Source organism: Lonchura striata, chromosome 2 (assembly GCF_046129695.1).
Source record: "Lonchura striata isolate bLonStr1 chromosome 2, bLonStr1.mat, whole genome shotgun sequence".
In the NCBI taxonomy this organism is placed as follows: Eukaryota; Metazoa; Chordata; class Aves; order Passeriformes; family Estrildidae; genus Lonchura; species Lonchura striata.
The window spans coordinates 115,265,879-115,410,057 of record NC_134604.1 but is presented as its reverse complement, the minus strand read 5'-3'; positions in this window follow the sequence as shown (position 1 = coordinate 115,410,057).

Sequence of the window (144,179 nt, the reverse complement as noted above, 5' to 3'; positions counted from 1 at the left end):
TGGAGCTTCTCCTCTCCAGGTGAGCCCCCTGAACCTCCTCAATAACCAATTTATCCTCCAAACAACTCCTCAGAATTACCCAAAATGGGGTAGGGAAGTGGATTTTAAGAAACTTACGGAACAAATCCCAATTTAAGATGAGAAAGGATCAGCAGTCCAGCGCTTCAGACTTGCATTCCATATTTTTAGCCAACTTTGTGGTGGCTTTAAAGGGAGTCAGGGGTGGGAAGATTCAACTCAAACTCTTAAATCTGGGGATGTGATGTTCAGACAAATAATTTTTCAAAGATCCCCCCCTAAAATAAGTGGGAGCCTGATCCATGTGGCCTAAAGTGGTGTTGCCATCCCTGGAGAAAAATCAATATTTTATTGTCCACTCACAACTCTCAGAGGCCTCAATCAGAGTCTGATTCTCTCCTTAATTTTCTCCATTTTGAATAAATCTCCCACTGAGCTCCATAAAAGCCTTGAAACTCAACCTTGTGCTCAATGTGGCTCTGGCAGAAATTATATCCAGATATTCCTTCAGTTTATGTGGGGAGAACGAGAGGAAGCCACTGCTCCATTTTTATTAATCACTGATAGCCATTCTTATTAATACTGAAAAAGATTGGTTTTCACAGGTTTTGGGGTTGTTTTTTAGTTTTGGTTGCTTTTCTTGGATTTTTTTAAGATACAAGACGGATTCTGATGTTGTTCAGACCTCTGAATATTGAGTTTGCTGTGCCTGACCCTTTTAAAATTGAAGTGAAATAAAATCTTGTGGTATTCTCTTAAATCTTGAACATTAAAGCAATAAAATTAATTTAAAACCAACAACAACAAAACCCAAAAGCAACCAACCAAGGAAACAAAACCAAACCCCAGTTTATTTGTGAAGTAAAAACAGAGATGGATGAAAAATTATTTATTTCTTGATTTTTGAATGTTTCTGTAAGAACATAATTAAATTTCCAAGTGGAACAAGATTGAAAGTGTCTGAAATATGGGATTTAGGGTTAATAATTAATTTTCACCTTTTTTCTAATGTGGTTTTGCTCGGTCAGGACCTCCATCCATTATTTTCAAGCCCTCCTGGTGACCCAGAACTCCCCAGACACAGTTCCTCAAAGGAAGCAGGAATGGTGTTCCTGAAATTTATCATTTCCTGAGACTTTCTTATGGGTTTCACCTCTGCTGGCCTCTCCAGAAATTCCAAGTTCCTGCTGCAGTGACTCAGCTCCAGCAGAGCACAGGAGTTTTCCCAAAAATCTGTTTTTTTCCCCAAGAAACCCAACCAAGCTGCTGGGATTATGTCCACTTGGTATTTTCATCCAGAAACTTCTGGCCAGGAAATAACAGGCAAAAAATAATTATTTAATGAAGCATTAGAGCCCCATTCCCATTGAAAAGTGACTTGGACTTGTTGAAAATAGGGATGTCTTTAGCTTATTATGAACTTGGTTAGAATATTTGATTTTATGCAAATTTTATTCCGGATTAAGGACACAAAAAGAAAGCCAGGCATTGGAGCTTGCTGGCAATTCCAATTCCTGGAAATCCCTTTTTAGTGCCATCAAATCACCATCCCTGGGGGTATTCAAGGAATTGATTGATCAAAGATTGGCCTTGATCTTGGAGATCTTCTCCAACTTTAATTTTATTTTATCACTTGAATTCCATGATTCTGCTTCTGGAGAGCTGCTGTGAAAAAAAAAAAAAAAAAAAAAAAAAACAGCACAAAACTGATTTTCCCTCTGCAAGCAGCCTGGGTTTAAATCCAAAGTCAGCCCAGAGCTCCTCTCTCTCTGCACTAATTGATCTCTTAATTGGCTCAGTCAACACAGCATCTGCATCACACGAGCAGCACTAATTGCTACAAGCTGCTGGTGCAATGTTGAGCGCTCCAAGGCAGGGAATGCGGGATGTGGATGGGCAGGATGGATTCCAAAGGGGCCTGAGCGAGGGGGTTCCTTTTGGGAACCCCAGCAGGAGAATTGGGGGGTTCCCCTGAGCTTCCAGCACGATGAGGAACCCCAGTCCCTCCCCTAATCCATGTGGGAAAAGAGGGAAAGGCAGGTCTTGTCCAAAGATCAGTGGTAATTCCTTAAGGAATATATTTATTAATGTTTATTTCTCAATATTAAGACTGGCTATTGTTGTTTTAATTTCAAAATAGAAGAGATTTTATATAAGAATATAATATTTATATAAGAATAAAATCACAATATTTTATTTCACGTTGATTTTAAAAGGGTCAGGCACAGCAAACTCAATATTCAGAGGTCTGAACAACATCAGAATCCTTCCTGTATCTTAAAAAAATCCAAGAAAAGCAACCAAAACTAAAAACAACCCCAAAACCTAGGAAAACCAATATTTTTCAATATTAATAAGAATGGCTATCAGTGATTAATAAAAATGGAGCAGTGGCTTCCTCTCGTTCTCCCCACATAAACAAAAGGAATATCTGGATATAATTTCTGCCAGAGCCACATTGAGCACAGGGTTGAGTTCCAAGGCTTTTATGGAGCTCAGTGGGAGATTTATTCAAAATGGAGAAAATTAAGGAGAGAATCAGACTCTGATTGAGGCCTCTGAGAGTTGTGAGTGGACAATAAAATATTGATTTTTCTCCAGTGATGGGATGGAATTCCCAGAGCAGCTGTGGCTGCCCCTGGATCCCTGGCAGTGCCCAAGGCCAGGTTGGACACTGGGGCTGGAGCAGCCTGGACAGTGGGAGGTGTCCCCATGGCAGGGGTGGCACTGGATGAGTTTAAGGTCCCTCCCAACCCAAACCATTTCTAAACTAATTTAAGACTTGGCTTTATCTCTTTCAAAGCCACACAGAATGAAAAATTTCTCAAACTCAAACAGAGAAACATCAATTTTCCAGGATTACATGGAAAATAAGTAGGTTTGCACAGTAGAAAATATAAAGACCAAGCTCAGAAGGGATATTTTGACATATTCTGGTTTTCTAAACATGCTCCAAAAATGTTATTTTCATTCCAGCAGGAACTCAAAATACATTTCAAATGATAAAACCTTGAAAAACTTCCCAAAAATAAAGTTTTACCCTGAGGTCAGACTGAGTTTGGCCTACAGAACATGGAACAGCTGGGCAAAGGTTTTACTCTGAGAAAACACTCAGATTTCCTATCAATTTTGTGAATAAAGTTATCCTAAATTTAACAGCTCACAGGCAGAATTCAGTGGAAAATTTGATAAGTCTCTTTCTGCAAATCAAACTTCCAGCGTTAGATCCTTGACCTGGTGTTGGGATGAGAGCTTGGCTCTAATCAAGAGGAATGAGAAACAAAGGAAACAGAAAATGTTGGCAATTTTATTCAGCCTGGAGGAAAGAGCAAACTGAGTTAAATCTGCAGCTGTTTGGATGATTTTAATATGATTTTTAGAGCACTAAAATCACCAGAAGTCAGATCTGAATGAGGTTTTAGGTGATAAAAATCCTGCCTTTGCTGTCAGGGGAAACTGAGGCTGAGGAATTTTCACTCCAACGCCTTCCTGCACCTCCCAGGCAGGACACTGAAGAGCAGAAGACCTATTTGGAAATATATCCAGATATCAGCAATGCCACTGAGCAGCACAAAAGAAATCCCTGCACCTCCCAGGACATTAATGGGACACTGGAAGAGCAACAGCTCTGATCTCTGCTCCCTGTGACACATCAGGACCTGGGGGAGCAGCTGGAGCTGGCCCAGGAGGGATTTAGGGTGGATTTTAGGGAAAGGTTCTTCCCCAGAGGTGCTGGCACTGCCCAGGGAATGGGCACGGCCACGAGGCTGCCAGAGCTGCAGGAGCCTTTGGGCAGCGCTGCCAGGGATGCCCAGGGTGGGGTTGGTGGGGTCTGGGCAGGGCAGGGCTGGCACTGGATTATCCCTGTGGATCTTTCCCAACTCAGGATATTCCATAAATCTATGAAATATCATCCCATCCCATGGGCAGGGACACCTCCCACTGTCCCAGGCTGTTCCAAGCCCCCGTGTCCAACCTGGCCCTGGGCACTGCCAGGGATCCAGGGGCAGCCACAGCTGCTCTGGGCACCCTGTGCCAGGGCCTGCCCATGCTCACAGTAATAAATTGGACTTTAAATGTTTCTAAATCAGTTATTTTAAAGTTTATTTTAAATTCAAGTTGTCTAAAAAAATGTAAAATCTTGCTATGGGAGCCCTGGCTGATGAGAATTTGGGACTTTCTGTGCTGCCAGCACTGACCCCCAGGAGAACACTGCACTGACCTGAGGCCGTGGAGAAACTTCCAAAATTCAATAATAAAACTGAGATTACAGGTGTGGAGTTGGAATGGAAGTGTGTGATAGCACAGGGTGGAAACTCAGAGTTGAAGGTTTAGAATGCAGGAATAGATATAAAGCAAGATGGAGGTTTTGGGGTGGAGGCTGCTCCTTCTCCTTCTCCTTCTCCATGGGTTTGGGTGGTTTTGTGCAATTGGATAAAAAAGTCCCATTGCGGGCACGGGTGGTTGGGTATTGGGTTAAAAGTGAAAATAATTGAGGTGTCATTTCTCAATTGGACAGTTGATCCTTCAAAAGCCTTGCAGAGAGGGAGATGGGCTCCATTTTGAGTTTGTTGGAGTGAAGTGCTGCAGAACTCAGGGTTTGTGAGGCTGTGGCAGAGACAAGAACTGATAAACACCTGAGTCCCAACAAGAAATTCCCTCTCACACATTTAATCCCAACCCTGACCAAGGCAGAAACAGAAAATAAAAACCACAACACTTTCCCACACAGGATATTCCATGATTCCATGATATTCCAGGCTGAGAGAGATGGGATGGCTCAGTCCCAATAGTGAAGTTCGGGGACAATCTGGTTTTGGTACAGGAAGGTAAAGAAATCCCAGGGAGAGGAGGAGGACAGAAAGGCAATGAACCGAAATACAGGAAGTTCTACTTCCTGTAGGTTCCCAGCACTAAAATTACCCAAAAACAGGGTTTGAACAAGATGATCCCCAGTCATCAAATCTCATCAGCAATTACTTGAAAACTAATTTGGAAAACAGAGGTAAAATGGACTAAAATGATCTCTGAATAAACCAAGATATGTGTTGCACCCTAAAATCTTAATTTTTGTGTCAGCTGAGGGATACATGTGGTAGATGCAGGAGCTCTGTGCTTTCACCTGCTTCATGGAAAACCATTTTTTATTGTAGAAAAAAAAGGGAATGAGCTACAAACCAGTCTGAGGGAAGAACAGGAAATGTCAAAAGCCTGCAGTTAAAATCAGTTTGAGAGTGTAAATGCTGAAAGAAAATGAGCAGCACATCTCGTCTGTGTAATGCCATCCCACCCCTCTGCCAGTCCCAGGCAAGGCAATTAAAATCATCATTCCCAGGAGCATCCCAGAGGAGTTTCCATGGAATTGCAGAGCAGGGAGAGGGGGGCAGGGTACCACAGATACCCACGATCCATTAGGCATAATGTTAATTGTACTCTGGGTATTGGAGAGCATTAAAATCTGACAGAAAATTCGCAGCAAATGCCATTCTCAGGAATTTTAGCTTTTATGCTCTGAGGAACAGAACACTCTAAATGATGGCATAAAGGCCTTGGTTTTATTAAAAATCAACCCAAAAGCTGATGCTATGATGAGTGTCTCTACTTTCCAAGATTCCAGCTGGAAACTTGTGGCTTCTTCCCTAAATTTTGGCCCAGTTTCCATCTCCTCCCAATGGAACAGGGGAAGGAATTCAGGTGCTCTGCTCTGCCTGGCATCAAGGTGGTCTCACACTCACCAGGGCTGTTCTTAGAGTGATTTTTGACTTATTTTACACCAGTGTAAAATTCAGTCTTCTGTTCCATGGAATATCAGCGTAGATCTATCTTTTAAAGGATTTTAAGGGGACTTTTCTGTTTCTCCTGAGATTTTGCATCATGGTGTAATTTTGGGCAGCACCTTTCAGTGTGTCCTGCTCAAAATTAGCTTTCCTAATGCCAGTGAAAGCATCGAAGGCAGTGGAGTGACATCCATTAATACCTGGAATTTTCAGGAAACACAAAATCCTGCAGGTCAAGAGTATTTTTGTATAAACCCAGAAACAGCAGACGCACAAAAAAAATCCCATAAAGGTTCATAACTCCAGAGGGTCAATTCAAAACAAAAAGTAAGATTTGATCCTGTTCCTTCTTTATTCAAGGGTATCACTGAGTCCTGAGAAGAACCAGCCCAAAAACTGATCAGAATGAAGCTGTTCCTCTCCCTGTTTTGAAATGTATCTCAAAACCCCACGTATTTAAAAGAGACTTTTGTCTCTGCACTCCACTTGAATTATTCATGCAAAATCAATCCCTGAAATATCTGCAACCATTCCGTGTACGAGGCTCTGGTCAATTTACAAATTATTTTTAGGCCAAATGTGCGGCAAAATTCTTTCCATCTAATTGCAAAATGGAGTTGGGCTTGGCCTGGTTTGAACCCAGTTGCTTGGGCTGCTTCTCTGCATTAGCTAAGCCCAGGTTAAGAGAGGAGAGGGGTGGGATTTGTGCAGAAATTTACTCTACCCTTGGGACTTCTCCTGGCTGTGGAACAGCAGGAGAACCCAGAAGGGAGAAAAACTGGTGCAGACCTTCTCAAAATTCAGATTTTCCACCTCAGGAATGAAGAGGCAGATTTGGACCATGCAGGTGAAGGAGGAGATCAGGGTAAGAAGTGGAATGGGAACAAGAAGAAAGAGAATGAAGATGGAGAGAGGTTATTTATGAGAGGTTGTGGTGGGGGGAATTGTTCCAGACTTCCGGAGGGCAGGGCTGGATGGGATTTTGGGAAGGAATTCCTCCCTGGGAGGGTGGGCAGCCCTGGCACAGGGTGCCCAGAGAAGCTGCCCCATCCCTGGAAGTGTTCCATGCCAGCTTGGAAGGGGCTTGGAGCAACCTGGGATAGTGGAAGGTTCTCTGCCCACCACAGGGGGATTAAAATGAGATGAGATTTAAGGTCCCTTCCAGTCTTAGAGCAGAAAAATTTGCTCAAAAGCCAACATTTTTGCCTGTTTTTGCACAACTCACGTCCATAAATGTGGAATTCCTTGTAACAGCCCTGTGCTGCTGAGTAGGAGGGACAGACTCAGCAGGAAGGCCCAAACCACCTGGAATGAGTCATGATTTGATTAAAATGATAATAAAAATCCAAGAATTCCCATGAAGGAAGGAATTTGAACAGTTGCTTTAAAGAGCAGCATCAGCTTTTGGGCAGAGCCCTCAAGAAGTGAGAAAATGGAATTGCTCACCACCAAAAAAATGATGTTAAAGTTCATTTGCAAATTATATAAAGGGAAAAAAAAAACTGGACTGGCAGCACCGTTTAACCCTGTTCCTAAACAATTTCAGTGATGGAGAATCAGCTCAGCTCAGAAATTTACTGGAGCTCTTCTTGGGTGTGAGAAGAATTCCCTGACTCTTCTCCTTGCTGCAAGAACTGACAGGTCTGGCCTAAAACCCTTCTCAGTTGTTGATGGTTCAAGCCCAAAAGGATGGGGATTGAGGCCTAAAATGTAAACCAGCTCAGCCAGGATTCTCTGGAAGGGTTTCTGCAGTGGGCAATAATTAGATAATTGAGAATAGGTAAAGCTTCTTTTTAACTGGCATTTGCTAGGTGATGTTTCCCTGTCTAAATATGGGGCAAAGTGAAAAACAGGAAACAAATGAAAACACAGAGCCTCATTCAAGCCACACACGGCTTTGTTTGGTTTCCCAGGGCCAAAACTCAAACTCCTGAGGTTTTACAAAGCCCAGCTGTCCCAAATTACCCATTACAGACCCTGGGAAAGGAAGGGAAGGGAAGGGAAGGGAAGGGAAGGGAAGGGAAGGGAAGGGAAGGGAAGGGAAGGGAAGGGAAGGGAAGGGAAGGGAAGGGAAGGGAAGGGAAGGGAAGGGAAGGGAAGGGAAGGGAAGGGAAGGGAAGGGAAGGGAAGGGAAACCCAGGCTTTTATCTAAGCCACGGCTCTGGAAAGGCTTCAGAGGAGGTGGAAGCCGCCTGTGACCCCACACAGGTCACCCCAAACCTCAACCCGCCCCGCAGAGCCCCTGCAGGCGCTGCCCGCGCCCCGTTTGCGGTGTCTCCTCTGCAGCAGGTTCCCCCCCAGCAAACCCCGGGGGCTTTTGGCAATTTGGGAGGCTGAGCATGACCCAAAGATGAGCTAATTTCCAAGGAGAACGGCGTGAAATGGGCCTGTGACTTCCAATAAGCGGCGTCTCCGCGCCGACTTCTGAGAAGTGCGGAACTCTTTATGGGCGTTTTAGCAGAGCTGGTGCTTGTAAGTGATCTCCCTGCCCAGCCTCAAGAATCCACTTACAGCACTAATTGTTTCCACAGAAAGTGATTTTTAATGCACCAAGATCCTCTAATTTCCCCCCTCCCTTCTTTTCCCTCTCTCCGAGCCACCTCAGGCCTCAGACTGAGGCCCGCAGTCACCGCTGGCCTCGTGTCTTCCACAAAGAAATAAAACTAAATGGCAAAGAACCACGGAGATTATTTAAAATTATTTACCATTTCCCCCCTGTGTTTTGGCTTGTGGAAGTGCCACAGTGATTATTTATCACATTGGCTGTTTTGCAAGAGAATTTAACCAGACAGAGAAGCTGTTCTCAGACCAGTTTTAATGCTGATCTCAGAACAAAGAGATCAAAGTTACTCCAGATCTACAAAACAAAGACATTTGAGCCATATATCTTTTTCCAATTAACTCTTTAAAGAAGGAGGATTTCTTCTAGCCCAGGGTTAGGTCATCAGGATATTATTCCTGACAGCACAGACTTGAGGAAATGACTTTGGTTAAGTTTGCCATTGAAGCCGAATCACCTGCACACCTTTTAAAGTTCCAATCATTATATTTGCTTGATTTTGCTCCTTTTATTGTTGCTCTTCTTATTTAAAACTGATTTTATGGGCTCCATTTAACTATCTCAGGTTGATCCAAGCCCTGTCTAAACTTTCCTTGGACACTTCCAGACATGCAGATTCCACAACCACTCACTGAACACGGCACACAATTCTTCACTGATCTCCTTACCAAGAGAGTCTTTTGAAAATCCCTTTGCCACAGCCAAAAGCAGAGTATTTTTGGTTCCCCAGAAGGGACTGGCAGCACCAATAGTTCAGTGCCTCCAGTGCCCAGCCCTCCTTCAACCCTAAATAGTTAACCCTGCTCTGAAAGCAGCAGGAAGTTTATTCCCGACTTCCCAGGAAATGGCTGAGCTCTGATTCTACAGAATCCAAAGCTGAAACTCAACCTCTGAGCAAACACTTGAGATATTTCAGCAGAAGCTCTCTGAAAACACAATGCCAGCAGAGCAGGAGTTATGCCAAGGACAAGCTTTTCTATTTCTCAGGAAGCAGCTTGATTTTTGCACTCATTTTCCAGGCAGGATCCCCCCAAAGTTTGCTCACTAACCAGCTTTGACACCTGCACAAAGCAATTGCTGGCAAATGCGTGCTCTGAGCCCACTTAAAGTTTAAAAAGTGTCCCAAATTATGAGTGCATGACAGGAAGACAGGGGGAAAAGTGACAGAATGATGGAATGGTTTGGTTTGGAAGGGACCTTAAAACTCATTCAGGTGTTGGGACCCTGGCTGATGAGAATTTCAGATTTTCTGTGCTGCCAGGCACTGACCCCCAGGAGAACACTGCACTGACCTGAGGCCATGGAGAAGCTTCCAAAATTCAATAATAAAACTGAGATTACAGGTGTGGAGTTGGAATGGAAGTGTGTGATAGCACAGGGTGGGAACTCAGAGTTGAAGGGTTTAGAATGCAGGAATAGATATAAAGCAAGATGGAGGTTTTGGGGTGGAGGCTGCTCCTTCTCCTTCTCCTCCTTCTCCAGGGGTTTGGGTGGTTTTGTGCAATTGGATAAAAAAGTCCCATTGTGGGCACGGGTGGTTGGGTATTGGGTTAAAAGTGAAACTAATTGAGGTGCCATTTCTTAATTGGACAGTTGATCCTTAAAAGGCCTTGCAGAGAGAGAGATGGGCTCCATTTTGAGTTTGTTGGAGTGAAGTGCTGCAGAACTCAGGGTTTGTGAGGCCGTGACAGAGACAAGAACTGAGAAACACCTGAGTCCCAACAAGAAATTCCCTCTCACACATTTAATCCTGATTTTAGCAAAAAAGAAGTTAAGGCTTGACATGGCAGGGACACCTCCCACTGTGTCAGGCTGCTCCAGCCCCAGTGTCCAACCTGGCCTTGGGGACTGCCAGGGATCCAGGGGCAGCCACAGATGCTCTGGGTACCCTGTGCCAGGGAACAATTCCTGCCCAATGTCCCACCTAACCCTGCCTTCCTTCAGTTTAAAACCAATCCCACTTTTCCTGTCCTGGGTGAAAAGTTCCTCTCCTGCTTTCCTTTAAGCCCCCTTTAGGCACTGGAATGGTATCAGGGCCTAACTCTGAACAGCCACACTCCTTGGAAAACACTGCCTTGGAAAAGCAGCAAAATTGGCTTTTTCAGTGCTGCAAGAGAAGGCTTCAAATGCCTGCAAAGGAATTGCAATGTCACCACCTCTCGTGAGATGGTCAGGAATTTCGCAGTAATTGATATTTGCCATCAAGGCCCAGGACTTTTCCAGGATCAGCACAAAAGGAGACATGGAAAAGCCTTTAAAATGTGGATCAACAATCTTAGTGCTCCACCAGGAAAATATAATTAGAAAGAAAACATCTAGCATTTATTAATTTTGGTTTTAGGGGGAAAAAAAATCGGATGGATTTTTTCACTCTGACTCATAACTTTGAATTGCTTTGGGCTGAACACGCCAGAATCAGTTTGTTCAGAGGAATTTGGTCATCCCTGAGGAAAATGCTTGATTTCCCTGCTTAATTTCCTGAAATGCTCTTTTTAGCCTGGAAATTCAACCCTCAGTGCTTTGCTCAGCAAATTCCTCTTGCTGCTCTTCCCTGCTGCTTTCTCTTCATGACCTGCGCTTCCTTTTCCCCCTGCCTGCTTCCCCTGGGACACAAAAGCCAGGCTGCACCCCGAGGAATTCCGGGCACTCGGAGCTGTGCCACCACTGCTGGGGACAGTCACAGCACAGTGGGCAGAGTTTAAACCATTCTGACTTCCAGGAAGACACAAAAGATGCCTATAACTCATCAGTGCCCAGTTGGGATTAATGAGGAGGAAAGGAATTAGTGAATTAAGGGAAATAAGGGCTCTGTTTGTTGTTGCAAATGCATTTCTTTTGAAAACTCTGTGCAAACCCCTAAAGCCTTGATCAGTGGGCATTGAGTGGCTTTAGTCAAAAAGATTTCTCTCTGGGAAATATTTCTCCTGAGCTTCCTCTTTGATCCCTCAGTGGAGAGACACGAAGTGCCGGCAGAGAAAAGAATGAATGAATTCAATCAAGGTGACAAATTGGGAAGGTTTCACTTCCAGCACATTAAAGTCTCTGCTGGAGGACACAGAAGCTCTCCAAGCACGTGAGATTCCCACAGGAGCTGTGTGGCCACCACAGGGCACAAAGAAGGTGAAACATTTTGTGTTTCACAGCAGCAGGAGGCAGAAAACCACCCTGTGAGGTTCCACAAAGAGTTTGACTTCAATTCCAGGGCTCATTGGAGAGCCAGGCTCAGGCATCTCCAGGATCCTCAGAAGTTGTGGATTTCCCATCCCTGGCACTGCCCAAGGCCAGGCTGGACAGGGTTTGAGCAGCCTGGGGCAGTGGAAAGTGTCCCTGCCATGGCAGGGGTTGTCAGAATCTGAGGTATTGATGATTCCAGGATTGTAGAAAGTCTCTGTCTGTCAGCCCCGCTGCCAAAGCAGAAGCCATAATTGGTCTGTGCTGGTTTCCAGGTTGTTTATTCTGTTGATCTCTCACATGTTCTGCTGCCCTGCCCAGCTCTGTCCTGCAGGGCAGCGTGTGGGGCTCTGCCCTCAGTGGGATGTGACAAACATTAAATACCAGAGACTCCCTGGGCTGCATTTACAAGAACGTGCCAATATCTGTCACCTACGTTGGACAGTGTGTCCCCAGCCTGAACCAACAGAAAAATGCCAACACCACAGTGAGACATGGAGGGCATGAAGAAGGAGAAAAAGGACAAGGCACACCCAATTTCCTCCAGCTTGTCCCCTTTGGACCCCTCATCTAGAATCCTAAAATTTTACCTTTGCACCCGTGCCACACTTAATTATTACTTATATCAAACACTCAGAGCTGGTAATTGATCCTGTAAGATTGAAAACTCTTTTCCATGGCCAGAGATCACAGCCAGTGTCTCTGGGGGCTCTGTCCAGGGGGTTCCTGACCCCTGCCAGGGTCCCAGGGCAGCCAGAGGGAAGCCCTGGATTCCCACAGGGGTGGCACTCGGTGATCCTTAAGGTCCCTTCCAACCTAAAGCATTCTGGAATTCCTTGATCCCATGAAGAATCCACTCCATAAGGGAGTGGCTTTCTCAAAGTCAATACAGTAGAAGTTCATTTACATTGAGATGTTTCACTTTTTTTTTTTTTTTTTTTTTTTTTTTTTTTTTTTTTTTTTTTTTTTTTTAAGGTTTCTTCCAACCCAAACCATCCTGGAATTCCTTGAAGGGTTTTCCTCTCTCCTTGGGGAAGCTGTGCTTGCCCAGGCTGACAGAGGGGCTGCACTGGGGTATTTTGGGGATCCTTTGCTGTTCCCAGTGCAAAGATAGGGGAAAAGGGAAAATAAGGGAAAAAGGAGCTCCCCAGCATAACCCAACCTTTCTGCCTCTCCTGTTTCCCGCTCCTGCCTCTGCCAAAGTTTCTGCATCTGTGAGGAAAAAAAAAGATAAATAAACCCCATGGCGCTGCAGTGATACATGATTAGGATACTTATTAGGGTAATTATTAAGATAATCCCTCTTTGTCGTGCTGCTGGGATGTTTTTTCTGCAAATCTCCCTCTTATCAGCGAGATATCCCTACACAAATCCCTTTTTTATCCTTACACAAATCCCTTTTCAAGCAGATAAACCCCGAGTGAGAGCTCAGCCCCAAGCCCAGCAGGGTTAGAGCTGAAGACAGTGAGTGTAGAAAGGTTAAAGGAGATTTTCTTTGCCTCAAAGAGGCCTGGACTTGCAATCTGCTTAAATTAAGTGTGAAAAGCAAAGATCCTGATAAGGGGGATAAACTGGAGATTTAAAAGGGCAGCAGTTCTTGGAGGCTGGGAAGTGGCTTCAGCAGCTTTGACTCAATAAAAGGAGCCAAGAGTGATGAGAGGAATGAGAGACCAGCCGAGCTCCCCTCAGCACTTGGAGAGCAGAGTGAAACTCTAATTAAGGGCAGCACTTGGACAAGAAAAATCTCCAAGGGTCAAAGCCTGCAGTGCTGCAAAAAGAGTTGGTGCTTTAGGGGGAAAAAAAAGGGAATATAATAAAAAGGTGAAAGGATGTGATGGGCATCATCTGCTTGTCTGTTCCAAAGGTTTTTTATCAGCTGCAGCAGAAGAGATCATGGAGAAAAACAAGCACATGATAAAGAGCAATGCTACATTCAAATCTATCCAAAAGGAAGAAAAACTCAGGGTAGAAAACCCCTCTAGAAACAAATCTAGGGAAGTCAGTGGTGAAGCTGGAGAAGTTGATTTTGCCTGAAAAATGCTATTTAAGAGAATCAAAAGAGTAAGAAAACAAAGCAGTTTCCTTCCAGAGCAGACACATCTATAATTCCCTGCATTGTTTCTCCATCTGTGTGACAGAATCAGCTCCTGGTCTGAAGGAAAACTCAGCTTATCAGTGGCTCACAGGAGCAGACTCAAAATGACATTAAAAATGAGAATGGTTCAAATAAAACCCCTCTGCTGAGACATTTAATTTTGAAATTATCATTTAGATAATTGCCTTGGGGATAGTTGAAGTTTGCATTTTCCTCCCCGTTCAAGGAAGGGAATATTTCCATCCTCCAAAATTTACTGCCTCCCTCCATCTGATACTTGCACCAAAACCAGGTAATATTTGGGAATAATTTTACCTAAAGACTTAATGCCAAGGAATATCTCTGACTCCACCAGCCAGAACATTCCCTGACCCAAACCAGAGCAGCTTCCTGAGGCTTTACTCAAAATTCACGGGGGGAATTACTCACACACACACAGAGAATATTCCAGCCAGGGAATGTCCACCCCCTTGGTTCCCACAAAGAACCTCCGAGGTGCCTGGCAGGAGTTTATTGGTTTAATTTTCCTCTCTCACATGGGAATTTTGGCAGGCACCAGGATTCTCACATCTCCACTTCACCCTCACCTCATTTCAAGCTGCTGCTTGCACCAAACCCAGCCTTGTTGTTTCTCTCCTTTGTTGGTTCTTTGGGGATGTTTGTTTACAAAATCTTGGTGGAGAGAAAGGAGGGGAAAGATCAAACCAAGCAAAGCTAAAAACAAAACAAAACAAAACAAAACAAAAAAAAAAAACAGGCAAAAAACAGCTACCAGAAGTTATGCACTGGATCTTTTCCTAAATGAGGAACATAAATGAGGAAAACTGGACATTTCCTTTCCCAATGCAAGCAGTAAAACAGCAAATTTAAAGGATTCATGGAATATCCCAGAATGGTTTGGGTTGGAAGGGACATTAAAATTCATCCAGCCATGGCAGGAACACCTCCCACCGTCCCAGGCTGCTCCAGCCCCAGTGTCCAACCCGGCCTTGGGCACTGCCAGGGATCCAGGGGAATCTTGGAATTCCATCCCAGCACCTGCCCACCCTGCCAAGGAACAATTCAGCTGCTCAAGGAATTCTATTCCAGGGCCTGCCCACCCTCACAGCCAGGAATTCCTTCCCAAAATCCCATCCATCCCTGCCCTCTGCCAGTTTAAATCCCTTTGTTCTGTCACTCCATGCTCCTGCAAAAGCAAACTCTTACAAATTCCTGGCTGAGCTGGCAGAGCAGTTCCTCATTTGGGAAAATTTGTCACGTTCCAGCTAAAAATATTAATTATTCCTTTCAGTGGCTGTTGGGAAGCTGAAGCTGGCTGAGCAAAGCCCCTCTGTCCTCTCTGCAGCAATGCCACATCCTCAGTGGGGCTGGAAATCCAACCCAGAGCAGATCCAGAGGAAATTCCAGGGGAAAGGAAGACACCGGCCCCATCTGTCCAGAGGCAGCAGAGAGCCAAAAGACAGGTGTGAAAAGCAGGATGGATTTTTGTCTCTCATTAGCTACAGATGATTTTTTTTTTGCCCCTCAGTTTGGAGCAGGTGATTTCCTTTCAGGTCTTTGTGTAGAGCAGGTGGCCTTTAGTAGTGGGGAGGACGGAGCTGAAAATCCACCTTTAGAAACCCAACTTTTGTTCTGTTCAAAGCCTTCTTGTGTCGGTGCAACCATTTGACACATCAAGCTGCTCCCTGACACATCCCAAATTCTATGTGGCGGGAAGCAGAGCTTTTATGAATTCCCTTTTATTTATAAATATTGCAACCACCCTTCAGAACGAGCTGCTGGCATGTCCTCGGGCTGAGTTGGAGGGCAGAGAGAGAAACATTCCCATTATCCCAGAAAATCCCTACTTGGTGACCTCCCAGCTGCCCTCTCTGCTGACCTTTGAGGATATTTAGCCTGGCATTTAACATCTGTGCTCCCAGCAGCAGCCCTGGAGTAAAAGGTACTTAATGCAGAGCAGCTCTTCTGCAAGGTTAGAAAGGATCAATAGGAGATGTGTTTAATGTGGTATCACTATCAGGGCTCAGCTCACTTTTAAAACTGGAATATCCACAGTGGGACATCAGCTCAGGCACACAGCACTGAGATCTTTAACGGGCTGACCTCCCTTCTGCCAGGGTCTAGAAAGGGAGCTCGAGGCTCACGTGGAGGAAATGACCCAGGTTTGGGAGGAAAAAAAACTAAAATGAGCAGGGGAGGCTTCTGGTGTTTCAGTCCCACTGTGGTTTTCTTCTGGAGCTGGAGGAGTTCTCGTGGAAAAGAGGCAGCTTTGCAACAGGCTGTGAACAAAAGCAGGAGAGTTTTTCCCCTGGGAATCTGTGTGTCCTCTGCCTGCAGCTAATCCTCTCTGCCTGCAGCGTGGAAGAGGAGCATGAGGGGAGTTTCCACCAGGAATTTCAGTGAACTTCCAACCCTACAACAAACCTGGGCTGGCTCACCAAAAATACTGCAGTGAAGCTGCTCTTTAAGTGATGCACTCAGCCTAAGAGATCTTGTATTATAACAGAGTGGGGTTTTTTTGTTGTTTAGATGTGCTTAGAAACCCACGTGTGCCACCTCACAGCATTTACTGGCTGTGAAACACACCTGAAGGAAGAATTCCTCACAGAAGGATGCTCAGGCCTTGGAAGGAGCTGCCCAGGGAGGTCTGGAGGTGTCCAAGGAAGGCCTGGAGGTGGCACTGAGTGCTCTGGGCATGGGCACAGCTGGCACTCCATGGGCTGGGAGGGCTTTTCCAGCCTCAGGGGTTCTGGAATTCTGCAATTGAGGGCACAGCTGTGGCCTGAGAGGTTGGGGTCCCACCGTGGGACACCCCACAGCTCCCACTCCTCCTGCTCAGCAGGGCTGGGATCATCCCCCTCTGGCAGCACTGAGGGGGAGCAGCTCTGGTTCAACTCCTGCTTTAACTCATGGTTTATATCCTGGTTTAACTCCGGCTTTAATTCCTGCTTTAACTCCTGGTTTACTCCTGGTTTATCTCCTGGTTTAATTCCTGCTTTAACTCCTGGTTTACCTCCTGCTTTAACTCCTGGTTTATCTCCTTCTTTAACTCCTGGTTTACCTCCTGCTTTAACTCCTGATTTACCACCTGGTTTAACTCCAGGTTTATCTCCTGGTTTATCTCCTGCTGTAACCCCTGCTTTAACTCCAGATTTATCTCCTGCTTTAACTCCTGGTTTATCTCCTGCTTTAACTCCTGGTTTATCTCCTGGTTTAACTTCTGGTTTATCTCCTTGCTTTAACTCTTGCTTGAACTCCTGCTTTACTTCTTGCTTTAACTCCTGGTTTATCTCCTGGTTTAAATCCTGCCTTAACTCCTGGTTTACTTCATGCTTTAATTCCTGGTTTACCTCCTGATTTAAATCCTGCCTTAACTCCTTGTTTACCTCCTGCTTTAACTCCTAGTTTATCTCCTGCTTTAACTCCTGCTTTACCTCCTGGCTTAACTCCTGGTTTATCTCCTGGTTTATCCAAACTCTAACAAGTGGTAGGAAGTGACAGCTCTGCCAGCAATGACAGGGCCACCCCATGAAGGGTTTTATGCTCCCACACAGCCTCTACATGTGCTACAAGAAGGAAAAAAAAAAACCAATGCAACTCTATTGCAAATCCCCAGAGGCATCTGCTCAGCAGAGTGATTCAATTGTCTGGCTCAGAAAGTTGTGGATAATTATGGTTGTTCCAGTTTTCAACCCAAGTTGCTGAGCTGGGAATTAAACAGCAGCTTGTTTTCATGCCTAAAAGCCTAAATCCTGGCCACTTTTTCCTGTCCTTCCCAGAGTTTTCTGTCAGCTCTGCCCCTCTCAGGCTGTGGATCCCTCCTGAGGCAGGTTCAGCCTCTCCTGGCTCCGGAGCCACTGGAGTGCCCACATAAAACAAGTTGAAATTCCTGTTCCAGCCTCTCTGGAGAGGGATGCAGCCACTCTGGGGCAGAATGAGCCATGGGGAATTTCCAACTGGAAAGGGCCCAAGTGTGTTAGGTTTGCAATCTGATCTCTGAGGGAACGGAGAGGAGGAATTGATGCCAGAACTGGCTGGCAGTGAGAAACTCGAGTTCTGAGCAATTAAGGAGTAAGGGTTGTATCCACTTTATTTTTTTTTTCCTTTGTAAACACTGCTTTGCATAAAATTACAGATTGGTTTGGATTGGAAAGGGCTTTAAAATCATCCAGGGCTGACCCTCAGCCAGGGACAGGGATGGCATCACTAAACCAGGTTGCTCCCAAATCCTGCAGGGATGGGGCAGCCACAGCTTCTGTGGGAATCTGTGGCCTCCCCATCCAGCCAATTCCCAATTCCCAAAATCCCACCCAGCCCTGCCCTCTGGCAGTGGGAGCCATTCCCCGGCTCCTGTCCTTCCATCCTTGTCTCCAGTCCATCTCCAGCTCTCCTGGAGATCCTTTAGGTCCTGGCAGGGCTCTGAGCTCTCCCTGGAGCTTCTCCTCTCCAGGTGAACATTCACAGCCTCTTTCACTCTTCTGCAATCAACATTTGTTCTCTGATAAGAAAACACTGTTGAGAAAAGAAAATGAACATTCCTCATCCCTCTTCTCTCCCTGACTGTGGCAAGCACATTTCTCTCACTCTCAGGATTTTTCATAAAGGTAAACAGAGAGAAATGAAAGAGAAAACAATTTCTATTTCTGCTCCTTGTTTTTCCCATGTGGAATGTGTTTGGAGAATTGTTTCCCTGGGGTGTTGCTTGGTTGGATTCTGGTGAGGATGGTTTGGACCTGGTGGCCAATCCAACCCACCTGGGGGTGGGCTCAGAGAGGGGCACGAGTTGGGTTAGAGTCAGAGAAAGTAGTATGTAGTTTTAGTATCCTCCTTTTATATAGTATATTGATGTATTTTAGCATAGTTGTAATAAAGAAATCATTCAGCCTTCTGAATTGAGCCAGACATCAGCATTTCTTCCCATTGGGTTCACCTGCATTTACAATACCTGACATTTATAGATATTTTTATATTTCTCTAATTGTCAGTAAATTGGGGTTCTGGCAGCGCTTTGAGCAAGTGTTTGATGCAGCCACAGAGCCCTTGAAAGGGCACCCAGGGTTTGATTCAAACCACTGCAGCCCTGGCACTTGTGACATCCATCCGTGGATGTCTTTGTCCGCTCGGATGCGGCCCCAGCAGGATCCTTCCAGCTCGGAAAAAGCACTTTTAGCATTCAGCTGGGTCAACAGGAGCACCAAAAAAAAGGAGGAAAAAGGCACGGGATGAAAACCTGATCCCATTGAAGGCTCTGGCAGGCTGCAGCACGGGGTCGGGCTTCAGCCTCTGCCCCAGTTTTGGAGCTTTTGTAGGATCACAGGGACACTCAGGGAATATTTGGCACAATTGCACCGAGGCCACGCACGGAAATTTCTCTCCTCTGAGCACAGATTTTTCTGCTCCTCGGGATTTGTCAGCCCAATAGTTTTATACTGATGAGCACCACTACTGTAACCACACATTTTTCTGTAAAATAAAGGATTTCAAGGGTTTTTCCAGAGGAATTGAGGGCAGCTTTGTTCTTTCTTCCCCAGTGGAAGGTGATTTTCTCCTGCCAGCATTTGTGTTTGATGGAGAGCTTGAAAATGGAATTAAGAATATGTAAAAAATACAGGAAAATCACCGGAATAAGCATTTACTACACATGAAATAAATAAATAAAGAGCAATTCCTCAAAATCAGGCAGCCTGTGGGAATATTTTGATCTCCTGGGGTTCTCATCCCTAAACTCTGTCCCCAAGGGCCACATCCAGACTCCTCTGGGACACTTCCAGAGTGACTCCACCACCTCCCCAACCACTCTGGCAGGGAAAAAAAAATTCTAAAATCTAAACTGAACCTTCCCAGGAAATTCCTGTTCTACATCACCTGATAAAATTGTTGTCACTTTTTCCTGTAGTTGGAAAATGTTTGGATTGCTGTGGTTAGAGAGGATCAAGGGACTTCTCCTGTCAACTTTAGGAGACCTAAACAATTCAGAATTCCCTGTCTGGTTTTCAGCCAAGCTCATGCTCCTCACCCCTTTACCTTTGCCAAGTTCCCAAATTTTAAGAAAATCTCAGTCTTTGGGGAAAAACTGAGGTTGTGTCTTACCCTGGATGGGGATTGGGGTTAAATCCCCACTTCCTTGGGGCCGGATTTATTGGGAATAATGAAGTGGTTAATGAGTGACAGCAACAGAGCCCACAAATGTGATATCACTCTCACAATTCCTTAAATCTCCAAGATAGATGGAATTTCACTTTCTCTTTTTTTACATATAATGAATTCCCTCTTTGGCCTCTACTCTGTTCTTTTTCCCCTTTTTGCAAGGAGAGATGGAGCAAACTCATCCAAACATCCCAAACCCATCAAGGTTGGAAGAAATCTTCAGGATCATCCAATCCCACAATCACCACCCCTAATTCATGTCCTTATCATGTTGACAGTGATCCCCAGAGCATTCACCAGTTATTGATAAGATATGGGATCAAGTATTCAATTTTTTTATAATTAATTCACGTTAAAGTTTCTTTATGGTCTCTGCCAACCAGGGCCTGTTTTGATGTTTGGAATAATTTAGGAATATTCAGCTTGATTGGATTTTTGTATTTTCCCCCCTCTCACTGGAGTAGCTTTGCTTTAGTGACACATAAAAATGCCTAAAAAAAAGTAAGTGCAGCTTAAAGACATGAGAAATATGAACAGCAGGAACCAAATTTTCACACAAACACTGGACTGAGTTGATAGAATTTTCAGTCCAACATTTTTCAGAATCCCTGGGGCTGGCAAAGCCCTCCCAGCCCAGGGAGTCCCAGCTGGGCCCCATGCCCACCTTGTCCCCAGCCCAGAGCACTCAGTGCCACCTCCAGGGGACACCTGCAGGGATGGGCACTGCAAAGCTCCCTGGGCAGCCCCTGCCAGGGCCTGAGCACCCTTTCCATGGGGAAATTGCTGCTGCTGGCCCAGCTGAGCCTGCCCTGGCAGCACAATTAAGTTGGTGCCCACGGGATTGATTTGGATCTGCACCTGACCCTCCATCCCACGCCAAAATCCCGATTTCCAACACTCCCAACAGGAATCCTGGTGATTCATTCCACATGGCAAGAAGCTGGAAGAGAGTGGGGATTGTTTTTGTTGTCCTGCTTGCTCTCGGAGCCCTTTTATGTACAAGCTATCGATGAGCTGCATCTTTGAAACCTTGATTTTCTTCGCACACAAATTCTTTGTACGCCCACGGTTCACATTTATCCTGGAGTGGTGCAACAGCTCTGGGAGAATTTGTGGCTTCAGGAAGCCACTCCAGACTATAAACAGAGTGGGAGTTTTCCTCTGTGTTGAGGGAAACTCATCTCTTCCAGCTTTTCCCACAGAAATTCAGCCGCCGCTCCGAGCGTGAGGCCACCTGAGCCAACGGACACGGCGAGGAAGTCACAGATTCGGAGAGACTGGGAGCCTAAACCAGCCCAAACCCTAAATGTCCTTAGGCACAGGTGTCACCACAGGGCACAGAGCCAAAATTCAGCTCCTGTTGGTTGTGGGCCACCCCCAGAGCCCTGGCTCAGGCCCAGGAGGAGCCGTTGCTTCTTCTTCACAGAATCCCAGAATAATGAGGTTGGAAGAGACCTCTAAGATCAAGTCCAGCCCATGCCCTAACACCACAACCAGACTATAGCACCAAGTGCCAAGTCCAGCCTTTTTTTAAACCCACCCAGAGATGGTGATTCCACCACCTCCCTAGGAAGACAATTCCAGTATTTTATTATTCTTTCAGTGAAAATCTTTTTCCTAATATCCAACCTGCACCTTCCTGACGAAGCTGAGGCTGTGTCCTCTTGTTCTGCCAGTGCTGCCCGGTGGAAGGGCTCAGACATCAGGCCTGGGGTTGTTTGGGGTGGCTCTGCTCTAGGGCAGGGTTAAATTAGTCACAAATAAAGTAGGAGCCACGCCAGGGGGGAGGTTTGGTGCTGGTGAAAGGCTGACCAGTAAGAGCAGCACTGGTTTTAATGGGTGTGAGCTCAGGCTGGGGCCTTGTTAATTTAGGTTTTCCATAAACAGGGAAATCATGGAGTGGTTTGGGTTGGAAGGGACATTAAATCCCACCCTGTGCCACCCCTGCCATGGCAGGGACACCTCCCACTGTCCCAGTGTCCAACCTGGCCTTGGGCACTGCCAGGGACCAAAGGCAGCCACAGCTGCTCTGGAAAAAAAAAATAACCCTCCACCCTTTCGCATCACTTTTTAAAGGTTCTCCTCCCATTTTTCAAGGATTGTCCCATGTCTTACACTGCACTTGGGGGATTCAATGCACAGTAGAGTGAAATTTTATTGTAGATAATGGCTAGAGATAAAATTAAATCAGTTTTGTACTATTTAGAAACCAGGGAATATTGCCTGGAGAAGGAATTAAATTGATAGCACAACTAAAAGTGTGTAGCTCCAAAGTTTTACAGGCTGGTTCTAAAATACATGTTGGAAAATTTGGGATAGAATAGTTTTCCTTGTTCTAAAAACAGATTGAATTCTACACGTGACTTTCTGGTCAGATATAAATAATAGACCCTGATAGATCTTATTACTTCTTCGCAAAAATAAAATATCTAAACCTTCTAGCAACACAAATAATTTCTTTCTCTTTGTCCTGTTTTCCTCTAATAAAGGCACAGGGATATTTTTTTTCCCATATAATTTATGGAAAAAAGGAAAACAGTCTTTGTATTGGAAAATCAGATGCATAAACAGCATCCTGAGTCAGCTTCTCAGCATGAAGGGATTTAACAGAGTCAAGAAATCACAGAATGGGTTGGGAGGGACCTAAAATCATCCAGTGCCACCCCTGCCATGGCAGGGACACCTCCCACTGTCCCAGGCTGCTCCAGCCCCAGGGTCCAACCTGGCCCTGGGCACTGCCAGGGATGGGAGTTTATTCCACAAGTCTCCCATGCAAAACAAGTGCTGTGAACTGGGGTCAGACACAGAGGTTTGTGTTGGTCTGAGGCTGGAAATGAAAAAAGCTGCTCCTAATGTAGGATAAAAGAACAAGACTAAATAAAAAATATCACTGTTTTGCTTGGAAATGTTTTGTGTCTCTCACTTTTGATCCGAAATCATTTGGCACTTTCGTAAACTTTATCCTTTTATTTCCCTGAAATCCAATTAAGTTCAACAATAGCCTTGGGCTGTGGTTTCCAGAAGCACCTGGGTCACAGAGCTGCTGAAATCCCACTTTTAAAGAGCTTGGGGAAATCCATTAGAAATCTGGGACGTTGCAGGGCATCCCTGTGGAAAGGACAAGTTTTTAGGGGGACTTGGAGTGACATGGAATGGCTTTAAACTGAAAGAGGGCAGGGCCGGATGGGAGATTGGGAATTGGGAATTGTTCCCTGGCAGGGTGGGCAGGGCTGGGATGGAATTCCCAGATTCCCCTGGATCCCTGGCAGTGCCCAAGGCCAGGTTGGACACTGGGGCTGGAGCAGCCTGGCACAGTGGGAGGTGTCCCTGCCATGGCAGGGGTGGCACTGGGTGGGATTTGGAGTCCCTCCAACCCAAACCATTCCACGATTCTATGAAATTAAGTAAAAAAGATCCAGGCTCTTTCCCTTTACTTGCAGGATCACCATAAAAATGGCTTTGCTGGGATGATGCAAAGATAATTCAAACTGCAGCCAGACCCAAAAACCCTGACTTTGGGACTCTCTCTTATTCTCAGGCTCCGTGGCTGCTTTGTCAGCAGCACCTTCATGCTTTAAACCAAGCCTAACCAAAGAACAGAAAAAAGTAATCCTGGGGAAAGCGTACTTGACAGCTTGAGGAAGGAGGGAGGGATTTGTTGCCTTTTTTGTTTTCCAGGAGTGTGGTTTTGTGTTGTTTTTACCTCTGAAGTGCAGAGCATGTCCCAGGTTTTTCAGGCATTTCTGGTGTTTGCTGATAGACATAACCAGGGATTATCAGGCAGGTGACAATTCCAGGGATCCAGGGGCAGCCACAGCTTCCATGGGCAACTGGTTCTGATGCCTTGTGAAGGCTGAGCTGGAGCAGAGCTGGCAGAGCTACAGAATAAATCAGAGATTTATTCAAGGATCTCCTCCATGGATCCACCTTGGGCAGCACCAGAGCCCAGCCAGGGCTGCACCCAAATGACCCAAAATGGTCCCAAAATGCACGAGCGCTCCCGGGGCTCTCCCTGGGATCAGTTCTGCTCCATTGGCACCTTGGAGTTCATTGTCCCATTCCAGCTCCAGCCCATCAGTCCCACCCTGCTTGTTTTTCTCTCTCCAGCCCACGCTGTTTGTGCTCCTGGACTGAGGTTTGGATCATTTGTCCTTGGTGCCCAGCTGGAGCAGGAATTGTTTTGTCTCTGCTCTGTGCACAGAGCTCAGCATCCCATCATGTGAAGCCCAGACCCACACACTAAATCAGCACAGAACCTGAAAAATAGAAAAGCTCAAACCTGAGGCATCAGATGCAACAGTGAAATCCAGGATGGTGTAACAGGGAACATCACACCCTGGAAAATTGTTGAGTTGTTCCCCTGCTGGTCCACCCCCATCTCAGGCAATTTTTCCATGTTTCATGTTAGTGACCACATCTTCCTTTTCCTCCTGCTGGGACATGGAGAAACTTATAATAAACTGAAAAATATAAAAGCTACAACCTGAGGCATCAGTTCCAGTGCTTCACCATCCTCCCAGGGAATGATTTCTTCTTAATATCCCACCCAGCCCTGCCCTCTGGCAGTGGGAGCCATTCCCTGTGTGCTGTCCCTCCATCCCTGGAAATTGTCTCTCTCCAGCTTTCCTGGGGCTCCTCCAGGCCCTGCCAGGCCACCCTGAGCTCAGCCCAAAGCTTCTCCTGTGCAGGTGAACAATCCCAGCTGTGCCAGCCTTTCCTGCCAGCAGAGCTGCTCCATCCCTCTGCTCATTCTGGAGCCTCCTCTGGGCTCTCTGCAGCAGCTCCAGCTCCTCCTGGGCTGGGACAGCTCTGCAGGTGGAATCACAGGATGAGGGATCAGGAATGGTTTGGGTTGAAGGGAACCTCAAATCATCTCATTCCACCACTGCCATGGCTAGGGTCACCTTCCAGCCTGGACATGGAGTTCCAAGGAGATTCAGGACAAAGACAAAGAAATAAAGTCAAGTTTTTCTCTTCATTCCAATTTTTTTTTTTTTTCATCCCAAACCATGCAAGTAGAAAACAAACCATGAAGGTTGGAGTTTTAATCAAAATCAGAGAGGGAAGAGCAAATCATCCAGTGCCACAAATCCAGGTTGCTCTGCTGCCTGTGGCAGCTTCCTCCAGCCAAAGATCCACTCCAGGAGCACCTTCACAAGGACAGTTTAATTATTTAGAAGAGATGAAATACTCTTCACAATTAAAAAAAAAAAAAAAAGAAGATAAAAGGAAAAAAAAAAAAAAATGGAGAGTGGAATAAAAAGCAGCAATACCTTGCAGGTTTGTTGGAAAATCCCCCAGCAAATGAAGTGTTTAACAGAGGGATCCCATTTCCGGGGGTGACAGGAGGAGACAGATTAGGAGCAGAGAGAAATGAAAAAAAGGGCCACAACTGGAATGCTCTTAAGGAAGACGAAGTGTCCTGGGCAGCTCCCGGGACTGCCAAAGGAAATGAGGGAAGAAAAGAAGAAATGAGCAGAGCCCGGAGGGATTTGTTCCAATTGCCCCCGTGACAGGTTGGGAGCACAGGGAAGGAGCAACACAACGGCCAGAATGATTTCATCCCTGAATCTTGATTATCCAGGGGTCATGGGATGCTGCAGGTAGTCAGAATCCACTTGGCTCCAAGTGATTTCCTGGCGAAAATAGTTTTGTGGGATTTAATGAAGTCGTGAGCTCGTATTTGCAAGGACTCGTTTCACTGGAGTTGGCCCAGGTGGATTGGGATGAGGGGCGCTGGTGCTTCCCAGCTCTCTGGAAATCCTGGGAGATGTTGTTAAAGCTGTCTGGGAAAGGCTTTTCCCATCTTGCAAAACATTTTTTTGGGTTTTTTATTTCTTTTCCCGCCCTGATTCAAAATGTTAAACAAAGCTTTGCAACGTTTTGTTCTGATTAGGGACAAAAAAATTTAAAAAAAATACTAAAGAGGGGAATAAAGAAGGAGAAAAATTGACTCACTTGGATGTGTTCAAGTCAGGAAAACTCAATTTTTGGGCAGAATTTGGCTGCAGGTAAAGGTTTCACCTTACCCTTCAGTTTTCTCTGCTTTCCCAAGGCTTTCCACAAAATTCTGCTGCTGCTGTCCTTTGCCTCAAGTTTCATTTTTCTCTTCCAAATGAATATTCTTTGAAGAAAAAATCATACAAATAAATTATCAGGGCTGTTATAAATGAGAATTTTACTGAAGAATTGAAGTCCTACAACAGATGGAGCTCACAGAGGAGCTGTAGAGAAGGATTAGCCAGTGTTTATGAAGTATTTTGAAAATAACACTTAATATTCCATAATCCATAACCTGTGCGTTCAAAAAATGAGGATTTCATGACCCTTAGGAATTGTCCTGCAGCCTTGTAAATCCCATTTTCCACCTGGTGTTAAGTCAGTGATTTCAACGCTGTTCCATCAGGCAGGAACTTTTTTCCTGGTGGTTTCCAGCACTTCATTTCCCCCTCTCTGCCTGATAAAATCATTAAGTAGAGGAGGATTGGGTGTGAAATAAAACAGGAAATTATAAAGTGACATTCTGCAGGGAGGCAAGGGGACAGGCTGACTCCAAGCCAAACATTCTTAATGACTCTTCAAGAACTTGATGTCAGAATTGGTTTTAAATCATATTTTAAGCCTGGAGCTTTGGTATTATCAGAGAGTGACTTTAATTATGAGATTAAATCTCTTGTAAGAATTTCAGGGACTAACCCAGCCACACTCCCTGACATCTTTCACATTTATTTAGACTTAAAACAACTTTACACCTGATTTCCCCAGCTCCTGGAGTCTGTGCTTGATTCCCATTGCTGGCATGGCAAAGAGCAGCCAGGGAAAACTGGGAATGAAATCTGAATTTTCAGTCAGACCTTTTAAAGAAAATTCAGAAGAGGAGCACAGAGAACTCCCAGGATCCCTGTGTTTTCCTGGCAGAGCAATCTGATGTGAGAGGGAACTTTATTAGTGCAGCACAATCAACAAAATCTGATTTTCAAAGCAATCCTGCCAAGCTGGGCTCGGTGAGGAAGCTCAGCAGAGCTGGGTTTGGGCTGGACAACACAAAGAGGAGAAATTCAGGACATCTTTCAGCTGAGGTGCAGCTGAAAATGAGGATTGCAGGGAGGAAAAGGCCAGGATCACACCTGGGTCAGCCTGGTCTGGTGGAAGGGCTGTGTTTAATGGCAGGGCAAGAGTCCTGCCACTGTGATAAATGGGAATATTGGCATGGAATCATGGATGGGTTTGGGATGGAAGGGACCTTAGAGGTCATTTTGTTCCAGGCCGGGACAGCTCCCACTGTGCCAATGTCCAACCTGGCCTTGGGCACTGCCAGGGATCCAGGGGAATCTGGGAATTCCATCCCAGCCCTGCCCACCCTGCCAGGGAACAATTCCCAATTCCCAATATCCCATCTAACCCTTCAGCTTAAGGCCATTCCCCCTTTTCCTGTCACTCCTTGCCCTGGTGAAAAGTCCTCCTGCAGCTTTTTTGGGGATTCCCTTTTGTTCACTTTTCCTTTGCTCTTTCTTTCCTGTCGTTTTTCCCTAAACTTTGTGGTGACAAAGGCAAACTTGCTTTTTGTTCCCAGGATCCCCGGGGCTGGCAAAGCCCTCCCAGCCCAGGGAGTCCCAGCTGGGCCCCATGCCCACCTTGTCCCCAGCCCAGAGCACTCAGTGCCACCTCCAGGGGACACCTGCAGGGATGGGCACTGCAAAGCTCCCTGGGCAGCCCCTGCCAGGGCCTGAGCACCCTTTCCATGGGGAAATTCCATCTGATTGTGGAATTCTGTGTGTTTTTCCTCAGCAGAAAAGACTCCAAACACCATCACTGGAGCAGCTGCAAATCCTCGTTTGATGAGAACACGAGATGAAGAGAGAGAGGAGGGGACAGGAGGTGTCTAATGAACACTAAAACACCTTTAATTTATGGGAAGCCCCCTCAGGTCTCCTTCAGCATCCTGGAGAATTTAGAGGGAAATTAAAGGGATGGAAACTCAGCCCCAAAAGAGACCCTTAAGTGCTTTCCTCCCCCATGAGCATCACAGAGAGGAAAAGGAGAGAGGAGCAGCAGCTTCAGAGAAACAAAGGATAAAGTGCTGCTTTCCCTGGAGCTCAGGAGCTGCAAGGAGGGATGGAGAGAGAAGAAGAAACATCTGGAAGCAAGGAAAAGCCCCACATTCCTGTTTTTTTTGTACAACACAAGCAAGGGATGTATTTCCTTGAACCAAATCTCTCTGCTGTGTTTGTGAATGTTTACCGGCGTGTTCAAGCTCAAAATCAAGGGGAAAACTTCAGTTGAAAAGACACAATTTATAGGAATAGGTGGAGGGAAAACTGGGATTTGGCATTGGAATGCTGGGAGTTGCTTTTAACTTCAGTTATGACCAAAACTACCATAAAAATGAAGAAGTAACTTAAACAAGAATAGAGCAACACAACAGATGGGGTTCACCCTCTCAATGCTTCCAGCTCCTGACAATATTCCATTAAAAATAGTGAAGGAAAAAAGAAACTTATCCACAAGTCAAAATGAAGATTTTAAGCCTGAAAACATGGATTTATTGATCAGCTTCACCTCCTGAGTGCAGCCAGGTTAGCTCAGGTTTCTGCCTTGTCCCAAGGGAAAGGAGGAGAGGAAATGGCCTCAAGTGGCACCAGGGGAGGCTCAGGTTGGAGATGGGGAAAGAAAATTTCCCTGGCAGAGTGGCCAGGCCTTGGGATGAGCTCCCAGGGAGGTTTGGAATTGTCCCCAAGGAGTCTGGATGTGCCCCTGGGGACAGGGTTTGGGTGATGCTGGTGGGGCTGGGTGATCCTGGAGGTCCCTTCCCACCTTGATGAGTCTGGGATTTCACATGAAACACTCCCAATTACAGCAGCTTTCCTTGCAGAGTGGGTGAAAAAGCAAGAGCAGCCCCAGAGTCACAAACCAAATTCCCATTATTTGTTCCAGCCCTCTTCTCCCACCGAAGGAAAGAAGGAGAAAAAAAAAAAGCACAAGAAAAGTGGCATCAATAAAATGAAAAATGCTCAAAATGTAAAAAACTCCTGATTGATAACAAATAATCAAATTTTACACAATTCCAGTTGTATTTAATCACTCCTGAATAGGATCTCCCAGAGGATCTGCCCCTGGATCCCTGGAAATGTCCAAGGCCAGGTTGGACAGGGCTTGGAGCCTCCTGGGATAGGGAAAGGTGTTCCTGCTTCGAAGAGGAACCTTAAAAATCATCTTCTTGTGGGCAGGGACACCTCAAACATTAAAGACATTTAAAAATGTGAAGGTGTTTTTAGTGTGGGATAAAACTGACATTTTCCCAAGGATGTTCCAGCTCCTTGGGATCTTGGGATTGTGTGGAGGTGCTGGAAGAAAAGGAAAATTAATTTCTTCCGTGCAGCTCTGGTCCTGGAAGGAGAGCAGGAAAACTGCCTCCAATTCTGAGCACCAAACAGATCAGCCACCACCAAAAATTCCTAAATCCTTGCTCCAGGCCCTTCCCAGCCAGCAGCTCTGCTCCCAAACCTCTCCTCACTTCTCCCTGGGCTCTCCTCTGTTTCTGGGAAGGTTTTGGGGGGCGTTGCTCTTTACTTGCATTGAAAACCTCTCCCTCTTCTCCTTCAGTCCCTGTGCCCAGCTGGACCTTCCAAGACCAGGAGAGAGGATTTCCCCTCCTGGGCACCCATCAGTTCCCGGCACAGCCCCAAGGAATGCCAGGGCTCAGTGCCAGCCCCATGCCAGGGGAGCAGGATTTGTGCCCTCCTGGGCCCACGCTCATCAGACACTCCAAGCCCTGGAAATGGCTGCAGCGCTCTTTAATTGGCATCATTACCTCAGATAATGTTTTCTAATTAGATTATTGATTTCCCCTCCCCCCCCCCCCCCCACTCCTTATTCTTTTTAATGGATTCCCCTTCCAGTTGTCCATGAGGAGTGGGGATGGATCTCCAGGGAAACTCTTCCAGCACACAGGTGTTTCACTCCGTGTTGGCTCCCTAATTAGCCAGGAGTAAAATTGTTTGTGGGATGGCAGGAAGAACAAGAGCTGTCGTGTTCCACTAAAGTGAAACATTAATTCCTGCTCTGGAATAACAGGGAGAATAATTCCCAGAGGGTTTTCGTTTTTGTTTTTGTTTTTTTTGTCCTGCTTCACAAGTCAGAGGAGCTGCCTACAGAGATAAGAAAGAGATCTTGTATCCTGCCCAAATTTAAAAAAAAAAAAATCTTGATTCTTTGAAACAGCAAAGAGTTTGGTTTGAGTTTGGTTTGAAGAGCCTTCTATGCAAACTCAGGGCGAGTGCCCCACAGCCAGGGCAGAGTCATGGATCAGGAGGATCTGCTGGAAGGCAAATCCAAGGGGATCCTCCCTCACCTCCAAACCAGGCACAGGTTGTGGCTGCCCCATCCCTGGAAGAGTCCAAGCCCAGGTTGGAACAACCTGGGACAGTGGAAGGTGTCCCAGGGATTGGAATGAGATCATCTTGAAGGTCCATTCCAGGCCAAGCCATTCCATGATTCCATGAAGCTTCTGTAATTCCCACAAACTCCATTTCTCCACAAGTAATTTCCTGTCCAGGTGTGAGGATCGAGTGTTCAAATGGTCAAAGTGTGCAGCTCTTGTGGGAACACCTTTGGATAACCAGGATGAGCAACAGCTTTTCCACATGGGCTTGGAAAACCCACAGCCCTCTGGAGCTGGGAAATGCTGTATCCATCTCCTAAATCCTCGTGTTTTGTGGGAGAAAAATCATCCGTTGGATGGTTTTAAAGTGTATTTAAACTGGTGACAGAGAAAATCTGCCCTTTCTCTCAGCTCATCCCAGAATTATCAAGGGTGGAAAAGATCTCCAAGCTCTGCCAGTGCCATCATCATCACCCTAAATCACATCCCCAAATTGGATATTCTGAATACCTAGTGTTACTTTGCTCCCAGTTAAAGACAGACAGAAAATACTTGGTTTTGGTGGGAATTTATAAATAAATCTTGTGGCTTCCCAGGTTAGTTAGAGAGAAAACTTGTCAATCAATTTTACTAATCCTCATTAAAGCGCTTTTCATGGATAATAAGGCAAATTCCTCTCTCCCAAATGGGTGAGGTGTCACAAATCTATCTTGCCAACATGGAAATCCAGCAGCTCCATCCCTGGAGCTATCGGGAATCCCATCAGGACCTCATGAGTCTCTGTCTGGAATAAACACTGAGTGGGAAAAGGCTCAAGGGATTCACAGCCAGACACTCACAGAGCAGGGAATACCAGCATGAAATTGGGATAAGGTAACTGAGGATATGGGATATTAAATGGGCTCTATTGAGCTGAGCTACACTTCAAACCCACTTCTGTTTTTAAGCTTTAATATTGTATTTTGCAATGTGTTTTTGTAGGGGTTGGATACCCCAAAGCCCTTTCCAAATCGTGCCTATAATTCCTTCCAGACATTTTTGCATCTTTAAATCCCAGTTGTGATGCAGTGACAGGACAAGAGGTGCCCCATCAGCCCCAGATCCTGGTCAGATCAGGGCATTTCCCCGAGGATGTGGCAGCAGGGATTCCCAGTGGTTCCAGTGCCTGTGGAACTGCCTCATTCGATTTAGCACAAATAACCTGCAGGTTTTAGCAGTTTTCTGACTTTCAGGAGCTTTGGCACCCCTGAGAAAGCAAATTCCACCTGCCTTGGTGCTCTGGCAAGAGGATTTCCAAAAGTCCAGGGGATCAGCATCAGGAGCTGAGCCCTTGCTCTGCCACCCCAGGAACTGAGGGCTCTGTGAGAGCCCAACCAGGCTTCAGGTCACAGAATTCCAGAAACATCAAGGCTGGAAAAGCCCTTTGGGATCACCCAGCCCCACCAGCATCACCCCAACCCTGTCCCCAAGGCCACATCCAGACTCCTCTGGGACAATTCCAGTGACTCCAAACCTCCCTGGGAGCTCATCCCAAGGCCTGACCACTCTGCCAAGGAAATTTTCTTTCCCAATCTCCAACCTGAGCCTCCCCTGGTGCCATTTGAGGCCATTTCCTCTCCTCCTTTCCTTTGGGACACGGCAGCAGAGCCCGACCCCCCTCACTGTCCTCTCCTGGCAGGAGCTGGAGAGAGAATTTGGAGGAACAGCTCAGATCCAGAAAAATCCAGGAAGGGACCCTGGGGCACCTGAAGCAGCCCCAGATGTGCAGGCAAAGCATCCCTCCCTCCATCCTTGCACACCTGGAATGGAGCTCATGGACTAAGGGTTGGCTCCCTCTGGAAATAATTCCAGCTCCAAATACTCCCTGAGCAACCTGGGATAATGGAAGAGGTCCCTGCCTGTGGTAGTGGCTTGGAACAAGATGGACTTTAAGATCCCTTCCCATCCAAACCATTCCGGCATTCCATGAATGTTCATGAAACTCCAAAAACAATCTTAGAAGGAAACCCTTAAAATTATTTTTAAATTATAAATATTTACTAATGATTCAAAATTATTTTCCAGGTGTTTGACCCATGCAATGAGCAGGTGGAAAATAATTTGTGTCCTGCAACCAAATGCTCCCTATTGCAAAGAGATGAAGCCCAGCTCTGTTTTCTTTTTTCCTTGTGGCCTGAACCAAGAAAACCATCAGGAATGTTGTGGGCTCTGTAGCACAGAATGAAACGAGAAATTTCCACAGAACTTCCCATGAAATGAGAAAATTCCACAGAAGTTCTCATGAAATGAGAGCATTCCACAGAAATGAAGAATTTCCATGAGGAAAATCAAGTGCCTCAAGCAATTTCGGCCCCAGCTGCAAGGAAAAACAGGATCTGGGAAGTTTGAGGACCATCCTGGTGGGTTTGGAAATGTACAAACTCTGATAGTCGTGTAAAATTTGGGATATTTTGGAGAAGTAAATCAGCTTCTTCTTTACAAGATTGGGTTCCTGAGGAAGTTGTCATCTTCTGGTGAAAAACAACAAGTTATTAGTGGGTTTTAAGCCATTATTCAATAAAATTCAGGACATATCACTACAATTCCTCATGAATACATGGAATTAACTCCAATGAACACCTGTGATTATACCGTGGCAATGGAGAAACTGAGAATTTGGGTTGATAAATCCACAGGCCAAGCACATAAGGATAAAAATCAAAATAAATCATTGTTTTATTCCATGTTTATGCAGCCCAGCCTTGAAGGGCTCCTCAGTCCTGACATTCCAACTTTCCTGAGGTGTCACTGAGGGGGTTCAGTCTGGAGAAGAGGAGCACGGGGGGGCTTCACTGCTCTCCACAAATCCTTGACATGGAAACAGCCTGAAAACATCAGCTTTGGGACATACCATGCTTGGTTTGGTGCGAGTGGCATTTCTTTATGTTATTTTTACCAACCAAAATCGAATATCACAATTGATGACACAGGCAGAATGGGAACTTCAGACAAAGTTTTTAGAATTACGAGGTGCAGAAAGCAGCCCCTGACTTTCTAAACTCCTTCTCAGAGAGGAAGCTGGGTGAACATGGACCCAATCTTAGCCCCAGAATAATAAACAGTTTATATTTAAATGATTATATAGATGTAATTGAACTTTTATACAACTTTGTCCCTCCAGATTAAGAATGGCAATCCAAATATATTAATATAAAAATATCATGAAAATTATTAGATTAAAAACCTTAATCAGAATTATTTACTGCAGAGTAGTAACGGTAGCTACTGACAGATTGCACTATATTGAAGCGATTAAATTAATATAACGATTAATTAAATTAATATACCAATTATTGTGTAGACACTGATGGCACTCACCCAGAGCAAGGAAAGGGGGCTAAATTTGTGCTCATTCTTAAAGGAATTCCCCGCTCCTGGGGGGAATCTCTACGAAAGGGAACGTTCAAACTGTGTTTTTATGGGATAAAGCGTCAGTCAGCTGTCCCAGGCAGCCGCGGCAGCTCAGCAGCTTTAGATAAGCTATCAATACTTTCCCTTGTTGGCTCCTTTATCAGGGCCGTTATCAGCTGGGCCACATCTTCACCTCATTAGCAGGGTGATTAACTCCGGGATTGATGAGCCAGGCTGCTCTCGGGGTTATTCAGCACCAAAACGCTGCCCCCTCCTCCTTCAGCACTGACAGCTTTTCTTTAAGGTGTTGTTTGAGTCGGTTTTTCCCTCTCCGGGCACAGCATCCCTGTCCCATCCTGGTTTTAGGGAGGCGGGATAGGCACGGAACGGAACAGCTTCTTATTTTTATTTTTTTTTCCTTTTTCTTTTTTTTCTTTTTTTTTTCTTTTTCTTTTTTTCTTTTTTCTTTTTTCTTTTTCTTTTTTTTTCTTTTTCTTTTTTTTTCTTTTTCTTTTTTTTTCTTTTTCTTTTTTTTCTTTTTATTTTTTTTTCCTTTTTCATTTTTTTTTTCTTTTTTTTTTCTTTATATTTTTTCTTTTTTCTTTTTTCTTTTTCTTTTTTTTCTTTTTCTTTTTTTTTCTTTTTCTTTTTTTTCTTTTTCTTTTTTTCTTTTTTCTTTTTTTTCTTTTTCTTTTTTTCTTTTTCTTTTCTTTTTCTTTTTCTTCTTTTTATTTTTCTTTTTCTTTTCTTTTTCCTCTTTCCCCTTTCCCCTTTCCCCTTTCTCCTTTCTCCTTTCTCCTTTCCTCTCCTTTCTCCTTTCTCCTTTCCTCTCCTTTCTCCTTTCCTCTCCTTTCTCCTTTCTCCTTTCCTCTCCTTTCCCCTTTCCTCTCCTTTCCCCTTTCCTTTCCCCTTTTTCCATTCCTTTTTCCTTTTCCCAACAATTGTAAGGGATTAAATGCCTAAACTCCGAACCGACGGAGCCTTGGCTCCCTCCTCAGGATGCTGGATTCACCCCAACTTTGAAGGAGGAAGGAACCTTCCTGGATTTCAGAGGGTGCTGGGGAGGAATCTGGGCTTTGCCAACAATTCTCTGTCTCCCACCTTTTCCTCTCCCCTTTTCCCAAACGATCTCTGGAGGTGTTTGATGGGGCTTGGAGCAACGTGGGACCGTTCAAGGTTCCTCTAGCCCAAACCATTCCACGATTCCCTGATTTGATGATTCACAGCATCCCTCGTGGAGCTGCACACGAGCTCAGATCCTTGCTCCCTGTCATGCCTGAAATCCCTCTGGCATCCCCACACATTCCCTTTGCTCTTTCCTGGAAAAGCCCTTGATTTATTCTTTACGGAGGGATGTTTCCCTTCTCCTTTTCCAAGGGTTTGCTGTCTGCATGTTTATTGTTTTCCTCGGTGATCTGGGAGACCCTACAACCTGACCTAATCGTAACCCTGGTTTCCTGTTGCAGATAAAATACTGTTAAATGCCTGACGAAGACAAAAACCCACAACACCCCCCCCTCAAAAAAAACCAAACAAACAAAATTAAAAAAAAAAAAAAAAACACCAAAAAAAAATCAAACCAACCAGCTGCTGTTTTTCACTGCGGTAAAGAGAGTAAACAGCTCGTGCTGGAACTCTGAGAGAGTTTTGAAGACAAATGTTCTGTCACACGTTTTGTGCGCTGTCATTTTTTTATTATTAGGGAAAAACAGAGGATGTTTCTGAGCCACCCAGGCCAAGATAAACACAGGGAAATGAGTTGTTTTAAGGGGGTAGGACTGGAAATATGTGTGCTGAAGAGTGGGGACAAGTTCAGGATGCTGCAGGAGGAGCATCCATAGAATCCCAGAAAGGTTTGGGTTGGAAGAGACCTTAAAGCCCATCCCATTCCGTCTGCCACTATCCCAGGTTGCTCCAAGCCCTGTCCATGCTGGCCTTGGACACTTCTAGGGATGGGAAATCCACAACTTCTCTGGGCAACATTGCAGATTTTCCTTGATTTTTCCTGGTTTAAGATCATATTTTCCACTTCTTACTTATCCCACGAGGTCCCTTCTAAATAGTCACAAGAACATTCAGATATAATTGTAAACACACAACCCCATTCAAGCCTTTCCAAGGAGGATTTTGGGAAAAAAAATTCTCTCCTTCCATGATAAAAAAGAAAATCAGTTGTTTTATGGTTTTTTTTTTTTTCCTTTAAAACTCCATTTATTTTAAGACAACCACAGCAGCACAGCTCTAGGGGAAATACAGTGAGAGTGACCACAAGGTTTGGACTTAAAGCCAAACTTCTCCCAAGGGGAAGCACGAAAAAGCCAAACTTCCATATTGGCTAATCAGGCAAACAAACCTCAGGCATGAAACTGGAGGTGGAGTTCATGGCCAGCATTTTGGTGCAGGATTCCATGTTTATTTAATTGCTGTTGATATGAGTTTTCCTCCTTTTCTGCCCTGCCTTTGGGTGCTGGTGGGGGATGTGGAGCTGTCACAGGTGCAGAGAACTGTTGCTATTCCTCATCCAAAACCTTCAAAGCCAGGTTGGATGGGGCTTGGAGCAACCTGGGATAGTGGAAGGTGTCCAGGTGGAACTGGATGATTTTTAAGATCCCTTCCAACCTAAAACTTCTGTGATTTGATGGAAAATCTAAGAGAAAACATCATAATAAAATGTATGCCAGACGACTTTCTTTCTGAAGTGCTGCTCCAGAGCCAACTGAGAGTCCAATAATTTCTAAGAGTTAAGAAGTGGCAGCAGGATGGGAATGAGAGAAGAAAACTGAAGGCAAGATAACAGCTAAATGTGTGGTTTGAGTGAGTTCAGTGTTAATTTAGGATATTGTGGTCATTTCAGACAGAGAGAAGGAAAGAAAAGGGTGGGGAGTGCTGCAGAGATGATTCTACTAAAAGCTAATTTCTATATTAGCACTGGAGAATGGATTTGATGCAGCCACACCTCTCCCATTTGGAAAAGAAAAGTGCATTTTCCATTTTGAAACTGATTTCTTGAAGTCTCAAATGTCAGTGGCAAAAGCATCTTCAATTGCTAAAGAAATGTGTCTGAATTGATTATTTCATCTGCTCTTCTCAATCTGTGCAGGACCAGATATAAATTCAAGCAGTTCCTGATCAAATCTTAAAGTCTTAAAGTTTCACTACAGCTCTTCCCAAAGTGCTCCATCAGGGTGAGTTTGTAGTGGAGTTCATGTCTCATTTTCCAAAAACACAGGTTGAGAACTCCAAGTCAGTTCTTCCCAAGTTACAGAGAAACAAAAGGGAAAACTCTCTGATTTTGAACTGCAACCATAAAATCTTCTGAGGCTGAAACATGGAAAGACACATCAGGTCACCAAAGAAAACAGGGATCTTGCTGATTCAGATTTGGCTGCAAACACAGAGGTGCTGATCCAATTCTTTTTGAATGTGGTCTTTTAGAAAGTTCTATTTCCAGTTAAAGGAGAGACATTTTAAAAGCTTGGCATCCTGCAAAACAGCCTGTATGGTAAAAATCATGCTGTTTAAGTTAAGTACTCAAAAATCATGGGCAATAATCATATATTTTAACAGGATCGTTTGTGGAAGGAGCATTACCCAGAGCAGAAATCCCTCTTAAATCTTCAGAGGTGCTTTTCCCCTGGACAAAAAGATAAATGGAATCCACTGGACGGGCAAATCAATTTTTGTATTGTTAGACACAAGTGCAAATGAGTCTTTTGCACTCTTGACCCCAGACAGGCTGACTTTGGTAAAGGCAGGTCAGTCCCTGCTTCCTTTATTGCCGAACACTGATAACCCCTCCGAATTATCTCCGCCTGAAACCTGGGGGTTGTGGTGGGGAAGGGGATGAGAAACACGAGTCCTTCCCGTGCTCTCCTGGTTCCACAGCTGGGACAAAGCCGGGGGAGCCGAGTTCAGCAGGAGGGCAGAGATGGAGCTGCCCACGGCCAATTCCTCGTGCCCTGGGCAGCGCAGCCCGCACGGCCAGGGCTCGGCACCGCGGGGCCGGGCTGCCGTGGGCCAGCGGGGCCAAAGCCTCGCAGGGCTCGGGGCACAGCAGGGCCCGCCAGGACACCGCTCCGGGGATGCTCCCGGCCGGCTCCTGCCCGAGCCCCCGGAACCCGGGCTGGCTCTGTGCGCTCCGGCAGCCACGGCGGGACCGGCCAACAGCCGGGGACTGGGCTTTGCCCACGGCTGAACCTGCAGAGCTGCAAGCTCTGCCCTGCACGCTGTTACAGCCACGGCAGGGACCAGGCCAGGGAGGAAGGAGGAGCCTCTTTGCCTTCAGCTTCCACGGGGAAAGTTTATTCGAGGTGCAGGGAGCAGGATAAAACAGAGCCCCTCACCCTCGTTTGCAAGGGGTTTTGCTCAGATCCAAGTCAGGCGGTGGGCAAAAACAGCGAAGCAACAGGGAATCCGCAGGGCAGGAGTGAGGGTGATAGTAAAAGGGTTTTAAAATCATGGGGATTAAGGGTTAAAAGGAAAAATAAGCTTAGTAGGCCCTGGAAAAATAAACACGCTAAGCACATGGAGAACTTGTACTTGCTAGAATTGCACTGTGTAGCTAGTACATGGTAATTGATATAATTGTTAGATGTGATGATTGTTTAGTAATTAAATATAATTACTTTTTAATCATAAGAATAATCCTGAGAAACTCTGGTTAGTGACCTAAGAATGATCACGAGAAACTCATGTTGATACATACAATAGAACAATATAAGTTTAATAATTAATATATGAATTATGCAATGAGAGAATATAAAATATGTTCAGCTCGAAAGCCATGTTGGAGTCAGATTTGGGTTTGTACCCCAACTCCCAGAGCTCTTAATAGAAGCGCCTGCATATAATCATATCCCGTGATTATGTGTGTTCCGGAACGCTAACAAGGGGATTACAGCAACACTGTGGGACCATCAGGATCAGGGGAGCAGAGGGAAAAGCACAGGACCCAATGGGACATCCTGGATTAGGGGATTTCCAAGTGGGGCTTTGTTGTGGTTTCACACTGGCACAATGATAGTGTCTCTATGAAAATGTAACCTCTCAATTGAATAATGTGAAATGTGGTCGAGAACAGAGCAAAGCAGGCTGAAGCTTAATAACAAGGGAAAAACTTTATTAAGCTACTACTATTATACTACTATAAAATAAAACAAGAAAGGAAAAAAACCCACACGCACAAAATTTAAAATGAAGACATTTTGAAACATTCATAATCTTACCACCTAACTTTAACAAAGTACAGTGAGACAGAACATGGACCATAATCGGTTCCCACCGTCTAGATAATTAATAAAAAGAGAGAGTTCTCCTGGGAATTCTGCTTTTAACCCCTCTGTGTTCTCAGAGGCGTGTCCACCTTCAAGTGGTCAATATCCAAACTGACCACTTCTTTCCAATAAAATTCTTTCTCCACATCAAACCACGACAGGATCTCAATCAGGGAGTGGACCAGGGGCTGAGTGGCAGGGAACATTCAGGAAAAAGGGGCAGGGTTGCCTGGACAGGCAGGGAAGGGACTGGGACAAAGGGAGGGGAATAATTGAGGGACACCTTTAAAGGGAGTGTACAACTTAGGGAAAAACAACAACTTGGTGAAAACACGGGCAGTCAACAGAATGTACCACTTAACAATAATTTAATTAAATAAACATAAACTGCAACAGGTTCCTGTCTGCTCCACTGCCATTGGGGTGCCGGGGGTGGCCCTTTGTGACACGGCACATGGTGTCACGGCCCTTTGTGATGTGGGATGTGATGGTGGCCAGAGACCCTTGTGACATCAGGGAGCCCCGCCCGGGCTGAGGGTCTCCAAGGGGCGCAGAGCCCTGGGGTGCCCAGTCCCAGGAGAGCCGCTCTCTGAGGAGGACGCAGCTCCCTGGCTCTGTCTGCGCCAGACGCCGACAGCGACAGCGGCCGACAGCGACAGACAGAGACAGCAGAGAGGAGAAAGCCAACTCCACCTCCCGGTCCCACAGCTCCTTGCCCAGCTGGCTGGAAGCCACCAGCCAGCCGTGGTCAGGGGCAGTGGGCAGCTCAGTCCTGCCACTGTCACAGACTGAGGAGGAGGAGAGGCTCTTCGCAAAAATGGACCGTGAGCTTTCCCGGAGGGAAGATGTGGAAGAGACCCGCCAGAGAGGAGTTCCAGGAGACCAAGAAGTGTCCCAGCATGGAGCCAGGAGCAGCCAAGAGCTGTACCAAGGCCAGGTACGTGTGGGAGTTTGGGAAGTTTCCCAGTACAGAGGGGGGACACACCAAGAGCTCTATGAAGGGGAAGAAACCATCAGAGCTCAGGAGCTGTCCCAGTGGGAGGAGGACAGTGAGATGTACCAAGAGGGGTGGGAGAGGGAAGAACGTGTGACAACCCAAGAGATTTCCCAGTGGGAAATAGATGTGAGTGGGCAGCAGGAGATGGGATGGGGAGAAGACGAGAGGTGCCACGAGCTGTCCCTGCAGAGAGATCTGATTGTCCCAGAGGATTCCCAAGGGGATGATGTCCAAGAGCATTCCCGGAGGGAAGGTGAGAGGTACCAAGACCTCTCAGCATGGGGACAAGGTGTGCACTCCCACATGTCCCAGTGGGAAGACAGGAGAGATCTGGAATTGTCCCAAGTGAGAGTCAGCAGTGGCAGGGAGCTGTGCCAAGGACCAGACGCTGCAGCCCAAGAGCTGCCCCGGTGGGACGATGTGAGTGAGCGAAAGCTGTCCCAAAGGGAGGAAGATGTGAGCAGGCAGGAGCTGTCCCAATGGGGACACAACATCAGCTCTGAGATCTGGGACAGACCCTTGTGCCCAGGGAGGGACGAGGAGCCTCAGCCTTGTCCCCCAGAGGGGCCCAGCTCTGCCAGCCCTGTGGGCACAGAGGTGGCAGCAGAGGCAGAGCCTGCCCTGACCAGCGCCTCTCCTTCCCTGCAGAGTCCCACGGAGGCCGAGCCGGCAGCTGCTGCCCCGGCTGGAGCTGCTGAGGAGGAGGAGGAGGCCCCTGAGCCTCTCCTGTCCCAAGGGGAAGATTTGGGAAACCAAGAGCTGCTCCCTTGGGAGGACGATGTCAGCACCAGTTCCTTGGAGAACCCACTGGGCTCAGTGAAGGAGGAGAAGAACACCCAGACTTGTTCCTCATCCAGCGACGAGGAGCTGTCCCAGGTCGAAGAGGCCATCGAGCTCCCTCCAGGGGACAGCAACACTGACCCAGAGCTGTCCTCAGTGGAAGAGGCAATTGAGGACATCCCATGGGACAGCACAAGTGACCAGGAGCTGTCCCCAGTGAAAGAGTCCCTTGAGGGCATTCCAGAGGACAGAACAAGAGAGCAGGAGCTGTCCTCAGTGGAAGAGGCCATCGAGGTTGTTCCAGAGGACAGCACAAGAGACCAGGAGCTGTCCTTAGTGGAAGAGGCAAGTGATGATTTTGCATGGGTCAGCACAAGTGACCCTGAGCTGTCCTCAGTGGAAGAGGCAATTGAAGATATTCCATGGGACAGCACAAGTGACCCAGAGCTGTCCTCTGTGGAAGAGGCCCTCGAGAACATTCCAGAGGACAGCACAAGTGACCAGGAGCTGTCCTCAGTGGACAAAACCATCAAGATTTTTCCAAAGGATGGTACAAGTGCCGAGGAGTTGTCCCCAGTGGAAGAGGCCATTGAGAACATTCCAGAGGACAGCACAAGTGATCAGGAGCTGTCCTCAGTGGAAGAGGCCATGGAGGTTGCTCCAGAGGATAACACAAGTGACCAGGAGCTGTCCTCAGTGGAAGAAGCCATCGAGAATATTCCAGAGGACAGCATGAGTGACCAGGAGCTGTCCTCAGTGGAAGAGGACATCGAGAACATTCCAGAGGATAGTGAGAGTGACCAGGAAGTGTCATCAGTGGAAGAAGACATAGAGAACATTCCAGAGGACAGCATGAGTGACCAGGAGCTGTCCTCAGTGGAAGAGGCCATCGAGAATATTCCAGAGGACAGCATGAGTGACCAGGAGCTGTCCTCAGTGGAAGAGGACATCGAATCTGTTCCAGACCATGGCACAAGTGATGAGGAGCTGTCCCCAGTGGAAGAGGACATTGAGGTCTCTGACGGGGACAGCACAAGAGAGGAGAAGCTGTCCCCTGCAATCGAGGACATCATGGTCTCTTCAGGGTACAGCCTGAGTGCTGAGGGGCAGTCCAAAGTGGAATTGGCCATCAAGCTTAGTCCCGAGGGCAGCACGGCTCTTCCCCCAGAGGGGCCCAGCTCTGCCAGCCCCGTGGGCACAGAGGTGGCAGCAGAGACAGCCCCTGCCCTGCCCAGCGCCTCTCCTGCCCCAGGCAGTCCCACAGAGGCCGAGCCGGCAGCTGCTGCCCCGTCCGGAGCTGCTGAGGAGGCAGCAGCGGGGTCAGGGATGGCAGTGCGGGAGAGGATGGACGGCTCCAATGAGGAAAACAAAAGTTGGCAATTCTTGCTTGACCTGGAGCCTTTCCTGCTTGGAGACCCTGAGCTTTCCCAGGAAGCATCCTACTGTGAAGAATGCATGGAGGAAGATCTGCCCTACGGGGAAGTCAAAAGTTACCAAAAACACTTTGACTGGGAAAAATATTTGGACCAAGACCTGTCCCAGGGAGAAGTCAGCAGCTCCCAAGACACCTCGGACTGGGAAGAATGCATCGAGCAAGTGCTGTCCGGAGGAGATGTCGTCAGCTGTGCAGAAATTTCAGACTGGGAAGAACACGTTGGCCAAAATGTTTCCAGAGGGAATGGCAGCAGACCCTCAGGACTCTCCAACTGGGAAAACGACAGCGACACGGGGCTCGTGCAGGAGAACTGGCCCGAGCACGTCATCTTGGCCAAGCCCTTGTACCCCGAGGATGATGAGTGGGATGATGTGAGCCTCCTGGAGCTGCCCCCAGAGGATGGCAAAGACCAAAAATCGACAGTTTGTGTGTCAGAGGGGCTGGCAGTGCCCGTCCCTCGGGAGGCCTGGGCTGAGTGCCCGGCACAGGAGCCGTGCAGCCGAGGGCCGGCGCCTGCCCCGCACAGCCCCCCCAGCCCCCGGCCTGCCCGGCTGGGAGCCCAGGCCCTCCGCGGGCAGCCGGCTGCCCCCAGGAAACGTCCCTCCCGCTTCAGGCGGGCGCTGCGGGCGCTGCGGGGGCTGTTCCGCTGTCCCTGCCTCAGGCCACGCACTGAGGACTGAAAGAGACACGGAGAAAGGTGAAGAACAGGAAGAGAAGGAAGGTGAAGAACAGGAAGAAGATGAAGATGACCGCTCCTCCAGTCCTGCTCCTCTGTGTAAGGGCAGCAGCTGCCCGGTTCAGCTCTAGGGGCTCAGAGATTGCTGCTGCAGCTCCTCCAAGCCAGGGAACAGAAAAGCCTTTGGATGGGCCAAGCAAGCCAAGCAAAACCCAACCAGGCAGAGCCACAAAGGCCTGGGCAGTGGGGCTTGGAAAATGCCCACCCAAAGAGCCCAAAGCTGCCCCATCCCTGCCCCGCACACACCCGGCCCCGGGCTGGAAGGTGCAGCAACCATTTCTGGGGCACAAAGCAGAGGCTCCTGGAACTGACTCAGCACAAACCGCTCCAGGACAACGGCAAAGAAGACAAAGACAAAGATGAAGACAAAGACACAGTAAAAGAGGACAAAGACGACATAGCAGATGAAGAAGATGAAGACTGTGGAGAAGATGAAGACAATGAAGAAGGTGAAGACAAATAGGATGAAGAAGATGAAGACAGCAAAGAGGAAGAAGACAAAGATGAAGACTAAAAAGACAAGTCATAGAATGATTATTTAAGAATAGATAGAAGAAGTATAGTAATAAGAATTTAGAAATACTTAGAAGAGTACTAGGAATAGGAATTTCAATATATGCAGAAGAAGAAGTATAGGAATAGGAATAAGAATTTCAAAATATGTAGAAGAAGAATAGGAATAGGAATAAGAATATAAAACTACATAGAAGTAGCAAAGAAGAAGAAGAATAGTAAAGAGTAGGAAAAGAAGAACCATAAGAAGAATAAGAATTGAAAAGTGAAGAGAAAATTGAAGGAATAAGGAAAACAATCAATTAATTTATTTTTATTACATATTGTATATTTCTATAACAGTTATGGAATAAAAACATTACTCTACATTATGTTGTAATCACAATGCGGTCGAGAACAGAGCAAAGCAGGCTGAAGCTTAATAACAAGGGAAAAACTTTATTAAGCTACTACTATTATACTACTATAAAATAAAAAAAGAAAGGAAAAAAAAAAAAACACGCACAAAATTTAAAATGAAGACATTTTAAAACATTCAGAATCTCACCACCTAACTTTAACAAAGTACAGTGAGACAGAACATGGACCAAAATCGGTTCCCACCATCTAGATAATTAATAAAAAGAGAGAGTTCTCCTGGGAATTCTGCTTTTAACCCCTCTGTGTTCTCAGAGGCGTGTCCACCTTCAAGTGATCAATATCCAAACTGACCACTTCTTTCCAATAAAATTCTTTCTCCACATCAAACCACGACAGGATCTCAATCAGGGAGTGGCCCAGGAGCTGAGTGGCAGGGAACATTCAGGAAAAAGGGGCAGGGCTACCTGGACAGGCAGGGAAGGGACTGGGACAAAGGGAGGGGAATAATTGAGGGACACATTTAAAGGGAGTATACAACTTAGGGAAAAAAACAACTTGGTGAAAACACGGGCAGTCAACAGAATGTTCCACTTAACAATAATTTAATGAAATAAACATAAACCGAGACAGGTTCGGGTGCCGGGGGTGGCCCTTTGTGACACGGCACATGGTGTCACGGCCCTTTGTGATGTGGGCCGTGATGGTGGCCAGAGACCCTTGTGACATCAGGGAGCCCCGCCCGGGCTGAGGGTCTCCAAGGGGCGCAGAGCCCTGGGGTGCCCAGTCCCAGGAGAGCCGCTCTCTGAGGAGGACGCAGCTCCCTGGCTCTGTCTGCGCCAGACGCCGACAGCGACAGCGGCCGACAGCGACAGACAGAGACAGCAGAGAGGAGAAAGCCAACTCCACCTCCCGGTCCCACAGCACCTTGCCCAGCTGGCTGGAAGCCACCAGCGAGCCGTGGTCAGGGGCAGTGGGCAGCTCAGTCCTGCCACTGTCACAGACTGAGGAGGAGGAGAGGACCTTTGCAAAAATGGACCGTGAGCTTTCCCGGAGGGAAGATGTGGAAGAGAACCACCAGAGAGGAGTTCCAGGAGACCACGGAATGTCCCGGCGGGGAGCCAGGAGCAGCCAAGAGCTGTACCAAGGCCAGGTACGTGTGGGAGTTTGGGAAGTTTCCCAGTACAGAGGGGGGACACACCAAGAGCTCTATGAAGGGGAAGAAACCATCAGAGCTCAGGAGCTGTCCCAGTGGGAGGAGGACAGTGAGATGTACCAAGAGGGGTGGGAGAGGGAAGAACGTGTGACAACCCAAGAGATTTCCCAGTGGGAAATAGATGTGAGTGGGCGGGAGGAGATGGGATGGGGAGAACACGAGAGGTGCCACGAGCTGTCCCTGCAGAGAGATCTGAGTGTCCCAGAGGATTCCCAAGGGGATGATGGCCAAGAGCATTCCCAGAGGGAAGGTGAGAGGTACCAAGACCTCTCAGCATGGGGACAAGGTGTGCACTCCCACATGTCCCAATGGGAAGACAGGAGAGAGCTGGAATTGTCCCAAGCGAGAGACAGCAGTGGCAGGGAGCTGTGCCAAGGACCAGAGGCTGCAGCCCAAGAGCTGCCCCGGTGGGACGATGTGAGTGAGCGAAAGCTGTCCCAAAGGGAGGAAGATGTGAGCAGGCAGGAGCTGTCCCAATGGGGACACAACATCAGCTCTGAGATCTGGGACAGACCCTTGTGCCCAGGGAGGGACGAGGAGCCTCAGCCTTGTCCCCCAGAGGGGCCCAGCTCTGCCAGCCCCGTGGGCACAGAGGTGGCAGCAGAGGCAGAGCCTGCCCTGACCAGCGCCTCTCCTTCCCTGCAGAGTCCCACGGAGGCCGAGCCGGCAGCTGCTGCCCCGGCTGGAGCTGCTGAGGAGGAGGAGGAGGCCCCTGAGCCTCTCCTGTCCCAAGGGGAAGATTTGGGAATCCAAGAGCTGCTCCCTTGGGAGGACGATGTCAGCACCAGTTCCTTGGAGAACCCACTGGGCTCAGTGAAGGAGGAGAAGAACACCCAGACTTGTTCCTCATCCAGCGACGAGGAGCTGTCCCAGGTCGAAGAGGCCATCGAGCTCCCTCCAGGGGACAGCAACACTGACCCAGACCTGTCCTCAGTGGAAGAGGCAATTGAGGACATCCCATGGGACAGCACAAGTGACCAGGAGCTGTCACCAGTGAAAGAGTCCATTGAGGGCATTCCAGAGGACAGCACAAGAGAGAAGGAGCTGTCCTCAGTGGAAGAGGCCATCGAGGTTGTTCCAGAGGACAGCACAAGAGACCAGGAGCTGTCCTTAGTGGAAGAGGCAAGTGATGATTTTGCATGGGTCAGCACAAGTGACCCTGAGCTGTCCTCAGTGGAAGAGGCAATTGAAGATATTCCATGGGACAGCACAAGTGACCCAGAGCTGTCCTCTGTGGAAGAGGCCCTCGAGAACATTCCAGAGGACAGCACAAGTGACCAGGAGCTGTCCTCAGTGGACAAAACCATCAAGATTTTTCCAAAGGATGGTACAAGTGCCGAGGAGTTGTCCCCAGTGGAAGAGGCCATTGAGAACATTCCAGAGGACAGCACAAGTGATCAGGAGCTGTCCTCAGTGGAAGAGGCCATCAAGGTTGCTCCAGAGGATAGCACAAGTGACCAGGAGCTGTCCTCAGTGGAAGAAGCCATCGAGAATATTCCAGAGGACAGCATGAGTGACCAGGAGCTGTCCTCAGTGGAAGAGGACATCGAGAACATTCCAGAGGATAGTGAGAGTGACCAGGAAGTGTCATCAGTGGAAGAAGACATCGAGAATATTCCAGAGGACAGCATGAGTGACCAGGAGCTGTCCTCAGTGGAAGAGGCCATCGAGAACATTCCAGAGGACAGCACAAGTGATCAGGAGCTGTCCTCAGTGGAAGAGGCCATCAAGGTTGCTCCAGAGGATAGCACAAGTGACCAGGAGCTGTCCTCAGTGGAAGAAGCCATCGAGAATATTCCAGAGGACAGCATGAGTGACCAGGAGCTGTCCTCAGTGGAAGAGGACATCGAGAACATTCCAGAGGATAGTGAGAGTGACCAGGAAGTGTCATCAGTGGAAGAAGACATCGAGAATATTCCAGAGGACAGCATGAGTGACCAGGAGCTGTCCTCAGTGGAAGAGGCCATCGAGAATATTCCAGAGGACAGCATGAGTGACCAGGAGCTGTCCTCAGTGGAAGAGGACATCGAATCTGTTCCGGACCATGGCACGAGTGATGAGGAGCTGTCCCCAGTGGAAGAGGACATTGAGGTCTCTGAAGGGGACAGCACGAGAGAGGAGAAGCTGTCCCCTGCAATCGAGGACATCATGGTCACTTCAGGGTACAGTCTGATTGCGGAGGGGCAGTCCAAAGTGGAATTGGCCATCAAGCTTAGTCCCGAGGACAGCACGGCTCTTCCCCCAGAGGGGCCCAGCTCTGCCAGCCCCGTGGGCACAGAGGTGGCAGCAGAGGCAGCCCCTGCCCTGCCCAGCGCCTCTCCTGCCCCAGGCAGTCCCACAGAGGCCGAGCCGGCAGCTGCTGCCCCGTCCGGAGCTGCTGAGGAGGCAGCAGTGGGGTCAGGGATGGCAGTGCAGGAGAGGATGGATGGCTCCTATGACGAAAACAAAAGTTGGCAATTCTTGCTTGACCTGGAGCCTTTCCTGCTTGGAGACCCTGAGCTTTCCCAGGAAGCATCCTACTGTGAAGAATGCATGGAGGAAGATCTGCCCTACGGGGAAGTCAAAAGTTACCAAAAACACTTTGACTGGGAAAAATATTTGGACCAAGACCTGTCCCAGGGAGAAGTCAGCAGCTCCCAAGACCCCTCGGACTGGGAAGAATGCATCGAGCAAGTGCTGTCCGGAGGAGATGTTGTCAGCTGTGCAGAAATTTCAGACTGGGAAGAATACGTTGGCCAAAATGTTTCCAGAGGGAATGGCAGCAGACCCTCAGGACTCTCCAACTGGGAAAACGACAGCAACACGGGGCTCGTGCAGGAGAACTGGCCCGAGCACGTCATCTTGGCCAAGCCCTTGTGCCCAGAGGACGACGAGTGGGACGATGTGAGCCTCCTGGAGCTGCCCCCAGAGGATGGCAAAGACCAAAAATCGACAGTTTGTGTGTCAGAGGGGCTGGCAGTGCCCGTCCCTCGGGAGGCCTGGGCTGAGTGCCCGGCACAGGAGCCGTGCAGCCGAGGGCCGGCGCCTGCCCCGCACAGCCCCCCCAGCCCCCGGCCTGCCCGGCTGGGAGCCCAGGCCCTCCGCGGGCAGCCGGCTGCCCCCAGGAAACGTCCCTCCCGCTTCAGGCGGGCGCTGCGGGCGCTGCGGGGGCTGTTCCGCTGTCCCTGCCTCAGGCCACGCTCTGAGGACTGAAACAGACACGGAGAAAGGTGAAGAACAGGAAGAGAAGGAAGGTGAAGAACAGGAAGAAGATGAAGATCACCGCTCCTGACAGTCCCACTCCCCTGTGTAAGGGCAGCAGCTGTTCGGTTCGGCTCTAGGGGCTCAGAGATTGCTGCTGCAGATCCTCCAAGCCAGGGAAGAAAAAAGCCTTTGGATGGGCCAAGCAAGCCAAGCAAAACCCAACCAGGCAGAGCCACAAAGGCCTGGGCAGTGGGGCTTGGAAAATGCCCACCCAAAGAGCCCAAAGCTGCCCCATCCCTGCCCCGCACACACCCGGCCCCGGGCTGGAAGGTGCAGCAACCATTTCTGGGGCACAAAGCAGAGGCTCCTGGAACAGACTCTCAGCACAAACCGCTCCAGGACAACGGCAAAGACAACAAAGACAAAGATGAAGACAAAGACACAGTAAAAGAGGACAAAGACGACATAGCAGATGAAGAAGATGAAGACTGTGGAGAAGATGAAGACAATGAAGAAGGTGAAGACAAATAGGATGAAGAAGATGAAGACAGCAAAGAGGAAGAAGACAAAGATGAAGACTAAAAAGACAAGTCATAGAATGATTATTTAAGAATAGATAGAAGAAGTATAGTAATAAGAATTTAGAAATACTTAGAAGAGTACTAGGAATAGGAATTTCAATATATGCAGAAGAAGAAGTATAGGAATAGGAATAAGAATTTCAAAATATGTAGAAGAAGAATAGGAATAGGAATAAGAATATAAAACTACATAGAAGTAGCAAAGAAGAAGAAGAATAGTAAAGAGTAGGAAAAGAAGAACCATAAGAAGAATAAGAATTGAAAAGTGAAGAGAAAATTGAAGGAATAAGGAAAACAATCAATTAATTTATTTTTATTACATATTGTATATTTCTATAACAGTTATGGAATAAAAACATTACTCTACATTATGTTGTAATCACAATGCGGTCGAGAACAGAGCAAAGCAGGCTGAAGCTTAATAACAAGGGAAAAACTTTATTAAGCTACTACTATTATACTACTATAAAATAAAAAAAGAAAGGAAAAAAAAAAAAACACGCACAAAATTTAAAATGAAGACATTTTAAAACATTCAGAATCTCACCACCTAACTTTAACAAAGTACAGTGAGACAGAACATGGACCAAAATCGGTTCCCACCGTCTAGATAATTAATAAAAAGAGAGAGTTCTCCTGGGAATTCTGCTTTTAACCCCTCTGTGTTCTCAGAGGCGTGTCCACCTTCAAGTGGTCAATATCCAAACTGACCACTTCTTTCCAATAAAATTCTTTCTCCACATCAAACCACGACAGGATCTCAATCAGGGAGTGGCCCAGGAGCTGAGTGGCAGGGAACATTCAGGAAAAAGGGGCAGGGCTACCTGGACAGGCAGGGAAGGGACTGGGACAAAGGGAGGGGAATAATTGAGGGACACCTTTAAAGTGAGTGTACAACTTAGGGAAAAAAACAACTTGGTGAAAACATGGGCAGTCAACAGAATGTACCACTTAACAATAATTTAATTAAATAAACATAAACAGCAACAGGTTCCTGTCTGCTCCAGTGCCGTTGGGGTGCCGGGGGTGGCCCTTTGTGACACGGCACATGGTGTCACGGCCCTTTGTGATGTGGGCCGTGATGGTGGCCAGAGACCCTTGTGACATCAGGGAGCCCCGCCCGGGCTGAGGGTCTCCAAGGGGCGCAGAGCCCTGGGGTGCCCAGTCCCAGGAGAGCCGCTCTCTGAGGAGGACGCAGCTCCCTGGCTCTGTCTGCGCCAGACGCCGACAGCGACAGCGGCCGACAGCGACAGACAGAGACAGCAGAGAGGAGAAAGACAACTCCACCTCCCGGTCCCACAGCACCTTGCCCAGCTGGCTGGAAGCCACCAGCGAGCCGTGGTCAGGGGCAGTGGGCAGCTCAGTCCTGCCACTGTCACAGACTGAGGAGGAGGAGAGGACCTTTGCTGACATGGACCGAGAGCTTTCCCGGAGGGAAGATTTGGAAGAGAACCGCCAGAGAGGAGTTCCAGGGGACCAAGAAGTGTCCCAGCATGGAGCCAGGAGCAGCCAAGAGCTGTACCAAGGCCAGGTACGTGTGGGAGTTTGGGAAGTTTCCCAGTACAGAGGGGGGACACACCAAGAGCTCTATGAAGGGGAAGAAACCATCAGAGCTCAGGAGCTGTCCCAGTGGGAGGAGGACAATGAGATGTACCAAGAGGGGTGGGAGAGGGAAGAACATGTGACAACCCAAGAGATTTCCCAGTGGGAAATAGATGTGAGTGGGCAGCAGGAGATGGGATGGGGAGAAGACGAGAGGTGCCACGAGCTGTCCCTGCAGAGAGATCTGAGTGTCCCAGAGGATTCCCAAGGGGATGATGGCCAAGAGCATTCCCAGAGGGAAGGTGAGAGGTACCAAGACCTCTCAGCATGGGGACAAGGTGTGCACTCCCACATGTCCCAATGGGAAGACAGGAGAGAGCTGGAATTGTCCCAAGTGAGAGACAGCAGTGGCAGGGAGCTGTGCCAAGGACCAGACGCTGCAGCCCAAGAGCTGCCCCGGTGGGACGATGTGAGTGAGCGAAAGCTGTCCCAAAGGGAGGAAGATGTGAGCAGGCAGGAGCTGTCCCAATGGGGACACAACATCAGCTCTGAGATCTGGGACAGACCCTTGTGCCCAGGGAGGGACGAGGAGCCTCAGCCTTGTCCCCCAGAGGGGCCCAGCTCTGTCAGCCCCGTGGGCACAGAGGTGGCAGCAGAGGCAGAGCCTGCCCTGACCAGCGCCTCTCCTTCCCTGCAGAGTCCCACGGAGGCCGAGCCGGCAGCTGCTGCCCCGGCTGGAGCTGCTGAGGAGGAGGAGGAGCCCCCTGAGCCTGTTGTCCCTCAGGCAGGAAAGGCAGCGGAGCCTCCTGCCCCCAGGGAGGAGCTGCCATCAGCAGGGACACAGAGCTCGGTCCCTGCCCCTCCCAGTGCCCCAGGCTGCAGCCAGGCTCTGCTGGCCTTGGCCTGGAGGATCAGCGGTAAGATCATGAGCTGGGCACTGCTGCACATCCAGGGATGGAGGCAGCAGGAACAGAGGCAGCTGGGGGAAAGGGAGGATCCAGCAGGGGCAGCAAGAGGCCCGGCAGAGAGGGCAGAGAGCCCGGTGCCTGCCCCGCACAGCCCCCCCAGCCCCCGGCCTGCCCGGCTGGGAGCCCCGGCCCCCAGGGAGCAGCAGGAGGAGGGGGCAGCATCAGCATCTGTGTGGGCAACGCAAGAGAGTGAGGAGGGGACCTTGACTTGCAAGGACAAAGACTGGGAAGATGACATCAAGCCAGAGCTTTTCCAGTGGGAAAATAAGGAACAGGCAGAGATGTCCCACAGAGAAATGAACAACTCCCAGCAAGTGTCCCAGGGGCAAGAGACCCCTGAGCAGGAGCTGTCCCAGGAAGAGCTTTCTGACTGGGAAGAGAGCACAGAGGAAGATCTGTGTCAGGGAGAATGCACAAGTGACCACAAATACTGTACCTGTGCAGGATACTTATCTGATGATGAGCTGTCCTTCACGGATGTCACCAGCTGCTCGGACCTCTCAGACTGGGGAGAATGCACTGAGCAGGTGCAGTTAGGAGGAGAAGAAAGCAGCAGTGAAGACGAGGAAGAGTGGGACGATGTGAGCCTCCTAGAGCTGTCCCCAGAAGACAGCACAGACGAAAAATGGAAAGTTTGTGTGTCAGAGGGGCTGGCAGTGCCCGTCCCTCGGGAGGCCTGGGCTGAGTGCCCGGCACAGGAGCCGTGCAGCCGAGGGCCGGCGCCTGCCCCGCAGAGCCCCCCCAGCCCCCGGCCTGCCCGGCTGGGAGCCCAGGCCCTCCGCGGGCAGCCGGCTGCCCCCAGGAAACGTCCCTCCCGCTTCAGGCGGGCGCTGCGGGCGCTGCGGGGGCTGTTCCGCTGTCCCTGCCTCAGGCCACGCTCTGAGGACTGAAACAGACACGGAGAAAGGTGAAGAAGATGAGGAGAAGGAAGGTAAAGAACAGGAAGAAGATGAAGATGACCGCTCCTGCCAGTCCCGCTCCTCTGTGTCGGAGCAGCAGCTGCCCGGTTCGGCTCGAGGGGCTCAGAGATTGCTGCTGCAGCTCCTCCAAACCAGGGAAGAGAAAAGCCTTTGGATGGGCCAAGCAAGCCAAGCAAAACCCAACCAGGCAGAGCCACGAAGGCCTGAGCAGTGGGGCTTGGAAAATGCCCACCCAAAGAGCCCAAAGCTCCCCCATCCCTGCCCCGCACACACCCGGCCCCGGGCTGGAAGGTGCAGCAACCATTTCTGGGGCACAAAGCAGAGGCTCCTGGAACTGACTCTCAGCACAAACCACTCCAAGTCATTGGCAAAGACGACAAAGACAAAGATGAAGTCAAAGACACAGAAAAAGAGGACAAAGACAACATAGCAGATGAAGAAGACAAAGACAGTGAAGAAGACAAACAGGATGAAGAAAATGAGGAATACAGCAAAAAGGAAGAAGACAAAGATGAAGACTAAAAAGACAAGACAGAGAACGTTTTTTTAGAATAGATAGATGAAATATAGTCATAAGAATTTAGAAATACTTAAGTAGAAGTGTAGTAGGAATAGGAATTTCAGAATATGTAGAAGAAGATGTATAGGAATAGGAATAAGAATTTCAAAATATGTAGAAGAAGAAGAATAAGAATAGGAGTAAGAATATAAAAATACTTAGAAGTAGCAAAGAAGAAGAAGAATACTAAAGAGTAGGAAAAGAAGAACCATAAGAAGAATAAGAATAGAAAAGAGAAAATTGAAGGAATAAGTAAAACTAGCAAATAATTTATTGTTATTATATATTGTATATTTCTATTACAGTTATGAAATAAAAAATTAATATACATTATATTGTAATCACAATGCATTCTAATGTCCCCACGCTGTTCCCGTGATTGAAGAACCTGTGTGTTTCTAATAGAGTCTGTAGGGCACCAGAGCAGAGTGCCCGGATCCCATGTCCTGTCTCCCCGAGGTGCCGATGGATTGTCCCAGCCCGAGCCCCGGAGCGCCCCGCGAGCAGCGCGGGCTCAGCCCCGGCGGCAGCGGGAGAGTTCCCGGCCGGGCCGGCGGGGCAGGGCTGTCGCTGCTCTCTGCAGGCAAACGGGAGGCGCAGGCTGAGCCCGGCTGGCAGAGAGCTGTGCCGGGCAGCCCTTTGCAGCAGGGCTGTGCAGCCAGCACAGCCAAGGCAGCAGAGCCCCGCTCTGCCGCTGCCCGTGGCCGGGGAGCCGGGCCGGGGCTGTTCCTGCAGCCCTGCCTGCCTCCAGCAGCCCCGGGCCGGGCGGGAGGGGTTCCCCCGCTGCAGCCCCAGCTGAGGCAGCAGCAGCAGCTCTGTGCTGCTCCTGGCACATCCCTGCGGCAGCAGCTGCACGGGGCTGGGCAGCCGCAGAGCCCAAAGCAGCGCAGCAGCAGCGCAGCAGCAGCGCAGCTCTGGGGCTCTGCTGCTGCTGCTGGGTGGAGATGATAAAGATGATGGAAATATTAAATATACATAGAAGTAGAATAGTCATAGGAACTGAAATATACGTCGAAGAAGACAAGGAGAAAAACAGTAGTAATATTAATGTAAATTATAAGAGGAATAATAATTTAAGAATATACAAATGATAAAATTTAATGAAAAACAGAGGTACAGCTCCAATCTCTGCTCCCTGCGACAGGGACAGCACCCAGGGAGCAGCTGGGGCTGGCCCAGGAGGGATTTAGTTTGGGTTTTAAGGAAGCTTATTCCCCAGAGGTGCTGGCACTGCCCAGGGAATGGGCACGGCCCCGAGGCTGCCAGAGCTGCAGGAGCCTTTGGCCAGCGCTGCCAGGGATGCCCAGGGTGGGGTTGGTGGTGAGTCCGGGCTGGGACAGGACTTGGACTGGATGGATCCCTTCCAGCTCAGGATATTCTGTGATTTCATGGAATTTCAGGACAGTGGGCAGCAGGTGCAGAACAGAAGGGTCTGGCTCAGCATAGATGTAATTCCCAAGCTCTGAGGCTTTTCTGAGCATGTTGGTGCCATCACCTCTGGAGACTTTAAGAACAGGCTGGAGAAATACCTCTCAAGAATAACAATTTTTTAAGACAGTTGACGTTTCTAGTCCCTTCCAGCCCTCCGTTTCTACCATTTGGGGACTTTTCTTAATTAATACTTTTGAAAGCTCTCCCTGGGGGTAAATTTACTGGGTTACATCGCTAACAAGTGCAGCAGGAATGTGCCATCTATTGGGCTCTGCTATTGTAGGTCTGAACAGCAGCAAGAATTCAGGTGTCACTTCTACATCCACTTTCCCACCACGGAAAATACTCCCCAAAAAGCTTTGAGGTGAAGGGAGCGGCCAGTTTGTAATTCTGAGGCTGTAACTTCCAGAGAGAGATGAGACATTAGCAGCTAAATGAGAAAATCGGCACAAATCCAGACTGCACCATCCCATCCACAAATGGAATAAAACTTTTCTTTATTTCTACATTTTTTCTTTATTCTCCCTTATCTTGATTTGTTTTCTCTTCACTGAACTTTGCACAAGTGGCTGGAATCAGGTATTCCCTTGACTCCACTCAAAACAACATCCCCAAACTCCAGTGCAGGCAGGAAAAAGCCTGAACAAGTGGCTCACAAAGACCACATCGAAGAGAGAAAAATTATTTAAATTATTAAAAAAAAAAAAAAAACAAACTGCAGCCTGCTGTTAATTGGCGCCGTCCGAATGCCGATGTACACGGAGGGCAGGCAGTGGTGCAGTGTGTTAAGAGATGTCTGTATCTCTCCTGGTAAATAAATTGTTTAGAGCTCTCAGATTTCCAGCTAAATGGTGGTGAAGTTTATCAGAGAGTGTTGGTTCAAAAGAGGAACTGGCAATTATCACTCAATTACAGCCCCTGGAAATCAGACAATGAGGCACCATTGGCACAGCCCCAGGAAAACACTGAGGACAAAGATACTCCTCGGGCTGCTGCTCCTCACAGCGAACAAGAAATTCCTTTTAATGTCATGTACACTGAGCACTTGGATGTTGTCAGATCAATTTGCCCCTTTGATTTTCCAGAGGCCCCGTGAAGAAATATTCATCCCAGCTATTCCATTATTTACCAGGCGTTGCAGCTGAGCTTTTATGGGGGATTTAAAGCCTGGAAGAAGGAGGGGAAGCATGGAACAAACTGCTGAAAGGCAGGGACTCAAACCCCCGGTCACCCATGGCAGCTTCACAGAGATTTTCTGATGGGATATTTGAATGGAAAAAAATCAGATTTTTAAGCAGCAAGGATTTCTCCCATCAGCATTGCCTGGGGAGGGGGGGTGAGGGCAAACAGAGCAGCAAAAAAAAGTGAAGTGGGAGAAATGGGGTGAGTTAAATAAACTGGAAGATTAAAAAGTTTTTTGTTTTTAAACTTTAAAAAAAAGTTTAAAGGGGGTGGAACTGAATGAACTGCAAGTTCCTCTCCAACCCAAACCATTCCAGGATTCCATGAGGTGAAAGCACAGCTGTACAAATCAGAGAAATGCCCTGTGGAGGAGATGCAGATGCTTCACCTCAGACCAGGAGGGCACTTTAAACAAATTATTGTGTCAGACTTGACGGTATTTGTCTGATTGGTCCCAGTCAGAGAGCTGAGACATGAACAATGACATCAATAAAAGATAAAAATATTTCCTAGAGGGAAGATGAAACAGTTGCCACTGATTTTTTCTCAGAATCTTGCAGAGGAAGAAATCTTCCACGTAAAGATCAGATCAGTAGAAACTGTGAAGCAGAAGTGGAAAACTTTCTGCAGAACCTGAATTTGCTCATTTAGAAACAACGGGTATCGTTTCTTGGAAGGCCCCAAGAAATGTCACAGAAACATCAAAAAAGACCTAAATTTAAATGCACAGATTGATGCTCAGATAGGGTTAACTTGTTCCTTTATCAGGAACGACATGCTCTAGGCTTTGATAATTCAATTACAAGATAACACAAGTGGAGCAAGAAAATGTTTTCAAGTGTTTTTATCAAAAGGCTTTGGTTTGGGAAAGGGCTTCCTAGATTCTTTTCTGATCAGTCAAAGCTTCTTCTTTTGTATAAAATAATGATTTTTGTTCATTTTCTAAGGGAATTAATGAGAGAATTCTATTCAAAATAAGCGTTGCTTACAAAAATTTCTTACATTAAGCCCCAAGACCATTCCAGTACCTAAAGAAGGCTGGAGAGGGACTTTTCCCAAGGGCATGGAGGGACAGGAAAAGAGGGAATGGCCTTAAACTGAAGGAGGACAGGGCTGGGTGAGAGATTGGGAATTGGGAATTGTTCCCAGGGCAGGGCTGGGATGGAATTCCCAGATTCCCCTGGATCCCTGGCAGTGCCCAAGGCCAGGTTGGACACTGGGGCTGGAGCAGCCTGGGGCAGTGGGAGGTGTCCCTGCCATGGCAGGGGTGGCACTGGGTGGGATTTGGGGTCCCTCTAACCCAAAATGATTCTCTGAACCGAGACAAGTTGTGCACGACGGCTGTCAGGCAGCAAATTGCTGGAATTGGACAAATAACTGGAATAATCACCTAAACCTGTCATGGGAGGCAAGGGTCAGCACTTCTTGATGCTACAGGTGATGAATTTGGTGTTGAGGGGAAAAAAAAAAAAATCTTTCTAAATTCCCAAAAGCCTTTCAGCACCCAGCTGGCCCTTCCACCTATTCCTCACCTGCGGGTAGGAATTTGATCCATCCCATAGAATTGCCGTGGGATAATCAATCCCCTGTGAAGGGAATAATGCAGCTTTTTCTCAGTGTGGAGCAGCAGGAACCAGTGTGCTGGCAGGCAGCAGCAGAGTTTCCTCCCTGTGCCTGTGTCTGTCTCACAGAACCAGTTCCTCCTGCCCCTGCTTTCTCAGAACCCCACGCTGATATCTCAGCTATTTGCAGCTACTTCTGCTCCGAGGCACAGATGTGTGGGATGCCAGATAAACGAAGGGTAGGAAATAAATCCCCAGCGCTCTGCTTGGGTTTTCTTCCCCAGCAGAAAGGGATCCTCATCTCTCTGCACTCTCAGCTCCCTGCAGGGACAGACGAACGCTGTGCTTTGCCTGGCTGTGGTGTTGATGCTCTGCACCTCTGTTTTGGCTCAGCTCTGGAGAAAAACTGAGAAAAAACATGATTTCTTCCAGTCCGAGTTGCTCAGATTTCATATCCTGGCTTGGGTTTGGGTCAGTTTTATAAAGCTGAGGTGTGGAAAAAAAAAGTCTATTTTCCAGCAGACTAATTTCTCCTTTGCCAGCTGTGCTGGCTTCTGCCTCTCCTTTCTTGTAAGTGAAAAAAAACCCACCCAAATATAATCTGGCTCCCTGAAGGGGAATTTTAGCCTCAGCTCAGCAGGTTTCTCCAATTGCTCACATGCATTCCCTGTCTCACTTCTTAACAGCTGGAGGGGAAAGAATGGAAGGGGCTGAGCACAAAGGGTGGGATGAGGAAAACAGGAGAGCACAGGAGAGGAGCACCTTTGGAAGGGGACCAGCACAGGCTGGCAAACTGGGATCTGGTTTTATTCCCTGGAAATTGGGTAGAAAAGTGTTGTGACAGGATCTGAGTCTGCCAGAGCTCTCATCCTTCTGGAGAGCTCCTCAGGGAAGGATTAAACCACAAAAGTGCTAAAAAAATGAGGTCATAAGCCAGGAAATTAAGTGTTTATCCACATATCTCCACCTGCCCACTGTGTCTTTGTGGGGTTTTGGTCCTAGAAAATCTTTGTCTGGGGTCTTTTCCCAAATCTTCTTTTTGAGGTCTCAAGAGGTGTTTGCTCCTTGTTTATCTCAATTATTTCTCTTCCCTGGCATCCCTGGCTTGGGCAACTGTATCATTTATCACCAAATAAAAACCAGTAATGAAGAAAAGAGGCAGGGGGGGAAACCAGAAGAAGGAAAATTAACTGTTTAAATCCAATTGGAGCTACACAAGAATTTGCAGGACAAGGACAATCATGCCTTGATTAATCACTTTACAGTCAGGACAGTGTTAAGTGTTGTTCTCTGATATCAATTAAACCTCCTAAAAAGATACTCTCACTTATTTGATGATATTTAGGCAAGAGGAAAACTGAAAAGAGAAAAGCAGTGTCAGAAGATGACATTTTTCCTTGCTGTTTCTAGAGCTCCACCATCCCTCCTTTGCATTAAACAGGATTCAGAAGATTTTCTGGTTTTCAGCAAAAAACTTCACTGCAGTGAATTTATTTTACAAGTCAGCTGCCCTCCTGGAAAACATCCGTATTTAACAGGGAGCCAGGCTTCCAAAAAAGCATGGATTTAAAATTCAGCCTTTGTTTTAAGCCAAAAAACCCCCTTATGTTACGTGAGACATTTCCACAGGAAAAGAGAAAAAAAAAAAAAAATCTTGTCTTCAGCTGGACCCAAATTTATAGTGAGATGAATCATAAATGTCACGCTCTGAAGGAGCTCTGCCCAGAGAGTTCCTTTTCCTGCTCGTGTCGTGCTTCTGACTTTGTGGTTCAGTGCCTGCCTGACATCCCCCTGGAAAGTTCAGGGAGATTTTGGGGGCGTTGTTTGTGTTTCATTGCGCTTCCCGCTGGGTTTTGCACCTTGGGGGTGGGGAAAAAAATCACCAAATCATCGCCCCGTGTTGGTTTCCTTCGCTGGTATAGAGATGGGTGACTGAGAGGTGTCTGAAAAAATTTATTTTATTATTAGTCTTGATGAATAGTGAGACACAAGAGATGTAAGACTCAATGGCAGTCCGTCAAAAGCCAATTTATTTCCTGCTCACAGCGCCTTAGAAATGCTTTTCAGCCATTAGCTTTTGCCACACAATGCTGCTCTTATTTCTAGCACCAATGAACTGTATTTCCCCCTATATTTAACACCACCTATATTTTCCCCTGCATTTAACACAAATCACCTATATTTTCCCTATATTTAAAATTAATCACCTATGTTTTCCCCTATATTTTACATCAATCACCTATATTTTTCCTATATATAACAGACTCACCTATATTTTCCCTATATATAATATAATATAATATAATATAATATAATATAATATAATATAATATAATATAATACAATACAATACAATACAATACAATACAATATAATATAATATAATATAATATAATATAATATAATATAATATAATATAATATAATAATAATTAATACAATACAATACAATACAATACAATACAATACATAAATATATGTGTGCACAGATAGTAGCCATGAACACAGAGGAAGATGTCAGTGTGTTCATACATAAATCTATATTTTTATGAAGCATGTTTACAGGGGGAATAGAAGAGGGAAGACCTTTTTCTGGGAGCCCACGGCAAAACCCACAGACATTTTTTTGCACCTTAAACCGAATATTTTGAGGGACTTTCACTGCTCTCAATTTGCTTTTCCAGGGGGGCAAATTCCTGCTCGGGGGAGTCCGCAGGGCTCGGGGACGCCCCGTCAGTTCGGGTTCGGTGCCGCCCGTCAGGGCTGTGACACGCTCAGCCCTGTCACCCCGTCTCCCTCTTGGGCTCATTTATTGGGATTGCTGGCAGGAAGCAGCCATGGGGAAAGGGGAATTTGGCAGTGACAGCCCCAGGATAACAAAGCCGGCCTTGGCAGGGCCGTTCCCCACCGGCACAAATCCCAAATTCAAGCACATCCTGGCTGTTCTTTTAGGATTTGTCGGGGTGGTGGCACTTGGAGGTTGGGTTGGGTTATTTAGGTTCAACGAGTCTCTGGTGGTCAAGTACCCACAGCAAAGGGCAGACCACAAAAATCAGCGTGAGGGTTATTTACCATAACCATATACAAAACCACAAGCAGCAAAGGTTCCCTCCAATCCATCAGAGACACTGCACATCTCTTTATTAAAGCCTGCCTGCTACGCTTCCATTTGCCTTTCAATCCAAGCAGGAATCAAAGTCACAAGCTCCAAATCAAAGCACAAACAAATCAAAGAATGAAAATAGTAACAACCGAAGCAAAGCAGAAAAGAATCGTTTCCTCTCCCTCCATTTTTTCATGTTTTGTTTTAAGTTTGAATTGATTTTACTCCATTCCAGCACTGGAGATCAGTGATGGGCAGCTATGAAATTCTTTTATTCGCTCATAAATAAAATATCTGTGCTGCTTGAGAGTTATCCCCTCATTTTGACAGTAATGAGTGTGCCATTTTAGCAATCCATTACAAGCCATCTGAAATCCTTCAGACAGAGGAAGCAGATACCTGGTTAGAAATCATCTCTCTCCGCCCCTGTCTGAGTGATGCTGCTCCTCTGAATATTTGTATAATGCCTTTAATTCTTGTATATTATTTGTATAATTTGTATAATAAATTGTATCATTTATTATACTATAAATTTGTATAATTTCTCTCCAGACACCAAACAATTTGTCTTGAGGTACTTCTTCTTCCTAAATGACTTTAATTTTTCCATTTTATAAACAATTTCCATCTTTTTTGCATCAAGAAATTGAGTCTGGCGCCTAAAATGATCAAAACCCCTGAGGTCTCCTTTGGGTTTTGCTTCCTTTTTTCAGTCTTTCTCGACTATTGTAAATGCAGGCGAACCCAATGGGAAGAAATGCTGATGTCTGACTCAATTCATGAGGCTGAATGATTTCTTTATTACAACTATGCTAAAATACATTCATATACTAGATAAAAGGAGGATACTTAAACTACATACTGCTTTCTCTGACTCTATCTCTAATCCAACTCGAAAGTGCAGCCCCAGGTGGGTTGGATTGGCCACCAGGCTCAAACAATCCTCAGAGAATCCAACCAAGCAACACCCCAGGGAAACAATTCTCCAAACACATTCCACATGGGAAAACAAGGAGCAGAAACAGAAATTGTTTTCTCTTTCATTTCTCTCTGTGCTCCTCTATGAAAAATCCTGAGAGAGAGAGAAATGTGTTTGCCACACTTGACCACATCCTTTTTGCTTGATTTCTCCTAATCCCTCTCCCAGATTTCTGGCCCAAAATTTCTTGTTCCCGATAATATTTCCTCAGAGGCTGGGAGCCGCCCCTCCTGCGAGCTCTGTCCAGCTGCTGACTCCACAGGCAGCACCGAGAGGCTTTTCCCACTCCAAAAGAAAAGCAGGATGAAGCAAATTGGCATTTCCAAATGATGGGAAATGCAGCAATTACCAGTTCTTGTAAATGTGACTGGTTTTGCCAAAGGAGTAGCAAGATTTAAAGCTTCCAGAAGGTGGGGAAAGCTCAGGATTTTGGGAAGAGGCAGAGCAAGGGATGTCATTGAGGTGAGATCCCACCTGCAGAGCTGCCCCAGCCCTGCCCCAGCCCAGGAGGAGCTGGAGCTGCTGCAGAGAGCCCAGAGGAGGCTCCAGGATGAGCAGAGGGATGGAGCAGCTCTGCTGGCAGGAAAGGCTGGCACAGCTGGGATTGTTCACCTGCACAGGAGAAGCTTTGGGCTGAGCTCAGGGTGGCCTGGCAGGGCCTGGAGGAGCCCCAGGAAAGCTGGAGAGAGACAATTTCCAGGGATGGAGGGACAGCACACAGGGAATGGCCTCAAAGTGAGAAATTACAGGTTTAGATCAGACATTAGGAAAAATTTCCTCCCTGTGAGGTTGGGCAGACCCTGGCACAGCTGGGGCTGCCCCTGGATCCCTGGCAGTGCCCAGGGCCAGGTTGGACACTGGGGCTGGAGCAGCTGGGACAGTGGGAGGTGTCCCTGCCGTGGCAGGGGATGGGAACAAGTTGATCTTTAAGGTCCCTCCCAACCCAAACCATTCCATGTTTCCATGGTTCTCAGTCCATCCCTCCAACCTTTCCAGGGCTCCCTTCCCCACCTGAGATATTTTTTCCATCCTCTTCTCTCAGACAGAGACAAAGTGATCTGACCTTCTGGGCAATTCTATGGAAATGAAATTGATAGTTGTATTTACTGCTCTTTCTCCAGAAGTTTGGTCATTATTGATTAATATCGATAAAAGGATTTATAAAAATCCCAGTGTGGGCCAGCATTTCAAAAGCTGTCTGTGGGACATGTGGGACATGGATAACTTCAGGCTTCACTATTCCATATAGACCATATGGCATTTTCAGGAAAAAAAAAACCCTGAACATTCTCCCTGGGTTTGAATTTGTTTGGAAGTTGGGGTCAAACTCAGCAGATCATGTCAAACAAATGAAAATAAAGGGAACATCATTGCAAAGGTGAACTTCGTTATTTTGGAGACTTTGAAGGTAACATTCCCAAGCATTTCAAACATCAGTCATCTCTTCCTGGCTGCAAGGGGGGAGGGAATTAAATTTCATGCCCTGCTGTGAATCAGGCGCAGGGATTTCAGCTCCAGCTTACTGCAGCACCATAACCAAAACCCTTCTCTGTCAGAAGAGCACTGAGATTTTTAAAGATTTTTAGGGGTTTTATCAATTTTTGGCCTCAAATCCTAATTTTCCCAATTTTCTTCAGCTCAGGATCCAAACAGAACCCTGAGCAACGTGGGGCAGTGGAAGATGTCCCTGCCCATGGATGAGATGATCTTTAAGGTTCCTTCCATCCCAAACCAGTCTGGGACTAAGATCAGTTTCTGCAAATAGAAAAATCCCCTGAATCGCCTCAAACCTTCCATTCTCTCCAGAAGTGATGGGTTTCCAGGGCCACCATCCCCTCCTTCCCCTGGAGCAAACATCTGGGGCCCAGCCAGGAGGAGCCAGACCAGCGACATTCCCAGCTGAGATCCCCATCTCCAGTCCAGCACTGAGGCTGCAGCAAACTGTGCTCAGGCTAGCTCAGGTTTCTTCTCAAATCTAATTTTAGGCCTCCTCTGTTATTATTTATTCAACAATGTGAATGAGATATAGATCCTTTCATCGATTGCCTTCCTCTGAATTTGCCTTTTTTTCTTCTTTTTTTTTTTTCTTTTTTTTTCTTCTTTTTTGTTGCTGTTGGTTTTTTTTTTTGGTTTTTTTGTTTGAGATCTCACACCCACCTTATTCCTGTGCTATGTCAAGCCTGGAACAGGGGGGAAAAAAACCTAAATTGAATCAGACTACTTTCAAAAAAATTTGTTTTAATAACTGTATTTACCCAAAATTCCATCATTTAGTCAGAGGCTGGAGTTCAGAGTTTCCTCTGTGTAGACCCAGTTGCAGCTGAGCTGTTGCAATCCACCTCACATTAATTTTAACAGGAATTCAAAAATGTGGCCTGGAATTTATCTTGGATTGTCCTCAGCAAATGCTGACGTTCCAGAGTGGAGTATTTGCTTTCATTTTTGTGCAAAACTTCTGTCCCCTTTGTACTTTGGGGTTTACAGGTTATCATTATCTTGGCAGAAAAAGACATGGAAATTTACATCCCATAAATTGCAGGCAATTAATCCAGGTAGGGAATATTAATTCTTCATTAGCCCATAAATCACGGAGAGAACTGAGAGCTCTTTTCCTTGACTGGGAGGGTTTTGGATTCAGAATCTTACACCTCAGGGCCTCATTTTACAACAAGAAGGGTCCTTCCAACTCCAATTCCAGCAATTCCAATCCGTGAAGAGATAAAGCAGTCCATAATTGCTTGTTGTAATTAGTTTATTGAGACAGAAAGGTTTGATCATCGCTATTGGGTTGTGAGACTCACATTTTAGAAGGAAAATTTTCTATCATTGTTCTCACAAAACTGCCACCAGATCCAATAGGAACATTTCAAAGAATGAAAAAAAAAACAAAGAATGGGAAGTACTTGCCAAAAAAGAAAAATAAAAACCTTCTAGAACTAATTATTAGTTACTACTTTGACCATTTCTGTCTGGTTTCAAGTATTTTGAGGCAGCAAACTCTGCCTTGGACTTCTTTTTTGGGAGGTCGAGAAAGTTCATTTCCTTCAGGGCAGCTGCCACTGCTAAAACAAGTTAAATTTGGACATCAGCACACACAAAAATGAGGGAATTTCTGTCCTGTTTGGAAAATCTTGTATCTGTGGGTGTTTGCCAAGCAAAACCAGTAAGAACTGGGATTCACCCCCTGGGATTTCTCTGTACAGGGATTAATCCCATTCCTGTCCTGGGATGTCCATGGGACTGGGGGATGATGATGATGATGATGATGATGATGATGATGATGATGATGATGATGATGATGATGATGATGATGAACTCATGGCAGATGAGGCACGGGATGTTTGGAGAGCCTCAGATGAGGAATGGAGTCTAGTCAGAGGGGTTCCCACTGTCCTCTCACAAGCTGAATTCCTCATTTCTCCCACTTAAACAGAGCTACTGGAATGAATTCTTAATTTTCTTGTGTTCTGGGTCCAGACAAATTTCTGGAGGATGCGAGGAAGGAGAGCAGTGAAAGAAGGTGACTCCCTCAGTCGTGGGCTTTGTGATCTTCTGGTCACAGGTAGGTGACACCTCTGGCTCCTAAAGGCAAGGTGCCCCTTGGGAAATCTGTAATGACACAGCAGGACTGGGTGGGTAGAACAGGAGCTTTAACAGAATTAAAGGAGTGAAATCCCTGTTTTTCAGCCTGGTTTGGGCACCTGAGTGGCTCAAGGTTCCCTTGCTTTCTGCAAAAGCCAGGAGAAGAGCCAGTGTGTTTTCCCTCAGGATGAGGGAGAGCTGCTGAGCTTCCTCTGGTTTTCCAGAAGGGGCTAGGAAGTTCCCCAGAGGTGATGGAACTCAATTTGGCATGAATTTAGGGCAGTTCTTAGATGACAGGACCCATCTGTGAGGAAGAAAACAAGGGCAGTTCACACTGCACAACATGAAGTTGTGGAGATGAGAGACATCAAATGTGGGTCTCAGGTTCAGCCAAAGAAAGAAACTAAGAATTTCTAGCCAGGCAAAGACCTAGGAGAGAGCCTGAGAAGAATATAAATAATTCTTTATCTCTCTTGTTTTTCACATTGTTTATAGTTAAGTTCTATCACTGTGTGTCAAGCACTTTAGACCAATAGTTGAGTTGTTTTCACTTCAAAACCAATAGAGTCAGTCCTCACAAAACTCTGTATAAAAGAGTGGTATATTTTAAATAAATCAGGGTTTAACTCTCACAGCCTTCTGAGTCCAGTCTCCTCATTCCCGTCCTGCTTCGACAGCAACAATCAAATCTTCAGATTAGAGATTAGTAACCTGAAATCTTAGAATGGTTTGGGTTGGAAAGGACCTTAAAGATCATCTGCCATGGGCAAGGACACCTTCCCTTATTCCAGGTTGCTCCAAGCCCTCTCCGACCTGGCCCCAACAGAGCAAGGAACAAATAAATCCCACTCCTTCTCCTCTGCCACTTCCCTGTCCTGCCCAACACTCCATGGAAGATGTGTGCCAGTGAAATCCCATCCAGATCTGGCACACAGAGGATCTGAATTCCTCATTCCTCAATTTTTCCTTCAGGAAACCTCACTCCTCCAAGGCTGAACCCAAGAGGGGAAATGTTGCTTGTTCACTTTGCCAAAGGCACGTCCTCAGAACCCACCCAGCAGCAGTGTGACGCCACAGCGGGGTTTAAAGCACCCCTGATGCCCTAAATGTGGGAATTTTAATCAGGAAAACAGCCTGTTAGTGCCTTGGTGGTCCACACTCGAGGGAAAGCTTTGTTAATAAAGGTATTTCACCCTGCAGAGCTGCTGGAGGCAGCAGGGCCGTGCCCGTTATCTCGTGAGTTATCAGCCGCAGTTTCTGAGCGTGGAGAACGGAGGACGAGCCCCATTCCCGTGTGACTCCTGGGGTGACAGTTTGTCCCTTCTCAGCCTGTGGCTTCCCCTGCCCTCTGAAGTGGTGACATGTGCAGGGTGGCAGAGGGGCCTCCCTGGAGCAGGGGGGACCTGGGGTTGAACCACAGAGATCTGATCGATGCCAGTGGTGGTGCGTCCCAACTCCTCCTGCTCAGCTCCTCCAGGTGCTGCTCCCACCTTCAGCCATGAATGGAGGCTCCGGAGGCTCCAGAATTCCTGGAAAAGCCCTGATGTGAGCAACACTCCGACAAAACCAACAGCAGCTCCAGGCAAACAGCACAGGTGACCCAGAGAGGTTTCTAAACAAGTGGAAATGTAGATGTCATCCTTGGAAAAATTAAAATATGTTGCACTTCCCACTTTAAATATGAATCTGATAAGAAAGAGCAGCTAAATACATCAGTGATAATTGGAATTAAATAATAGAATCCCAGAATGGGTTGGGTTGGAAGGGGTCTTAAAGATAATTTTTAACAACCCTGCCAAGGCAGGGACACCTCCCACTGTGCCAGGCTGCTCCAGCCCCAAATCCAACCTGGCCTTGGGCATTGCCAGGGATCCAGGGGAATCTGGGAATTCCATCCCAGCCCTGCCCACCCTGCCAGGGAACAATTCCAAATTCCCAAAATCCCATCCAGCCCTGCCCTGTGTCCATTTGAAGCCATTCCCCTTGTCCCATCACTCCAGCTCCTCAGGAATTGTCCCTCTCCAGCTTCCCTCAGCCCCTTCAGATATTAAAAGTTGGTGTAAGATCCTCACACAACCTTCTCTTCTCCATCATAAAATCCAATAAAAAAAAAAAAAAAAGGATCAGGAATTCTGTGGCCCATCTGACTTTCTCCATTCCCTGTTTAAAATATAAGGATATAAGTCCACACAGCTAATTAGCAAAATAAAACTTATTCTCAACATAATTAATATTTATTTTGTCTTGATATTGAGTGAAGTAATCAAACAAAAATTTATTACAACATTTTTCAATAAGATTTTGTAAGGAAAACACCTTCATTTTCTCAGGTTTTTTGGAGGTAAAATGTTGTGAAAGCTTGGTTTTTACTCTGCTCACAGCTTCAGGCTAAGTTTATTACAGCATTAAAATAATAATCTTCAACCTGAATTTCAGATACTTTAAAATTCCCTAATTAATGCTGACTGAATCAACAGTTGTTTATGGCAAAAAAAAAAAAAATAGGAAAGAACACAGGGCTGGTTTATTAAAACCTCTTCCAGTTCTCCAAGTTCTTCATGTGCTAAGACAAAGTCTTCCAAAAAAATAATGAGTGGCACTTTTTGGAATGGATTAGTAATTGGAATGTCTCACTCAGGATCTTTGTCATTCCTGGTTGTGTTCACCTCTGTGTTCATCAGGTCAAATTAAAAAAGAGACAAATTTTCCCCATATTCAGACACAGAACTCTCTGGAATTGAACTGGATCTCAGAAATGCAAATTGGAAAAATTATAAGGAAAACATCAATAAATATTATTTCACACCACGGTGCAGATCCAACTTCTGGCTCAAGGATTTGAGGAGTCGCCCATTGCTGGAAGCTGGGAGGACACTCCTGGTGATGGGAACTCTTGTTTTCCTTGGAATCTGCTCTCAGTCCCTGCCGAGAGCCAGGCAACACCAATTTTGCTCTTAGTCAGATTTAATGGCCAAAATTTTTGCATTTTCTTCAAATGAAGTGCAGTTTTCTGGGATTCATAAACCACGAGTTGCCTTCCCCTGCTTTTGAATCCTGTTTTTTCCTACAGGGCTGTGTTTCTGTTCTCCATGGGGACATTGATGTGGGTGTGCCCAAATCTCCAGTCTGGCAAATCACCTCTGCCAGGACCACCTGCAGATTTTTTTCTGCCTTGCCAATTTTAGAATTTTGCTTTTTTTGGATAATTTATGCTTCTTCTGAGAACTTACACTGTGAATTTTGGTGGTTCAGCACATCCCAGAGGAGCACCTCAGGATGGGCCGGGCCAGCAGAGTTACATCACATCCAGGAACTCCAGCAGTTTTCTGCCTCCTGTGGTGCTCTAAATTTGATTTTTGAAAAAAAAATTCAGGGCTTCTTTGTGCTCTGCCTCAGCCTCCAAGCTGCTGTAGCTCCATCAAGTTGAGTAGTGGCTCATCTGCTCCACTGAACAGACAAATTTTGGGGTCACCTCTGTGTCCAGCCTGTTGTTTACTGAACATTGTGCACCATTTCCTCAACAAAACAAAAACAAAAACAAAAACAAAAACAAAAACAAAAACAAAAACAAAAACAAAAAAAAAACCAAACCACCCAAAAAACCCAAAAATCAACAGACAAACAAACAAAAACAAACAAAAAGAAAACCTCAGTAGGGCCAAAATTTGTCATCCTCGGGAAGATTTTGGCTGTCATTGTTGGTGCAAAGATTCCTCAGCATGCCAGGAAAGAAGGGAGGAGAGCATTCCCAAAAACTGCAGCTGTTCATCCCTCCCAGGGCGAAACAGAGAGCTGGAGGTGTCCGGGACAGAATTCCCAAAAAAAAGCTGGAGAAGGAGCCAGATATTTTAACCTTGAAAGAGGTTTTTTTAACCAGCTGAAAGAGGAGATTGTTTTGTTGATTTGGTTTTTTTTTAAGTGGTTTTCTGTTAGCGGCCGCTCCTGGGGTTTGCGCTTCCTTCCATTTCCACACCGCTCTGCCATTCCCAGTCCTGCTCCTGGGATGGGACTTTGCTAAAACCCAAACCCAAAGCCAAGGCTTCTGCATTTTCCTGGCTCCTTGCGGGAATTCCAGCCTGCCCTGTCCATGTGGGTGGGAAGAAGCTGGAGCTCGGGAAGAACCGCGGCCAAGCGCTGACAGGAACAGCCCCCACCACCCACAGCCCAACCTCCAGGACTGGCAAATTCCACCTGGGGCAGACGGACAGAAGTGGCCAGGGAGGAGAAAATTCAGGAATTAGAAGCGAAGCGTGGAGCAGACTGGCGGGAAGGAACATCTACGTGGCTCCAAACGAGGAATTTTCGCACAGGGAACAGGAGAGTTCAGCTTTATTGGGATGATGTTGCCAAAAACATGAAATTAAATACACGAAAGGGAATCAGCAAAACGCGTTGAGCCAAAGGTTTTGGTTTTGTGTTACTCAAGATGATTTCTGCCCCTTTTTAAAACAGCATCCTTTGAGTCATGGAATGAAGGTTTAATTTGAGGGATTCTGCTGGAAATCCTGGTCTCCAGGTCACTCTCACTGTCTTCAAAGCATTTTGTGCCCCATGGAAGAGCTTTCAGAGGGGAAATTTCCCACCAAAGTCCCCTAGGCTGAGGTGGGCACATCTCCCTGAAGATAAAGCCTGGTCCCAACCAGAAGGACCAAGAGAAAATCTCACAGAAATATTTAGGCTGGAAAAGCCCTCTGAGAACATCCCTTAGCACCCACAGCACCTCAGGAACACGCTGGGGAAACTCCCTGAATTCCATATTCCAGAGGTAGACTAGAAAGAGCTGGATGAACTGAATCTGGGGCTTCCATTGTTGGAATTTCGGCTGAGCCCCCAAAGAGCTCAAGAAATACGGAGAGAGATTTTTAAAAGGGATGGGGTGGCAGGACAAGGGGGGATGGCTTCAATCTGCCACAGGGCAGGATGGGATATTGGGAAAAAAATTCTTCCCTGTAAGGGTGCTGAGGGGGCTGGAATGGAATTCCCAGAGCAGCTGTGGCTGCCCCTGGATCCCTGGCAGTGTTCAAGGCCAGCTTGGACACTGGGGCTGGAGCAGCCTGGGACAGTGGGAGGTGTCCCTGGATGGCAGAGAGATGGAATGAGATGAGCTTTGCTGTCCCTTCCAACCCAGGCCATTCTGGAATTCCATGATTTTATGTCGTTTGGATCCCAGGTGTGGCTGTCACACACACTAAATATTTTTTGGGATTATTTTTCCATTCATTTCCATTTCCACTGCTCTCTTAACACCTGCAGGCAGCCAGATTTCTCCCAAGAACATTCCCAAGTTGCAGTGACCAGGGTGAAACTGCTGCTACTTTTGCTTTCTTCCTGCTCATAATTCCAAGCAAGGGAGACAAAGAATCCCCTGTGCTGAGCAATTTAGGATTTTCCAGCAGTGCAGCCACCAGCTTTGCACAATCCAGGCAGTTCAGAGCCAAGGAATCTGAGATCCATCCAGCTTTGCCCGGAACTTCCCAGAAGAGTAACTCCTGAGTGCTCCTTGTGCTCCCAAAAATCAGGTGATGAAAACACTCAGACTTCGCTCCAGGAGGCTTTGTTGGGTTTTGTAGGTTTTGTGGGTTTTCATTGGGTTTTGTGGACTCAGGATGAAACTCAGGAATGTTCCTTTTCTCCCTGCCTCAGGCAAAGGTTTGTATCACTCCCAGAATTATCATGGAAGTAAACAAAACTGAGAGCATGGAGAGGAGATGATGACATTTTCCTTGGAGTGGGATGGATGTTCAGCAGAACCACCTTAGAGGAGGCTTTTCTAACCTTCTATCACTGTTTCCCTTGGAAAATCTTGGGATTTCAGGAAGGATCCCACATGCTCAGGACAGCCCATGCACAGGAACAGATCCCTAACTCCTCTTCCTCTGCTGAGCCTGAAGTCGAATATTTGAGGTTTGCCACAAACCGAGCTGGAGTTTATTTCCACCAACAAAGGGCACCCACGGAACAACAGTGGCCTTAAATATGCACCAATTGTTTATCAGCAGCAGATATTTACCTTAAATTTCCAGTTTGGAGAGAGGCTTCCCACAGGATCAGAGTCATGACCTCCGTGGTTTGCTCTGTCTTGTTTCCCTCTGCAGAGCACGCGCTGGGCTTTGTAGGAAAAGACAGGGAAAAAAACCCCATGTGCAGCATAAAATAACACCCTGGAGTATTGATGGAAATCCTCCTCCTCTGCTTCAGCCCAGACCAGGAGACTCCAGAGCTCTCTGTGTTCTCACAAAACCTTTGGGTTATTAACTCCAAATTAGACTCTTTCTCATGGCCGTTTTTAGTCAGGGAAAAGATGTTTCTTTGCCAAGAAAGTGAGCGAGATCCCCTCGTTTTGTGGCCTCTGGCAGCTCCCTTGGGCCCTTCTGGTGGTCATGGACGAGGATTTCCTCATCCTCATGTTGGGCCAGGCGTGGCAGCACTGGAGACACACAGGACAACTTCTCTGTGGGTGGGAGGAGGGAAGGGGCAGCATCCACAGGGATCAGGGCTGGGAAAAGGATGCATGGCTATGTTGGATGCTGAGAATTTTAGTCTTTCTGTACAGACAGACTCTGACTCCCAGGGGAGCGCTTCATTTGACCTGAGGCCATGGAAAAGGCTTCCAAAATTCATTGATGGCACTAGGATTCCGAGTGTGGAGTTGGTGGGAAGTGTGTGACATCACAGGCTGGAAAACTTAGAGTTTGGGTGAAGGCAGGTTGTTCTTCTTTACTTTCTTCTTCCTTCTTCTCCATGGGCTTGGGTGGAGAAGCTTCCAAAATTCAATAATAAAACTGAGATTACAGGTGTGGAGTTGGAATGGAAGTGTGTGATAGCACAGGGTGGAAACTCAGAGTTGAAGGGTTTAGAATGCAGGAATAGATATAAAGCAAGATGGAGGTTTTGGGGTGGAGGCTGCTCCTTCTCCTTCTCCTCCTTCTCCATGGGTTTGGGTGGTTTTGTGCAATTGGATAAAAAAGTCCCATTGCGGGCACGGGTGGTTGGGTATTGGGTTAAAAGTGAAAATAATTGAGGTGTCATTTCTCAATTGGACAGTTGATCCTTCAAAGGCCTTTAGCAAGTGATAGTTGGCCATTTTGTACTTTATTAGTGAAATACTGCTGAACTCACTTCTGTGAGGCTGTAACATAGAAATAATTATAAGAAATAATAAACACCTGAAAGAAATAAGAAATAATAAACACCTGACTCTGAACATGAACCATCATCTCCAGTGCCTTCAATCCTGAGTTTGATGGAGGTAGAAGAAGGAAGCCAAAACCCAGCGTTGCTGGCCATGGGGAGTGGCTGACCAGGATATGTTCCCCAGGGGCCTGGCCACTTCTCGTAGAGCCATCCTTATTTTCACATTTTCAAACAGCGAGAAATCCTCCAGATTCTTTGGGTGAGGTCCGTCTGGGGTTTCTTTCCAGACTCAGAGGTCATTTTCTCCCAGTTCCTTCCAAATGAATTGGAACACTAAAACATTTCAGACCATGAAATTTTAGTTCAATGGAGTTTGTTCACTTGAATTGTCTATTTAAATGAAGAAGAATTTCGATATTTTAGCCCTCAGATCAAACCTTACATATTATTTCATGGATTTTTCACTCTCTGCAGCAGCTCCAGCTGCTCCCTGTGCTGGGGCAGGGCTGGGGCAGCTCTGCAGGTGGGATCTCACCTGAGGGGCACAGGGACACAATCCCAATCCTTTTCCTGCTGCCCACCCTGCTTTGGAATTGTGGAAATAAGGGGATTTAGATAAATAAAAATAAAAACAAAACAAAACTATAACTATAAATATAAGTATAAATATAAGTATAAATATAACAATACAGATGAATATAAATATAAGCATGCTATAGTATAAGATAGTATATAAAACTACTTATGTTCTGTTTATATTATATTAATTATATTATATTATATTAATTATATTAATTATATTAATTATATTATATTATATTATATTATATTATATTATATTATATTATCATGATATATTATATTTTATTTTACATTCTATTATTACATTACATTACATTATATTACATTATATTACATTACATTACATTACATTACATTACATTATATTACATTGTATTATATGACATTATGATATATTATATTTAGTATATAAAATTGTATATAATTTATAAATATAAATTTATAACATGTGGGATTGCATCCACAGCTTGGGAAAAGCAGGGGTTGGTTTATTCCAATTACACCGACGAGGCTGGAGCGGCACAGCTTTGAGGTCAGGATATAAATGTCCTACAAGTGACCTCTGAGAGCTGCTGGGAGGGGAATTTTGGCTTCTGCTAATGAAGATTTCCACTGGACAAAGCAGTCAGGGAACTGCTGGAAAAACGGCAGCGGCAGTGTAACTGAGCTCAGGAATATAACGGGAAAATCTGATTTTTCCACAGGGTCCAAGTTGTTCTTGGGAACTCAGGGATGGGAAGGGCATTGTGGATTGGCAAGACCAACCCCTCAGGCAGCATTTCCTGTAAATGAGCTGTATCCTGAAAGTTTTGCCTCAGGAAAAGGGAATGGGGCTCTCCATCCCATCCAATCCCACCTCCTGGGAGCTGGGAGCTCCTTCCATGGACATTCCAGTCTGGCAGCACAGGAGCTGAGTAATGCACAGCAGCGGTGCCAGGAGTGCAACAGGCTCAGCTGGAAAGCTGGGAACAAAAAGGCAGGAATTTAAAAAAAAATTAAAAATAAAAATCAGAAAACCTAATAGAGTTTGGCTCCCAGAAAAAACTACATTCCGAATTCTCTTAGGAAAACGCGGCTGTAAAATGCGTTCTGTGCGTCCGCAGGGCTGGCACCTGGGTTATCCAGGAAATATTCCCGGATTTTCGCAGCCACAGGGAGAGGTCACAAAGGAAATCCCTGGCACAAAGGAGGAGCTTTGGAACCCGCAATTCCCTTTCCCAAAATGCTGATTAAAGCTGTGTGAGGAGAGGAATTCCACCCAGGGATGGAGCAATGTGATGCCACACAAGGAGCCCGGCTCAATTCCAGCTCTTCTCCAGCTTCCCTGGAGAATTCCCTCCCCAGGGAGAGGGGAATCCCCTCGGCCATGCCTCCCTCTCCTGGAATTCAGGGGAAATTCAGAGGGACCGGGCTGTGCTTTCCTACCTGAGCAATGGAAGCATCAGGATGTGGGGCGTTTCAAGTATCAGCTGCACTGAATAAAATAAAATAAAATAAAATAAAATAAAATAAAATAAAATAAAATAAAATAAAATAAAATAAAATAATAAATATAAATACAATTTTAAAATAAAATATAAAATAAAATAAAACAAAATTAAATTAAAAATAAAATACAAAATACATACAAAAATAAAATATAATATTACATTAAATTAATTAAATTAAAAATAAAATATAAAAATTAAAATAAAATAAAAATATTAAACTAAATTGAATTGAATTAAATTAAATTAAATTTAAAGATAAAATCTAAAATAAATATAAATAAAATAAAATAAAATAAAATAAAATAAATATAAATATAAAATAAAACAGTGAGAGGGAATTTTATACAGGTATGGAGTGAGGGAATGATTTTAAACTGCCACAGGGCAGGGATGGATGGGGTTTTGGGAATTAGGAATTGTTCCCTGGCAGGGTGGGCAGGGCTAGGATGGAATTCCCAGAGCAGCTGGGGCTGCCCCTGGATCCCTGGCAGTGCCCAAGGCCAGCTTGGACACAGGTTGGAGTGAAAAATGTTCTTCTCCATGGCAGGATGTTGGATCTAAAGGATCTTTGAGGTCCCTTCCCACCCAAACCATTCCATGATTCTCAATATTCTGTTTGGTCCTGGCTGCAACGATCTGCTGTGCCCGGGGATTGATTTTCCAGGCTCTGGGAGAAGTTCTGCACCACCCACGGGGATTTGGATCTGTTCCGATCCCGTTTGGATCAGAGCAGCTCGGAGAGGAGCCGCGCCTGGGGCCAGACCTCAATCCTGCCCCTTCCTTTCATCCAGAGTCCCCAGAAAATCCCTCAACGGCACCAAGGGGAAAAAGCTGCCAGAAAATCCCAGAAAACCCCAGCTCCTTTTTTTTTTCTGGCAACATCTCCTGCCTTGTTTGAAAATCCCAAACGTGGAACCACCTAAACCCAAAAGCTCTGGGTGCCTCCACTGCCAGCATTTCCCATGGAACATTTTTCCAGACTGTCCCAACGTTGAGCTCAAGCCTCTGCTCAGAATTAAAAATTTCTTTTCCTTTTCTTTCCTTCCCATCATCATCTTCCCCGGGGAAAACCCAGAGGGAACCACAGTCTCTGCAAAACATGGAAAATTCACCCAAACTTGCCCTTTTCCAGAGATACTCAAAAAGCTCCTTGGTCTGGAGCCAATGATCCCAGCTATTTCAAGGTTTTTCTCTCATCCCTGTCCTTTCCTTTTTCAGCTGAATTTACCTGGCTGAAAACTCCAGCAGGAGTTTAAATGGAAAAGCTTTCCATTCTCTTGGAACAGTCCCCAAAAGAAGCTCCTGTGTCTGTGGGTCCTTTTATTTTAAATTAATTTATTTTTTATTATTTAAGTTCATTTTTTAATTTTAGAAAAGATTTTATCTTTTATTATTTTTTAAATTTTATTTTATATACTTTTGCATATAATATTTTAGAATTTTATATATTTAGAAATGTATATATTTTTACGTATGATAATTTAGAATTTTAAATTATAGATTGTACAGCTCGAAGAGGATTTAGTTCCCTGGATTTTTTTTTTTTAACTATCTTAAAACTGAAATTTTTGTTTTCATAATCTCTCTTTAGAAGGGATTTATAAACGTGCATTTAATTGCTAAACCACTGATGTCTGTCTAGCACTAAACATTCAACCAGTTTAATAATGTACATTTTAAAAGCTTCCTACCTTCATTATTTATACTCCAGGGTCAATAATTATGTGTAATTCATTGCAGGATATATATTTTTTTTTCCAAACAAGTAGCAGCAGGGATAATTTCAGGTGCACTGGGCAGGTTGGCCTAAAAATTGGTTATTGGGAAGGCTGGGCTGGGTTTAATGGCTTAAAATAGAAGTTTAGAGAGTTAGATCGGCTTAAAAAAAATCCTTTTTTGTGCATATTTGGTAAGGATGTCCTGCCCAGGAGAAGTTTTGGGGTGAAGTTTGAAGGAGAAGGACATGAAGAACAAGAAAATGTGGAGTTACAGCATCATCAGAGAGGAGGTTTTGGAATAAAGACCTGTAGGGAACATCCAGCTTTCTGAGAAAAATCAGTTTTGAGGGCAGAGAAACCTCTGCCATATCTGCCTGATGTCATTTTTGCTGGAATTCCACCTCCCCGACTCCATGACCAAACCTAAGGAGCTGCTTCACTTCTAAGTGCAGAGCACCTGAAAGGCAACTCCTTTTTATAAAATTCATTCAACATCTCCCCAGCCTTGTTATTTTTTCTTTTTCTGCCCATGTTCCATGTGGGATTTCTCTCCCTGTTTCTTCCTGCCACTTTTCCAGGCCTTTTTCCCCCCCCACCACGGAGCAAATTTGCAATCCCGAAAGTATTTGATCCAACCCACAGACAGGAGCTCAGTCATGACAGGTCTGGTTTATTCACTTGTGATTCAGTCGGGCTGGGCAGCAAACACTCAACAGGGAGTCTGAAAATCGGTGATAAGGATCAGTCTCCAAGGGAAGAAAATTCCTGCTTGGAGCCTGAGCCTTGCACAGAGGAGTCAATAAGGGTGGCTTTTAGAATCATCAAATCCCAAAGTGGTTTGGGTTGGGAGGGATCTTAAAGATCTCATCCCACCCCTGCCATGGGCAGAGACACCTCCCACTGTGCCAGGCTGCTCCAGCCCCAGTGTCCAACCTGGCCTTGGGCACTGCCAGGGATCCAGAGGCAGCCCCAGTTGTGCCAGGGCCTTCCCACCCTCCCAGGGATGAATTTCTCCCTATTTAATTATATTTTACATCATCCTCATCTCTCTGCGCCTCCTGAGACTTGTAGAGATGAGAAGAGGTTTTGGGACACCCCAACCCCATGGAAGCAGATCTGTCCCCTGGGCTGTGCCCTTCATGCTGGAGCGTTTTGTGGTCAGGAGCAGCCACAATTTGGATAAATTGAACTGGAAACCCAAAGTCCAGCTGCCTGTGATGCCCTCTGCCTGTTCTAGGCTCAGCCCAGTCCTGCTCTTAAGCTGTGACTCAGGTTTAGCTGTATTAATAATCTCAATATGTGGAAGAGGTTTTACAGGGATTCCTGTGAGCCAGAGAGAAGTTTGATCAGAGAATCCGTGTTCACCCCTTGGAAGAATTTTCTACCAAGGTCATTGACACAGAAACCAAGAAAGAAGGAGAAATAAGAGAAACCTGCAACTTGCTGTTCCAATAAACACCTTGTTTGTCTTTCCTGACCAATGAGTAAACTTCTGAGTTTTGTAAGAATGTACAAAAAGCTTGCATGCTAAAATAAAACCAAGCTTAAAGCCTTCTGAAAATGGAGTGTTGCTTTGTATTGTGACTGTCTCAGCTACGAAGTCAATAAAGTCATATGTCCAGCTGTGACTCCTCAAGAAATCTGTGTTCAGAACATGACTAAAGCCTGATTTCTTCAAACTTTCCACCATGACTAATCCAGAAAAAAATTTACCTTGAAACCTGTATTCACAAAAAGGTGAAAACCAGAGGTGGAGAACTATTTATTTTTTGTCTCTAAAGCTTGACTTTGTTCCCCAGACTCTTTGCTGGACACAAAAAGATGTATTCACAAAACGGTGAAAACCAGAGATGGAGAAATATTTTTTTTTTGTCTCTAAAGCTTGACTTTGCTCCCCAGACTCTTTGCTGGACACATTCCCTGTGCTCTTAGCTTGGGAGAAGACCTTGCTTGGCAAATTGAGGCTGTGCCTTCCCGTTACTCCTTTAGCAACTCCAGCCTTCCCCCATCGATCGCTGCGTTGCAATGGAGGGTGTTAATCGACTCGAAACGTTTAATTAGGCCTGGTTTCAGCCCAGCATTTTACAAGCCCGGCGCTTCACCCCGCCGCTGGAACGAGCACAATGCAGCATCTTTCAAACCATGCAGAAATAACAGAATGGTTTCAGCCCTGCTTTTGCAGCAGCATCAATAAAACCCCTCGAGCGTGCCCAGAGCCAGTGGCCAGGAGGATTCTCTGGAGCTCTTTTATCCAGGATGAGCAGCTTTGTTCCGAAATTCCTCGCTGCCTTTTTGCTGCCTCCCTAATGACCACTTCAGTGGGCTCCCAGGAGAATGCCTGAGTCAGAGCCAGCTCGAAAACTGCTGAGGAAACATCCTCCCTTACTGGAAATGATTCCCAGCAAAATGCCCTGCTCCATATTTAGACTGACGGAGCCAAGGGCTCACAGCGCTTGGGATTCTGCTCCTGCTGGAAAGGGATTGCCTTGGTCCCACCAAGAGCTCTGCAAAGCTCAGGAGCAGATTTTGGTGGCCACCAGCAAGAGCTGGATTGGGCCAGCTGACCTTGTGGAGTCTGGCCTAGGTCACAAATGGGATATGAAATCCATTTTTAATTTCTGATTTTAATGCTGCTTGGAATTCTGCTTCTGCTGGGAAGGGATTGCCTTGGTCCCACCAAGAGCTCTGAAAAACTCAGGAGCAAATTTTGGTGGCCACCAGCAAGAGATGGAGAGGGACAGCTGACCTTGTGGAGTCTGGCCTGGGCCACAAATGTGAGGTCCATCTTGTAATTTCTGATTTTAATCCTGCTTGGGATTCTGCTCCTGCTGGAAAGGGATTGCCTTTTTCCTGCCAAGAGCTCTGCAAAGCTCAGGAGCAAATTTTGGTGGCCACCAGCAAGAGCTGGGGTGGGCCAGCTGACCTTGTGGAATCTGGCCTGGGCCACAAAGGGCATGTGAGGTCCATCTTGTAATTCCTGATATTAATCCTACTTTAGATTCTGCTCCTGCTGGAAAGGGATTGTCTTGGTCCCACCAAGAGCTCTGCAAAGCTCAGGAGCAGATTTTGGTGGCCACCAGCAAGAGATGGAGAGGGACAGACAACCTTGTGGAGTCTGGCCTAGGTCACAAATGGGATATGAAATCCATTTTTAATTTCTGATTTTAATGCTGCTTGGAATTCTGCTCCTGCTGGAAAGGGATTGCCTTGTTCCTGCCAAGAGCTCTGCAAAGCTCTGGAGCAGATTTTGGTGGCCACCAGCAAGAGCTGGGGTGGGCCAGCTGACCTTGTGGAGTCTGGCCTGGGCCACAAAGGGCATGTGAGGTCCATCTTGTAATTCCTGATTGTGGGAGGGCAAATTTAGTCACTCTGCTCTGAATCCAGGCTTTCAATCTGTAGCAGTATTTTCCTTTCTTATATTAAACACCAAAAACTTATTTCTCCTCAGAGAAATAGCAAACCAGCAATTAATAAAACAGAAGGATTCCTAAGGTCATTGGAGAAAATGCCTGTTCCTGTGTTATACAAAAGAACAAAAATCTGCTTTTTTTTTTTTATTATTCTGCTTTTCTTGCTTAGCTCAGTGTCTATTAAAGAGATAACAGTGGCTGCAAGCAAACCACAGGCAGGAAATTTTCCTTTATTTTCATGTAACGAGGACGTTTGTTGAGTCTGGGTTGCTTAGGTAGCTGTCTAAAGCAGTTTTATTTTTAGAACTAATGAAAGCTTTTTACCAAGGGGGAAAAGTGATTCCCTGGACCTCCCTGTGCTTGTTCTTCATATTTAGAAAATGATACTTCCCAAAAGTCCCAGTTTTGCCCAGTTGTGTTCCCGTGGCAGGGGCTGGAACGAGAGGATATTTAAGGTCTCCTCCAACCCAAACCATCCAGTGATTATTTGGGATTGCTTTGAAAATCCCAGTGTGCAGGGGACAGGGCGGGAGAGGTGGTTGGGGACAGCAGTTCAGGATCCCACCTCCCTGAAAGGTCCCAAAGAGCCTCAGCTGGAAGTCCCTGTGGTTCCCCAACATCCATGGATGCCCCAGGGAAGGGCTTTTCCTGCTCCTTCCCAGCTCCTGGTCCTGCCAGATGTTGTTCCCAGTTTTTCTTGCATTAACCCCACTGGAGGAACCCTTTTCATCAGCTCTTGGAATTTCATTTGTCTCAAACCACTCCACAAAGCTCCTTTCTCCCCCTGTCTGCCCCCCAAACTCTGGGAATTATCCCTTTTTTTCTCCCCTTCCAGGAATAACCATTTTGCAAATGCAAGCATTGAGAAAATAGGGGCTGCTGTAATTAAGACCATTTATCTGCTGTAATTAAGACGATTTATCTTGGATTTTGTAAGAGGTGTCTCGCTCTGAGCAAGAGTGTCTGGGTTTGAAATTGGATTAGAAATCCAGGTTGCTCAATTCCAAGAGGTTGGGAAGGATGGGGCCCTCTCCAGGTCTAAAAGGAAGTTTGAGCTTAATTTGGGGTCTAGACCTAGCAAATTCATTCCTGGATCTTTTCCACAACAGCCATGTGAGCAAATCTGGGAATGAAGCAAGGCACTGGGGTAAGGTAGATAAAGCCTGAAGACATCTGGGAAATATGAAGTCAAGGGAGCAGAAAAGCCTCACTGCTGCCTTGGGTGAGTTCAATTCTGCTCCTGCCTGTGCCACAGGGTTCCTGCCTGATGTCTCTGAGGATTTATCCCAAGTCCTGAATTCCTCATTTTCCACAAGCCAAACTGAAGGCCTGGTGGTTGTCCCAGTGTTGAAACCCAGAATTTCAACCAGATTTCAATCTGTTCTTGGATGTTGGTATCAGTGGCAAGAAGGCTGAAAAATGAAACTCTTAGGAATGGAAAATTCAAATTTCTGAATGTTCTGCCACAGTGGAGATGGGCCAAAGGTTGGAGTGGATGTTCTTGTAGGTGTTTTAAAACAAGGGTGTTGCAACCTCTCCTTCCAGCAGGGCACAAGGGGTTAAAAATCCCTCTTTTTGGAGCCCCTTCCAGGCCACCTCACCACAGGAAAGGCAGTGAGGAAACTGATAGCCCCTATCTGCAGAGCAGGCTCTGGGCTGTGCCACAAGCAACGCCGGGACTCCCACTGCAGGCTGAGGGCAGAGCTCAGCTCCTCATTACTTGTGTGCAGCCCATCCTGTGCTGGAGGAAACAGCAGCTCAGGGGGTTAAAAAAAAATACAAAAACAGCTTTGAAAGCTGTCATGAGACAGCAGAGAATGGCCACGAAAAAATGTTGCACAATTCTCTGAAAATGTCCAATTTCTGAGACTTGACTTTGCAACCTTAATAAAGTTATTTTAATTACCGAGGGGTTTGTTTGATTGTTTGTTTGTTTGTTTGTTTGTTTGAGGAGGATTATTGCTTTCAGTCATGCAAGCAGGTCAGCAGCTAATTATTTCGTGGATGCATCCAAAGGGAGGGATGATCCTGCCTGGCTGGGCTGGTCTTGGAGTTCTGGCTGCTGAGAATTTGGAAATTTCTGTGCTGCCAGGCACTGACCCCCAGGAGAACACTGCACTGACCTGAGGCCATGGAGAAGCTTCCAAAATTCAATAATAAAACTGAGATTACAGGTGTGGAGTTGGAATGGAAGTGTGTGATAGCACAGGGTGGGAAACTCAGAGTTGAAGGGTTTAGAATGCAAGAATAGATATAAAGCAAGATGGAGGTTCTAAGTCAGGCACAAATCTTTCTTCTTCACCTTCTTCTTCCTTCTTCTTCACCTTCTTCTTCCTTCTTCTTCAAGGGTTTGGGTGGTATTTTGTAATTAGATAAAAAAGGACACATTACAGACTTTGAGTAATTAGTTATTAAGTTAAAAATAAAAATAATTTCAGTGTCATTTCTTAATTAAATAGTTTAATATTAAAAAAACTTGTAACAAAAAAAATAAATATAAAATAAATTTTGTACCTCATTAGTAAAAAACAACAGAACTCACTGCTGTGAGACTGTAACATGAATAAGAAGAAATGAACATCTAAACCTAAACACAGGCTATCATCTCAAATACCTTCAATCCCAATCTCAAAAAAATAAATTAAAAACAAAACAAAACAAAACCGAAAAAAAAGTAAAACCAAAACAAAACCCAACAGGTTTGGATCACGTAAAACAGGAAGAAAGACCTGGTCCATGGGGGAGGTGGAACCCCACGCTGCATCCCTGTGGTTAAACCTCTCCTTCTCCACACTCCCAAAAAATCCAGCCTTTGCTCTGGGAAAATCCTACTTGGCACAGGCCCAGATCTGAGCAGGGAGTTAGTGAGGAGTAAATAAAGAGGAGCAAAGCACAAGGCAGGCCTGGGCTGCAAAGGCAGCAGAGGGATCTGGTTGTGCTGCTCAGGGAGTTCAGGGCACTGCCCCAGCTCCACCCGGAGACTCCTGACTTCCAGATAATTCTCTATTCCTGGGATCTGTGCTGCAGCTGCCCCCCCAGATCCTAAAATCAATCCCTGAGGAGGATCCAGCTGCTTCCAGAAGATCTCTTCCATAGGTGGAAAGGATCAGAGGGACAGGACTGATTTACTCTGGGCTCGGGATTCCCGGACCCCACCCAGCAGGGAACAGCAATTCCCTCATGGTCTTGTTCCCTAAAAACCCTCAGAGGTTCTGAAACAGCCTGGCTGGGCCAAACTCCAGCAGGACAAGGCACAAAAATCCACAGGGAGATGGCTGAAGCACCCAAGAGCTGCAAGGGAATGCAGAGAGATCCCAGGGAAGGTAGAGAGATCCAAGGAGATGCAGAGAGATCTAAAGGAAGGCAGAGAGATCCCAGGGGATGCAGAGAGATCCAAAGGAATGCAGGGAGATCCAAGGAGACGCAGAGAGATCCAAGAAGATGCAAAGAGATCCAAAGGAAGGCAGAGAGATCCCAGGGGATGCAGAGAGATCCAAAGGAAGGCAGAGAGATCCCAGGGAATGCAGGGAGATCCAAAGGAATGCAGGGAGATCCAAGGGAATGCAGAGGGATCCCTGTCACCATTCAAAAGACAGAATAGACTTGGAATTAAGGAATCACAGAATGGTTTGGGGTGGAAGAGACCTTAAAGATCATCCCCCCACCCCCTGCCACGGCAGGGACACCTCCCACTGTGCCAGGCTGCTCCAGCCCCAGTGTCCAACCTGGCCTTGGGCACTGCCAGGGATCCAGGGGCAGCCCCAGCTGCTCTGGGCACCCTGTGCCAGGGCCTCAGCACCTTCTAAGAATTTCTTCCTAATATCCCATCCAAACCTTGCCAACATGCAACCTAAAATTCCAGGGTTGGCAGCCAGAAGGTCCCCAGGACCTCGTGATTCCATGGGAATTCCAGTGGGTGGGATATTCAGAGAGTGGATGGGGAGAGACGTCTTCCATCTTCACCCAAACCTGTGTGCAGGGGCAGGACAGCAGCACAGCAGCACAAGGACACCCTCAGCTCATCTCCTGAATGGTGCTGAGGAGACAGGAACAAAATCTGGGAGAGGTCCAACCTGTGGTGCCCAAAAACCCCTGAAGTCACTAGAAACAGGCAGTGGGAGCCTGATGGGAGAAACAGAGCAGATAAAGCCACAGCCACAAGAGGTTGATTCCTTATCAGACATATCAGCTCTGCCCAGAATCCCCAGATCCCAAAATCCCTGAGGCTGGAAAAGCCCTCCCAGCCCAGGGAGTCCCAGCTGGGCCCCATGCCCACCTTGTCCCCAGCCCAGAGCACTCAGTGCCACCTCCAGGGGACACCTGCAGGGATGGGCACTGCAAAGCTCCCTGGGCAGCCCCTGCCAGGGCCTGAGCACCCTTTCCATGGGGAAATTGCTGCTGCTGTCCCAGCTGAGCCTCTCCTTACAGGAAGGAGAGAAGGAAAAAGGGCCAGAGGAAAGGATAAAGCTGTTTGTGCAGAAGGAAATCATCCTGAATTTTTATCTGTTGGAATCCAAAATTGCAGAACTCACAGAACTTTGGCCCTGGAAGCCAAAGCTTGGAATTAAAGCCAGGATTTGATCTGAGACCTTGGAAAAGGCTCCCAAACTTAGGTACTAGAAGCAAGAATGTAGATTTACAGTTTAAGCAGAGAGACGTTAAGCTAAGGAAAGTTTAGAGTTTAAGATACAAAAATAAAAGCAGTTCCAGAGGCAAACAAGGAGTTCAGAATGCAGCACTGTGGGTTTGTGTCACAGAACATGATTGGCTAAGAGAGCTCACACTGTAACATGGGTCCATAAGATGAAATATTTAACGATTAAGTAAAAAACATAAATATCCTTGTTAGCAGTGTTTTATTAGTCAATAAATCCTTAAAAGGTCTTGTAACTAAGGGTCTTGTGACCTTCTAAACCATAAAGTAACGATGTGAGCTGAACTCACCTTTTCTGTCTGTGTAAAAGATAAATCACCTCATCTAAAAACTCAGAAGTCCCATGTCTAAATAATACAAAACTCCTTCAAAAACCTCCATATTAATCCTTTAAAACATTCTCTGGGCAAGCTGCTGGGTGACCAGGGCAGTTCATTTGTTGCCTTATTATGGATTTGGGAGTGTTTAGTGTTGGTCCATCAGTAAAAATGAGCTTGAATGTTCTTCCTGTTGGGTTGGACAATTATTCCATTTTCTCATTTGCTGAAATGACCTAATCACCTACTCAGGAACAAATTGTTCCTTCAGTTGTTGTTTTACATGACCTGGTCACTTTTTTTTTTTTTTTTTACTGAAGCGAATTTGCTTTGTCTAATTGAGGGTTTTCATAAATCCTCTGACAACTCTTAAGATGAGAACTCTGAGCTTGATTCTTTCATCTCTCATCTGGACAAATTGGTTCACTTGTTTACACCCTTAGATAAAACCAAATGCTTAACAAAAAATAATCAAAATCTGATATAATGACAAATGTCTTCTATTCCTATTTATTTCACATTTTAAAAGTTTGTTCTTTCAGATGACATATTGACTTGGAGTCCTCACACTTATCAAAGCTCTTGGCAGAGACAGTATAACACATTCAAGTCAAATAAAATAAAGATGAAATAATGGTTTTAATAATCTATAAAATGAAACTGCATTTGTAGTATCTTTTAGCTCAAAAATCATTTAATTCCAACCCCCCTGCCATGGGCAGGGACACCTTCCACCAGCCCAGGTTGCTCCAAGCTGGCCTTGGACACTTCCAGGGATACCCACAACTTCCCTAGACAAAATTCAGGTTTATAAAGCAGCCACACCTTTCTCAGCTCTTCAGGGATGTGTCCATAAATTCCCAAGTGGAGCAGGAGAAAAGCCTGTCAAAAACAGCAGTGCTGGCTCCAAAACATCTCAGAGAATCCATCCTCATGGTTGCTCAGCTCCCAGTGCTGCAGGAACACGGACACACCAAAATCCTGATGTTTGCTCCCTCCTCAGGCCTTGGCACGAGCACAGGACTTTTTATGCCATGCAAAAACATCCAGGCTTTAATTTTCCCTATCCTGAGAGTCCCAGAAAAGTGCATTTCCCTTTCACTTCAAACCATCCCCCACTTTCCTGGAGCTGATTTTCTTCCTGCTCCACTGCCTTGCCCAAAATCAAGACGTCGAGCTCAATCACTCTCCAGCTGCAGCAAGGAAAACAGATTCCATTACCTGCTGGAATTGGGTTAACCCCAGGTATAGGCTGGATTTTTTGGGTTGATTTTGGTTTTTTTGGTTTTTTTTTTTTTTTTTCTTTTTCCTGAGCTGGAAATTATCCATTACCGCATAATAAAACGGAAATTGAAAGCAGTTCCCTTTCCCTTTGCTCCTAAAAACTGGTGTTTCAGCTCCGGGGAGGAATTCATGGGCCCAATCACAAAGGCTGAGTGTAGCTGCTCTCTAATTAAATTGGAGCAGCTCTATTTTCCAGCAGCAAGGCTATTCCTTGGAATGAACCTCCACGCTGGGGATCTGAGCAGTTCCAATTAGGAGAGTTCTGCTTTGAGCTCTCCCAAGCCCAAACACACAGCGTGGCATTGTGCCCTGGGCCATTAAACTGGAAATACAACCCCCTTCTCTTGGTGCTTCAAATAAGCTCCAGGAGATGCCTTTCCTGGAAGTTTGAAGTCTCATTCTTCACATCAGGTCGGGCTAAATTGGTGATTTCCATCAGTTCTTGATGGAATTAGCAGAGTGGGGTGTGCCCATTTGGATTAAATGGTTCCATGCCCTGTTTTTGCTGTGTTTAATTGCTGCAGTAATTAGGGGCTCTCTCGGAGCTCTTCTCACAGGAGATCACGCAGGACCCTCTGATTCCTCAAAACCAGCACCCGTCTTTTCCTGCCTTGCATTCCCTGGCATTCCCACTCCGCTGAGGGAATAAATTGCTCCATAAATTCAGGAGGAACTGATCATAAGAGTGGAGAGAAATGTATGAGGAAACCATTAAGAAAATCAAGCCAGACCCTCCTGTACTTGGCTTTCCTTGTCATGCAATATCCCAGATGAATGGCACACTTTAATGACCAGCTAATTAAAATTTAATGGACTTGCCATTGCTACTGTCTGTGCTTTATTTGAGCTCAAGGTACAGCCTCGATTTCCACTTCATCTGGCTGCCTTGAGGGATGTTTTCCATTCAGTAAAGTGACCTAGAACATGTATTTGCTGCTGTTGCTGATAAAAATAAATTGATAAAACCAAAACCACGGATTTTTCAACTCTTTCCTTCTATTTGTTGTTACCTTTTCCCTCCCTCCTTAATTCCTCCAAAGTCCTGTTCTCCTGTAGGAGGAGAAATTCTTTTGAAAACCCCCCAAAACAACCCAGTGGGTGCCGTGCAAGTGATTAGACAGGCTTGCAAAATATTAACAGGAATTGCATTGCTAATTTGGTTAACCCCTCATTATCATTATGTACTAATTATCCCAGCTCTGCCATTGAGGGCTGATATCAAACCCTGACAGCAGCAATTCCCTGAGCACAGCTTGTGGTTGCTGTCTGTGATCAGGGCTCAGCACATTCCTGGTTCCTGAGAGATGTGGGGTGGCTGAAGCTGCTGGAATCCCTCCTATGGAAATTCAGTGGGAAAAGAAGAATTTGGAGTGGAGTCACAGCAAAGAATCGCTGCTGCCAGGAGCTGGGAATGAATCCAAGCAGGAATCAAGGTCTGGATGTTGCTCCCTGTGTTGGTGGGATGGGCAATCCCTCGGGAAAGCAGATCCCAGAGGATTGAACTCTCCTTTTACCACCCCCAGGTGACTCTGGGTGGCCAAGCAAAGCTCATCCCCTCTGGCAAGGGGGTGACACGGGGGTGACACCCCCAGATTCCTCACCAGGGAGCAGCTTGACCCTCCTGCTCCTTGAGCTCCTCCATCCTGACACCAAAGCAGCTCCAAAAACTTACTGGACAGCAAAATCCCTTTATCCCAACTGATCCAAGGGCAGACAGGGCTCCAGAGATGTCCTGGAGCTCATGGTGGCCCTCAGCTTTTGGGAAGTGTTGGGCACTGCTGAGGTTTCTTCTTTTGGCCCCTCATCATCCCTCACAGAAAATTCATTTTCACATTTTTAACCTCACAGAAACTTGATTTTTCATTTTTCACATCCAGATGTCCTGGAGCTCAAGCTCCAAGGATGGCCCTCACCTTTTGGGAAATGTTGGGCACTGCTGAGGTTCCTTCCTTTGGCCCCTCATCCCTCATAGAAACTTCATTTTTCACATGTTTAACATCCAGAGATGTTCACATTTTTTTAACTCCCTTTTTTTTCACACTTTTAACCTCATTTTTTCACATTTTTAACCTCGCAGAATCTTCATTTTTCACAATTTTTCACATTTTTAACCCTTATTTGTTGTGCCTTGCTTCAGGTTGTGTCCAAGAGCAGCTGGGAATGAAACCTCCTGCTGCACGTGGGGCTCAGCCAGAGCTTTCCTTCTTATTTAGAAAACTCAGGCTCACTTCTGAATTAATTCTGTGAAAGTACACTTTTAGATAAGTTCCAGATAAGCTCCAAATTTCTTGCAGTGTGTCCGAGGTGGCTGCATAATTCCAGAGCACCAGTCCTGCAGGAAGCCTGTGATTTATTTACAGCAGGAAAAGCAACCTCGTGGAATAATAATTAATCATTTACATTAAACATGTATCATTATCCAGACTATTTTAGCAGTGCACCACTACAACACTCTGCTTCCCTTATATATATATATTTTTTTTTGCCTTCTGGCCTGGGTACAATAAAAACAATTGTTCAAAACACAGCAAAAGTGAGGTTATGTCAGTCAGCCTGAGCTGCAGCATCCATAGAAAGATGTTTTCTAGTCAGAAAACCCAACAGTCATTTATTCATTCCTTGCAAATTCCAGCAAACACTTTAGAGGCCTCTTTGTAATAATCCAGTCAGTGTTTTTTATTGACCTGGAATCCTCCAGGGAATGCCATAAATCCATCCAACGTGTGCTACCTTTTGTGTCTGGGTCCTGGGCTGAACTGGGAATGTGTTTCAAAATCACCCAGGAGCTGCCCAGTTCTCTGTGGGTCACAGACATAAAAAGCAGCTCAGATCCATTAATTAATTCTACAAAGGCCTCTCAGTGTTGCCACAATTCAATCAACTGCTCGACTTTAAGCACGGGCTTGGATTTCGTTGGCACGAGCAGGATTGAACCACGAATTTCAACTTGAGCAGGCGCCCGGAGCGTCGTCCTGCTGGCCAGGAAAGCAACCTGGATCCCCCGGGATTGATCCAGCTGGGAATGAGCTGATGGAGCAGCCCCTGGGGCTTCTGCTGGGGAGAGCTGGACCTGCTCCAGCCCAGAGCCCCCCGTGCCCAGTGTGGGGATCAGGAGAGGGATTGGGATTTATTGGGATTTATTGGGATTTATTGAGATTTATTAAGATTTATTGGGATTTATGGGGATTTATTGGGATTTATTGGGATTTATTGAGATTTATTGGGATTTATTGGGATTTATTGGGTTTTATTGGGATTGATTGGGATTTATTGGGATTTATTGAGATTTATTTGGATTGGGATTAATTGTGATTGATTGGGATTTATTGGTATTTATTTGGATTGGGATTTATTGGGGTTTATTTGGATTGATTTGGATTGATTTGGATTGATTGGGATTTATTGGGGTTTATTGGAATTTATTGGGATTGGGATTAATTGGGATTTATTGGGATTTATTTGGATTGGGATTGATTGGGATTTATTTAGATTGGGATTGATTGGGATTTATTGGGGTTTATTTGGATTGATTGGGATTTATTGAGGTTTATTGGGATTTATTGGGATTTATTGGAATTTATTGGGATTGGGATTTATTGGGATTTATTGGGGTTTATTGAGATTGGGATTTATTGGGGTTTACTGAGATTTATTAAAATTTATTGGGATTTATTTCGATTTATTTGGATTGGGATTTATTGGGATTTATTGAGGTTTATTGGGATTGATTGGGATTTATTTGGATTGATTGAGGTTTATTGGAATTTATTGGGATTGGGATTTCTTGGGATTTATTGAGATTTATTGGGATTTATTGGAATAGGGATTGTGCCCCTGTGCCCCCCAGGTAAGAGCCCACCTGCAGAGCTGCCCCAGCCCTGCCCCAGCCCAGGAGGAGCTGGAGCTGCTGCAGAGAGCCCAGAGGAGGCTCCAGGATGAGCAGAGGGATGGAGCAGCTCTGCTGGCAGGAAAGGCTGGCACAGCTGGGATTGTTCACCTGCACAGGAGAAGCTTTGGGCTGAGCTCAGGGTGAGCCCCAGGAAAGCTGGAGAGAGACAATTTCCAGGGATGGAGGGACAGCACACAGGGAATGGCTTCACACTGACATAAATAGAATTTTGGATATTGTGAAGAAATTCCTGGCTGTGAGGGTGGGGAGGCCCTGGGAATGATTTCCCAGAGCAGCTGGGGCTGCCCCTGGATCCCTGGCAGGTTGGACACTGGCCTTGGAGCAGCCTGGGACAGTGGAAGGTGTTCCTGCCATGGCAGGGTGGGAACTAAATGATCTTTGATGTCCCTTCCAACTGAAACCATTCTATGTCTGTTTCTAATTCAGATCCATGGATTTCTGCCCATGGATTTCTGTCTATCCCTGGATAAATCCCCATTGCTGAGCTCCAGATGCCTCCCAAACGTCCTTTTGAGCTGGAATCTCACACACAGAGGTCCCACATGATGTTAAAACCTCTCAGTCATCTTTTCTCAGACCAAACTGTTCTGCCTGGATCCCCGCCCTGACAAGCACAGGGATCACAAAGGTTTGGGAATCCCACCATTTTTTATTTTTTTTTTTCAGGATGGCAGAATATCACTGCTTTTCCAGGCAAAAGCAAAAACATTTATGAGTCTGGCACGTTGGTCTGGACAATGTGGTTTTGACAAAGCAGAATGTCAAAAGGAAAATAAAACAGTAAAATACCTCTGTGGGGTACATGTCTCCTATAGTATTCATCAGTGACTCTTAGGACACTCCCTAAAAGGTTCCCTAAATGCTTTTCGTCATGAATACTTTGGAAAATTCCCATTTGTGGCTCTGCATAAAGCAGGATATCCCTCACTAGAGCTGCAGTGAAAATTACATTTACTGCTCTTTCTTCATTCTTCCCATTTATTCCTTAAAGTGCTTCAGGCTCTCCACTGATGGAAGCATCCTCTCCTCCAGCACCTCTTTTCCTGCAGGAAACACCTTCCCAAGAAGTTGAAGAAGGAATCTATAGATTCCAAGGGGGGTTAGCTGGAGCAGCAGTGGCTTACTCAAGCCCAGAGTCTGCTCTTTCAGCCTTTCCACCCCCAGTTTCTCAGGCTTTCCCATGAATATTTGTATTTTTGTGCTGGTCCTTAGCTTCTTTTTCTTGCCTCTCTCAAGACCAGGATTGAAGGCACTTGAGATGGAATTTCACGTTCGGGCTTAGATGTTTGTTATTTCTTATCTCTATTACAAGTCATGAGTTCTACAGCATTTCACTAACAAGGTATAAAATGGTAAACTATCTTTCTCTCCAAGGCCTTTTAAGGATCAACTGTCCAATTAAGAAATGACACCTCAATTATTTTCACTTTTAACCCAATACCCAACCACCCGTGCCCACAATGGGACTTTTTTATCCAATTGCACAAAACCACCCAAACCCATGGAGAAGGAGGAGAAGGAGAAGGAGCAGCCTCCACCCTAAAACCTCCATCTTGCTTTATATCTATTCCTGCATTCCAAACCCTTCAACTCTGAGTTTCCACCCTGTGCTATCACACACTTCCATTCCAACCCCACACCTGTAATCTCAGTTTTATTATGGAATTTTGGAAGCTTCTCCACGGCCTCAGGTCAGTGCAGTGTTCTCCTGGGGGTCAGTGCTGGCAGCACAAAAATTCCCAAATTCTCAATAACGAGGGTTCCAACATTTCTGCACTACAGCACCTCTCAGGAGTGTTTGAATTTCCTGTGACAGGCTTTAAAAAAAAAAAACTCCCTCAGGTCTGGGTGTGGAATTCACCCTCCTGGGGATTAACAGCAGTGACAAAAGAGAATTTTTCCACAGCTACTGAGGGGGTTATTCCTTGGATTCTGGATCAAATGGGACATTAACATTGCCACAGGAATGGGTAAGGAACTGCTGAGGAAATGTCCATGAATTTCCCATCTGAATGATCACTGCCTAGCATAACATAAATGTCATAAATCACCTCCCTTAATCTTGAGCAGAAGTGACTGCTCTGAAAGGAGCCTTTTGTCCAAGAACCAGTGGGTTTGAGATGTGAAGAAAGGACTCATAAAAAAAAGGGAAAAAATTTCCTTGAAACGGGAGTTTGGCTTTGACCCTCCGAGAGAAGCAGTCTGGTGAAATTTCTGAAGGGTATTTTGTTTTTTTATGGAGCAATAAACCACAGTGAGCTTCGAGCCTGTGGTGTCCCAGGGAAATTGTGGGGCCTGGAAATCACATGGCTGAGCGAGTGGCACGGCAGAAATGTTTGGCACCACACCCAAACTCGCGAGACAAATGAGCGAAGAAAGGAGAGTTTCTTACACAAGTGGAACCCAATTAATGTCCAAAAAAAACTGGTCAGATTTATGGTTCAATTTGTCTCGGGGAAAAGTGCAGGACTGACCCTTTCTTGTACTTTCTGGGTGAGTTCATTAAGAAATTCACTGGTTAAGTCTGTTCTACAGTCAGGGGCACGTCCGCAGTTCTAAATCCAAGTCAAGGGTGGAGCTGGAGTGTCAGAACTGCTAAAAACACAGGAATTATTGGATCAATCACTCCAGAGATTCAGGTGATCAACTAAATTGATTGATTCATCGATTATCTACGTTGATCCACAACTAAAATCAACAGAGATTTAAGAGGGACAAAAGAGGGTCCAAAGCCTTCTGAAGGCCATAAAGTGTGATTTGTTTCAGAGTCTGACCATTTATTGGGCTGCTTTATCAGAGAATTAATTAGGTTGGAAAAGACCTCTGGGAGCATCAATCCCAACCTTTCTATGCTTATTTAAACCACATAAAACCTTTTGGGGTTTTATGCTGTCAACCACTTTAATCCCTGAGCAATTTTGATCCTATGTTTGGACAATCTCATCTAAGATGCAAAATTAATGAACACAAAACATTTCCAGAGACCAGCAGTGGTGTATTTATGTATTTTCTTAAAAATACTTTTCTGCAAAAGCCGTGGATTTTTCACAGCATAAAAACAAAGGATTTGTGGAAAGGAATCTAAAAACAGTTTAATTCTTCACTTCATGCAAAGGGTGCTAAGGGTCAAAGGGAGCAAATCCCTGGAATAAAATGAATTTGGGTAAATAACTCAGCATTTCCACATCACTTCCTCTGTTTAACTTTTCCTGCAGGAGTGCTGGAATTGCTGGGCATTCTTATTATTGTAACACCCCAGTGGTGCCTGGACTGGTTCACTTGGAGAAGGATAATTGTTTTCTTTCAGTGTAATTACTGGCACGGGTCGTATTTGATCACTCTTCAACACTTTCTTCTCTTTTGGAGAAGTTCCTTGTAAAGTTTTATGGACTCTGTTTTAATTGTCCCTGCTTGCTTCTAGGTTGATTGCTTTGATTCATTTCTTTCCAGTTTGAGAGGGGTTTTTTTGGGGGTTTTTTTGGCTTTTCTTTTTTTTTCTTTTAATGGAGGATTGGTTTCGGGCTCTGATTCTCTGATTTCACACAGTTGCAACTTTACAATTGTTCTGAAGTTGTTAAAAATTGCTACATTTAGAATGGTATGGGTTGGAAAAAAACCTTAAAGATAATTTAATTCCAACCCCCAGCACTTTCCACTATCCCAGTTTCCTCCAAGCCTCGTCCACCCTGACCTGGGAGATTTCCAGAGATCCAGGGGTAGCCACAGCTTCTCTAGGAAATCTTTTCCAGGGTCTCACCACCCTCACAATAAAAAGGGAAAACGAGGGAATAAATTAAATATCAGGCATGGGGAACCACAGGACATTTCCAGTTTAAGGCTGAGGGTTTGGTTCTTTCCCCACTTTACATCTGTGTCACTTCCCATGGGATGGATCACCTGAAGAAACAAGGACCCAATCCCAAATCTGCCAAAGTGATGAAGAATCTTATCAAAATATCTGTGACAACCTTTGACATCTTTTTCTGAAGCCCTCAGAGCAGGTGCTTTGGGAAAAGCTCAACTTCCCCCCAACCTCCCAGGAGGAGGAACCAAAGGAGCCAAGAGTGAAGGAATTTTGAGGTCGTGTGTCTTTTTCCCTGAAAAATGGCTCATGGAACACCAACTTGCTTCCCCAGGAGATGAGAGCCAAAGGAATACTGAGTTCCTGCCAAGGTTTAGCAATTCTTTCCTTTGAGTTATGGTGCTTGGAGGTCAGGGATGGGGAGCAGTCACAAGGACATGACACTTTTAAGATCCAGTTAATTACTCCTGCCACTTTATTAGGAATAAAATCAGGGAGCTGGATGTCATTAGGTAGGAGAGTATTTATCTATATTTGACTGCCAGAACATTCCCTTATAGTTCTGGCAAGTTGCAAGGTGTCACACTTTGGAAACTTCTTCCATGCAAGCTTGAAAGTTATTTTTAGAACTTCCTTACAATTTATGACAGATTTGTGCTTCCTGTTTTTCCTTCAGAGTTGGCTCAGAGAGGTGCCCTGAACCCAAAAGCAGATGGACATTGTCAGTCCTGTGAGCAGCCCCTGGAATTCGCTGGAACCTTTGGGAGAGCTGCTGAGCAAAACCTTAGATCAGCGGCACTTGTGGAAAACATTCCATCGCTGGAAGTGCTCAAGGACAGGCTGTGATGCCTCAGGTTTGAGCTTTTCTATTTTTCAGATTTTTTGCTGCTTTAGTGTGTGGGTCTGGGCTTCACATGATGGGATGCTGAGCTCTGTGCAGAGAGCAGAGACAAAACAATTCCTGCTCCAGCTGGGCACCAAGGACAAATGATCCAAACCTCAGCCCAGGAGCACAAACAGCGTGGGCTGGAGAGAGAAAAACAAGCAGGGTGGGACTGATGGGCTGGAGCTGGAATGGGACAATGAACTCCAAGGTGCCAATGGAGCAGAACTGATCCCAGGGAGAGCCCCGGGAGATCCTCATCCCTGCCTTGGTGCACTCACTGTGCCTGATTTTGGATATCTGATTTCACCAGTGGAAGAACTCAACAGCTCCACACCACAACTGAGTTGGGTTTGAGTTATAAAATGTTTAAAACACCAATTACTAACAAAAAAAAAAAAAAGGATAATTTAACTTCTTTTCCACCCTGAGTTAAGCCCGTGGAGGAGGAGAACAGTAACACTTTGTGGACTGAGGGGAGTTGTTAAACCCAACCTGCAGCTCCCCCAAACACACTTCACACAGAGGTCATAAAACCCTGCTTGATTTTATTTGTTTATTGTAAAATTCCAGGAAAACCCGGCTCACCTTTGGGCATTTGGAAAGGTAAGGAAGCCTAAGGTGTGAAAGCTGCTGTCAGAAATCTCATTAAGACATTATTTACTCCTCCAAAATGAATTTACATTGATCTTTTGAAACTCTTGCTAACCACAAATGCATTAAAACTAAACAGTCTTCATTTACTGAGAAATAAATGTGTCAGCAAAACCTTGACTTTTGGCCAATGCTGCTCTGCCTTTTAATTCACAGGAGCTCAGTGCTAAACAGTTTATGGCTTGTTGTGTTAATTTAATTGTTGATATATTTCCTTCCTGCAATCATTTGCAAAATAATTATCTTGAAAAATATACATTTTTAAATAACCTCTTTCAAAATTGTGGCAATTCTGGGAGATATTCACCAAAATTGTTTTTTTCTGCATATTAAACATTGTTTTAAAGAATTTAACAGAAGAGTCAGGTAAAATATATTGAAATAAATCTGACTTTTCATCCATTTTGTATGGAGTTTGGGGTTTTTTTTTTTTTGCAACATCTGCACTCTTTAGAATTTAAATCAACAACTTAATTTTACATTAACTGTTCCAGACCACATTCTAAAAAATAATTGGTTTGTATTTGTTTGATAACTTTATAAGACATTTAAAATATCACTACGCACACCTGCTCCAAAGGCAGAATTTCACTTCATTTAATCTTTGGACTAAATTTTGGTTGGAGTAAGTTTTGGTTGCACCAAGAAATCCAAGCCAAAAGGGCAGAGAGAAATTCCATAGCACAGATTTGTCACTGTCCCTTCTTCCCAAGGATGCTCCATGGGGCCAGCCTGGAGCTGGAGATGTCCATGGAATGGGAAGAACCTGGCTGGGCTGGGAGGGGCTGTCCCAAGGGGCACCTGGATAATCCCAAAATTGCAATCAGAGCTCCTTGCTGGGCCTGGGAAAGTCACTCCTTCAATCCCTGACTCTGTGTGGGGTATGAAGAGTGGGGACACCAGACAAGGATGGGCAGCTGAAAATCCAAGATTTTCCCAGGGACTGGTTTGAGCCCAAGCACCTGAGGCTCTTCAAACTTCATTTTTGTGCAATCCTGGAATGGTTTGGGTTGGAAGAGACCCCAAATCCCACCCAGTGCCACCCCTGCCATGGCAGGGACACCTCCCACTGTGCCAGGCTGCTCCAGCCCCAGTGTCCAACCTGGCCTTGGGCACTGCCAGGGATCCAGGGGAATCTGGGAATTCCATCCCAGTCCCTGCCCGCCCTCCCAGGGAACAATTCCCAATTCCCAATCTCCCATCCAGCCCTGCCCTCTGGCAGTGGGAGCCATTCCCTGTGTCCTGTCCCTCCATCCCCTGGAAATTGTCTCTCTCCACCTTTCTTGTAGCTCCTTCAGGCCACAATGAGGCCACCCCAGAGCCTTCTCCAGGTGAACAATCCCAATTCCCTCAGCCTTTCCCCATTCCAATTTGGGAGGGACAGAAACTCAGCACTCGAGGCCCTTCCACAAAAACCTTTCGATTTTCTGGTCAGGCTGGGGCCCAGCAGAAAGTCTCGAGCAGATTTCTAATAAATCTTGGGAAGAGATCTCATGCTGGGAATTAACACCTCAAAATCTTGCAGGATAAATAAAAGATGGAGCTGGTTTTGTTCTGGTGGAGAGAACTCTCAAAGACACAATAATTATGTCCCTAACAAAGCTTTTATAATTTTTGCCACAGCACACAGAAGGAAAAATTCCTGTTAGACACCTTTTCCCAAGAGCAGGAATTTGGGCTGCCAGGAGAAGCTGGAAAACTGCTCAGGTTGAGATGGGCCTGTATGAAATGACTTTGTGGATATTTAAATATCCCAAATCCCTTGGATTCCTCAGTTTCTGATGCATTTCATTCAACTTGGAGTCTCTTTCCTACATTTAACTGATATTAAACACATTCCCAAGGCATCAAAACAATGTTTTATCGAGATATTTTTGCAATTAATATGTGTAAGGAGAATGTCTATGGAATATTTTCCTGGTGCCTCTCCACTAGGGAATACTGACTGTACATGTATATATGTTCTTTCCTAATGAATCCCAAATTTCCCTTTCTAACCCCAGAAATTCTGCATTTGCTTATTTCTAATGCTGATTTCTAATCCAGCGTTGCCAAAATCCCTCAGAAACTTTGGAAATACTTTGGAATACCGACTGTATCCAGATGTATATGTTTGTTCTTTCCTCAAGATATCAGTGCTGTGATTCCTTTTCCAAACCCAGAAATCCCAAAATCCCTCAGAAACTTTCAAACTCCCCCTGTACCAGGGAATATTGACTTGTATTTAATATTAATTTAATATTAATTTATTAATTTAATATTAATATTGTATTTAAAGGGATATATTTCTTCTTTCCTCTAGATGTGAATCCCAAAATTCCTTTTCCAAATCCAGAAATTACATATTCATTTATTGTTCTTGCTGATTTCTAATCCAGCATTCCCAAACCTGGGAATTCCCTCTGTACTTCGGAATACTGGCTGTATCCAAAGGAATGTATTTGTTCTTTCCCCTCAAATCCGTGCCATGATTCCCTTTCCAAACACAGAAAGTCTATATTTATTTATTTCTAATGCTGATTTCTGCTCCAGCATTCCCAAAGTCCCTCAGAAATTTGGGAATGAAGGTGCAAATCCAAACTTGGCATTGCTTAAGGTGGTGAGGCACAGGTAATTAGAAATCACATTTTGCCCAACTGAGAGGCAGTCATGGATTATGGACCCGCTTGGAAGCAGAGATGAAAACACTTGGGAAAGTCAAGGGAATTATTTTGTAAATTCTTGGAATTTATTAAGTTATTGGATTATTCCAACGCTGCCCCTTTATTTCTGCTGGATAAAAGCATAAGGAATAAACTCAGCTTTGGTGCCTTCCCAAGTTTCAGAGGAAGAAGGTTTCCAGGGAGCAGAAATAATTTAATGAATATTTTTTATAATTTCCAACTTGGTCAAGAAGATCTTGGCCATTCCTGGATGAGTCCATAGTGTCCCATGTCCTGTAAAGAGACTTTTCCAGAAAGTCCAGCAAGGAAAGGTTATTCTGTGACATCTCCAATCACCTGCAATTACAAATATTGATAAAAGTTTGGCTTATGGGGTCTGGATCTGCTCCCAAATTACTCCTTTTAGAGGTCCAGAGCACAAGGAAAAGACCGGCAGGAAGAAAAGCTCAGTTTATCCTATAAATTTGGTTATAGGAATAAAAAAATAATTCAAATATTGAATTCATATTCTGTATTAGACATCTACAAAAGAGGAATTTCTCCCTGGAAAGGGTGGGCAGGCTTTGGAAGGGGCTGTCCTGGGAGGTTTGGAGTCCCCATCCATCCCTGGAGGTGTCCAAGGAATGATTGGATCATGGACTTGGAGATTCATGGAATGCCTTGAGTTGGAAAGGACCCATCAGGATCATGGAGTCAATAAAATATTAATAATTGTAGTAGAAATAATATTAATAATGCTAATGATTATGATAATAATAGTAATAATAATGATAATAATAGTAATAAATGGATGTGGCACTCAGTGCTCAGGGCTGGGTGACAACATTGGGATCAATCACAGCTTGATTGATCCAATGATCTTGGAGCTCTTTTCCAATCTCAATAGTTCTGTGATAAATAGAATAAAATATAACACTTAAATATAACCAATATAATAAATTTTAAAATAGAATAAATGTAATAAACTTAAAACAACATAATAAAACAATATAGCTCAATATATAGATAATAGATAATACTAATATAATGGATAATATGGAAATAATATATTATTTTAAAATAATATATAATAATATTAAAATATAATAAAACAGCAATATTGACCCTTTCCTAGCTCTCTGTCAAACAACCATTCCTTTCCCTCCATTCCCAATCCTATTCTCATTCCCCACAATGTGGGGATCAATCTCAGGTTGGACTCAATGATCTTGGAGCTCTTTGCCAACCACAGTGATTCTGTGATAAATATAATAAAATATAATATTTAAATAGAAAAAAATTAAAATAGCATACTAAAACAATCTAGATTGATATATAGAAAATACATAATATTTCAATAATAGATAATATAGAAATAATACATTATTTTAGAATAATATATAATAATATTAAAATGCAATAAAACAGTAATATTGACCCTTTCCTAGCTCTCTGTCGAATAACCATTGCTTTCCCTCCATTCCCATTCCCTTTCCCATTCCGGTTCCCATTCCCATTCCCAGTCCCTTTCCCATTCCCATTCCCATTCCCTTTCCCACTCCCACTCTCAGTCCCTTTCCCATTCCCACTCCCATTCCATTTCCCATTCCCTTTACCTTTTCCACTCCCTTTCCCACTTCCACTATCTTTCCCACTCCCATTCCCACTCCAATTCCCATTCCTATTCCCTTGCTCTTTCCCATTCCCATTCCCATTTCCACTCCCATTCCTTTTCCTATTCCCATTCCCACTCCCATTCCCTTTCCCACTCCCACTCCCAATCCCATTTCCACTCCCATTCCTATTCCCACTTCCATTCTCACTCCCTTTCCCATTCTCATTCCTTTCCATTCCCACTCTGATTCCCACTCCCACTCCCATTCCCAACTCCCACTCCTATTCCCATTCCCTTTCCCATTACCATTCCCATTCCCATTCCCACTCCCTTTCCCATTCCCACTTCCATTCCCATTCCCAACTCCCACTCCTATTCCCAACTCCCATTCCCATTCCCAAATCCCACTCCCATTCCCAACTCCCACTCCTATTCCCAACTCCCATTCCCATTCCCAACTCCCATTCCCAACTCCCACTCCTATTCCCTTTCCCACTCCCACTCCCAACTCCCACTCCTATTCCCTTTCCCATTCCCATTCCCACTCCCCTCCTGGCCCTGCTTGGACAACCCCAGCTCAGGACAAGCACGTGGGAAGCAGTGTCCCTCAGCTGTCAGAAAAGTGCTAAAAACCCTCCCTCATTAGCAGCCATCATTCAATTAAGAGCATAAAGAGTGACCTCGGGGTTGATTGGAACTGGCTTTCCTTCCCACATTCCCACAATTCCAGCTGGAAGGAGGAGGACATGAGGGGTGGGGAAGGCTCCCACATTCCCTGCTAATGGCAGGGAGGTTTCATCTCCTGATCTAACCCAGAGTGGTTTGGTGGGGATTTATGACTCGCATTAGGGCTGGAGCTCATTAAAAATTAACCTGTGGTGAGGGGAGAGTGCACAACAAGTGATCAGCTCGGTGATTTATCCCCCAGAATCCACGAATCCACTCAGACAGCCGCTCCTGTCCTGCCTCTGGATGCTCCAGGATGGGATTCACCTGCAACTCCCCAGCTGGGGCAGTGCCGTGGTTGTGTCCGTCTGCTCTCCGTGAGGATTTGGAGTTTTTTTTGGAGATCTGAGTGGTTTCTCCCCAAATCTGAATTATTTATTGCCTGTGTTCGCAGCATTGATTTGGTCCCACAGTGTCTTTGGGATAATGCTTCATTCCTATGAAGATTCCAGCTGTTGCTCAGCCTTATGGAAAAATCCACTTCCCGTTTTATCACATGGATAAAATTACGGATTTCCTGGAGAAATAATTGGATTTTTCCATCGCTCAAGTGTGTACAGCATCAGCCAGAAAGGACCAGTCAGGAGGCAGGTCACCATTCCAAAGGGAATCCATGCATTCCCTACTGGGGTCTGGGAAAATGCTCTCCCGGAGCATCACCTTGCCAGGATCATTCCTTGGCAGAAAATTCCCCCAGCCCACAGGCAAAAAAACACCCCCAGTGCCCCATTTTGACCTCTCCACAGGGAAATTCCCACTTGGATCCTTCCATGGCACTCTTCCCATCATCGGGATCGTTAAATGACTCCCCAGCACTCCATAAATTAATTGGCCCACGTGGGAAAAGGGAGGGAAAGAGAAGGTGGAGAGGGCAATAAAGAGGGGTGGGAGAATTGGGAATTGAGCCCTGGATTCCACAAGGGCTGTCCCTTTCCAGGGGCTCCAGCTCGGACAAGTTCTACATTCCCAAAAATTCAGTCTATAAACCAAACATGTAAATCCACATGGAATTTGAAAAGTTGTTTTAATAATATGCAAATGAGGAATAGTTCCTCCTCATTCCTGCTTTTTTTTCGTGTGTAGAATGACAAAAATTCTTCCCTTTCCTGCTTTTTTTTTTTTTTTTTTTTTTGTAGATTGACACAAATTCCTCCTCTTTCCTGACATTTTAACACAAAAATATGTTTGTGAAAGGAAAATATTTTTTCTTTTGGTGACGTAAGTGACTTCCAACTCAAATATCTTCATAAAACCCTTTATTTTTGTGCTAATTATGCTGTATTTGGAGCAAAGAGGGATTCTATGTTTGAAATAGAGGATATCATTAAAAACTTTGGATTTGAATGGAAATATTTTTAGGGAATGAGGTGATAAATTACTTTATTGTAGTCTCTGTTTGGGTTCGAGGTCATTATTTCTTAGGTCAAATGGAATATCCAAGGCTTCAGCCTTGAGGCACTTTTTCTATCAGGAGCATTTTTACCTCATGGAAACACATCCAGAATTTTTTTTTTTTTTTTTTTTTTTTTTGTATTGGTTTGGGATATAAGGCAGGAATAATTTCACTGAGTTAAGGCCATGAGGCTCCCAGTAAGAATATTCCCTTTGGGATATAATGTATATTCCTTAAGGAACCTCTGCAAATAATTAATCTTTAATACCCTGGTCATTCTTCCTTATTCAGTGGGATTCTGCAATGAAAGGTGTTCAGAAAAAATTACTTTTTTTTTCTTCTGTGTCTGAAGGGATTGATTTCAATGAGCTCTTCCTGGAATTATTGCACAAAAATAGAAAATCTCCTTCAAAAATCCACAACTTTCAAAGAAAATTTCTGCTTTATTGATACCCAAAGAATCAGAGTTTGGTTATCAAATACAGGGATTTTAAGGATCATCCAGTGCCACCCCTGCCATGGCAGGGACACCTCCCACTGTGCCAGGCTGCTCCAGCCCCAGTGTCCAACCTGGCCTTGGGCACTGCCAGGGATCCAGGGGCAGCCTCAGTGGCTCTGGTCAAGAATTATTATTATTATTATTATTATTATTATTATTATTATTATTATTATTACTACTACTACTACTATTCTGATGGGTTTTTATTATTAAAATCTCTGTGCAAAGCTGTGCAGGAAAGCTTTGCCTTCCTGGGATCTTGGATTTTATCCCATTCTGTTCTTCCACCAGGAAGCTCCGTGGATGGAAGATCCATGAGGGGCTCCAGCTCTGCTGAGCAGGATCACCACAATCCCACAGCTCTGGGAGAGCTGGGAATGTTCACCTGCAGAGGAGAAGCTCCAGGGAGAGCTCAGAGCCCTGCCAGGGCCTGGAGGGGCTCCAGGAGAGCTGGAGAGGGGCTGGGGACAAGGATGGAGGGACAGGAGCCAGGGAATGGCTTCAAATTAGGATTTGGTGGGATGTTGGGAATTGGGAATTGTTCCCTGGCAGGGTGGGCAGGGCTGGGATGGAATTCCCAGATTCCCCTGGATCCCTGGCAGTGCCCAAGGCCAGGTTGGACACTGGGACAGTGGGAAGCATCCCTGCCATGGCAGGGGTGACACTGGGTGGCCTTTGAGGTCTTTTCCAACCCAAACAATTCCATGATCTGGGCACATCCAAGGTCTCAACCTCACTGCCTGCGCCTTCCATGGCTCCTCCAAGCTGAGGAGTCCAACTCTGGACAACAATTCCCAACCCAAGGGGCAGAAAACTCTTGGCTATCCCAAAGTTCTTCCCTCGAGACCAAAACTGAGGTCGTTCATCCCTGACAGCTCCTTCCTGCCCCACATTCCCAGGGCTCATTCCAGAGTCCTGGAGTGCTCCGAGGAAATTCTTGGGACCGTTCCCCGCGCTCCAATATCCACCGAAGCTTTCAGAGGAGCTGAGATGGCTCCTTTTACCAAGTGCTCCATCCCGCAGAGTTCCCAAGCAGCTGCTCCAAAGTAATTGCAGCCATAATGCCCAGAAAAACGACTTTTCTAATGGTTGCCTCCAAGATTTATCTTTTTTTTAAATGTAATTAAAAAGTAGATTTCGAAAGATGCTCGGCAACCCAAAGGATTAAATATTAATACGGGGCATAATTAATAAATGATACAGCTCTTGATTACTAATGGGTTATTGACTCTAAAAGCCTGGCATTATGGAATATTAGGGCAAACAAAAGGCTTTGGGGGAAGATTTCAAAGTTTCCAGGATGAAGCTGCATCTTTGTGCTCCTTCAAAACCCTCCAAGTGCCAAAAAATAGCATTAAACTGAAATATATCATTATTAAAACCTTTTTTTTTTGCTGTTTTTACCATTTGTTTTCCAGTGGAGTCCCACCCTGTGGGTTTTTTCATTAGAATTCAGCCTAAAAAGCTGTTTTGTCATAAAATAAATCAAATTTCTTGACATTTCTCTCATTGCCATTGTGTTTTCCAGCTAAATTCTTTCCAAAATATTACGATTCTTTGCTAAAGACAGGGTTCTGGGTGTCTCTGCTGAGTGTACCTCAGTAATAAAGTGAAAATGAGAAATATGTGAACTATTCAACAAAATTCTTAATTTAAATAATTAATAGCAAAAAAATCTTTATTCACAATTCTGAATCTAAATAATTAATCACTAAAAATATTTATACAAACTATTGAACAAAATTCTTTCAAACTTTCAGGACCAGCAGCAATTTTGAATGATAGCATTTTATTTTTGCAGGAAATTACAGCCAAACAATGGTAACATTGACAATTCTGGGTGGAAAAATTGCAGGGAATGAAAAAAACCATGGAATTAGGAATTTAATTTTATTGGGAAATCCATTGTTTGAGACACCAGAATTCCAACAGGAGTGTCCTCACTGAAAAGGGTCACCTTGTATCCCTAATTGAAGAGGAAAACTGGACAGGAAAATTCAATTTATCAGGGAAGAGGCTGAGAATGAAAATATAAACAAATGTTTTAGTTCAGGAGTTCTATCCCTAGGAAAAAAGTCCATTTTTTTTCTTCAGCTTATAGATATTATTTATCAAGATAATATTAAATTTTAGTCGAGATTTCTAATCTAAACTGCAAATTTAATTCCTGTAATGGATTATTTTATACTCAAGCATATTTAGGCTATTTAATTAATTTAAAAACCTTTTTACTCAGGATGTTGCTGTTTTATTAATCTTTTTTTGCTGTATCCTCTTACCTAGCTTAGATTTAGGGGCTGAAATCAGATAAAATTTTATTTTATTTGAACTTTTGATCTTTTAAGAGCAATTAATACTCATTTTAAGCCACCACTAAAACATTCCTGGGACTTTAATCCAAGAAAAACTCACTTTAAAACCTCCATTCAAACTTTGGGATGCAGCTTGAACTTTGGGGTATTTAAGGATAATTTCTGATGGAATTCTGCCTACCTGCTAGCTAAATGTACATCTTAATTAATTGATGATTAATGAATAACTCATAAAAACCTAGACTCATTTTAAACCAGAGCACAGCCACACTTTGAGCTGGATTTTTAAATTTTCCAGACAACATTTCTGTAGTCTGGACATTATTTTCTTTTAAAATTGTGTTGATTGAAAGAAAATTTCTTCTAGAAATATTTGATTTATTTCATCAATACTCTTCTACTTATAGCAGTGTCAGTGTGCAGCAAGAATATTCATTAATATTTTGATTTCTTTATTTATTTTTAAAATACTTGTTTTGAATATGTGAACTTACAGAGAGGCTTTATATAAATTGACTTTTCCTTTGGGTGATTTTGTTCAGTTTTCACAATATTCCTTCCCAGAATGCAAAATAATTTTTCATTCTACATTTTAGTCATTTTCTGTTTTAATTTTTAAACCTCAAATCTTTGGGTTTGCATTTTTTGCTGGACATTAAAGCCAAATCCTGTTCATAAATCACAGTGAGATCACCAATATTCCATTTTTTCTGGGTGAAACAGGTTTTGCTTAGCAGGTGATGCCACACAAGCAATTTTGGATATTTCTGGGGAAAGAAAAAAAAAAAAACAGCTTCAACTTTTGAGTTATTGATCTTATTTCTTCCTTTTAGTCTCACCATGGCAAAACCAATTTCTCATGGTAAAATATAAATATTCCCCACAGTTATCTGGCAATTGAACCTCTAAATTTAGAGAACAAAATCACCAACAGCTTCACTATGATATCCTAAAATATTTTTGGGTTTTTGTTGTTGTTTTTGTTGTGTTTTTTTTTTTGTTTTTGTTTAGTTGGTTGGTTGGTTGCTTTTTTGGTTTTTTTTTTTGGGGGGTTGGGTTTTTTTGTTTTGTTTTGATTTAATTTTTGGTTTAATTCTGTTTATTTCCGTTGTTTTAAGCCAAGGCGTTCTTCTCCCTGTAGGGAATGACTGGGATGAAGAATTCCCACATCCACCCCAAGAGTGTTTGGTCTATAAAAGTACAGAAAATACAATTTATTATTAAACCACTGTATGGAACAACTGGATTTTATCCCAAAGAGCAACTTTGAGGGAGGTTGAAACATCTTGGGATGATTTGGAGCAGCTCCTGCTTTTTTCTCCAGGTGGAAAGCTCAGAGCAGGGGATTATTTCCCATTCCAAGAGAAATTCCTTTTTTATCCTTCCCTTGGCGTTGTAGCCCCAGGATATCCCAGTTGTCCCAGTAAAACCAGTGACTCCAAGGAGCGGGATGTGAGCAGAGAAGGGCAGGTTGCACCCAAAAAAAGTGGTGCAAATGGAATAATAAGGGAATAATCCCTGGGAACTCTTGGGGTATGGAACAATCAAACCAGACAAGCGCGTGCTGGAAATTAAATCTCCCAGCTGGATTGATTGCTAATGGGCTTTTTTAAATTCCAGCCTTATTTACTGGGGAGAGATAAGAGCTGACTCGGAGCACTTTGGCTGATTCTGAACCCCGTGGAAGGAATCTAAAGATCACTCAAATTAAGAGGGGCTGGGAACTGCTCCCCAGGGGGATCCAGGGAATGTTTGCTTTGCCCCCATTAGAGCAGGAGAAGAGCCCCGAGAAGATTCAGGCTAATCAGGGAGACCATTCCACAAAAAAGTAGCAGCTGCTTTTTGTTTTTCTTGAGGAGCGTGGAAAAATCCATCCATTCCCATTAGCACCACGCTTTCCTCCTTTGGTTTTCCTGCTGCTTCGTGGTTTCATCCTGCAAACTCCAGAGCTTCTCTGGAAAACGACCATGGAAATGTGAAATGATCTTTTCCAGGTTATCTCTTTTAAAAGATGGCAGTGGGTTCATCCATGTCTGAACACGATTCCAGGTGGAAAGGAGGCCACTGGCAGCTGGGCTGGGTGAGGAATTGTGTGTCCAGCAGGAGCAGGACAGGGATTGTCCCTTTGTGATGATGTCCCTCAAAGGCTGGGTCCCTTTCTGGGTCCTGCAGGAGAGACCTGGAGGGGCTGGAGAGGTCCAGGGCAGGGAACGGAGCTGGGAAGGGGCTGGAGAATTCCTGAGGGAGCTGGGAAGGGACTGGAGAGTTCCTGAGGGAGCTGGGAAGGGAATGGAGAGTTCCTGAGGGAGCTGGGAAGGGAATGGAGAGTTCCTGAGGGAGCTGGGAAGGGAATGGAGAGTTCCTGAGGAGCTGGGAAGGGGCTGAGCTGGAGCAAAGGAGGCTCAGGGGGACCTTGTGGCTCTCACAGCTCCTGCCAGGAGGGGACAGCCGGGGGGTCGGGCTCTGCTCCAGGAACAGGGACAGGAGGAGAGGGAACGGCCTCAGGCTGGGCCAGGGCAGGCTCAGCTGGGACAGCAGCAGCAATTTCCCCATGGAAAGGGTGCTCAGGCCCTGGCAGGGGCTGCCCAGGGAGCTTTGCAGTGCCCATCCCTGCAGGTGTCCCCTGGAGGTGGCACTGAGTGCTCTGGCTGGGGACAAGGTGGGCATGGGGCCCAGCTGGGACTCCCTGGGCTGGGAGGGCTTTGCCAGCCTCAATGATCCTGTGATTCTAGAAATATTTTGGATGTGTTTATTTTTTTGATTCTGAAGACTTTCCTCCAGCCCTTCAGCCCCTTCAATACCAATTGTGTGCAGACAACTGGTTTGTTCTGCCATAGTGGGATTTTTATTTTTTTCTCAGCCTGATCTTTGAGTCTGGGGGGGCTTTTCCAGCCCAGCTGATTCTGTGAAAGAGACTTCCTGGCAGAATAAGAACCTCCTGAGTTATAAGATACAAAACAACAACCAAAAGAATCCAAAATACCTGCTCTCTTTTCTGAAAAGGCACCACGTTTTTTTCCTCTGCCTCAACAGCCCTGAAATCCCAGCAGAAGGCACTGCCACAACCTCTGAGTACCCAGCACTGATTGAAAGCTCTCATTAACTATATTTTAGTTTTATATTCCCCGGGTGGCTTGGCCTCACAAATAGAGCTGTCACAGGCAGCAAGAAGTGGCTGTTCTTTCATTATTTTGAACTTTCCCAGCAGGATTCACCGCTTGGGCTTTTTTGAGCCACTTGTGGTTTGGAGCATGCAGGCCCCATGCATTATGTACTAGCTGGGATATTTCTACCTTAAATAGGTGGTGGAACTCTGCAGAGACTGAGTAACCTGTTGGCAAAATGTGACTCGCTCCAAACCTCAGCACGAAACCTCAAACCAAACTTTAAGATGAGAATTGGTTGAGAAAAAAAGGATTCTGCCCTCGTGTCTCTGTGGAGAATTGGGTTGATGGAAATGGGCCAGCACCTTGGTACAGGATTAAAAAGCCCCAGGTTTTATTCTTCCTGCAGCTGAGAGAACTCCAAAATCAGGCTGGGAAATCACACAAGATCAGGCTGGGAAAGAAACAAAAATTATATTCTAGCAGAACAAACCTGTTGTTGGCTTCTGATGGGTATTGAAGGGCTGGAGGAAGGACCTCAAAACAAAAAATAAACACCAAAATATTTCATAGAATCATAGATTCATTGAGGCTGGAAAAGAGTTTCAAGATCTTGGAGTCCCAGCTGGGCCCCATGCCCACCTTGTCCCCAGCCCAGAGCACTCAGTGCCACCTCCAGGGGACACCTGCAGGGATGGGCACTGCAAAGCTCCCTGGGCAGCCCCTGCCAGGGCCTGAGCACCCTTTCCATGGGGAAATTCCTCAGCAAAGGCAAGGAATTTTGGCAGCACTGGGATGGACTTGGAGAAGACTCCCCAGGCCATGTTCCTTGGTGGAGGTGAAGGCACCAGCTGAGGTTGTTGAAGGTGCTCTGAACCCTGTGGAAGTCAACAAGTGTCACAGGCACTTTCTTCTCTCTCTCAGGATTTTTCACAGAGGTGCACAGAGAGAAAAAAGAGAAAACAATTTCTGTTTCTGCTCCTTGTTTTTCCCATGTGAAATGTGTTTGGAGAATTGTTTCCCTGGGGTGTTGCTTGGTTGGAGTCTGGTGAGGATTGTTTGAGCCTGGTGGCCAATCCAACCCACCTGGGGCTGGGCTCACAGAGAGGGACAGGAGTTGTGAGTTAGATATTGGAGTAAGAAAAGTAGGTTTGTAGTTTTAGTATCTCCTTTAAATAGTATATTAATGTGTTATAGCATAGTTATAATAAAGAAATCATTCAGCCTTCTGAACTGAGTCAGACATCAGCATTTCTTCCCACTGGGTTCATCTGCATTTACAATAAATGAGAGCCTTTTTGTTGTCCTAAAATTACTGGGGAAATTTGGCATGGAAAAAAGGATGAATCCCAGACCTGGGTGTTGTTCCAGAGCAGCTGTGGCTGCCCCTGGATCCCGGGCAGTGCCCAAGGCCAGGTTGGACACTGGGACAGTGGGAGGTGTCCCTGCAATGGCAGGGGTGGCACTGGGTGGGATTTGAGGTCCCTTCCAATCCAGACCATTCCAGGATTCTCTTCTGGAGCAGGTTGAGAACTCCAAATATCTGAGTCAAGAAATGCATCAGGATCAGCCTTGGGAATTGCAGAGAAACTTCCAGCACAAATCTTTCCCTCCCATGCACTGGAAAATTCTGCCTGGGTTGTGTGGAATTTGAGTTGGGATTTTTGAGTTGTTTTAGATGATGTTTGTTTTTTTTTTTTATCTTTTACAGGAGGCGTTTTATCTTCTTACAGGAAGAGTGAGTTTGGTTCACATTTTCACTGTATGGTTTAAAAGGTCACAAGGCCCTTAGTTACAAGATTTTTAAAGGATGTATTGACTAATAAAACACTGCTAACAAGGGTATTTATGTTTTTAACTTAATCTTTCAATATTTAGTCATATAGATTTATGCTAATATAAGATTTTTTAGTTAACTATGTTATGACACACAAACCTACAGTACTTAATTCTAAACTCATTTACTTTTGTAACTACATTTAATGTTTTATATCTTAAACTCTAAAACTCTAAACTTTCCTCTTCATAACGTCAAGTGTAAATCTACATTCTCACTTCTATTACTTGCTTTTTCCAAGGTCCCAGATCAAATCCTGGGTTTAATTCTAAGCTTTGGCTTCCAGCCCCAAAGTTCTGAGAGTTTCCTGCATTTCAGATTCCAACACTGGATGATTCAGCAGAGGCTAAATACTCTTTTTCTAAAAAAATTCTCACAATTAAGGATTTTCCACCACATTGAGTTTCAAGAAAAGGAGGATATCATGCAACAGGGTTAGGAAATGAAGGTAGCAAAAATGCCAAATTGTCCAAGTTCTTTAAAGACTTTTTCCCCCATTTTATTTCCTTAGCAATCTTATTCTGACCTGTTGCAGATTGTGATGTCTGGCATCCAACTGTATCCATTTCCTTCCTATTCCTGGAGACAGATTTATTCCCAAAGGGAAGAGAAGGAAGAAAGGAATAATTTTTCTAATTCTTTCAAATTTTCTAGAAGCGTTTAATGAAAGTCTGAAGGAAAATTAAGCCCTTCCTGGGGTTATTTAATACAAGCATTCAAGCAGAGCCCTTCCAGTGGTCATAAATAACTGTTTGTGCTCACAGGAAGCAAAATTATGTTTTGATGAAAGCTCATTAAAGAAAAAAAAAAAAAAAAAACACTTTTTTTATGCTTTACCACAAATGGAAGGTTTTGCTGTTAGAGCAGATTTCAGGAAAAGGAAAAACTGCAGGAGGAATCCATGGAAGAGGAAGGATTCCTTTCATTCTCAACTAATTCTCAAGCATTTCTCAAGTACCTCTGCATTTTGTAGACCCTGAAAGAGCCATTGGATATTTCACATTTCAGGTGTTGTGCTATTTCTCAGCAGATCCTGGCTGGATCTGTCCATGGAAGCACGACCCACCTGCTCCAGCAAATTCCACATGTGAATTTTATTCACTTACACCACTTACAGTTCAAAAAAAGTCCTTCAATCCACGAGGAAAAATCCTACAAAAATCTGCACTATTCCCCCACGCATGCATATTTCTGAGTGCTGGAATATTTTCTCTTGGAGAAAAGCAAATGGTAAATTTGCCTTTTTTTTTTTTTTTAACTTAATTGCTATTTAAATTGCTATGAAAACTTCTTATCAGCTTATTTTCCCCCTCCTTGATGAATGAATAAACTAAAAAATAACCTGTTGGTGGTACAACCCTACCACATTTTTTCTTCCTGTGTCCTCAGCCTTCTCCTGGGAATTTTTCTCCATGGGACACAGGAGCATCCTGAGCTTTCCAAGGGGCCTGGGAACAGAGAAAATTCCATGTCCTGTCACCTCTTAGCCCTCTGTTCCAGGTTCTATTTCCCAGCAGGATGTTGAATTCCTGGACTTTTTATCCCCCCTGTTCCAGCTGAACATTCCAAGTGTCCTCAGCATTCCTGGTTTGTCCTCCAGAGCCTCTCCAGGACCTGGACAGATCCGAGGCCGAGGCAGGTGTGGGTATCCTGAATTTTTAATCCAAATTCATTTCTAGCTGAGCATCACTAAACACAAATTCACTGCCTGGGAGTGACGGACACACCTTCTTTTAGGGAATTTAGTAGGATCTGGACCAGGTGTGGAGGTTGAACTCCATCCTTGCCTCACCTCGGTGCCTTTCCAGCAGGAATGATCTGCTCCAGACTCTGCCTTGCTCTGGGAAGGAAAGAGAAACTTTTCCGAGGCTTTTGGCTCTCGGCTCTCTGTGTTAATGACAGAATGACACCAAAAGGCCGCTGGAAGAAATGCAGGTGGGAAAAAAGGAGCTGAAATCCTTTGGGAGGGTAAAATCCAGCCGGGGAACTGCTCCGGAGGCTCTGCTGCCGCGGAGAGCATCGCCCTCACCACAGCTCCCAGGGCAGGGATGTGGATCTCCTCAAAATCTCCTCAAAATCTCCTCAAAATCTCCTCAAAATCTGAGTTTGAACACCCTGAGCTCTAGAGAATTCCTGATTTAAACATCAAAATCCAGAGAATTCCTAATTTTGACATGAAAATTCCAGCAGGACAAGGCTGAAGTAACAGAATCGAAACAGAATTCAGCAAAGTGAAAATGGGAGAGCAGTGAAGAGGAGCAGAGATAGAAAATATTGTGAAAGGAATCGAGTCCTTTAGAAAAGCAGAATCAACAAAATTGGAGGAGACCTTCAAGGTCCTCCAGTCCCAACTTCATCACCACAAAAAACTCCTTAAATCTCTTTTATTTAATGTTCTATTAAAAAAAACCTCCACATCTTTATAGGGAGAATATATAAAAATCCAAATGGCTGGAGAAGCTGAGAAAAGAAAGGAAAAGGAAAGGAAAGGAAAGGAAAGGAAAGGAAAGGAAAGGAAAGGAAAGGAAAGGAAAGGAAAGGAAAGGAAAGGAAAGGAAAGGAAAGGAAAGGAAAGGAAAGGAAAGGAAAGGAAAGGAAAGGAAAGGAAAGGAAAGGAAAGGAAAGGAAAGGAAAGGAAAGGAAAGGAAAGGAAAGGAAAGGAAAGGAAAGGAAAGGAAAGGAAAGGAAAGGAAAGGAAAGGAAAGGAAAGGAAAGGAAAGGAAAGGAAAGAAAGGAAACTGTGTAGTGCATCCTTCACCTCACACAAGGCACTCACTGCCCCAGGCAGGGAAGCTTTTTTTGCCCAGAACATTCCCAGAGCACTCAGACAAAGCGAATCCTGTTCTATTGTAATTAAAATCTTGTTTTCCTTGTTGTGCTGTTGGTGCTCAGAATATTCCCACTCCATCAGCACAGCTCAGGGGGTGCAGGTTGATATTCTACCAAAAAGAGCAAATATGGAGTGAGGAAGGGGAAAAAAGGGAGGGGGATTAACACCAGTTTAAAACTGTCAAACACAGACAGCTCTAAATGCAAAAGGGAGCCAAGGTTAAGGTCTTTGCTTGATTCACTGTCACTTGATAGCTACAGGAAATTAAACCACAGAAGCTCCAGTCAAAAAGCATTAATAAAAGCAAGGGAATTCAGGTTGGGAAAAATGTTACGATGATTAAATGTCTTTTTTTTTGTTGTTGTTGTTGTTTTTTGGGGATGCTCAGGTGAGAGAATCCCACTGGAAGTGTGGCAGGAGCTGTGGATTTTGGTGTTGTCACTGAGTTTTTCCAGCTTGGCTGATCCCAAATCCTGATGGAATATTACTCACATGCAGCTTTAATCCCAACAATGCAGTGCAGGGACATTCCAGCATCTGTTAGGAATCGTGGCAGCTCCGGAGGGCACAGCTGCTCATGGTTGAAGTTGAGACCCTCTGGTTTGGGCAAGGAGCTGTGGTGGAAAAAGAAATGCCAGGGTTCTGGAACAAAGGAGGGAATGTGTTTTTCCTCGTGGAGCCATTTTGCATTGGCCAAAAGGATGGTGTAACTCACAACAGAACTTTGGGAGTTAGATAACTGCTCTGAAATGGTCTCAAACTGGGTTTCTCCTCTTAAAAAATGCCTGGCTTGGAGGTCTGGGGTGGTTTCATCCATGCTTTTTCACCCAGCAATGTGGGCACATTTTCCTTTGCAGTTCTATGGGAAGCCCAGGAAGTTTTTGGTCTCTGGGGCTGCTCTATCCCTGGGATTTGGATATGGAAAAGTGCCTGGGGATCATCCTTCATTTCAGCCCTCTTGCCCCTTTCCCAGCACTTAAAAGAAAGCTGAAAGTCTCTCTCATCATAAAGGAAGCCCCTTAATGGAAATCTTTGACATGAATGGAGCAGTGGAAATGCTCAAACTGCTGGAAATGGCCAGGAGAAAGGGGGGAAAAGGGGAAAAACTCAGCAAGAACAAGCCCAAAGTGAACTATTTGACAGAGAATCATAAGCTTGCTTCAATTACAAAAAGCTACTTGAGCCCCAGTGTGCGTTCCCCGTGCACAACCATAAATCAAGATCACTTACTTGAGGTGCTTTGTTATAAAGCAGCCCTGCTTCCTTCTGGGATTAATGACTAAAAATCCTGCTAAAGATTAACTGGCTGGCTTTAATTTCATTAAGGGGGAGAAAAAAAAATCAGCATCTCCCACATTTTTCAGCTTTGGACAACCCCCACTCTGCACTTTTTTGTTGGGGCAAAGGCTGAGGAGGCAAAGCCTTCCGAAGGAGTTTTGTTTCAGGGAATGTTATTCCCCACAATGTTGGAATTCTGTTCCTCTCTCTGCAATAATTCCCACATTAATACAGAGCTCCCTGGCTTCCCGAGGGTTTTGGGAATCATCTGTGCAGAGCAGTATCAATGGGAACAGTCTGAATTAATGGGAGTTGTTTTTTTATTGTTCACACAGGTGACAAAGGCCAAATGCCCAACCAATCCTTCATTGCTTTGGGTTTGGAGTTTTGGGCTGTTCCTCCTGGGCATCCACTTTATTTTCATCATCTGCCATGGATTGCACGATTTGAAGGATTTAGCTGCACAAACTTCCTAAGAAAATCTTGGGACAGATTCACATCCTTCACATCCCCCCTGGAGCATGGCAAGAGCTGGATAACCCAGTTCAAAGTGAAAAACAAAAAGGAATTTTCCATATTTAAATGTATAATTCCCTCACAAAGCATTCCCTGTTTTCTCCAGGTAGGTGAGAAAGGATTGTGCACTCAGCTCTCCTGAAATAATTAAAAGGTCATCAATTTGCTGTCACTGTAGTGATATGCTTTAATTACATTCTACAAATCTATTGAGCGAGCTATCAAAGGCAGATTATATTGCTGAGATGTGTTATTATTTTAACAACAAACCAATGTCTGTTTGGAGGAACGCATGGAAATATGATCTGGGCACAGCTGAGATGAATCCAAATCTTCTCTACTGCAGCATTATCTGGATTTGCCAATCAGAGAACTTTGCTCAAAAATTAAGAACAAAAGCAATTCAGGCAAGCAGCAGATCTTACACATCAATGTTCAATGTTATTTTGGGTTCAAATTTATGTTCAAAATCAAATAGGGGAATTTTAGGTTCAAATTTAGGAAAAAAGTCTTCCCTGTGAGGGTGGGGAGGCCCCAGCACAAGTTTTCCAGAGAAGCTGTGGTTGCCCCATCCCTGGAAGTGTCCAAGGCCAGGCTGGGTGAGGCTTGGAGACCATAATTCAGAAGTACAACTCATATCCCTAAATTTTAAAGTTACATATCCATGCTCAATCCTAATAATCTCCTTCTGATTTATTTCCCAGCATACTCTGCTGTTGAAATCTTAGCAGGCAGCTCAAATATTAAATTAATTCTATTTTATCCTATGAAAAGTAAAAGAATTCTCCATCCTGTCAAACAAAATATCATGGAGAGGGTCCTTCAAACAGAATTAGGATAGGAAGGAAGGACAAGTTAAGCAAAAAGAACAATGGAACACAAGAAATTTAAAAGGTGATGTCAAGGATTTGCTGGAAGTGCCTGTTGGAAGGGCAATTTGCCTTTGCTCCTCACCAGGACAAAGGAGGATGGAGAAACATCAGCAAAAGAGGAAATCTTCCAGACCTGGAACTCTGTCCCTCAGCTTGGCTGCAGCTCTGAGCCTCAAGTCTGCCTCATAAATTTTACAGGAATAAAAGGCACAATAAAAAGGCAGTTTCAGAAGAAAGGAATGAATCAAGGTCCATAAAACCCTGGGGAGATTTGGTGCCGTTCTCAGGAGGAATTTCCAGCATCCTACAGGAAACATCCCACCAAAATCATCCATGGTCAGATGGAAGATATCTAAAATCTCCCAGTCTGACACCAAAAGGTTGGTGTCACCATGTCCCCAGGCTGCTGAAAGTGTCACTGACCCCCGTGTCACATCTCTGGACTCACTGGGGTGTGCTGGGCTCTTCTGCTGGCCCAAGGAGCAGGAGGGAGGAGCAGGAGTTCACCAAAATCCAGACAAGAGGATTGCAAAGGCACCACGTCCTGCCGCTGATGGTGCCCTGTCCTTTGGAACAGAGGCTCCAGGACACTTCCCAGAGTTCAGCCACTTCCCACGATCCTTGGAGAGCTGCAGGGAGGGAAGCTCTCCTACATTATTGCTACAAGGAGGGGACACTCCATGGACCTGCTTCCAGAACTCCCCAGGGGCCTGAGGGTGGAAACTGCAGCCAAGGCACAGACCAGGATCTCATCACTGAATCATGGAATGTTTTGAGCTGGAAGGGACCCACAGGATCATCAATCCAACCCCTGCCCTGCCCAGACCCCCCAAAAATCCCACCCTGGGCATCCCTGGCAGTGCTGCCCAAAGGCTCCTGCAGCTCTGGCAGCCTCGGGGCTGTGCCCATTCCCTGGGCAGTGCCAGCACCTCTGGGGAAGAACCTTTCCCTAAAATCCAGCCTTGATTTCACTGCACTTCACTCCTCTACTTCATCCTCCAGTATTTTGAAAGGGTCTCACTACCACCCTTAGATTAAAAGGCTTTACTAAAAACCCTTGATGGGAAGACTGACAGAGTTGGGATTGTCCAGCCTGGAGAGGAGAAGCTCCAGGGAGAGCTCAGAGCCCCTGGCAGAGCCTGGAGGGACTCCAGGAGAGCTGCAGAGGGACTGGGGACAAGGGATGGAGGGACAGGAGCCAGGGAATGGCTTCAAAGTAGGATTTGATGGAATATTGGGAAGCAATTCTTCCCTAGGAAGGTGGGCAGGGCTGGGATGGAATTCCCAGATTCCCCTGGATCCCTGGCAGTGCCCAAGGCCAGGTTGGACACTGGGGCTGGAGCAGCCTGGGACAGTGGGAGGTGTCCCTGCCGTGGTAGGAGTGGCACTGGATGATTTTTAGGGTCATCTTTAAGGTCTTTAAGTCCTGTCTGGGCAATGTGTGCCAGTGCCAAATGGTACCAGAATATTTGGCAGTGATTTAGGCAATATGTTCTCCATACATGCCCAGAAAGTTGCTCCTTAATTGTTCCCTCTTCCTGTTCTGCCTTTACTCTGCATATACCTGACTAAAAACAAGGGAACTGTTCCATGATATTCCATTTTCCTTCCCATTAAACTAAACCCTTATAAACCCAGAGAATTAGAATCTTCCCCTCTCTCCTCTCGTTACTTTGAATAAAAGTACGCTCAGAGCTCAGTGTAGGTGGGTGGGATTTTTTCTCCTGAGTTACTCCCAGTAATTACCACAAACTTTCCCCACCACCAAGGCTGAATTCCCAGCAGAATTAGCTGGGTAAAACACTCCAGCAAAATCTGGGACATTTTGTGAAAAGTTTTTACCGAGCACCTGAGGAAGCGGATTTAGCACACAGGAGAAGTGTCAGGCCTGAGCACACAAATCCTGACTCCCACCACCTCCTCCTGGAACTGGGACTGGAAACTGGAATTGGGACTGGGAACCCTTTCCAAACCTCTTTGCCATCGTGAGCACCCCCAGCCTGTGGTCAGCGGCCGCACGCAGACTTTGTCATTTTGCTTACTGACCACACGCTGCCATTGATCAATCCCAAATTGGATTATTGTTAGCTTTAAAAGCGCCTCAACAGCAGAAAGTGGCGGGGGAGGCTGGCAAAGCAGAGATGGATCGTGGAATAAACAGCCCCAGTGACAGGATTTCAGCCAGAATTGATCACTGTCAGCGAGTTAGTGGTCAGCTGTCTGACCTTTGGGGCCCAAAGCAAACATCAGAATAATGTTTAGACAAACACATTTGATTTTGGAGGTAATGGGTATGTCAACTAAATGACAAACCTTAGAAAGGTCAAAGGGAGAGCCATTTTTCAGGCTTTTTTCAGGCATTAATCGTTCGTTTGGGGAGCGGTGTCTTTTGGAGCTATACGGAGGGAGAAGTTCACTTTGTGGGTATTTTTTGTGTTTTTGTGTCTTCACAGGCACCGAAAATTCAGCCACAGGGAGAATTCCCATCAAAGCCAGGCTGTCCCTAACCCCTGCCACTCCCAGCTGCCTGTAGAACCTAAAATCCTAAAAGAATCTAGAATCCTAAAAGCGTTGGGGTTGGGATTTGGGGCTCTGCAGGGATTTCACCCCACCACAGCTCCCAGGCTCTGAGCTCTGGATGAAATCAACTTCTCCACCAGCACTGGGAGATGCCTGTGGCTCACCATGGCCTGGCACCAGTCATCCCAAAATCCCAGAGCTGTGGAAGCAAGGTGGGAAGAGCCCAGTCCCACCATCATCATCACCCCAAGTGCCACATCCAGACACATCCTGAACACTTCCACACCTCCCTGGGCAGCTCATTCCCATTCCTGACCACGCCTGAGGGATGAAATCTCTTTCCTCATCAATCTGAACCTTTCCTGGTACAATTTAAGGCCATAAGTGAGGCTTTTCCCTCGCTTGTTGTGCCACATCCTCCAGGCTGGGAGGCTCCTGCAGCACATCCGTACAGGGAGGAAGGCAAAGGAAAAATGCTTGGATATGTTTTTGGAGAGGTTAATAAAAAAGAAATCCTAAAGGGACTGGAATATCCTTGTGATTTCACAAGATGCAGTAGAGACAACACAGGGAAAACCCTGGGAATGCTGGGGGAAAATTAAGGAAAATGAACAAAAAAATGGTAACACAAATAACAAAACCAGCTTTTGAGTTGACAGTTACTGTCTCTGGCTCTTGGAGTGCTGTTTAAACAGCTTTTTCCTAAATTATTCTCCTGACAAAGTTGAAGGCAGCATGTGATATTCTTGCAGAAAACCCCAGCAGGATCTTCTTCATGGTGTGTACATCAAAATCATTTAGGAAACAAAGTGATTTTAATAGTCTTATTAATTAATTTCTAATTTATTTATATTAATAATCTTGTAATTAATTAATAATAATTAATTCTAAATTCTATTATTAACTAATTTCTTCACAACCACCCCCTGTCCCCAAAAAACATTTGAACAGCAAGACCATGTTAAGGAAGGAAGTCTCTTTAACTGGTGTGTAGAAAAAGCAAAGGAATTCTTGGAATATCCCAACAATATCCAAATTAACTGTTTATGCCCACGCAGATCATTTATGCCAGAAAATGAGGAATATTTTTCATATTATATTTTATATTTATATTTAATTTTATATTCTTGACTTTTAGGTGTCTGTCCTCACTGCTGGAGGTGACAGAGATTCATTGTAGAATTGGTCAAAAGTCAGGAATTTTGTTTGGTGAGAAGACTTTCAGTCTCTGATTTTCCAGGCCAGATTTAACTGTTGGAACCCTGGCTGATGAGAATTTCAGATTTTCTGTGCTGCCAGCACTGACCCCCAGGAGAACACTGCACTGACCTGAGGCTGTGGAGAAGCTTCCAAAATTCCATAATAAAACTGAGATTACAGGTGTGGGGTTGGAATGGAAGTGTGTGATAGCACAGGCTGGAAACTCAGAGTTGAAGGGTTTAGAATGCAGGAATAGATATAAAGCAAGATGGAGGTTTTGGGGTGGAGGCTGCTCCTTCTCCTTCACCTCCTTCTCCATGGGTTTGGGTGGTTTTGTGCAATTGGATAAAAAAGTCCCATTGCGGGCACGGGTGGTTGGGTATTGGGTTAAAAGTGAAAATAATTGAGGTTCCATTTCTTAATTGGACAGTTGATCCTTCAAAGGCCTTGCAGAGAGAGAGATGGGCTCCATTTTGAGTTTGTTGGAGTGAAGTGCTGCAGAACTCAGGGTTTGTGAGGCTGTGACAGAGACAAGAACTGACAAACACCTGAGTCCCAACAAGAAATCCCCTCTCACACATTTAATACTGGCCTTGGCAAAAAATAGAAGCAAAGGTTCCACACTTAACTAATCCTTGTCCCTTCCACCAGCCTTTGGGAAGGTCCTTGCAGCTCCACAGGCTCTGCATTGATTCTCATGGCTTGTACAGTGGCTGGGGTGTAGCAAAGTACGGTGTAAAATGAGAGAAAATATTGATTTCCAGAAAGTTAATATTATTAAAAGGCAGTTGTATTCATCTCCTTCTGGAATTTTAGCTGGGGGTTTTCCTCTTGGAAAAATCAATGGAAGTAATAGTCTTGTTATAGCAGGAGCACTTGTTAGACGATTTTTTCACTCCGACGCTTTTAAGTTGTGCTAAGAGCAGAAGAGTTGAAAGGCTATAAAATTATTGACTGGGATTTACAGGATTTGAATGACTGAAGTTTTTATGTTCATCATTTTTCATCACTTTATCCAGCAGAGAAATATTTTAATTAAACACGATTTTAATTGTGTCTGAGTTCTATTTATACCACCAGAAAAATCCCGAAGTAGCTGAGGTAAAATCTCCTCGTCCCAATTTGTTTCAATGATCAGATTTGTGAAAGGACTCCGAAATAGATCAGAGTTACACAAAATAATTTCTGCACATTCCTGGAACATATGAATGACTGACAAGCACGTTTAATATTTCCCCTTAAAAAATTCAGTTTTCTGTCTTAAAAATTGCTCAGATTTTGTTCCCATCATTCTTGGGAACAGCTCATTTCACCTTCTCACCAGTGCAGGCTTGACAAGGCCAAAGCCAGGCCCAGTTTCAGCTGGAAATCAAATCTCTAAATTCAGCAAAAAACCATTAAATTGTCACTTTTTTCTCAGGAGAAGCTCATAATGACCAATTCCTTGATTCCAACACAGAACCTGCCTGTTTAGCCAAAACCAGCTTCACCTCATGTTTGCATCCTGGTTTTCCTATTCCTATTTTTCAACTAATACATTTATATAGAAAATAGGGGAAAATTGTGTCATAAATCACCTGAAATTTCTCCTGAAACTTTGTTCAAAGAGAGGAATGAGTAGGTGCTGCCAGCACCTCATGAGCCAAGGAACCATTTGGGGCAGTGAGTCCAGACTGAAGGAGAGCAGGGCTGGATGGGATTTGGGAATTGGGAATTGTTCCCTGGCAGGGTGGGAGGGCTGGGATGGAATTCCCACATTCCCCTGGATCCCTGGCAGTGCCCAAGGCCAGGTTGGACACTGGGGCAGTGGAAGTTGTCCCTGGCTGGAACTGGGTGATCTTTAGGGTCTCTTCCATCCCAAACCACTCCATGATTTGATGTCCCCTTTCCCCAGAGCTCCCGCATGCTCAGGTGTGGAAACCACCAGCAAAGAGGGCTTGGATTTTTCTCTTTGTCCATCTTTTGATCCCAGGATGAGCACCCAGAATTCCAAAGGTGTTGGATTGCTAAAACCACTTGGTTTGGGTCCTCTGTGGTGGAAGGGGGAGCTCACACCAACCCTGGAGGAGCATTCCCAGGGCACGCATGGCTGTTGGCTCCTGAATCCAAGGAAAGGCTGTCTCCCTGTGGTTTCTCCAGGTCAGTGAAACCACAGCCTCCTCCTTTTCTCCTCTGCAACCCTCTGGCTCTCAACTCTGCCTGATCCCTCTAAATCTGTCAGGGCAATTATCTGCCATCATCTCCGTGCTATCAACAGGAAACAAGTGCTCCATGTGACAAGAGGAGCACTGCAACAACACAATTTGGAGCCAGACCAGGCTTGACAACAGCTCAACTTCCCTGCTTTTGAAAATCCAAGGTGTAAGAGGCAAAATTCCTACCCTCACAATGATTTCTTGGCCAAAAAAAAATGATTTATCCACATCTATGTGGACCACACACCCCCTTACACTGAAAACTGTTTGTAAAATAAGGAGGTAATAAATGGTTCCCGATCTGAATCATCAATAATTAATGACACACACACACAAAAAAAATCTTAAATAACCATCTTCTTCCTGCAGAGCAAATGCAAGTGTTTCAAGCTGCAGTAATTGCCCACAAATTAACTTGTAGCAAAAATGAAGAGGGGAATGTTCTGCTGTTCCTGTGTCACGCTGGTGTTTTACAGCCACTTAAGGAGAACATCTCGCAGTGAGCTCAGTGTGTGAACTCCTGCAGATCAAAGCTGTGTTGGATTATACTTTGTTCTGACTTTGAGATGGGGTAACTAAGAGGTGTTTTAAAAACCTTTATTCTGTTTCCAGTTGCATGAGAAGGGTGAGACAATACAGATGATATAATTCACACCATCACAAACAGAAGTTAATTACTTCTTAATTATAATACATTGTAGGCATTTCTTGGCTTAGTCACACTCTGTTGTAAATGTTTTAAAGTTTATCATCTAAAATTACCCCTCGTGGGTCCCACTGCAATGCATCTTTCATAGTTCTGCTTCTCCAAAGGATCCAGTCTTATTTGCAAGGCCATCCTCTGAAACTTGTATTTCTCTCTCAGCAATGTCTGTCCTATCCCATGGCATTTCTGAGGCAGCATTTCTGATCTCAGGGTTTGCACACAGGTGCTCACTGTGTGATCCTTCTGTCAGGCTCGGGGAATTCCCTACAAATCCATTTCCCCCAAAGCTGTGCTCACCAATCCCACCCTACACCCTGGCTGCTTTTCCTGAGCAAATCTTGGCACAGGAGTTGTTGTAACCAGGACCAGTGTGTGGGAACCTGGGAGAGGAGTGAAGAGTGCTTCCAGCATGGATTGATCTGCAGGGCCAGGAAAGCTGACAGGGTGATGCCAGAGAGGAAAGGAATACCACAGAAATTTCAAGGGATCATGGAATTCTCTGTTTTGGTTCCAGCTGGGAGAGCTGGAGCTGTCCAGCCTGGAGAGGAGAAGCTCCAGGGAGAGCTCAGCCCTGCCAGGGCCTGGAGGGGCTCCAGGAGAGCTGGAGAGGGGCTGGAGGACAAGGGATGGAGGAACAGGACCCAGGGAATGGCTTCAAAGTAGGATTTGATGGAATATTGGGAAGCAATTCTTCCCTAGGAAGGTGGGAAGAGGCTGGGATGGAATTTCCAGAGCAGCTGGGGCTGCCCCTGGATCCCTGGCAGTGCCCAAGGCCAGCTTGGACCCTGGGGCTTGGAGCAGCCTGGGACAGTGGGAGGTGTCCCTGCCATGGCACTGGATGAGCTTGAAGGTCTTTTCCAACCCAACCCATTCTGGAATTCCATCAGCAGGCAACAACTTTCACGTTGGGATTAAGCCCCACATTCCATGGATACTTCTGGAAGCCTGCTGGGACGCTGAGCCAAGGAAAAGGACAATTAGGGACACATCCACCATCTCCCAGGTGAGGTGACGCCTTCTCCCACCATCCTGTCCCATCCCAAGGAGCTCCACAAAGGAAGATCAGGCACAGGCTGTCCCAGTTCTGCTGCCCAGGGGCTCATCCAGGGAACTCCAGTCACCATCTGGGATGGAAGCTCACAGCCAGCTGAGCTGGGGTGCTTTCCTTTTTAAAATAATACATTAAAAAAAAAAAAATTTGTGTCCTGCCTGTGGGCAGCTTTATTACAACCCTATGCATGGGTCTAATAAACCACACCGCAGCCCTCCCTCCACCCTCTCCCTGGTCCTAAATTATTAATTCCTGATGTCCAGTGGTCATCAAGAAATGTGGTGGCCTTTGAAAAGGAAGATTTAGCAATATTAATAACCCAAATTGCCCAATCTCACCCAGGCCGCAGCTCAGGGTGGCTGGAATATTCTCAACAAAATGTCATTGCATTAAAATATTGTGTTTATCAAAGCTGGGTTATTCTGTGGAGTTTATTTGGTTTGACCAAGTTTTCTGAAGACCAGGGTTTCTGTCTTGATGCATGCATCAAAGCCTGGAGCTCTTCAATATGAAAACAGCAATTTTTGAGCCACTTCCAAGTCAGAAAAATGTTCCTAAAGTTTTGTTTTCATTCCAGCAGGGAACAAAAACATTGCTGGAACCTTAATATTTTCATGACACTGAATTTTTACTCTCAGGCTAGCACCAGCAAAAATTCTCATGGTGTGAGCTGATTGTGAATGAAATGACTTTATTTTGTGGGTGTTGATGATCTTCTGCCTCAGTGCATTTGTGTGTGAATTCCATTTATCCTCTTTATGCTTTTGATTTTTTGGGCAGCTGACTTCTTGCTGTGGTTCTGCTGGGAAAGACAGGACAGGAAAGCACTCCCAGGAATCATGGAATCACCAAGGTGGGAAGAGTCCCTCAGGACCACCCAGCCCCACCAGCATCACCCCAACCCTGTCCCCAAGGCCACATCCAGACTCCTCTGGGACAATTCAGTGACTCCAAAGCTCCCTGGGCAGCTCATCCCAAGGCCTGACCACTCTGCCAGGGAAATTTTCTTTCCCAATCTCCAACCTGAGCCTCCCCTGGTGCCATTTGAGGCCATTTCCTCTCATTTTTTCCCTGCCCCTCCTGGCAGGAGCTGTGAGAGCCACAAGGTCCCCCTGAGCCTCCTTTGCTCCAGGCTCAGCCCCTTTCCAGCTCCCTCAGCTGCTCCTCCCAGGATTTGTTTTCCAGGCCCTTCCCAGCTCTGTTCCCTTCTCTGGATAAACTTCCTTCATGCCCAGTAAATAAACTGGGTGAGGTACCCATAAATATATTAAAAAGTTGGATTTTTTTAAATATAGAATCAGAGAAGCATGGAATTATGGAATGGTTTGGGTTGGAAAGGAACTTAAAGCTGATCCCATCCCACCCCTGTCATGGCAGGGACACCTCCCACTGTCCCAGGCTGCTCCAGCCCCAGTGTCCAGCCTGGCCTTGGGCACTGCCAGGGATCCAGGGGCAGCCCCAGCTGCTCTGGGAATTTAAAGCTTTTCCCCTCCTTTCTGTTCCCTATTTCTGTACATCTGATTAATGCTTGTGTCTCCCTAAAGGCCACCTGAGTGTTTTTCTAAGTATGGGATGATCCCTATGTGAGTTAGGGATTTTTTATTGCTTTTCCCAAAACACTGTGGGGGCTGAAATGCTACAGAAGAAGCTGGGCAGGCTGGGCCATTATCTTCATCTATTTTATCATGATTTATTTCAGTTTTTTGTGGTTGTGGCTGGGCAGGGAAGAACGATGTCTGTCCTAATTCAATTTTTGTGCCTTCTGATCCATCCACATTTTGGACCAGGAGCCTTTATTCCAAAACACTCTACTTTAGAGGAATTATTGAGTAAGAAAGGGCTGTCTGGAGGGGGTTTTGAGACTCAGGGGTGGGAAGTTTATCTCATATTAAACCTTTCATTTACAGAGAACCCAACAGCTCCAGCACCGGCGGGAATTCACTCATTGATTCCCAGATTTCCTTTTCCACAGCGCTTCCCTGTGCTGGTAACCCCGTGTCATTTGTGGCTAGAAAATGAAGATACCCCAGTGTGTTATTGTCAGTCCCAGTCCCCGGGCAGGCTGTGACAGCCTGGAGAAGCCAAAGCCCGCCAGACTCCTTCTCCGGCCTCCCAGAGAAACCCAGGCAGCAGCTGGAAATGACAGGAGGAATTTCCACGATGCAAAAATTAGAGCTGATGGATAGGAAGCCACTCATAAAATGTCATCTCCCATCGAGGGGGAAGGAGGCCAGCAGCTGTGACAAAGTGACGTTGGCCAGCTCTGACAAACGGGCCCGGGAGCTGCCGTATCGACGGCCAGGCCCGGGATCGATCCGGCTGCCAGCTTTATCATATTACACAATCACGGGATTGGATTTGCATTTTTAATTCTTTTAGGAGGAATTGGCCCCCAGGCAATTACAAGAGGGAAATGCTGGGATGGAGCCTGCTGGTCCAGCCTCGGAGAGTCAGAAGCTTTTAGGGAGAAGCAGCCACTGTCAAAGGGAAGTTCTGCTCAGCGGGGCCGTGACAAGGAAACAATGGGAACACAAAAGCAATAAAGCTTTAAAGGATTTGCTCCCAACTGTCTGGTCTCCAGGGACAAAAAAGCAAAACCAGCTCGCCATTAAAGCTGGGCTAATAAAGATGAGATCCATGGGATCTTGGCTTTGTATGGATCATAATGCCATGGATCTGAGGCCTGGAGAGTTTGGACAAGACAGAAAGCAAAAAAAATTCAAAATACTTTAACCCCAAGCCTCAGGTGTTTGTAGAAGCCCATGGACCTGAGGCCTGGAGAGTTTGGACAAGCCAGAAAGCAAAAAAAATTCAAAATACTTTAACCCCAAGCCTCAGCTGTTTGTAGAAGCCCATGGATCTGAGACCTGCAAAGTTTGGAAAACACAGTAGGCAAAAAAAAATTCAAAATATTTTACCCCCAAGCCTCAGCTGTTTGTAGAAGCCATCCAAGCTGGGTCTAACCATGTCAGGCTTTTGCAAGCCAGGAGAAATGATTGTTTTTCGGGACAGTTCTTTTGTCCAGAGTTGGACAAAAATCTCTTCCTCTCACTGGCATGCTCTGTTGTAGGATTAGTTCTCCTGGGATTCTGTCCTCAGAGGAAATCCCTCGAGGAGAATCCATCCTCTCTTGGCTCATTCAGCTCGTGTGAAATGGGCTCTTGCTGCCTTTGCTGAAGTATGAGCCTAAAAAACACTGATTTATTCTTCAGTTTTAATTAGAAAAAATAAGGGGGTTGTGGTGTTTTGAGGCCTGTGGATGAAATGTTCTGAGCAGGTTGTTGACCAAAAGAGCTCCTTTTGGAAGTACCTGATTTTTGAGGAAAGTTTTGTTGTTTTGTTTTTTTTTCCCAGATTCAGAAATGTTGTATTAAATGATTCCTCACTTCCCCAGTCCCAGCTTTTCTGCACCCAGCAAGCTCTTCCTTGATTTCCTCGATAACAGGAACCTTCAGATCTGGAGCTGCTGGATTTGCATTCAGGAACTGCTTTTCACTTTTTTCTCAAAACAAAAAATACGAGAACCTTTGGGTCTTCATAGAATCACAGAAGATCAGAGGACTTTAATGAAGAGCTGACTGTAATTACCCATTAATTCCTATCGATTTCCAAGCCGAGCCATTCCATGATTCTGTGACATGAATTAACATCATCTCAGTGGGATGAGCAAGAAAGAGAAATCCAACCACCCTCCTCTCTGGGAGCACTGGGATTGCACAAAAACAAAGTGAACAAAGAGCCGGACACAGGCAGGCAAGGAAGGAAAAAACAGACAGAAGCCCAAAAAGCTCCATCCCAGAATTCAGGAAGCACAGGAATGAAGACAGAGCTACTAAAAATCCACGTTTAGCTAAATTGTGTGAAGGAAAGGAGACCCACAAAACTTTTTTCAGTTATCTATATAAAAGAAGAGTGCAGAGTGGTGAGGAGAAAAGCAGGACCAATTCAAAAGTTGAGGAGGGATTAAGGAGTTCATGTAATGCAAATTAGCTAAAAAATTTAAATATTTAAAACAATAATTTGTCCACATTAACTGAGGGGCATTTAATACACATTTAATACACATTTAATACAGAAAAGTGGAAAATGAAGGAAAGTATGATTGAAAATGAAAAGAAATGGTCACTGCTTGAGATGAAAACAAGACATTGCAAGGTCCAGCCCAGAACTCCAAAGAAATAGAAGATGGAATTGCAGAGATGGTTAGGAAGGATTTTTAATAAATTTTTCAAAGCAGGGATTAGAGCAAATACTCAGAGAATAACAAATGCATCACTTAAGGAATTCTTCCCCTTCTGACTCAGGTATCTCCGTGCTCATTGGCCTGACTTAATCATATGCAGAGCTTTTAGACAAATTTTGAGAGAAAGAGTAATTAAAGTCTTGAAATAAAATTGTAAATGTTATCTCAGGAACATGGCATTGGAAAGGAAATAATTCCAGGCTGGTCCAATACCTCTCCCATGATGTGCTGAGTGACTTATTCCATTTTAAGTCACTGGATCTATTCATGTTTCAGTCAAATTATTTCATTTCAGTAAAATATTTGCTTTAGGTGCTGTAGGAGAAGTTATTAGGTAACAAAAGCAGACAAAGATCACAAAAAAGCAATAAGAATTTAATTAAATAGTGGTGATAATGAACTTGAATGGACAAAGGATGTTTGAGCTGCTGACAGGTTACAAGGACATTGCTAAGATGACTTTTAATGAGCTAGATAAAAGTGGAAATTAGTAAGGATAAGCAACAAAAAAATCAAAAAATTCTGGAAATAATTAGGAATTTATCAATTAGTAAAAACACGAGGGGAGAGATCTTGATATGTCTTGGTTTATCAGCAAATCCCCATGGAAAGACAGGTGTGATCCAAGGATGTGGGAAGGGAAACACCATCAGGAGAGGGCTGAAATACTGCTGGAAAAATCTTGTATTTTCCCAGAGTTCTATCTCCAATATCCTTCCTGTTCTGGCTCTGCTCCTCCAGGCAGATTCCTCATCTGGCTGATCCAAGAGGATTAAGGGAAGAGTTTGAAGGAATTCTGCCCTGGAAATGTTGATTTTTGGTGTTTTCTTTATGGCACACCCGCATCAGGTGATGCTTTTGCAGCCCCACTCCGGACGGACCTCGTTGCTCCAAACAAAGCAATTCCAAGCAGGATTCAGTCCCTGGGACCCTTCCCCGTCCTTCATCAGGCAAAACCTGGAAGTTTCCATCACCAGGACTCTGAACCCACTGAAATGCCCTGACATCATCATTTTTGTACTTTTTTATTGTTGCTTTTGTTGATCCTAGTCTCAAAAAATAGTCAAGTGTCCCTTCTAAAGACACTTCTGACCATGGGGTGAGGGCAGTGGTGGGAGGGATGTTTGGAGGCCGTTTGGGATCACAAAAGCTGATGGAGAAGAGGCCCATCCTCAGCTGTCCTGGGAGGCAGAAGGATCCCACTTCCCATCCTAACCCCGAGCTGTGGCTGGGAATCACCAGGAATAAAACTAAAGATAATTCCAGCAAGCAGATTCCCCATTTTTGTGAGTGGATAATCATATTCCAGAGGTCAGGAACCACCACCATGCCATGTCACTTTAGTATTCTCTTCACTTCCCATGAGGAAATGAGCCTCAAACACCCAAGTTGATAAAATTCACTGCTCAGGTGAGGTGCAAGGCACAATTTCTTTGGCATAACCTTTAATTTATTTGCCTTAATCCCTTTATTTCCCTTAATCCTGCAGCTCTCCATCATTCCATGAATTTTGCTCTGTAGTCCCCATCCTAAACTCAAGACTAAGTAAATCTAGATGCAAACCAAGGTTGATTTTATTTTCCTACACTTTTGCAAGCAGAAACATCACTGCAACAAAAATCATCAAGACCATCCTTTTATTCTACAGGAAATCAAATAGAACATATTATGAATGGACACATATTAAAAATGGCTTTTCCCAGTGGGAAAGGACCCCATGAATATTAATATATTTAAGCTCTCTGTTCTCTGTCAGACCAGAGTCATGGCCCAGGCTATACAGAAGAGCTGGAGTTGAGAAGGGAATTGAGAGAATCAAACTCAGGAGATGAAGAAAAGCAAGGAAAGAACCAACCCTGGACAATTCCAGGGATGAGACAGCCACAGCCACTCTGAGTAACCTATGCCAGAGTCTCACCATGCTCACAGGAAAGAGAACTGGGCCAGTGCATCACGTTTTGAATACCTTCAGCAAGTTTTGAACAACTATAACAAGATTTGATCAGCTATAAGAAGTTTTTTTCCCCAATAAATGTCAATAGGGAGCAGAACATCTCCTTTCCAAAGAAGTCTCCAAACCTCAAATATTTAATTAACTCTGCTTCTTTTTTGCAATGCCTCTCTTTACTCCTCTGGTTAGAAAACCAAATCCTTAAATTTTTAAATCACTGTGTAAAATAGTTTGGGCTTTTTTTGCACAAACAGAAAAAACTTCTGGAGGAGCTTTTAGCCCATCCCTGACTGTTTGCCTTCAGTCTCCTCCAGCAGAGCATTACCAACCCTGACAGCATTGATTTTCAAATGTATGATTGCCGGTGAAATATTAAACCCTATTGATCTGAAATTCAGGATCGGCTGCCTGCGAGATCCTTTGAATATTTTGGGCATGGACAGTTTCATTTATCAGCTCTTCCAACGGCAGAATAATGAGAGCTCCATCATGTCCCCGTTTGGAGATGGAGAGTTTCCCGTCAGATTACGGCATCTGCAATCTGGAGAAGTGTCCTCTGCATTATGTTTCTTAATTGGGCAATTTATCCTCCCCGAGAAGCTTTTCCATCCATTTCTCGGGACAAAAACATCCATCTTTTCACCCACTGAAATTTCACAGAGTTCTCGTCTTCTTATGGAAGAAGTGATAGGAGCGTAATGAAGATTTCCATGATTAAACCAAAAAGTCAAAAAACTTAGCACTGAAAAAGACCTTTTCTGGTGGGTTGGGATTTATGTTTGGAGATGGAGAGTGAGATTTGCCCCAAAAATGCTCCATGGAAAGTGCACAGTGATACAAAACACCCAAAAAACTCTTCCTGAGTTCCTTCAGGGACACTGAAGGGAATCCTGCCTCGAATGTTCTTTAGAAACTCAGAAATGCACAGAAATATTTTAAAAAACATAAACCCAGCTCACGGTTTTCATGCTAAGAAAGGACTAAAGACTAAATTTCATGAGCATTGTACAAGATTGAATTAATAACCGAGCCAATAATTTTAAATTTGGATTTTCTGGGCTGACTGAGGCTAAACCAAACCCTTCATTATTTCCCTCTCCACACTGAGTGTCTACCTGGTACCAAATTTTTTGCTTTGCTGGTTTTTTTTTTTAAGCAACTTATTTCACTAGGAAAGCAACCTGATTTAATCCAGCTCTTCTGATATCCCTCCACAGCAAAAAATTTTCACAAAAAAAAATCTTCCTTTCCTTCTTCTTCTTTTTCTTTGCTTGTCAAGGTGAGATTTTTGTGTCACAAGGTGACTAAGGTGACAATATCCACATCGTTCTTCCACAGTCTCAAATATTCTCAGACTGACCATCAAGAACTTTGAATCCATCTGAGTCAAATATGAATTTTCAGTCTTAAATAGAATCTTTGAATTATTTCCATAACACTGCCTGAATTTGGAGTTATTATGGCCATAAATATATCTTTTATCACCAAAAAAATTAGCCCTCTTTACATTTTCAAGTACTGACACAATGAGGATGTTCTTAATTCCTATATAGATTAAGCCTTTAAGAGATTACAGGGTGAAAAACCAGAACATTTTCACCATTAAGTGATTCCTTAACTCTAAAAACCTGGATTCCTCCATAAATGGGGCTCTACATCCATCTGTATTCTCAGTTCATGCAGAATCCAACTGGCTGGAAAGGTGGAAGAACTTGAGGCTCAAATTAGAGGGTTTTAAGAATTAAGTGTTTTCTAGTAATTCAGCAACTCTTTTGTCATATTAATATAAAGATTACTTTGTATAAGTCCAAACTTTGAACATTTTACAGATTTTTTACATATTTTTATGATAACATTTTTACAGGATGAAAATATTGGTTTTAAATTCCTGAAGTGCTCCTGGCAGAATCTTGACACTTCTCAATTTCCTTGTTTAGTGAGATAGAGATGGGAAGGCATTAAAACAAATCTCTCACAGGTTTGGAATAGAGTTAATTCCATCCAAAAGATGATGGCTGGAAAACCAGGGAATTTTTGAGAGCAAAAAATTGACTGAGGCTCTGTGGTGAAAGTGTTTTGTTTCTTGACCTGGAATCTCTTAAAGGGTTAATCCACACAGGAATTAAGAATATCCTTGTTGTGTCTGTACTCAAAAATGTAAAGAGGGAATTTTTTTTGGTGATAAAACATATTTTTATGGTCATAATTACTTCAATTTCAGGCAGTGTTATGGAAATAATTCCAAGATTCTGTTTAAGACTGAAAATTCATGTGTGACACAGCTGGGATGGACGGAGCAGTTTGGACCAGCAGGGCTGAGCCTTCAGCTGGGTGATGCCTTCAGGCACTGCTGCCGTCAGTTTTTGTTGGGTGAGGATGTCCCATCCTTTCTATGGGATTTAATTCCAAATATTCCAGTGTCTGCTCTCTAAAGGCAGGGCTGATACCTTGGAGAGTTCAAATCCCAGGAAGGGAAGCACTGGGGGAAAGAACTGTGCTCCCAGAAGCTCTGCTGGGATCTGAGGGAGCTTTCCTTTAGCTGATCCTCAGCTTGAAACTCCTGATTGTTTTGCTTTAATGTAGAGGCAGCACAGACAATCCATCATCCCTCGTGTCATCTTGGTGTTTGGCTTTTTCAAATATTAATGAACAGTCTGGTCCCTCCTTTTGCTGACCACTGAAAACAGCCCCCAGTTCCCCTGGGGGAACCCAGGCTGATTCTTTAAGCCTGGGATTGAAATTCAGTCAAAGCTGGGGGTGAGTGGAAATCATTTGTTGTGTGACAGTGACACGAGGCAGCTCTTTTTTGTTTGCCAGAGAGCTCAGGGATTCTGTGTCTATTTATTGTCATCAGCTGAGGTATTGATGGTCACCCAAAACTCTGTGGCTTTGGAGAGGGGAGGCAGCTGCAGATTTGGCAGAAGAGCCCCTGAGCTGGAACAAGAAGGGCTTTGTTGGTTTGTATTCAAAAAAACTCTGCACAGAACAAGGAAACTCCAGCTGGTCTGGCTGGGAACGGGAAGGAATGGCCAGGATGGTCCCAGATGATGGAGGATGGATGTCCCAGGGAAGTGCAGCCCGATCTATCTCCTCCCTCTGATGTCATGGAATCCCAGAATGGGTTGGGTTGGAAGGGTCAAAAAATCCTTGATGCAGAAATCATCCCATGCCACCCCCTGCAGGGACATTTCCCACTGTCCCAGGCTGCTCCAACCTGACCTTGGGCACTGCCAGGGATCCAGGGGCAGCCCCAGCTGCTCTGGGAATTCCATCCCAGCCCCTGCCCACCCTGCCAGGGAACAATTCCCAATTCCCAATCTTCCATCTAACCTTTCCTCCTTCAGTCTAAAACCATTCCCCCTTGTCCTGTCCCTCTCTGCCCATATAAAAAGTCCCTCTGTCCCTTTTTTTACTAAACCCCCTTAGGTACTGGAAGGGCTCTGAGATCTCCCTGATCCTTCTCCTGTGCAGGTGAACAATCCCAGCTGTGCCAGCCTTTCCTGCCAGCAGAGCTGCTCCATCCCTCTGCTCATCCTGGAGCCTCCTCTGGGCTCTCTGCAGCAGCTCCAGCTCCTCCTGGGCTGGGACAGGGCTGGGGCAGCTCTGCAGGTGGGATCTCACCTGTGGGGCACAATCCCAATTCCAATCTTGATCCCAATCCCAATCCCAATCCCAACCCCAACCCCAACCCCAACCCCAATCCCTTTCCTGCTGCTCTCTCCTCCCTGGATGCAGCCCAGGGTTTTGATGGATTTTGGGGCTCCCACCACTCACTGGTGGCTCCTGTCCAGTTTTTCACCCATGAGAACCCCAAATCCTTCCCCTCATTTCTGCTCCCAGTGAATTCTCCCCCAGTTCCATGCCCTGAGCCAGGAGCAGCCCCTGGCACTGGGAATTGTGGATCTCCACGAGGTTCTCCTGGGCCACTTCTCATGTTTGTGCACTTTGCAGTCTCCTGCCTCAGTCTGCAGATGAAATTTTGGGTCCATCCAAATCCCTTCAGTGTTTGACACACACAGTGACACCATCCAAGAAGTCTCCACATCCGATTTATTTCTTCAGGTCCTCTGAGTGGACAATTCTTCTTCTTCATGGAATTATTGGCTTCTGCCTCAACACTCAGCTTTGGAGTTGCTCAATCAGCCCCAGCAGCTTTAGCAGACCCCACCTGTGGCTCCTCCACGCGTGGAGAGTTAAACAGCAATTCCCAGTTCACGGAATCCAAAGCGCTGCCCTGTCATGGGAGAAAAATTTGGGAGAGGTCAATAGGACAAAAAAGAAATAGACAGTTATTGTTGAAACTCTAAATAGAGAACCTTAACATAACACAGACTCCTAAAAATCCTGAAAAGGTGATGTAAATTCTCAGAAAAATGCCAGAGTGGAAAGGTTTTTGGGGAGAAGCTTAATTATGGTGAAACGCCTCCTCTTTTAAAGGTGATTGTCTTGGAGGAGAGGAAAAAAAATATTTCCTGCTGGAGAACCCAACAAGAATTTCAGCAGAACTGAGTCTGGTAAGAAATCCCAAAATACAAAAAATTGTCTTTTTTTCTTGTATAAATATCTTTTTCCAAAGGAGAAACAAACAAACAAATAAATAAATAAATACATAAATATGCATGCTTTTGCATAAACATAATTTTTCCAATAAGAAAAAAATAAAATTAATAGAAATAAATAAAGATAAATAAATAGAAATAAATAAATAGTGCAACCTCTCCATTTACAGCTGAGACTCTCTGTGACCTTGGCTCCCAGGGAGGTTTAACCTACTCTGATTAACTTTCCCATGTTATTCCATGAAATAAAACCAGTTTTGACACCCAGAGACTGAGGCATCCTAGGGATAACACAATAACCCCATGGAATCATTCCAAATTGAGTTGCAATAATTCATTTAGGTGACCATACAGATTTGTTATGTGGAATATGAAACATTGCAAAATGAAATCAATAGAAATGTTTCTTGTTAATGAAGATAGACTGGGCTCTTCTGGGTGGGATTTGGACTCCACAGCACAGAAATCAAATTTGGATTCAGAATTCCACAGTATCTGACTGCTTAAAAAATGAGGAAAACATTATTTTATAATGAAATGGTTGGACAGCTGGGAAATTATATCCTGAATTTTGTTCCATGCTTTGCTCATTAAGAATGCAAGAACAGAGCAGCCAACAGCAACTGGAGCTTGGTTGTTTTCTTCCATAAGTGCTTCACCCTACATTTTTTTGGGGATTATGGTTGGATTCTGTGTGAAATTCATCCTCCTGATGAATTCATGGGTTTTAAAGGACATGAACTTTCAATGGTGGATTTTTTTAAAACCTTACAAAATTTGATGCTGATTTATTCTTAAGAAAGACAAACACACTCAAGTGTAACAAGTGACAGGAGGAGAGGAAATGGCTTCAAGTTGTTCCAGGGGGAAATGATACCTCAGGTTTGAGCTTTTCTATGTTTCAGGTTCTGAGCTGCTTTAGTGTGTGGGTCTGAGCTTCACATGATGGGATGCTGAGCTCTGTGCACAGAGCAGAGACAAAACAATTCCTGCTCCAGCTGGGCACCAAGGACAAATGATCCAAACCTCAGCCCAGGAGCACAAACAGCGTGGGCTGGAGAGAGAAAAACAAGCAGGGTGGGACTGATGGGCTGGAGCTGGAATGGGACAATGAACTCCAAGGTGCCAATGGAGCAGAACTGATCCCAGGGAGAGCCCCGGGAGCGCTCGTGCATTTTGGGACCATTTTGGGTCATTTGGGTGCAGCCCTGGCTGGGCTCTGGTGCTGCCCAAGGTGGATCCATGGAGGAGATCCTTGAATAAATCCCTGCTTTATTCTGTAGCTCTGCCCAACCTCTGCTGTAAGTCAGCCTTCACAAGGCATCAGGTTAAGTTGGATATTATCAAACAGAAAATCACAGAAAGGATTGTAAAACACTGGAATGGGCTGCCCAGGGCAGTAATGGAGTCACTGTCCCTAGAAGTGTTCAAAAACCTGTGGATGTGGCACTTGAGGACATGGTTTAATAATGAACATGGTGGTGATGGTTGGATTTGACGGTTTTAAAGATTTTTTTCCAGCATTAACAAATTTATTCCATAAATGCAGCTGGATTTTTATGAGTGGCCAAGCAACTCCATTTCAGATTCCCTGGACAATCCCTGTGTTGCAGCATGGACATATCCAGGGTTTTTTGCTTTTTTTCTGCATGTACAGAAATTCTCTCAGCCTTTGTCTCAGAGGCTTTTGAGCCCAAATCCAGGGAATTGGCAGAGATGCATAAAGAAAATCTCTGGGAGGAAGGAAAAACCCAAAGAATCATGGACAAAACAGAAAATTTAACAGCAGGTCCTGCAGGTTGTCATCCCTTATGCCATTGGAAATATGGAATGCCTTCAGAGTCAATGCAGCACCAAATTTGGAATAAATTGGCTGGATTTAATTTATTTGGGGAACTCCAGATTGGCTCCTTAAAGCCCTGAGCAGAAACTTGTGATAGGTTCAGCCAAGACAGCATCAAGGCAGAAAATTGTGACTCCATGGGAGGAAAAGGAGCTCTTGGAATGTGACAGAGAGCTCTGGACACAGTGATTAAAGGAGGTTGAACTCCTTGACCTGGAAAATCAAATTGGTGACAGCTCACTATGTTAAACTACATTAAAATTTATGACATTGAAGAAGAGGATCAATGTGTGAATAAAGCCTAAATTAGGAGACCTCTGGAGCAGGGGAAACAATCACCTGCAGGATTTCCAAACAAAGATTCCACATTCATTTGCTGGCCCCAAAATAATATTAAATCTTTGAAAGGGAGAGGAAAAGAGATAAAATGCCTTGGGAAAAAGAAGGGAAAAAAAAAAAAAACTGCAAATGGTCATTAGAGGGAAAATCTGAGGAAGTTTCACGAAACAGCTGCAAATGAATTTTTGTAAATGGCTTTTCTGGCTTGGAGAAACGACCCTGTGACAGCAGCAACCTGTGGCCAGGGTTCAGGGCACTGGAAATTCAAACACCTCGGCCACAGTTCAGGTGTCAAGCAGGGCTTTGTGCCCTGCAAAACAAACTTATTATAGAGCTGAAAACTTATGATGAAAAGCAGTGCTTACAGCTCCTTAAAGCACTTTGGAATTTCAATAATGATTTCTGGAATTAAAGGAACGCTGTCGAGGTAAAGTAATTTCTTAGAATAAAAACTTTAAACTTTTTTTTTTTTCCTAGCAACAATCTTTTTTATTTCAGAACTGGACATGGAAAACCATTTATTTTTCAGTGGCTTCACATTTAATTTGTATTTTTATGTCATTCAGCCTAACCTAACAGTTTTATTTCAATTTTTCCAGTTTTATTTCCATTTATAATCAACTCTGATGAACATAAAGAAACTCTCTTAACCCTTCCCTATGTCACCTCTGTTTCCAAAAGTGGAAAAGCCAAAAATAAAGCACAGGGACTGACTCTTTAGAGACTTCTTACTCTAAAACTGCTTCTCCTTAGCTGTATTTCGGAAATAAAAAAAAAAGGGGGGGGAGGGGAACTGATAAAAAGTAGACACAAAGCCAACTCAAACCAACAAGAAGCACAGCCACTCTGAAGTTAAATCAGAAATGGTCAAATATAACCCAAAAATGCTTTCTCCTGCTTTTCAGTGGCACTAGACATGTCCTTTCCTCATTACCTTGGCCCCCAACTTGGACACATAAAACAGCAGCAGTTTCCACCTGCAGAATTTACCTTTATTTTATTCTTCCTCCAAAAGTGAACAGCTTCAAGAATCTTTGTTCACTTCCAGTGTCTCTCCTTCCTCTCAAAAAGATAAAAATTATTGAAAGCTTGGATGTTCACCACACATTTAAGGGCAGATCTCCCAGTAATCCTTTGGAATCCCATTAAATATCTCCACACATCCAAGTGAGTGACAACAACCCCACAGTGACAAAACAAGCAGCTGTTCCTGGCCAAAGGGAATTCCTGGGGATTGTTGTGGGTATTCCAAGGTGATACTTGGACTGGAGATGGGATTATTCCCACAGTGTATTAATTCTGGGGACAGTCTTGTGCTTGCAGCAGGAACAGGGTTTGAAATCCACTGGTGTGGCTCCGTGATTTTCCCACCCCTGGTCAGGACATGAGATCCGTGGGTTTTCCATTTTCCAGTTTCCACTGGTCTTCTGGGAGAGCTCCTCAGTGCTGCCTGAGCCAGAGGGACCCTGAGAGCAGAGCTGGTGGCTGTAACAAGAAACAAATTAAGAATTGATGCCACTTTGACTGAATCCACTCACATCTAAGCGGCACCTCCGCAGTGCCGAAGGGATCCCTCAAAATGATGGATGAAAATCCAATAAAGATTTTGGAACCAGGAGGGGATAGGGAGTTGTGTGACTGCAGTTCTGCCACCAAGCCAGCCTCTGCTCCATGGGCATCCCAGGCCCTTGTGGCTTGGGATGAGACCTGGGGTGGGTTGGGAAAGGTACAATCCGGCCTGGCAGGGTGCAGGGGGTGAGTTCGTTGTGGGGATTCTTTGGAAAGGTCATCTCAGGTTTTACCTCGGTTTTCAACTGCCAGAGAGCAGGGTTAGATGGGATATTGGGAATCAGGAATTGTTCCCTGGCAGGGTGGGCAGGGGCTGGGATGGAATTCCCAGATTCCCCTGGATCCCTGGCAGTGCCCAGGCCAGGTTGGACACTGGGGCTGGAGCAGCCTGGGACAGTGGGAGGTGTCCCTGCCATGGCAGGGGTGGCACTGGATGGGCTTTGAGATCCCTTCCAACCCAAACCATCCCATGATTTTATGACAATATTCCCATTTACTCTTAGCTGCTTAATCATCTCCCTCTCCTATCCATATGATGTTCCTAACTTGTGTCCCTGTCGAAGTTGAGACAAAGACAATACAAAGCAATACTCCATTTCAGAAGCCTTCAAACCTGCTTTTATTCTAGCATGCATGCTTTTTGTACATTCTTACAAAACTCTTAAGTTTCAACTTCACTCATTGGTCAGGAAAGACAAACAAAGTGTTTATTGCAATAGGCAGTTGCAGGTTTCTCTTATTTCTCCTTCTTTCTTTCTTGGTTCCTATGTCAATGACCTAGGTGGAAAATTCTTTCAGGGGTGAACATGGATCCTGTGATCAAACTTCTCTCTGGCTCACAGGAGTCACTGTAAAACCTCCTCCACATGCCCCAGTGCATCCCAGTTCTTGCCCACTTTTTCCTGTACCTCCCCCTCTCTGATTTTTCCACTCAGCTCTCAATCCAATTTCAGACTTGTGCTCTCTCTTTTGTTTTTATCCCTAATTTCTCCCCAAAATTCCACTCCCAAAAGCAGATCAGCTCAAATTATACCCTGCATGGTCTTGTCACCTTTTTCCATGACCTTTGGCTAAACTGGGTCCAGGAGCAGAGCTGGTCCCTGGCCACCATCCTGGGATGGGTGCCACGAGTCCATCCCGCCAGGAACCGTCACCATGAACCGGGTGCTGAAGGATCAGGGCACAGGGACATCCCACACTCTGCTGCCACCAAAACTGCTGGGACATGAAGAGCTTTGTCTTCTTTTCTGCCAAGGTTGGGATTAAACGTGTGAGAGGGTATTTCTTGTTGGGACTCAGGTGTTTGTCAGTTCTTGTCTCTGTCACAGCCTCACAAACCCTGAGTTCTGCAGCACTTCAACAAACTCAAAATGGAGCCCATCTCTCTCTCTGCAAGGCCTTTGAAGGATCAACTGTCCAATTAAGAAATGACACCTCAATTATTTTCACTTTTAACCCAATACCCAACCACCCGTGCCCGCAATGGGACTTTTTTATCCAATTGCACAAAACCACCCAAACCCCTGGAGAAGGAGGTGAAGGAGAAGGAGCAGCCTCCACCCCAAAACCTCCATCTTGCTTTATATCTATTCCTGCATTCTAAACCCTTCAACTCTGAGTTTCCACCCTGTGTTATCACACACTTCCATTCCAACTCCACACCTGTAATCTCAGTTTTATTATGGAATTTTGGAAGCTTCTCCACGGCCTCATGTCAGTGCAGTGTTCTCCTGGGGGTCAGTGCTGGCAGCACAGAAAATCCCAAATTCTCAGTAGCCAGGGCTCCAACAGGGACAGAGGGAAGAATTCTATTCTGTTTTCCTTTCATTTTTTTCCTTTCAGCTTTTCAGGTCCTGGGAGAGCTCTCCCAGAAATGGTGCCTGGAAGTACATGCAGCCTCTTCCCAGAGAAGGGGAAGAGAAATTAAGAGATCCTTCACTGAAGTGTTTCCCCAAATGTTCAAAAGTTTGTCTTTACACCAAAAATGGAGGAAAATTTACCCTTGGAATTATTTCATTGTCTCTTAAAGGGCTTTCTTAATTAAAATTCTCCAGGCTCTCATTATCCTTTTACAAGTCCTTAATTTATTATTTCTTGAGGATTTTTTAGCAGCTCAAACCTTGTCATCAGGTGGTGATTGCATGACAGCTCTTTACATGGAGTTTGTGCTAAGAAAATGGAAATTAAACGGTTAATTCTTCTTGTGTGTGGCTGGCACAGCATCACATACTGTGCCCAAACATTCTTCCCTTCCCTGTTCCTCCAAAAAGCTGAGTTCTTAATTTAGGGGAAAAATAAAAACAAATTTGATTTTTCTGCCAGCATCTCTTCCTGATCTTTGAGACATCCCTGACAACAAACTGGAACATTCTGGTAACTGAAAAAAACATTTTTCATCTCTGGGATTTTAACTATTCCATTTTGTTGTTACAATATGGGATCAAATGTCTCACCTTCCCTGTCATGGCCTGCACAAAGTTTGGTGTTCCCATTCCATGGCAGAGATCCAAATCTCTGATGAAAAGACAGATTTTCTGACCAGTACTTTATTTCTTTTTAAAAGTTCTGTCTTGCCAGCATCAAGGAAGCATTTATTCATTTATTTTTTATTATTCATGTGCATTCCTGCCATGCTGTTCTTCTGCCATGGGACTTTCCCAAATGGAAAGGCTGGACAGAAATCCTGTTCTCCCCAGGATTTTTCAGTCATTGATCCACGTTCAGCTACATCAGTTTCCAATACTTTTGTTTTCCAGTGCATTTGTTTTGCCTACTGAATTTTTCAGGACACTCATTTCAGCTGGGGATATTCTATTGAACACTTTGGGGCCAGGGATGAGATAAAGAGTTGAGTGTAGGCACTTAATGGGAAACTTTGGAAGTTGTTTTATATTTGTGTGAGGAGAGGTTACTCTTGTTCATTTATCCAATTTATAAATCACAAAAATTTTATCGTTTTAAATTTATAACACAGTTTTTCTATGGATCCTTTCAATGTAGGCGAAGTCCACAGACAATTTCTTGAGTAAAAATTTCTCAGTTTTACTTTAGCCCCATTTTGCTAGACAAAACTCTCCAAAGTTCTGTCTGGAGAGCTGGAAAGGCTTTCAGTCAGGATTTGTGTAATTCCTAAGAGAAAGCTTCAAGAGAAACCTGGAAGGGAAGGAAATGTGATTCCTCCTTGCTCAGTCCTCCTGAATTTTGAACTGTATGGGATGGAAGTTCCCATAAATAATTCCACCCCTGATTTTTAGGCTCAGCCATTTCAGGGAGGAGCTCCCTGGGGAATGGGCATGGCCCCAAGGTTGCCAGAAATCCAGGAGATTTTGGACACCACTCCCAGGGATTCCCAAGGTGGAATCTTTGGGGGGTCTGTGCAGTTGGATTTGGATGATCCTTGTGTGTCTCTTTCAAGATATTTCATAATTCTATGATTCTCTTGTTTCTTTAATCTGCCCAGCTCACAAGGAACTTGTCTTGTAATTAATGAGCTCAAAATCCCTTCTCCATTCCTCCACCTCAGTCCCACAGCCAGGGAATGCTCTAAATTAAACATTTTATGGAAAACAAGGACTTGGAGTTCTGCCTCCAGTGCCACCGGGGCAGCCACTTAATGTTGTTAAACCAAACCAAACAAAAAAATGTTAATTGAATGACAATTTCTAAATTTAATAGATGTAGATCTTCACTTGGAACTGGCTGGAATTACCTTGAGTCCTAGGGAAAGGTTACCCATTAACTCCTGAGTTCTGATTGGAGGATTCCAATATTGGGATTTCATTAGCAAGATTTATAGGAGCATTCGGTGGCCGCTGTAGTAATGATTGTTATCATTACATAATCAGAGAAATATTTTCTATATTTTCTGATTAAAGTCCAATTTCTTCTGAAATCCTAATGTTTGTGAAGCAGGCAGCCTGATTTAATGACAGGCTGTGACTGCAATATTATAACACCAGCTCCTCTTTGCTTGTCCTGAACCCTACTGACACAAATTTCATCAATCCTAATTTCAAAAGGCCAAATTCTGATGGTTTTAAAGAGCCCTCAACAAGTCCAACCCGTTTAGAGAGGAAAATGCTGTTTGATCCAAAAGAGGGATGCTCAGAGACATTTTCCTGACTCCCTGTATGCAACACATCCCACAATCCATGGAACCCCTTGAGTTCTGCCAGTGGGGTGTTCACGGGGAGAGGTCTCCCATATGAGAGGTTTTCTGTGTCAGGAGCATCTGAGGGAGCTGGGAAGGGAATGGAGAGTTCCTGAGGGAGCTGGGAAGGGGCTGGAGAGTTCCTGAGGGAGCTGGGAAGGGGCTGGAGAGTTCCTGAGGGAGCTGGGAAGGGAATGGAGAGTTCCTGAGGGAGCTGGGAAGGGAATGGAGAGTTCCTGAGGGAGCTGGGAAGGGAATGGAGAGTTCCTGAGGGAGCTGGGAAGGGGCTGGAGAGTTCCTGAGGGAGCTGGGAAGGGAATGGAGAGTTCCTGAGGGAGCTGGGAAGGGGCTGAGCTGGAGCAAAGGAGGCTCAGGGGGACCTTGTGGCTCTCACAGCTCCTGCCAGGAGGGGACAGCCGGGGGGTCGGGCTCTGCTCCAGGAACAGGGACAGGAGGAGAGGGAACGGCCTCAGGCTGGGCCAGGGCAGGCTCAGCTGGGAAAGCAGCAGCAATTTCCCCATGGAAAGGGTGCTCAGGCCCTGGCAGGGGCTGCCCAGGGAGCTTTGCAGTGCCCATCCCTGCAGGTGTCCCCTGGAGGTGGCACTGAGTGCTCTGGGCTGGGGACAAGGTGGGCATGGGGCCCAGCTGGGACTCCCTGGGCTGGGAGGGCTTTGCCAGCCTCAATAATTCAGGAATTCAGCTGCTCTTCACATGGAGGACCTCTCCCCATGAACACCCCACTGGCAGAACTCAAGGTGTTCCATGGATTGTGGGATGTGTTGCATACAGGGAGTCAGGAAAACGTCTCTGAGCATCCCTCTTTTGGATCAAACAACATTTCCCCCTCTAAACGGGTTGGACTTGTTGAGAGCTCTTTAAAACCATCAGAATAAATGTCATAAACACCTTTAAGTCAACTCTCTATCCCATACAACTCATGAGTAGAGCTGCGTAAACTTTTTACATCAAAAAGATATGACCGTGTATAAAATCTTCCAAATTTCCTACTACTTTTATCTTCTCACTCACACAGAAATGGTTTCAAAGTTTTGATGCTTTGGGAAGAAGTTCTAAATTATTTACTCTATTTTTCCCCTCCTCTCTCTCCTCTTGGGCTCTGTCACCACAGTGAAAGTACTGAGAGTAGTGACAAGTCCAATATCAATAAACATAATAATAATTGATTTCTGGGAGATGAAAAATCTGAAATTAGTGGCAATTTCCCCCCAGAGTGTTGTCTGATTAATTTAATGTTCATCTAAGTCTAAGTCATTCTAATACTTATCTGCTCAGCAAACCTTTGGGATATGTCTGTGGGCCAAAGACCAGAAGAAAGTGAAGAATTATTGCACAGTCCAGGGTTTTTTTAATTTTTCAAACAAAACAAAGAAAAAGAGGCTTGAGGAGATTCTAAAAGTTATGTTTGCTGTAATTCTTTTAATTCTGCCATTATTTCTGAAGGAAAAAAAATGGCAATGTGGGACAGGAGGAGAAGCAGAAAACATTGTCCCATCTCGTGGCTGCCATGGAAAAGCTGGAATGAAGGAGCATGGGAGGAGTAAGGGAAAAAAAATGAGCTTGGGCTGGGATTTATCAAAAAAACATCACAAACATGATCAGGGACTAAACACTTGGGAAGAAGGGAAGATTTGACACAATTTTAGGATACAATTCAGAAAAAAAGGGAAAAAAATGTATTAATGTATGAATTTGTCACAAAAAGGGAAACTGCGACCCAGCAAAGAATCTCTGGGAAGTTTCTCCATGTCCCAGCAGGAGCAGGAGGAAGATGTGGCCACTAACATGAAACATGGAAAAATTACCTGGATGGGGATGGACCAGCAGGGGAACATCTCAACAGTTTTCCAGGGTGTGATGTTCCCTGTTAGACCATCCTGGATTTCACTGTTGCATCTGATGCCTCAGGTTTTAGCTTTTATATTTCTCAGATTCTGTGCTGCTTTAGTGTGTGGGTCTGGGATTTGTATTTAGGGATAAGTGATCTCTGTGCACAGAGCAGAGACAAAACAATTCCTGCTCCAGCTGGGCACCAAGGACAAATGATCCAAACCTCAGCCCAGGAGCACAAACAGCGTGGGCTGGAGAGAGAAAAACAAGCAGGGTGGGACTGATGGGCTGGAGCTGGAATGGGACAATGAACTCCAAGGTGCCAATGGAGCAGAACTGATCCCAGGGAGAGCCCCGGGAGCGCTCGTGCATTTTGGGACCATTTTGGGTCATTTGGGTGCAGCCCTGGCTGGGCTCTGGTGCTGCCCAAGGTGGATCCATGGAGGAGATCCTTGAATAAATCCCTGCTTCATTCTGTAGCTCTGCCCAGCCTCTGCTCTAAGTCAACTTCCCCAAGGCATCACATCCTGCCCAAAACATGGACAGAAACCTCAGGCACTGCCCTAAGCTTTGCAGATAAAGCCCAAATTCGGATGACCAAAAAAAGATCAACAGTTTTCCAGGGTGTGATGTTCTTTGTTAAACCAACCTGTATTTCACTGTTGCATCCTGCCCAAAACACAGACAGAGACTCAAGCACCACCCCAAGTTTTGCAGACAAAGCCCAAACTCAGATGGCAAAGGAAGGATCCTGTGAAATCCCGCACCATTCCGAGACATGGACGTTTTCCTGCAGCCCATTAACGATTCAGACAGCCCCAGAATTGTTCATTACTGGGAGAGACAGCATTCCTGTTGTTTAGGCAGTGGCATCCTTCATCAGTCCTTAATCATCCCTAAATTGAGCTCTCCTGAGTGGGCTCCCTCCTCTCGGAAAGGAGGAAGAAACCCTGCACGACAGGAACTGGAGTTAACTGCCTGATTCTTTGCACCCAGTGTGGTTTCAGAGAGGAAATAAAGAGCATTTAGAGTGACTGAATCCCATCAGATCTTCCAGACATCCTCATTAGGCTGTTCTAATTAGGGTTGTGTTGTTTGCTTCATTTTCTCTCGATAGTGTTAGCTGGCAAAGACTGATGCCTTTAGCCCTCTAATAAATTAATTATTAATGGAGGAGTTAATAATTCATGTTAATTGGTACTATGAGCTACTTTCCCCAACAAATGTGAGCAAAGGTCAAAACTTGTTAACAGCAGAGGTGAATTCTATTTTTAAGTTTTCTGTTCTATAATATATCTGGAAAATCAATGTATAGCTTGCAAAATTAACTGGTTTTCAAAAGAACAGCATAGACTGAGGGCAAAGGTGTGGCTTATTCACTTGCTTGCATTTAACTGGGAATTTCCACAGCTTTTGGCATGTCCAGAGACACAAGGAACTGGGGATTGGCCACCATGGATCATCAGGAATTGTCTCTCAGGTGGGCCCAAACCTGAGTAGGGTGTGATGAACAAAACAGAGACTGACAAAATGTCAATTAGTGAACACCAGGCTGTTATTTTAATGCCACCTGGGAAGTGCATGATGGAGCATCCACGGTGCCTTTCCTGGAGGAGAAGAACCTGTTCCATCATCATTGGGAGGTTCACCTTAGGGGAACATCAAATAATTCCTTATAATTATTCCTTGCTGCTCAGATAAGACAAATTCACCACTCAATCCTTGAATGAGGTGCAGTGCTTTGATCTCTGTCTTCCCAAATACAGCACAATTCCATGTGAGTGTCTCTCCCAGCCCCTTCATCTGGAATATTGGAGCTGGGATCTGCTTTTAATTTGATGGAATGTTTGAACAAGGCCATGTGCTGTCACATGTGTTCAGCAACCATTTTCCCATGTAAAGAATAAATCTCCAGCCTCTCTTCCCCAAACAACAGGAAATCATGTCCTTGTTTGTGTTTTGTTTGTGAAACAAACATTCCAAAGAGCAAAGTGAGGGAAGAGATGTGTAGAGTTTGGGAATAGCTTAAAAGGAACCAGCAAAATATGCTTTTAATAAAAATAATCAGCTTTTCTTTAATAGCTGTAACAACCTATTGTAAGAAAC